The sequence below is a fragment of the Mobula birostris genome, chromosome 3, assembly GCF_030028105.1.
Source record: "Mobula birostris isolate sMobBir1 chromosome 3, sMobBir1.hap1, whole genome shotgun sequence".
In the NCBI taxonomy this organism is placed as follows: Eukaryota; Metazoa; Chordata; class Chondrichthyes; order Myliobatiformes; family Myliobatidae; genus Mobula; species Mobula birostris.
In genome coordinates, this window is record NC_092372.1 from 89,325,593 (window position 1) to 89,469,771 (window position 144,179).

Sequence of the window (144,179 nt, forward strand, 5' to 3'; positions counted from 1 at the left end):
TGAAACTGTTTCGCTTCACTACCTCTTAAACATTCTTCCATACATCTTCCATCTTCACATACAGGAAAGAAGAGCATATTAACTACTTTGTCACAGAAACTAACTCTGGCTTTTCAGCTGTTTCTGTAGTTTCACCAGCACATCAAAGAAAATTTCCCTCGATGTATCTATCTTCCTCACCTAAGTCCTTTAAACACATTCTTGGTCTGTTGGGCACATTCCCAATAACTACTGATGGTGCCTTTTCCTGGACTCTGCATCAGCTGACAATTTTAATGGCTCTCTGTCCCAGATACAGAAGATTTACTTTTCACATCATAATTCCATAGTTATAAATCCTAACCTACTTTTCTCCTTGCTATGACATTTGAAAATGCTTTTCCCTGTCCATTTCTCCAAGAATAATTCTGCCAATGACTCAGAACCAAGTTCACAAATGATACCAAATTTAATTCTGAACTGGGAAACAACAATCCGTTATTTTTCTTCAGTCTTCAATAGAGTTGATTATAGCATCCTCCTCTTCTGTTACCCACCTGTGTGGAATTTCACTGGCCTGCTTTAATTTTTAATATCAGGTCTGACAGTGATTACTTTTCCCACTTTGGCCCATTCTGATGCTCTTCATGAGTCCTTTCTTGATATCCTCTCATTTCTCCCCTTCATTCTACTGCTCAGCCACATCACTTACACACTTCATCTTCCAATGTAAGATGATAATGGGTATCTCCATTTCACAAGCATTTCTGTTTGCTTCTTTTTGGTTCCTGATTGTCAGACTTCTTTCTGTGCCATTTGGTAGTGCATGGATGAAAATTTCCTCCTTCTGAAGTCACTGTCTTCAATCCTTGACACAAGCTCTATCCAATATCAGAAACAGAATTATTCCAATCAGTTCCTATGACTTAGGTAGATTATAGAACATAGAACAGTACAGCACAGTACAGGCCCTTCAGCCCACAATGTTGTGCCGACCCTCAAACCCTGCCTCCCATATAACCCCCCACCTTAAATTCCTCCATATACCTGTCTGGTAGTCTCTTAAATTTCACTAGTGTATCTGCCTCCACCACTGACTTGGGCAGTGCATTCCACGCACCAACCACTCTCTGAGTAAAAAACTTCCTCTAATATCCCTCTTGAACTTCCCACCCCTTACCTTAAAGTCATGTCCTCTTGTATTGAGCAGTGATGCCCTGGGGAAAAGGCGCTGGCTATCCACTCTATCTATTCCTCTTATTATCTTGTACACCTCTATCATGTCTCCTCTCATCCTCCTTCTCTCCAAAGAGTAAAGCCCGAGCTCCCTTAGTCTCTGATCATAATGCATACTCTCTAAACCAGGCAGCATCCTGGTAAATCTCCTAACGTGTGATAGATGTTGATGTGACCTTCTACTGACACTATAATGGCCGTCAACAACTTCCAAGTGCTTCCCCGGCCACTTATTTAACCTTGAGTTATGTTTCGGACCTCATATCCATTATCATCAATATTGCATACTTTCACTTCCACCCTTACAGCTTTTCCATCAGCAGAACTTCTACAGAATACTTCCTCCATGCTTTAATCCTTGTTCAATTTAACTGTTCCAATTTAATTGGTCAGCCTCCTAACTACCATGCGCTATTAAGCTAAATTCACCAATGCCAATATCTTAATGTGAATATTCAAACAAATCCCTTCCTGGCCCTATAACCTCACCCATCTATGCCACTTCACTTCTGGCTTCATTTGATTTTACTGACTGCACCATCGGGGTGGTAACTTCAGGTGACTAGGAGACTTCAAAGGTGACCTTGATTTCAAATTCAAAGCTCTGGATAGAATTTCCTCCGAAAATGTCTCTGCTTATTCCTCCTCTAATACGCCCTTCATATCTTATTATCTACCTCAATGTCAAGTTTCAAGGAAACACAGCTCTGTAATTAAGCTATTATGTTAAAGGACCATAGAAATACAAGTTGTTTTTGCATTTGCTGCAAAAAAATTAGCAAATGGTCACTTAAACACCCAAGAGAATTATGGCACTGATTGGGCGAAATTATTTTCTTTTCCAATATTTTTATTAATTTCTTACATAAAAGAATACAGAGTACAGAATATAATGAAATCACAGATAAGGTGCAATTACCCCATATCCATATAAATTTAAATTTAAACATAATATTGAAAAGACATAATTATATTATTGCAAAAAAATCTAAACCCACTGCCCAAAAAAAACAGCTGTTAGGTAAAAAAGAAGAAAAGGAAAAGTTCCTTAACATATAGTAGAGCATATTATTTGCCAACATCTGTGCATAATAGCAAATCAAAGATTATGAAAATAATTCAAAGGTCCCCACAATGTTAACAAATCTTGTCTAGGTTCAGAAATTGAACAGCGAATCTTCTCTAAATTTAAGCAAGACATAACATCATGTAACCAATGAGTATGAGTACGCAGAGTGGCATCCTTCCACTTAAACAACAATGCCCTCCTGGCTATAAGAGAAATAAAGGCCAAAATATGCAGATCTTCTTTCTCCAAAATAATACAATTTCCTCCAACAAGGCCGTCAAAGGATTAGGTTTAAAATTTACTTTAAAAAATACCGAAAAAGTTTGAAATACTTCCTTCCAATATTTTCAAGACTCAGACAAGTCCAAAACATATGGATTAATGAAGCTTCTCCAATATTACATCTATCACAAAAGGAAGATATAGCTGAATAAAAATGAGACAGCTTATCTTTACACATATGGGCTCTAGGAACCACTTTAAATTGTAGAAGGGAATGACGGGCACTTAACAAAGAAGTATTAACCAATTTCAAAATTTAATTCCAAGTGTCCTCGGAAATTGAAATCTATAAATCTTGTTCCCAAAGATTTTTAATTTTATCTAAAGGAATATTTCTCATTCCTGACAACATAGCATAAATATTAGAAATAGATGCATTTTGGAAGGGTTTCAAATTAAAAATTATATCAAGTAAATTTTTATCTGGACCTTTAGGAAATGTATGAACTTGAGAACGCAAGAAGTCTCTAATTTGTAAATATTGAAAAAAGTGAGTTCTCGGTAAGCTATACTTAACTGACAGTTGTTCAAATGAAGAGAGAGTATCTTCAATGAAATTTCAATATGAGAAAGGTGAAGATACCATAGAAACAAGGTTATACTAGGGAGAACATTGGAACTAGACAACCGGGAAGCCTGTGAACCAGTGTGGGATACAATAATGTACATGTTCCACCATAGCAGTCATAACACGCCCTGTAAAAGCTGAAATGCTGCGACACCTTTAACTGATATTAATTTAAGCATAATATTCCTGACACATTTCACAGGTTAAATGCCTTGCTGCTTTGTCGGTAAATGATGTTTTTTTTCCCTGTTTCCTTGCAAGAGAATAATTTAAATTCTCTAAGCCACATAAATGACCATCATTGTCACGTTACAGAGCTATCAGACAAATCAATTGTTTGAAATATTTATGCCATCACCATTGTGATATTTTTACTGTGGTCTTTGTTTGAGTTTAGTTTTTATTAAAGGGTGTGATTGTCACGAAGCAATATTTGACAGACCTTCTTTGTTTGCTTAAAGCAGATGACATAAGCTATACTATGGTTATCATTGAATTGTCTGTGTACAGTAACATTGTGATGGAGGTGTTGCATTGCTCTTCGCACTCTTCAAGTCCATAAAGCTTTATTTAATATTGTTCCTTAAAGATAGCCCCTCCATCAAATCAAAATTAATTATGTGATATGATGGATAATCTTACCGGGCAATACTTTTTTTCTGGGCGTTTAATATAAACAGTGAAAAGCATGACATTTTAAACAAGAAACATTGCATATTTAAAGGTCACACAGTAGAAACAGAGAGAAAGACAACAGTAAGCTAAAAATGTACAGCTCCTTTCTCTGACAGCTTAAGAAGCTAACGTAAAATGAGTACTGGTGAAGAACAATCTAGATTTTTATGAGTGAAAACACACAAAGCAAAATGGGCATGATTCAATGATAAGAGCGATTAAGTTACTAGGCGTGCACAGTCAGGAAGTAAGGATATTGATTATTGAAATATCATGTTGGTCCATTAAGGGGAACTTTTCGGAAGTTATCATCCTGTTATTTTTTTCACCCTGTGGAAGGATTTTGTTGTTGTTATGGAAACTAAAATTACATCCTTTATATCATACAATTATTTATATTGTTTGTAAAAAATGACGAAAGTCTCTCCTCATCCCTCTCTCAAATTAAAGAATATTTAACCAGAATCTTGATGTACTGTACCTGACCAACATTGAATGAAATGGCTGGGTTCCACAAAGGCACAAGAATTCTCTTCTCTAAAAATAATGCTTCCCAGCTTCTAAATTCTCCCTAAGTTAAAAATTATAAATTATAACTACTCCTTAACTGTACAAGAGTGCAGGCATATACACAGTGAAATAGAACTGGGTAATATTAGTATATAAGTGCTTTTAAATAATCCATACATTTTTTTGGTTGCTATTTAAAGTAAATGGGTTATTGTCTCAATTACAAAGCAGGCAGATGAATATCAGATAAGCACATTAATGCATTTATTGTTAGTAATGAAGAGTGAAATTTTAACCTCAGGATAGGTTAGCACAGTTGTCCATTGCCTGACTCTTCAAATATTCTGTCTCTCCAGTAATTTTAATGGTCTATCTGCCAGCAATATGTCATTAGTACTTGAAATTTTCTTGTGCCTCGTATAAGTATAAACACCATTGTCCTGCATTCAGAACCTATGCCCCATTATTTGCAGGTCAAAAGCACTAGTTAACATCACTGCATGCCAAACAATGTCAACACTATTTGTTTCCACATAAACAGAGTCTGCCTATGCTGCTTTGCGTGACCAGTCCTGTGAATGTCACATGAGCATTGTAGTGAAGGTCATACATTCCAAAAAAAAGCAAGCTAACTAAAACAGATGTAGGAAATTAAACCCAACACAGCAAAAGCAAAATCAATAATATTCAATATTTTTGACACTGCAAATTGATGTCATCTAGTACACAGTCAGAAAAATATATTTTCTGGTCCCCAGGGCACTTGTTAGAAGCAACAGCTGTTTGTATAATCCATACTTAAGTAAACTAACTTTTCAGAAGAGGTGACAAATATTAAAACATTGGATTTATTGGTTGTAAGGTTTAGTTTTTTAGGAAACTGGAGCAGCAGGTAGTTTATCTGTAATAGCTAGGTGGAGTCATCACACCAATGTAATCCGGTTGTTGTTACCAGCCCGAAGGTAAAATCAATTTAGATGTATCAACGTCAAAAAGGAGGTTGCGAAAAATGCTCGATGCATGTTTGCTAGGTTTAATGGGTTCTTCACATTTCCTAACCTTGGGAGCCTAGATTTGGAAGACAAGACCTTTTGGGAGATGACATTTTGAAAGTGATATTGGGTAATTGTGCACGGGGGTGCAGATTGAGCCATTGTGAGGGAAGGGAGTGCAGGTGCAGGCCATTTGAAAATAGTGGATCATAAACACAAAATAATGTGCAGATGCTGGGGTCAAAGCACACTCACAACACGCTGGAGGAACTCAGCAGGTCAGGCAGCACCCATGGAAACGATCAGTCAACGTTTCGGGCTAGAACCCTTTGTCAGGGTTGAAGAGGGAGGGGGCAGAGGCCCTATAAAGAAGGTGGGGGGAGGGTGGGAAGGAGAAGGCTGGTAGGTACCAGGTGAAAAACCAGTAAGGGGAAAGATAAAGGGGTGGGAGAGGGGAAGCAGGGAGGGGACAGGCAGGGAAGGTGAAAAAGGAATAGGGAAAAGTACAATGGGTGGTAGAAGGAGGTGGATCCATGAGGGAGGTGATAGGCAGCTGTGGGAAGGGGCAGAGTAAAACTGGGATGGGGGAAGGGAATTACTGGAAGTTGGAGAAGTCAATGTTCATACCAACGGGCTGGAGACTACCCGGACGGTATATGAGGTGTTGCTCTTTCAACTTGAGTTTAGCCTCATCATGGCAGTAGAGGAGGCCATATATGGACATATCCGAATGGGAATGGGAAGCAGAGCTGAAATGGGTAGCAACCGGGAGATCCTGTCTGTTGTGGCGAACGGAGCGGAGGTACTCGATGAAGCGGTGTCCCAATCTGCATTGGGTTTCACCGATGTAGAGGAGGCCGCACCAGGAGCACTGGATGAAATAGATGACCCCAACAGACTCACAAGTGAAGTGTTGCCTCACCCGGAAGGACTGTTTGGGGCCCTGAATGGTGGCAAGAGAGGAGGTGTAGGGACAGGTGTAGCACTTACACTTACAGGGATAAGTGCCAGGTGGGAGATCCATGGGGAGGGACGTGTGGACCGGGGAGTCGCGGAGGGAACGATCCCTGCGGAAAGCGGAAAGGGGTGGAGAGGGAAAGATGAGAGTCTTTGGTGTCATACCCCAAGTTTCCTCAAACCCCTGATGAAATATAGCCACTGTTGTGCCTTCTTTGTAATTGCATCAAAATGTTGGGCCCAGGATAGAAATTCAGAGATATAGATACACAGGAGCTTCCAACTGCTTACCCCTTCCACTGCCAATCCCTCAATGAGAACTAATGTGTGTTCCTTTGACTTCTTGAAGTCCACAATCAATTCTTTGGTCTTCCTGGTGTTGTGTACAGTTATTGTTACAACACCACTCAATCAGTTGATCTATCTCACTCCTGTATGCCTCCTTGTTACCATCTGAATTTCTATCAACAATACCTGTGTCATCAGCAAATTTATAGATGGCCTTTGAATTGTGCCTAGCCATGCATTGTGAGTGTAGAGAGAGTAGAGCGAGTAGAGCAGTGGGCTAAGCACACATCCTTGAAGTGTGCCAATGTTGATTGTCAGTGAGGAGGAGATGTTATTTCCACTTTGTACTGACTGTGGCCCCTTAATAAGGAAATCAACAATCCATTTGGAGAGAGACATACAGAGGCCCATGTTTTGGAGCTTGTTGATTAATACTGAGGATATGATTGTGTTGAACGCAGAGCTATAATCAACAAAAAGCAGCCTGATGTAGGTATTGCTATTGTCCAGATGATCCAAAGTTAAGTGGAGAGCTACACATACAAAATGCTGGAGGAACTCAGCAGGCCAGGCAGCATCCATGGAAAAAAGCACAGTCAATGTTTTGGGCCGAAATCCTTTGGCAGGACTGGAGAAAAAAATTAAATAGTTTTGAAAGGTGGGGGGAGGAAAGAGCTAGTGATATTGTATCCACTGTTGACCTTTTGTGCCAATAGGCAAATTGCTGTGGGTCCAGGTTCTTGCTTAGGCAAAAGTTGATTCTGGCCACGACCGACGTCTCAAAGCACTTCATCACAGTAAGTATGAGTGCAACTGTGTGATAGTCGTTGAGGCAGCTCACCCTGATCTTCTTGGGTACTGGTATGATTGTCGCCCTTTAGAAGGAGATGGGAACCTCTGACTGCAGCAGTGAAATATTGAAGATGTCCTGGAATGCTCCCATCAGTTGGTTAGCACAGGTCTTCAGTGTCATATCAGGTACACAATCAGGGCCTGATGCCTTGTGAGGACTCGTTGTCCCAAAAGATGCTCTGGTGTTGGCCTCCAAGACAAAGATCACAGGGACACTAATGCTACTGGGATTTGCACAGGCGTATTTTTATTCTTCCTTTCAAAGCGTGCATAAAAGGCATTGAGCTCATCTGGGAGTGAAGCATCACAGCCATTCATTCTGTTAGATTTCACCTTGTAAGAAGTAATGGCTCTGACTCCATCTCAAACTCCAGTCAGAATTGTTTTATTTGCTCCTGTAGATTGTACTTGTATAGTTATGGATCATTGGTCTCTGCCTTATTTTGGACATTCATCTTACTACAGCTAGGAATACTCACCCATCATTGTGAAAGCTGCAAAATATAACACACACACACACACAAAGTTAGATGGTCTCCAATTTCACATCTTTATCAGTGTTATTTCCTTGACTGAAAGTTAATTATTTCCATAATGGATCAAAATTGTGAACTCAAATGCTCTCAAAATTTTACCAGGTGCTTGCAATCACGAACCACTTTTGCAACATCAAACAATACCATACCTCTGCAACTTTTCTATGCAGGAAATTAGAACTCATTGTTTGGAGGGGTGGCTCTCATTGGACACTCTGAATAAACAAGTTTTAATAACACTACTCTAGACTTGGCTCGTACTCAGGTGAACTTCACCTCCCCTTCAAGCATACGGCATCTTTCCTATCCATTAATTCCAACACTCTCCACCAATATTTGCACACCAATCTCACCCTAACTCTGCAGTTAGTTCTTGTCAGTATTCTGTCCCCTGTGAGAAGACATAAATTGAAATGATAGATCAAATATCACCTAAAATGTCCTTGGGATAAATGATAGCATTATGAACATTGATAGTGATTATGCCCCTGTCTGGATCTGCTGCTAGAGGAATTTTTATCACTTAAATTCCATTGATTAGGAGTGAGTGAAGCTTAGGTCTCCCTAAACCCATCTTTCCCACAATTCTGTCTTCAGACCTGAAGATCTTATGTCAACTCTCCATGTTCAAGCACTGATGTAAAATAAACAACGAAATATAGAAAGAGTGCTAAAATTTTTAAATAAACGTGTTCGACATGCTCAAGATCTGCCTGGAACTTGATGAGGCCAGAAGGCTTCAATGTGTCTTTCTGAAAGAAAAGGTGCTGTGAGCTTTGTAGCAGGAGGTCAAGAACAGTGAAGTTGGAGTAAGAAAGGGTAGAAAACTAGAGAGATCCTGGAAGGCCGGTGCCATATTTGTAGAATGGTTGGAAGTGTTTTGCTAAGTGGTCACCCAATCTGCATTTAGTTTTCCGCAATGCACTAAGTATGATGTACTATGTTGTAAAATTATAAGTGAATTTCTGCTTCATATGGAAGGAGTGTCTGGGACATGGACTGAGGGAAAGAGAGGAAACAAATGTATGAATGTGGCATCTCATACGAGTTGGGATGGCAGTGAAAGAAGGAGAGCAGGTTCTGAACATGTGATCAAAGGCACCCCAGAGGAATTCCAACAGAGTGCTGAATGTGGGGGGAGGAGAAGATGCAGCTGGTGATAATGTCATAATGGTGGCTTTGGAAACTATGGAGAAAGGTCTGTCAAGTATGAGGGCAGGTGCAATAGAAAGTGAAGGTAAGTCAGAATTATATCCTGGAAGCAGGAGGAGTAAGAGTAGCTATGAGAAATTGGAAGGAACATTCCTGACATCCGATCAGTGGTGGAGGATCCATGACTCAGGAAACAAGGAAGATATGGCACATTGAGAAATACTTGCTCGGAAGCCGGTGTCATTAGAACAGACTAAGATTAACGATTAGGTTTGCTTCTCACATGTACATCGAACCATTGAAACATTAGCTCTATTTCACTCTTCGCTAATGCTATCCGAGGGATAAGATCTTCCTGGAATATTTGCCACATTTTCAGATTTCTGGCATCTGCAGTATTTTGATTCTGAATGCTGATTCATTACGGTATGGAGAGATCAGTGTCTCAATGAAGTGGGTGACATGGGACAGAATGTGAAAGAATCAAATGTAAATGTCTGTTGTGTTATCAAATGATGTAGATGATGCTGAACTATGCCAGGTTCTTTTCAGATATTAGCACCAAGGGTTATTACTTGATGTTAATGTAATACCTATATCCATCTAAGCACTTCCAATTTGTTCTGCGGTACCTTCATTTGAGTTGGATGATCATCCGTCATCTTCCATCTTAGGAGGAGACAACTAGGTCAAATGCCATGGACAAATACTTGTGAAGTGTCCATGAGTGTGTGTGAGCAAATGAATCTCAAGGTTGTATAACTTATACATTTTTTGATAGTAAATGTGCGTTGAAACTTTGAAACATTTGATTCCACTACCATGTATCTGGATTATGTTTCATTCAATAAAGAATCTTCACCAGTCAGTATTAAGTAATTTTTTGGGTCAATGTGTCATTTCTCTGGCAAATAACTAACACCTAAGATTGGTAAATAACTGTCAAGAAATTTTGAGGAGTCAGGGCTATAAAGACTTTGTGTTGGTGGAATTAGGATGGGGGAGGAGGGTGGAGAGAGAAGCCTCATCAGATCAGCTAAGGTAACTTGCCGTAGGAATCGCTGCCACAGTCTAATGCATTCACATGGAATGCAAAACATTCTTGGTGTATCTAAGGCTCCTGACAGTCTATTCCCCCTATTCTACATTTCCTCATGTAGACAAGTGTAGCCCCCCGGCCAACTTCAGGGTCGCTCGGCTCGCTGTCGTCTAGGGAAACAGCCCTCGGCCCCACCAAACTGGGGAATCAGTTTGTGTGGATGCTGTGTGATGTACCCCACCCCACCCCACCCAAATAACAGACAATACACCCGATACGATTAAATGATTTACAGTTTATAGATATTACTGGAACTATATAATTAATAGAGAATAAAATATAAAAGGAAAATAAAAGGTGCCACACTTATCAAAGTTCAATCTCTTCATGCACAAACAGTTGGAGCTCAGGACCCTTCTTCACCCTGCGACCCCTCGGATCACCTCAACTGGCAGCCTGGGACCAACAACGGTGGTCGATCAGACACTCCACACGAGTCCGTCTCTGTCTCCTCTCCTCGCTGAACACTCCGCTTGGGGTCTGACCCCGTTAGCAGACTCACAGCACCTGGTCCATCCTCTGTCTCTCTCTTCCGCCTTCTCCCCAAAACCCCGCGCATACAATATCTTACAGATACAGCAAAAACATAACAACTATCGCAATTGATTCATAACATCTTCTTATAAGTAACGTGATTCAAACAAACTGCTAGCAGGAAGGACTTTCTCAGCAGTTAAAATAACAAAGAAGCCATTTTAGTTAGACCTCGCAGTGACATAAAAGAAAGAAACCCCTTACACAATCAATTAAGTGTCCATGGAGGTTTCTGCTTCCTTTAAGCAGTGTGACCATTTATTTTCCGTCAATCTCTTTCTCTCAGACGTCATAAACTGCCACTGCACTGGGTTACGAACATTTCCTAAGAATGTTCCACTCATTTACCATTTACTGTTTACTATTTATTGCATTCCCACTGACGCAAGAAATTACTGTAGGCCATGAACATGACATGTTGATGGTTTTTAATGGACTGTAAACTTAATTAATCTAGCTGTTGAGGAGGGAGTAACATCTAGGATTTGAGTGTATGTGCCCATTTTCTTTCTGAAAGCAGAACATCACAGGTGTTTAAAACTGAAATAAGAACAGAAAATGATGGAAATGCTCAGCAGATCTGACAGGATTTCTTAAATAAAAGGGTCACCGAACCTGAAATATTAACTCCGCTTTTCTTCTCCTTATATGTTGACTTGCCTATTGAGCATTGAAAATAGAGTGTATCCTCACAATAGCCATTGATTGGTACAGCATCCTCTCGCAACACATGAAGACCACAGTGAACTGTCAGGACAGCAGAAAAGACCATTAGCTCCAGTCTACCATCACTGCAGGTCTTGTATGTATCCAAGACAAATAAGTAGGCGGGATCATCACTGTAGACACTACCCAGCCAGCAAACTGTCTGTTCCAAAAGCTCTCTTCTGGAAAGTGCTATAGGGTTATTAAAACAAAAACTTCACATCATCTTAAAAGTTCCTTCCCCCAGGCAGTTATTCTGATCAATCACTCCAGTTACCTCCCCAGCCAGCTCCCTCTATCGATTAACTCAGTCACTGCATTCCACGTAAACATTTCAAACCACTTTTTATAATGCTGTTTACAATGTAAATACAACTGGTATTTATGTATTTATGCACATATCCCCACTTCTAACAGCATTTTTATATAATTCTTTAGAAATTCTTTTTGAATGCTGTTGTTTTTGTTGCATGTCACGTCAATCCACCCCACTAAATTTCTAATATGTGTAAGTATACATGGTGAATAAAGTTGTTCTTTGATCTTCGATCATTGATTTCCAATATTCTGTGTTCTTACTCCCTGTTATTATTTATTGATGCAAAATAGTAAAGTAAAAATTGATAAATTGATTTATCATTGTCACATCTCCTTTGCTTTGCATGCCATGTAAACATTATTTATTTACAACTGTGCATTGAGAATGCGAGGGAAAACAATAGCAGAATACAGAATACAGTTAGAGAGGGTGTACAATGTAGAATCCTAATGTAGAATTTAAGACTGGTACATATTAGCATTTTATTGGTGAGTCTTGCAACAGTTTCAACCACAAGATGAAGGGTTGGTTGCATGGATTATGCAGGATTTAGCTGGGAGGATAAGATTTATGGTTGTAATGGGTGGGCAGAAGGCCAACTTTTTTTTAATTGAATTCTGAAAGATGTTATTGCAGTCAAAAATTGAACAAAAATTGCAGGTGCCCTGGTACGAAGTTTTTCCTGTCCATAAGCCAGTATGTTTCTCACTGACACTGCTTGAGAATCAATTAACATAGCAAATGGATACCTTTTATCTATTCAATCTTATAGCTCTCATATACCCCCTTTATTAAGCTGTGTTTACCAGACCTGTATTGCTTGTCAATGAATCACACAACCTTTCTCTGTATGCTTAAAATGTAATTTCATAAGCTATTTTTTCTCCCTTTGCAGACACAGTTGGGACTGTGTTTCAACAAAGACAGGATGTCAGTTTTATGTTCTGAATTTATTTCCAGTGTACAGCTATTTGATTTCATCTCCTTAATAAAGATTTTCTTTTCGGTTTGTGGTACTGACTCTTCCTCTTCATCTGCTAGATCAGACTCTTATCTGTAATTCAATGTTACCTCCATGCCAAGTATTTCGAGATAAAGGAGGATTAGAAATCTCTTATGAACCGTGACCACTGGTTAAAGACAATTGATGTAAAACTAGCAGTAGGACCTCTGTGTTATCCCAAAGGATTACTGGGCCCCAGTCACCATATGCAACTGTCTAATTAATATATTTGCAACAGATCCTTCCTGGACACTACTTATTCATGTGCACAATTTGCAATTGTATTAAACTCCTTTGGTAGTTAAGCACTGATATAACTTACATACAGTATATAAACAATCTTGTCCACTTATTATAATGCTCTTGGAACTATATATTCCATGAAATTATGATAGGGCTCAAATACCACAATTATACTACTTCAAAAATATTAGTCAAAGCATTCAAACCATCAAGGTACTCTGGAAATATATATTGTATTTCAGAGACTGTCAATCACCGTGCAAATTCCCTTTTCGGTCACTAACTATGACACATGTTCGTTTAACACAAATGAGAATTTCTGTTCAGGATTTGCTTAAGCCACTTATACCTCATGCAGTGGTCAATTGTTTTAATGGAGTCCTGGTACTAGCTTTGAGGAGATTTAGCTAATGCTTAATTCACTTTCTAATTAAATGTCTTAGTTGCTAGGTACATGGATGACTCGTGCAGGATACGGGTGGTGAAGGGCCATTGTGTATTTAAGTCTTATTGGGTGTTTAGGACTGTTAAGAGCAGAGTATCAACTTATACACAGTTGGTATAAGGGAGTTCCTCGGACCAAGAAACACGATCATAACCAAATATGATCATTTCAAGATTCAAGAATGTTTAATGTCATTCCCTGCAGACAAGTATAAAGGAGAACAAAATAATTGTTACTCCAGATCCAATGCAGCACAAAAAATAATGCAAAAAATAAAGAACATAATAATAATAATAAAATAACCTCCATGAATATAAATACATAAGATAGCTAAAATACACAGATTGATTGCAGGTCCTTAAAGTGACGCCAGGCTGTACAGAAAGTGACTGACAGGAATTAGTATAGTAATGGCGGTTGGGGGCATGCAGGGGTCGGTTAGTGAATGGAGGTTTTGATCATCCTTACTGCTTGGAAGAAGTAACTGCTTTTGAGTCTGACAGTCCTGGTCTGGATGCTACGTAGCATCCTCCCCGATGGAAGTGGGACAAAAGGTCCACGAACAGGGTGGGTGGGATCCTTCGTGACATTACTGTCCCTCTTTCAGGACCTTTTTGTATATATTGTATCTCCTTGACGGCGGGTAGGCTGGTGCAGTGATGCGTTAGGCAGTTTTGACTACCAGTTGTAGAGCCTACCTGTCTACCACAGTGCAGTTCTGTATCAAGCAGTGATGCAGCTTGTTAGGATGCTCTTTACTGCACGTCTGTAGATTGACGTGAGTATGGATGTACCAAGTCCCACTCTCTTCAGCCCCCTGAGATAGTAGAGGCATCAGTGAGCTTTCCTGTGTGATTTAACAAGATACAAGTGACTCTGATCTGATTATAATTGAGAAAACCAACACAATATATTTTATTATATGTTTTAAAAAATCAGTGAACGTACCAGAATGTCTGTGGGAGTTTTCCTCACGTTCTGTTCAAACCTTCGGAATAACTGGAGGAACACTAAATACATCTCTTCTGCTGGGTTACACCAATATCATACCTAACCAACAATGGACTATTTGGACAATCTGTAGGGAAATTCAACTTCTTTGTGTTGTAATCTATAAATAAATTATGATTTTTTTTCCTGTTGTGTTTGCCCTAGATTCCTGTAAACAATAGTCTGGGTACTGTTAGGCATGCAAAACCACCACATACAGGTAGAACCCAAATCCAGCAACTCTTTCAAGTCAGTTAACGTGGTTGATACGTCTCATTGAATAGAAGTAATAAAACTGTCAACATATTCAAGATTCGATATTCAAGAACATATACAGGTATCATATATACAGGACCCATACAGTGAAGTACACTGTTTATGTTAACAACCAACTTACTCAAGACTGTGCAAGAGACAGCCCGCAAGTGTCGCCACACATTCTAGAGCCAAAATAGCATGTCCATCATGCTCAGTACAACAACTCAGAGTGTAACTAAACAGAACACAAGCAGCAAACCAACAACAGCAAAACAATTCCCATTCCTCCCTCCCACTCATACTTTTAACCCCAAGACAATCTGTATTCTTTGGCTTCCATTTTCCAGTTGTCTTGGATTTAGATGGGGATTCAGATGTGGACCTGCAGACTTTTGTTTGTTGACTACCCAACTAGACGCATAGAGGTTCGCAGACCCAGGACTCGGCTCAATGGTCTTGATTTCCAGACTTCCAATTCAATCCTCGGGCCCTGATCCTCAGTATTGATTCCAGTTTCGCTGATCACCAAACACGGCCTTGAACTTCAGACTTCCTGATGACAAGATCTCGAATACTAAGTCTTGACTCTGGTCCCACCAATTCATGAACCCATCGGGTCATTAAGCCTCGTTACTCTTGCCTGCACAGAACTCCAACACTGGAAACCATGAACAACTTGCTAAACTTGGAGTAGTTACCAACCCTCATGTATGCTGGACATCCTGGCCTGGTCCGCAAATGTTGCACATCCACGTTGCTGTCCTTCGAATGCAGAGTGGAGACTTAAGACTTAAGACTCTAGCCTGTCCATTAATTTCTCTATTTCTCTCACCTTACTGCCCCTAAAATTCTAGCCTAACCCCTAACTCCTTTCCCTGTCCTCAATGGAGGTCACAGCTCTGTACCATCTTGAGCACATAAAGAAACATGAAAGAAAATTGGCTGAATGGAATCAAGTTTAGACCAATTTGTATTGAATTGACTGGTGGCAAAAGTCTTGTAGGTTGGGTAGACTACTCTTGTTTTGGTATCTCCTTCATATAAAGGTATCTTGAAAATATTTGTTGCTTGACGGAAGATAACAGTGAAAATTATGTCAATATCATTAAGAGAATGATCTATTTCCACGTTACTTTAATAGTACTGTGCAAACTAATGAAAAATGTAAAAGTTTACTAGTCTATTTTTCAAGGAGACATTCTTGAAGGTCACTCCAAACTGAATCAATATAATCTCCATATGCCTAGTGACAGATCAATTACACTACAAACCCTGGCAAGAACCCCATCGGATCAATTTCAGCCAGCAAAACTAATTGGTTTAGCATCGAGTGAGTTGTTAAAATAGTTAACTTTACATAATTGCCACACTCCGAGTGCACTAATGGAGATGCACAAGGATCTTTCACCATAGTCAGAGTCTAAATTACTGTAGATGGTAGGTAGTTACCAAAGCTCAACCTGTTTTCATTGAAACTGAAGCTTGTTTCTTTTATATTTCTTTCGGGACTTGTTTGGTTGGTGGATCTAACTGCAGAGTTAGAGTGAGAATTGGTGGGGGAATATTAGGTGGGGGATGGAAGGTGGAGGGATTTGGAAAAATGATAAGAAGAAAGCCTGGCACCTGAGGGAGAAGTGAGAATTACTCAAGTGGAATCCAAGTCCGAAATAGTCTTATTAAAGTTTGTTTAGTCAGAGATTGCCCAATGAGAGCCAAACAACATGTTCTAACTTCCTGCTCCAAAAGGAAATTTGTAGGGGTATGGTGACATTTAATGTTCTAAAGGTGAAAAGGTGTCCTGAATTCATAATTTGGTTCTATTCCGGAAAAGACTGACTTTCAGTCAACAAAATAGCCATAAGACATAGGAGGAGAATTAGGTCATTTGGCCCATCAAATCTACTGCTTCACTTCATCATGACAGATCCTATTTTCCACTCAGCCCCAATCTCCTGCCTTCTCCCCATACCCCTTCAAGAATCTATCAAGCTCTGCCCTAAATATACGTAAAGACTAGATCTCCACAGCCACCTGTGACAAAGAATTCCACAGATTCACCATTCTCTGGCTAAAGAAATTCCTCCTCATCTCCGTTCTAAAAGGACGCCCCTCTATTCTGAGGCTGTGTCTTCCGGTCTTAGACTCTCCCACCACAGGAAACATCCTCTCCACATCCATAATGGCAATAGGGATCTGAATTTCAAGTCCATCTGACAGCCCATGCATTGTATTTTGCTGCTATCTCAATAACGGATGAGTAGGCATAGCTTTGGCAGGTTGAATGTCCTAAAAGGGACAAGGCTTGCAAAGTACAGATGTAATGAAGACCATTTAAGGTCCAACAACATGAGTAAGTAATAAAGGCCAGAACTTCAGGGAAATGCTGCAATAATTCTACATTATGGGAGGCAGCTTTTCAGAAAACACATTTAAAAACCTTATCTGCCCTCATAAAAATTAATGGCATAGAAATTGCAGTACTCTATGGTAAATAAGTTACTTGTTTATTGTGCAGTGTGCAAACCACATCTGATTAACGTCCAGAATTACTTTTGCACTGTGGAAGGAGCGGAAAGGATTGCCTGCCGCCCAGCACTGAAGCTTGGCCTGGACTGCCGGGGATGGAAAGAGTTAGAGATTGTTAGCATATTCAGGGCTTGGAGTTTGATCATTGGAAAGCTGAAGTTTTCAGAAGGTGAATGGATCAACTGTTGGAGTGTCCATAATGTGACTTGCATGGGATGGGGTGGGGGTTAAGATTAGGGTTATACATTGGATGTGTTCCCCCTTTAAACAATTATAGTATATGGTTCCATTGCTCTCAGTATATATTGCTACAATGTTTAGGAAGATGCTTCCAGAATGTCACAGAATGTCATGTTTGCTTGCTGGCAAGAAAAAACACTAAAAATAATGGTCTGTTTTTCTCTGCAGGTTATTCTGTTTAATAAAGCAGTTTATTAAGTTTATTTGCTAGCTACCTCCAGTATCTTCAAAAGCAATGTTGATGCCGAATGAATAACATCAAGTCTTATTTAAATAAACCAGCAAGCTTGGTATCTGCTTCACACCTCTAGGGAGCACACTGACTTAATGAATTGAACTCGCATGGTTCTCAATGCCACGTAGTAGGTACTCTTATAAGGAACTAAAATATATCAGACCATAAGACAAAGGAGCATTATTAGGCCATTCGGCCCATTGAGTCTGCTCTGCCATTCAATTATTCTGATTTATTTTCTCTCTCAAACCCGTTCTCCTGCCTCCCTTACTTTGCTTTATGTTAGAAAAAAAAGCACAATATAATACATCCATCCTTATAAAATGAAATGGTTGATTCATGGTTAGCAAAACACTAAGATCATTGTGTTTAAAACAAATTCTAAAAAAAAAACACAGTAGTTTATTATATTCCAATGCACACAACGAACTGAAAACACTGAATATTTGTTTTCTCATTACATTTTACATCGATGCACTTTATCAATGAGCTTTATGGGAATAATTCCAAAAGATAGATCAGCCCTGGTTTTTGATTAGCTATGAAAATTCTTTGCACTTTGCAGTACTCTGACCTTTCTGGAGGGATGATTGATATTAACGTAAATATTAATCTATGAGTCGCTATGCAGTTTTTATGTGAAATCACTTTACAAGTTTTATACGATCAATTTGATTTGCCAGATATCTATGAAGTCAAAAGGAAACTCAGTTCATTATTGCTTGTTTTGCTTTTCTTTCTCAAAAAAAGGAAAGTGCTATTGTTTTGAGCATCTTACTTTCTTATTTGCTTTGCTAGTATAACATATGTGGAATTAAAAAAATCAATTATTGCTATTGTTAATGGTTATCTTATTAATCAGCCTATCAAATAAACTTCACTAATGAGAAAATATAAATTGCTGATTCAAAGAATATCTACTTCTTGAAATTTTAGGAGTGACTTTCCTCACCATCCTTCAAGTTCAAGTTCAAAGTCAAATTCAAATGTAATTATCATCCAACCATACATGAACATAGCCAAGCGAAACAGCATTCCTCCAGGGCCAAGTTGCAAAACACATTACCAACAGCACACAGCACGCAGTCGTAATTTTATGTATTGCACAGTACTGCTGCAACAAAAAAACAAGAAATTTCATGACATATGTGAGTGATGATAAAAGTTCTATTTTAACTTCATCAGTCCACAGGACTTGTTTCCAAAATGCATCAGGCTTGTTTAGATGTTCCTTTGAACCTTTTGAATAGAACTTTTTGGCCGCAATGAGCAAAGGTATGTTTGGAGAAAAAAGGGTGCAGAATTTCATGGAAAGAACCCCTCTCCAACTGTTAAGCACGAGGGTGGATTAATCATGCTTTGGGCTTGTGTTGCAGCCAGTGACATGGGGAACATTTCTGGTAGAGGGAAGAATGAATTCAATTAAATACCAGCAAATTCTGGAAGCAAACATCACACCGTCTGTAAAAAAGCCAAAGATGAAAAAAGGATGGCTTCTACAACAGGACAACGAACCCAAACACATCTGAATGGACTACTTCAAGAGGTGCATGCTGAAGGTTTTGCCATGGCCGTCACAGCCCTCTGACCTAAACATCATTGAGAATCTGTGGACAGACCTCAAAAGAGCAGTGCATGCAAGACGGCCCAAGAATCTCACAGAACTAGAAGCCTTTTGCAAGGAAGAATGGTGAAAATCCCCCAAACAGGAATTGAAAGACTCTTAGCTGGCTACAGAAAGCATTTACAAGCTGTGATACTTGCCAAAGGGGGTGTTACTAAGTACTGCCATGCAGGGTGCCTAAACTCTTGCTTCGGGCCCTTTTCTTTTTTTGTTATTTTGAAACTGTAAAAGATGGAAATAAAAAAAAGTTTTCTTGCTTAAACTATTAAAGAAACGTGTCACCTTTAACTTCATGCCTTTTGGAAATCAGTTCATCTTTTACTAGCTTAGCTATTCACAGTAACAGAAATTTTGACCGGGGTGTCTAAACTTTTCCACTGTATGTATCTAAGAATACCGCACAGTACTGCAGCATAAATAGCACATATGGTAACGATTTCAGAGAAACATATAATCACAAAGAAAAAAATATAGCCTGACCCTGGGTGGCATAACTGTATAATTGATGGTAAGTTGTCCTGGTCCAGCTTCCATCGAGCGAACACTGGAGAGCAGCTTCAAAGTGGGGGGGGTGGGTCCCAAGTGTGGACCCCAGCACGCCCTGCACAGGCTCTCCCACATAACCTTAGCATCTTGTCTCCTGGTCAGGCACGAAAGGTGACCCCACTGCCTTGGCCTAGTCCTCACCACAACCAAGGGAGTAAGGCTCCCCCGCTCTCGGTCTTGCCAATGAACTAGTGAACCGGACTTGCAGTATTCTACGTTACAGGATCTTGTCATCACAATAAAAATATTCAAGGCAATTAGCTGCATTGCACACCATCCAATGTGGAAGTCCAGGTGAGAACACAGCAACGGTACAAAATAAGTCCAGCTGCTTCGCTATCGAGCAACTCGCTGATGGGATGGTCCTGTAGTACTTAATGTTCTTAGTACCCAGCAGTGAGTTGCGATTGTGACAAAGACATACGAAGCCCCTTTTTGCCGGGCATCTCTGGAAATGGGGCTCATTAGCCCCTTGCTAACAGCCACTGGGCTCCGCGGTGAACCTTTCCATATGTCTAGGGTGTTTACGACTTTGCTCCCGCCAAACCCGTGAGGTTGAAATGTCTCACCCACCCCAAAGCCCAGTTTGTGTGAATGCTGTGTGATTTACTGACCCTCTCCCCGCAATTGCCTGTTGGCAAGGCATAACAAATTGTACACTGCATGCAATTATAAAGACAGTATATTTATGAACGTTAACTTAACCAAAGAGTTATTAAAGAAAAGAAAGAAAAAAAACATAAAGGGTCCATTATATTCAACAGTCAAAGGTGTACATAAGTTGGAGCTCATTTTGAACTTGTCTGTAACTCATATGCTGGACTCCCAGTCTGTATGAAAGCACACACCACCATCCAAATGTTGCTCGAGATCTATCTTGAACAAACAGGTTCCCCCCCACCCCCCTCCATGGGAGTATTGGTTCTTCCTCCTTGAAGCCATTCATCTGCACACAGCATCTTCTGCAACAGGGATGATATCCTCAGCCATCTTCCCTCCTGTCTTCTCCCAGTTCCCATCAAAAAGAATTCGACCCACACCAGTGTCCATCACCTAAAATTTCTCCACCCAGAGTTCTCTAGAACCTTCTCCCATTTCCACCATCCTGATTAGCTGATACCACATTCCTAAATTGAACAACAAAGCCCCTCATCTCAGCTCAATCCCAAACAGGATAAAAGCAGAACCGACTGCTCTTACAGAACTGCTAAAATGAAACACCTACAGCATAGCAGTAAAAAAATCTTAATCAGGGTGTTACACAAGCAAGACGAAGACACACAACGTTGATTGGATTTGAAGTTGCCGCTCTGGCCAAGCGCACCACAATCGTACAAGAAGATTATTTCTCTTTTGGCATTAATATATTAGCATTGTATGAATTTACGTAGGATGACTTTTCCAAGAGGAATATCATATTAAAGCTGCTTGTGCTCCTTGTGCATATTGTGACTTCTTTCATATTGTTCACACATTCTGTCACTTATGCTACCAACATACATCAAAGTTGCTGGTGGACGCAGCAGGCCAGCCAGCATCTCTAGTAAGAGGTACAGTCGACGTTTCAGGCCGAGACCCTTCGTCAGGACTAACTGAAGGAAGAGTTAGTAAGAGATTTGAAAGTTGGAGGGGGAGGGGGAGGGGGAGATCCAAAATGATAGGAGAAGACAGGAGGGGGAGGGATGGAACCAAGAGCTGGACAGATGATTGGCAAAAGGGATATGAGAGGATCATGGGACAGGAGGTCCGGGGAGAAAGACAAGCGGGGGTGGGGGGAACCAGAGGATGGGCAAGGGGTATAGTCAGAGGGACAGAGGGAGAAAAAGGAGAGTGAGAGAAAGAATGTGTGTATATAAATAACGGATGGGGTACGAGGGGGAGGTGGGGCATTAGCGGAAGTTAGAGAAGTCAATGTTCATGCCATCAGGTTGGAGGCTACCCAGACGGAATATAAGGTGTTGTTCCTCCAACCTGAGTGTGGCTTCATCCTTACAGTAGAGGAGGCCGTGGATAGACATGTCAGAATGGGAATGGGATGTGGAATTAAAATGTGTGGCCGCGGACCTCCTGTCCCATGATTCTCTCATATCCCTTTTGCCAATCACCTGTCCAGCTCTTGGCTCCATCCCTCCCCCTCCTGTCTTCACCTATCATTTTTGATCTCCCCCTCCCCCTCCCACTTTCAAATCTCTTACTAACTCTTCCTTCAGTTAGTCCTGATGAAGGGTCTCGGCCTGAAACGTCGACTGTACCTCTTCCTAGAGATGCTGCCTGGCCTGCTGCGTTCACCAGCAACTTTGATGTGTGTTGCTTGAATTTCCAGCTTCTGCAGTATTCCTGTCGTTTGCTGTCACTTATACTGTCATCTTTGTGCATATCTGCAGAATAAGATATAGCCAGAAAATTAGCTGCCCAGAAACTTTTAGTTTCCCAAGTTCCTTCTCTTGTGTCTGTGCACAACTGCATATATATTAAATAAAAGCACGCACGCCGGAGATAGCTTTAACTGGTGTATTCACATTGCAGTGAGAGAGAGAGAGAACAATCTGCATGTGTAGACAACAGATCAATATGTAGTGCTAAGGGGGGTGGGGGGCCATTGCTCTCGAAGCACATTACACTTCCTCCCCTTTAGATTAATGCAACATAAAACTGTACATGTACAAATTTCCATTTCATAAACCCACATTCTAAATAAACATGCTTTCACAATAAGCGTCCATAATGAACTTCACAGTACTAAAGGTTCAGTCTTTTGGGTGTTGCTCTGCTTCTTTCAGGATAGCGCCTTTGGACCCATGGAGTGGTATTAGGTTTGGTAGGTGCCTTGTCCAAGACAACGTTCGTGGTTTCTGGTGTCACGTTGCTGTCAGTGACATCATCACTGAGAAGTAATTCCAGTGACTGTAATGCGCCTGTCTTGTTGGATGTAATCGACTCAGGTGTGTTCTTTGGTTGAACATCTAGTATCTGGTCAACATGACATCTCCATGTCTGATCTCCAATATCTACTGTGTCCATCAGTGGCCAAGTTCTTGTAGCTATTCTACTGGGTGTCCACTTGTCTTTTCGGTGACCACACGCTAGGACTTCCTGGGTTCAATCTCAAAGTTCCTTGTTGCTTCACTTGGCAACTCTGCTGAACTGTTTATTCTGCACTTCCCTCCATAGATCTGGTTTCAGGAGATCTATGCAAGATCTCAGATTCCTGTTCATGAACAACATTGCAAGTGTTTTATTTGTTGTCACATGAACAGAGTTCTGATACAGAAACAAAAAATTGTCCACCCTGTGTTTTAGGGAAACGTCCTCCTTGTCCATAGCTTTAATGGACTTCTTGAAGGTTTGAAGAAACCTTTCAGCTAACCCATTCATTGCTGGGTGATGAGCAGCTGACTTGAAATGTCTGATGCCATTTTTCTTCCTGAATAGTCGGAATTCTTCAGATATGTATCGTGATCCGTTGTCGCTCACAATCTGTTTGGGTAAGCTGCTTCTGGTGGAGATAGTCCTCAGAGCGGAGACAGTCTTTGCTGCCGTTGTTGACTTCATTGGTATAACCTCCAGCCACTTCGAATGAGTATCCACAGCAGTCTGAAACATGGAATCCATGAATGGCAGCCACTCCCATGGATGTAATGCTGCCTGTGGGGGTGCATATTGAACTTCTTGACATACTGAACAGTTTTTGGCCAAGTATTTGATATGTTTATCTATTCCCATTAGCATTAAGCAGCTGTGACAGTCTCCAGATAGTGCTACCATTTGGGCTGCATTGCCAGTTGATGTCGCACTGAGAGCTTTGACTGAGTGTCAGTCTAGTTGGATCTTTCTCAACCATTCATACCCAAAAAGTGCTGGCCTTCCACTTTTCAACACATAAAGGTCTAACTGTTGTGTTTGGCCTCCATACATCACATTTACTTTCAGTTTACCCTTAGGAGAGACTTTTTCACCTGTGTAAGTCTTTAACATCACTGAGGTCTTCTCTAATGGTCTCTTAGAAAACAATCTGTTGTAGTCAGCCTCTGGAATTATGGACAAAACTGACCCTGTATCCAGCTCCATTTTTAATTTTACACCAGACACATCTATTGTGATCCAAATAATTTTGTGATCTGCTTCAGTTATTCTATACAGTTCTAGGCATGACAGTTCACCTTTGTCAGACTCTATGTTGTCTGATTCTGTTTTACATTCAGTAACTTAATGCATTTGCTTGGTTTTGTGTTTGATACTTTTCATTCAGTTCTGCTTTTTGTCTGCCTTGCACACTCTCTCTATGTGACCTTGTCTATGATACTTTCTGCAAGCTCTTTTTTTGAACCAACAGTCATTTGCTTCATGGGAGGATTTGCCACATCGATAACATATTTGGCTTTTTGCACCATTCAGGGACATTTTGTCCATTTCACATTCTAATCTTCTTTACTGAAGTTTTCCTGCAGTCTCTAATGATACTGTGATGGTCAATGCCCGTTCTAAGGTTAGGTCTCCTTCTGCCAGTTTGAGCTTGAGGGCTTTAACAATGCATGCCACATACAAGCCTGTCTCTTAATGAATCAAGAAGTCCGTTTCTAAAGTCACAGTACTGGGAAAGTTTGCCCAGTTCTGCTATATATTCAGAAAGGCTTTCATTTTTTGATAGGGTCCTTTTGTAAAATCTAACTCTCAATTATTACTAGCAGATTAGGCCTCAAGTAATATGCAATTTCATTGAAAGTCTTGCTTGCTAGCTTTGCAGGGGTTACTAAGTTGTGTAAGAAACTACGTTCTTGGGCCATTAAGCTAAGAAGTGTAGGGGCTTCTTTTGCTCGTCCACATTGTATGCGTTACAATACAGTTCAAACCTCTTGATATAGCACTCCCAGCCTTCATTAGCGCTGTAAAACTTTCCTGACTGAAGCCATCGCCATGTTATTTTCACTTTAAATTCAGTGTGTCTTTTACTGTTACTCATCCATTCCTTTGTTAGCGTTTGTGATAGCTTTCTCCTGCTGTTAAACGCTTGCTGTTTCGTCCCATACTCATGCAATAACTGTCAATGTAGTTCGTGATATTGTCTGACATCCTGGTTCACCAATTTTGTTTCTGTGCACGACTACATATATATTAAATGAAAGCACGCATGCAGGAGATGGCTTTAACTCGTGTATTCACATTGCAGCGAGCGAGAGAGAGAGAGAGAGAGAGAGAGAGAGCAATGTGCACGTGTAGACAACAGCGCATGTATAGACAACAGATCAATACGTGGTGCTAAGGGGGGTGTCATTGCTTTTAAAGAAATAAATCCATACATTACACCTCCTGCTCTCAGTTAATTCTGACACTAGTTATAATGCAGTATACCTCTTGTAGATTTAGCCTGCCATTATAAACCTTTCCTAGTTTTCAGTTTCATTGTCTATTTCTGCATATAGTACTTAAGAGATAGATGATGGTCTGGATTTCCCTCATGCTCTTTTCAAAATGGTTTGGAGATCTTTCATTTCAATCTGAAGAGGTTGCCAAGTTATGATTTTGCATTTCAGCTGAAAAGAGAGAGTTCTCCCAGCATGTTACTGAAGTGTCATTCTGGTCGGTGCATGACTACCTTGAACAAGATGCATCGCTGAAGGTACAGAAATGTTCCCATGGCATTGACATGACAGTATAATCAAAGCACACACACAATTGGGAACACCAGCAAAATGCTGTCAATGTAAAGCCATCTTTTTGCAAACTTATACTATCAGCCAACTTCAAATTCTCCCTCCCCACAGAAGCTAGACTGACAGATTTCCATTTCCTTAGCTCATACTAGTAGACTCATAAAAAGAACAGGAATCAGTGCTGTATCCTATCATTTTAAAAATGGTTTGTGTCCGGGTGTCGAGACAGCCTGCCTGTTTCAAGAAGCATTTCTTTCTTCATAAGCGTGATACAGGATTTTAGTTATCATTTTAGATGGTTAGATTTTGCTCAGATGATGGGTTTACATGTGTCTTTGGATTCAGGCTGAAATTATACTCAGAATTAGAAAAATGTAAGCAGATGTGCTCTGATGCAGTTATAGTTTGTTGGTACATTGGAATACCAGGAGTAAGTTGGTGACATTAGAACTCATATATTGGATTTAATTTAAATTATGTAAGCCCTTTTAACATCATTAAGCCTTGCTGTACTATTTAGTTATTCAGTATGAATTGTTCATACATTTTATGGGTGTTATTTGACTATCTTATTATCCCGTGCAAACTGATAACTAAGTAGAACAATAAATTTATAGGAGATCCATTAATGTCATATGCTTAACCTTTAACTAGCACACGTCTGATTGAATGTTGACTGGAAATTCATGGCGAAGGGCAAATGAATTCCTTCACCCAACTATTGAACTACCATTTCCTATAATAATTGCCCATAACTTTGTTGCCTTTAATACTATGATATGAAAGCTTTGATAAACTTACCATGATCAAGTAGTGATTTTACACTGTTAAAACAGTAAAACTAGGTCTTTATCCAGAACATCACTGGTTGGTTTAGACAAATTTAGCAATTAATTGCAATCTGAAAAGGCAGCAAGCATTGTTCTTAGAATGAGGTGATTCCTAAGGATCAGTTACACATGCACGTATCCAAAAGTGTCATGGCTTCCCTCATATTTTATTAACCTTAATTTGGAGATGCATGATTCACCAACAGGAATGATTGCACTTTCCTCAATCAGCTCCAATGCTTCTTAAGTTTTGCCAACTTCTACCGCTAATTCATCAGGAACTATAGCCAAATCGCCACTCCTCTCAGCTCCCTCACCAAATCACCTAACTCGTGGATAGCCGGGTCTGCTGCAGAGAACCATGTTTTCAAGGAACTCAAGATACTTCACTGCCCCTCCTGTTCTCCAGCATCCAAATCCCTCTGGTCTTTTTGTGGGAGGGGTGGACGGATCTGTCGTGGGTGTTGGGGCCATCCTCTCCCAGCAAGGGCCGGACAGGAAGACACATGCTTATGTCTTCTTCTTGCACAAGTTCAAACTCTGCACAGTGCTGTTAATGGAGTAGGAGACAGAAAGTTACTCGCTATCAAATGGGCCTGCAGGAATGGAGACATTGGCTGATGGGAAACATCAAGCCATTCCTGATCTGGACTGATCACCAGAACTTCATATCCATCCAGTAGACCCACCGACTTAACCCATGTCAGGCTCACTGGGTCCTCTTCTTCGAGCAATTCAACTTCGCCATCTCCTACCAACTCAGCTCCAAGAACACTAAAGCAGATGCCCCATCAGAACAGTTCGACGTAGTTGAAACAAAGATTGACCCTCAGCCCATCACTCCATCCTCACAGATCCTCGCCCTGATCATCTGGGACCTGGAGAACCAGATCTGCCAGGCTCTACGGCATGAGCCTGTTCCGAATGACACACCTGACAACTGCATGTTCGCTCAGGTTGTGCGTTCTGAGGAACTTCAGTGGGTCCATACCTCAACCCCTCCAGCCATCCAGGTGCATGAAGGGCTCTGAATTGTCTGTGATATCGCTTCTAGTGGCCCACCATGATAACAAATGTACATCAGTTCATCGCTGCCTGCCCTCAATGTACGCAGTCAATTTCTCCATCCAGTAGCCCTCTGGGCTCCTGCTGCCCCTACTGGTCTCCTGACGCCTGTGGTCCCACATCATCATGGATCTTATCATGGGTTTCCCACTTTCTGATGGACCACAGTGAAGGACTCGTTCTCCAAGGCTGTCCACTTCATTGCCCTCCCCAAACCACTGTCAGCCACTGAGACGACACATCTGGCTCTCCAACATATTCATCTCCATGGCTTCGATCAGGACACTGTGTCAGACCGGGAACAACAATCTGTCTCCCTCTTCTGCTCCCTCCTCCGCACCTCAGTGAGTTTGTCCTCTGGCTATCACCTGCAGACCAGCAGTCAGTCAGAAAGAACTAATTAATAAGTAGAGTGACTTCTGTGATGCTTCACTGCCTCTCACCTTTCCACGTGGAAGAAGTATCTGTCCTGGACCGGACTGTCCCACAATCTACACACTTCCTCAGCCACAGTATGTCACCCTTTGAAGTGCTTGATGGCTTCTAATCCCCATTGTTCCCCACGGTGGAGCCAATGGTAGAGGTCCCATCCACCAGGGCCTTGGTTTGACAATGCTGAAAAGCTTGGAAGAGAGCATGGAGGGCCATCAGAGCTGCCACCCGGCTAACCACCATCAGTGCCCAGCCACACTACTCTGGCTTGGAGACTGTCGCTGGCTGTTCACCTGAGATCTTCCCTGCGCACCAACTCCAGCAAACTCTCACCCCAGTTCATTGGTCTCTTCTAGTTTACCGATCACATCAGTCCAGTCACTTACCATCTCCAACTGCCACCGTCCCTCAGGCTCACCCCTATCTTCCTCGAGCCTGTTGTCCATGGACCAGTCTACACCCCCTGAGGCGAGGGTGGTGGAAGGTGGTCCAGTGTACATGGTTTACCAGTTGATGGATTCAAGTCACCATGGATAGGTTGTACCTGACTGACTGGGAAAAGGACGGCTTGGAGAAGAGATAGTGTATTCCATCCAGTTAAATCTTGGATCCACCAATCATCAAGGAGTTCCACAGGACACATCCAGATCATCGTGGGCAGTTGGAGGCTGCCTGTAAGGAGGTGTCCTGTCAGGCCTGCGTATGCAGGTTCCTCCTATCCTCCATACAACTAACAGGAGTTACCTGCTACTTATTCCCACCTCATCACCTGCAGCCTATTTAAACCCAGCTCTAATCCACAATCTTTGTTCTGTCATTGAAACAGCTAGACTCAACCATATCCTCCAAGCCTCCAGTTACCCTGTTGCCTTGCCACGATAAATATCTGCTCTCTCTTGACCGTGTGACCCCCTTGTGACTGGTTATTTTGCTGTTTATCAAAACAGTTATCACTCACTGCTGAAACAGCTCTGCTGCTCTGCATTTGTGTCAACCTCCTCTACGTTTCCAGACACATGAATTCTTTTAAGTATGAAGTTAGCAGTCAACAAAATATACATATCCATCTCGGTGATCACTCAGAGCAGGGATAGAGGCACCCATTGTAGGCTTTAATAATAAACCAGACATGAACAAAACTATAGGCTTGAGTATTGGATTGGAGCAGAGCATGAAGAACTGAATGTGAAACAATGGATATTCTGAGTCCAGCTCCTTAAGGTGGAGCCAAGATAAGAGACAATAATTTTACTCTTGACTCCTCCTCGTGAATATTCCTCACCTGTCTACAATAACTTCCACCACTTTACAGTCTGTTAGCTGTGCATATTTCAGCAGGTAAAGACAGGGTTCACCGTCACTATTGTACTGCTCATGGGACCAAGTTCCTCAACCGGAAAGGAGGGATAACTTGAAAGAATAAAACTATACAAAGTGTTTAATAAAAGTGATAGAATCACATATAAAACAAAGGCGGAAACAGCAGAGGATTGTTTCAGAATTTATTGAACAAGGTGCTCTCCTCCATACCAGATCAAACTCAAATTGCTAAACACCTCCATTTAATCAATGAGGCCCCGAGATTCTACGCATATATTACATTAGTCCTCCATCCCTTCTGACCTCTCTCTCCTCCTCTCCCTCTCCATTTGCAATAGATCTTCATTTAAGCGCAAGAAACTGTGCTAAATTTTCCTTCTTTCTGGTACCAATAATTGTCTTCCACAGCTTCAGGTTTCGGACTTCCACAGAATTTCCAAAGTTCGAAGTAAATTTATTGTCAAAGCACATACACGTCACAAAATTCTACCCTGAGATTCATTTTCTTGGAGGCATTCACACTAGAACAAAGAAATACAACAGAATCAATGGAAACTACATACAAACAAAGATAGGCATGAAATCAATCTGCAAACGAAGACAAACTATGCAAATCCAAAATAAAAACAGCAATAATAATAATAACTAAATAAATAATACGAAGAACATAAGTTGTAGACTCCTTGAAAGCAAGCCGATAAGTTGTGTTCAATGATCAATTCAGTAATGTGGTGAACGAAGTTGTCCACACTGGTTCAGGAGCCTGATGGTTGAAGGGTAATAACTGTTCCTGAACCTGGTGGGTACGAGACCTAAGGCTCCTGTACCTCCCTCCCAATGGTAGTACTGAGAAGAGAGCATGGACTGGATGGTGGGGGTCCTTGATGATGGATGCTGCTTTCTTGTGGCAGTGCTCTTCGTGCATGTGCTCAGTGGTGGGGAGTGCACTTCCTATGACGGACTGAGCCATATCCACCACTTTTTGTAGTCCTTTAGTGACTTCTCATAATGATCATTCTTTTCTCATTTGTTAACATTTTGTCTGTTTACTTGTCTCGTCACCAGCGTCTTTCACTTTGCGCGGTCATCCTTTCATTCTCATTTAGGCTTTTCCCATATTACAGACTTTTCTCTTTGTTCTCTCCTGCACTACTCCTTTCTTCTATCTTCAAATCTATATTTTTCCTCCAACTTCTCTGTGCTCATATGAAATTTAATGGATAGGAAGCATATCTGTTTCATTCTTTACTGGTACAACTTCATTTGCTGAGTATTTCCAGAATTTTTTATTTTTATTTCAAATTTCCAGTAGACACAATATTGTGCTGTTAAGTACAAGTGTTTATTGCCTGTGGAAAAAAAAACTACAGCATCACAAGTTTGGATTAGGAAGGGCAAGGGGTTAATGGGAGATTTAGGGGAGAGGAAGCTTTAGTTCCCTTATATATTGTGTACTAGAAATAGTCAGGCTGTAACTGCCTGTCATAAAATGTCTACTCTTTTATGTTGCTACTAACTTAAAAAAATAACAGTGGCAGAACAACTGATAGAATATCTTTAATTGAAAGAAAGAACTCTTAATAGCAATAGCTCAAGATCATACAATGTGGTTAACTCCATTCTTAAAGGAATGTTATTTATAAACACTACTGGGCTTCCTTGTTCAAAAGGAAATAAAACCATGTACTTCTTATACACATAGATGTTTCCAAAGATTAAATATTTATATTCGTGACCACAGCTATTAATTCAACCACTTACAAATTCCATCAGTCTTTTGATATCTTCTTGACCTCTGAGGTCTTCTCAACTGTAAAGGTGTTTTTTTCCATCTCAGAAGTACTTGCTTCAGTACCTTCAGTTCTGGTTGTTCATTTCCCTGCTCCCCTGCACCTCCGCATAGGCAGTGAGTCATCATTGAATTAGTTTCCATTCTCTTGTGCCTCCTGGCCCATTTCCTGCCCAGTGATAGTTACATTGCAGATTGTCCTATACATCATGGTTTCAATCACCATGTTTTTGTGTGTGATGTACAAGGACCGATTGATATGCATATACTTTTAAATATGTCTTGCTCACCTTCAAAATATAGTTCTTAAATTCAAATACTTCCACAATCTCTCCATTGCTCCGCCTTGGCAATCTTCAGTGGCCTGGTATTTAGTGCAATCTCATAACAACTTCTAATGGACTTTTCAGTCTTATGCCTTTTACCACCCATTCTGGTCCATCCTCTTTTCCTCCATCTCTTTTTCTAAGGTAGACCACGGCAATCCTTGCCACATCACCAGACATCACCATTGCACCCAGAAACTAGCCCGTGGACGAGTATGGGATGATCCAATGCTTAAACAGGAATAATGACTCATCGACCTTTAGGTGACAACTGCTGTATCACTGTTACAATATTGTCGATGACGATAACCTGATGCAGGGCCTCAACCTCAAATGTTGATCATTGCTTCCCCTGTACAGATACTGCCTGACTTGCAGAGTCATTCCAACCGTTTTTTTTTTGCTATGTAATTATACTTTGTTGGATTCCTGCTTCTATTTGTTTCCTGTTAACTTGCCTGACACATGGAAGTGGCGGATATGGGTTCAATTTCAACATTTAAGAAAAATTTGGCTAAATACGTGGATGGGAGTGAGGGGTATGGAGGGCTATGGTCCTAGTGCAGGTAGATGGGACAGTAGTTTAGGTGGCCTCAATGGGCTGAATGGCCTGTTTCTGTGCTCTAGCGCTCTATGACTCTATTTTTTACTCCATCCTTCCCTCACAATATTTACATTTGTGCCAGAAAACTTCCATATCACTAACAGGAAAATTGACACTGTTTCATGCATATTGTCCATATTCGTTGGTAACCTCTGAAAATCTGAGGAAGAATCTTGATATCATAGAACATAAAACGTAGAACATCGGAACAAGACATTCAGTTCACAATGTTGTGCTGAACTAAACTGATTAGTATTATATGCCTAATGAAAAGCCGACACAATATCCAAATCCCTCCATTCTCTGCCTATCTAAAAATCTCTTAGAGTTTTATATCATATTTGCCTTTACCAGTACCCTTAGCAATATATTCTAGGCATCCATTACTCAGTGTTTTTCTATAAAAAAATGTCCTGAACATCTTCTTTGAATTTAACTCCTCTTGTCTTAAATGCTTGCCATTTGGTATCAGACATTTAAGCTTTGGGAAAAAGATACCAGCTGTACCGTACTTTTAACAATCAGGTCTTCACTCAGTCTATCCAGTTTGTCCATTCTCGTCGGAATTTCCCAGTAGTCCTCTATCCCTCCATCCATTTTATTAATTTTTTCGTTTTCTTAACATAATGTCACTAATTTGCACAGCAATAATTGCAGAGTTACAGGTCCTCTGATTCACCTGAAAGTAAAGGGCTATTGTACTCTCAGAACAGACAGAACTAGATCCCATAAGTTCACATAGATTCTAAACATCAAACACTATAAGCACTTTTAAGACTTGTTACTATTTCAATTGTTTACACTATCTGACCTCATAGAGCAACTAATAAAATAAACATCAAATACAAAAAGCAACCCAAGCAAAATGACTAATACAGCGAACTGGCTTCAGAACACCAGTATGAACTAGAAACAACTATCAACATTGATCCTGAAATTCACTGTTGCTGAAGGCACTAATGTATGTAGTTAGTTTGGCTATCATATACTTTGGTTTTTTTTGGTGTGTGCCTGTGTGCGTGCAAGTCTGTGCGTGTGCCTGCGTGCGCGTCTTTGCATGTACGCCTGTGTGTGCTTCCATGATGATGTCTTTTTCATGGCTTTTTACAAGGCACGTAGCGAGAGAGACAGACTGTGCAGCATGTCACTCCTCACACAGACATTTTCGCAGTATTTTTCCCTTTTATTTTTACAAGGTTGAGTTGCGATCTGGACTCTCAACCCGGCATGGATGGAAAGCGTACTCGGGAGCGGACCCAACTGGTTTCGAACCCAGGAACCTCCACTCCCGGGTCCGGTGCCAATGACATTGTGCCACCATCCAGCCCCATATTACTTTGTTAAGACTTCAAGAAGATTAGCCTAGGCGTCAAGGACTTTGAGGATCTAAACTGGTTCCAACACATCGATGCAGCTATAAAGAAGGCAAGACAGCAACTATATTTCATTAAGAGTCTGAGCAGATTTGGTTTGTCACCTAAAACACTCAAAAACTTCTACAGATGTGCCATGGAGAGCATTCTGAGAGGCTGCGTCACTGTCTGGTATGGGAATTGGGGGGCTACTGCACAGGATTCAAAAGAAGCTACAAAAAGTTGTAAGATTAGTCAGCTCCATCTTGAGAATCTTCAAGAGGCAGTGCCTCAGAAAGGTGGCAACCATTTTTTAGGACAGCCATCACCCTTGACATGCCCTCTTCTCAATGCTAACACCAGGAAGGAGGCATAGGAACTGAAAGGCACGCATTCAGCGATTCAGGAACAGCTTCTTCTACTTTGCCATCAATTTCTAAATGGACATTGAACCCATGAGCACTACCTCACTTTTTTAATGTTATTTCTGTTTTTGCACTATTTTTAGTTTAACCATTTAATATACATATACTTATTGTAATTGATTTACTTATTTATTTTTTTCTATATTATCATTGTACAGCTGCCGCTAAGTTAACAAATTTCATGACATATGCCGATGGTATTAAACCTGATTCCGATTCTGATTCTGATTGAGATTGAAGATATTTTAGAAGTTATTCAGTTTTCTTCAAAACCTATAATATCAAAACACTTCAGAGAAGGATCTATTAACATGTTCTCGGTTGGGGAAAAGAGCAGGGATGGGTTTCATATATATGAAGAACGATGAAGTTTTCAGACATTTGTAACAAAACTATTGTCATACTGTATACATTAATATACTGGATGACAACATACATTATGGGGTCTGGGGATAGATTCCTAGTTTGTTTAGTTCATGAAAGGTGTCTAGTATTTCTTTGCTCCCTTGAGATGATGAGTTGGCCATAGGCCAGGAAATAAAAATGGGTAATGTTAAAACTGGAATCAGATAATATCTGAGTCACTCAACAATATGCAGTGCATCCCCATATTATGGCAGATTAGATAACAGAAATTCACCCTTACAAAACTCAAAATTTTTCAGATACAGAATTCATGAGAAAGGAAATAAACACGAAGTGTACACAAAGAACTAAACGAGTTTAGCAAGGACAATGATTGCAAGCTTCCAGTTCACACCAGGAAGGCAGTTAAGGGATTTGTTTTGGAAACTGATAGAGCAACCTTCTTGTTATTTATAACAGTCCCTTCTCTTTGGAGACAAGAGACTGCAGATGGTGGAATCTGCAGCAAAAAACAAACAAACTGCTGGAAGAACTCAGCAATTACTCAGGCAGTTTATTTTTAACCTTTTATTTCTGCCTACAGTCAGCAATACAGTCAGAGTTAGTCCTTCATTGATTGGGACTGACCATGGACGTCCCAGTACACAAACCAGGGCAGTACAATATTAAGAGCAACCTACCGCCCATTCTGCAGGCTCCCCCTCCCACGTAGCTGATGAATCAAAAGGAACAGCAGAGACTGACACAGATTGGCACCAGCGGGGTCGCAAGAGTTGCCAGTCAACGTTGCCTTAGGGACAGTCAACGTTCCCTTGTTTACAGACCATGCACCCGTAGGAGCATTGTTGTTGATGGCAAAACCTCCCATCATCCAAGTCAAAGTCAAAGTGACTATCATGTGTACAATATGTGTTGGCGAAGGTATAATGAAACATTTACTTGCAGCACCATCACAGAAACATATACAAGCATTGTATAAGCAGCATTCAGAAGAGAGAACATGAATTAATAATAAATTATACACAATTTTTTACAAAAAAATGCAATTAGACAAAAACAAAGCTCAATCCATTTAGTGGTCAAAGTGGATATACTGTTGCTAAACTGTAGTGATTAGGGTTTTGTTAGTTGGTTCAAGAACTGAATAGCAGCAATTATTCAAGAACCATTGTATTACATTTACACTTATAACACAGAATTCAATGGGGAAAAAAAGGAATGTTACAGGAACTGGCATATACAGAAAGTTTCCTAGGAGTGTGGTCCTCCTACAATGTAGTACAAATGTTTTATGAAGTTTCATTGAACCCACAAATACTACCTCACTAATTTTTTATTTCTGTTTTATGCACTAATTTTAACAGCTATTTTATAGACATATAAGCTCAATTTTTTTCTCTATATTTATTTATCATATATTTCATTGTACTGATGCTGCAAAGTTAACAAATTTCACAACACATGCCGATGATATTAATTCTGATTCTGATCGACTGGCCTACACACGATCAGTGTTCACCTTGCTTGTCCCACCTTCCATTAATGTTGAAGGCCAGAGGTATTCTGGTTTTATGTTCCCCCAATTTTAAAACAATCTACTCTTGTGAAACTTACCATGTATAGGGATAAAAATAGTTATTTGGAACCTTATGATCTCAAAGTGGTCATGTTGTTGTGGAAAAGTAATAGAGGAGCAAAGAAGTTAGAAGAGAATATAATGTGGTAAATGTCAACTGAAGGGGAGCCAATGAAAGGAGTTGTTGTTGGATTTATGGCAATGAGTGAAAGTGATATTGGTAATTTAAAAAGATCAAGCCATTTGGCATAATTTACTATAGATATTTTGAAATAGATAAGAAATTTAATGTGAAAATGATCCAAATTTCTTAAGCAAGCCTGAAGGCACAGGGAAATAAACTTCCAAAAAGTAGAAAACACTCCAGAGGTCAATCAACAGCTGTGGAAGGAGAAGCAGGGTTAATGTTCCGTGGCTGAGGCATTTTGTCAGAACGAAGGTGTCAGGCCCAAAAGACTAAACTTGTTTCTCTGTCTACAGATGCAACCTGATCTTAAATGTTTCTCATATGGATTTTAATATGGATTTCCAGCATCTGATTTTTTTTCCTTTTCAAACCCAATGATAATGATGATATTAAAAAGTAAAATGGGTGAATGTAACAAATACAAAAGAATCAGTTCACCAGAGCATCCCTTAAATGTTTTTCTAAGGGCAATGGAAGAACAATGCTTATCAGGTGAAAATTTATTCCCTGCATTAATGGAATGTTCCATTATTAAGGTACAGGAATTTTTTTATATATTTCATATTGTAACTTACAGTAATGTTTTTATGTTTGCACTGTACTGCTACCACAAAGCAATAACTTCCACAACATGTCAGTGACAATAAACCTGATTCTGATACTGAAATTAAAGTATGCCTAACTTCTGCAATTTCCCAGGACTTAGATTAGATTAGATTATGAGGACACTCAGTCCTCATTTATTGTCATTTAGAAATGCATGCATGCATTAAGAAATGATACAATGTTCCTCCAGAGTGATATCACAAAAAAAACAGGACCAACTAAAGACTAACACTGACAAGACCACATAATTATAACATACAGTTACAGCAGTGCAAAGCAATACCATAATTTGATAAAGAGCAGACCACAGGAATGGTAAAAAAAAGTCTCAAAGTTCTGATCAACTCCCGATAGTCCCCGATAGCAGGCGGCAGAAGAGAGAAACTCTCTCTGCCATAAACCTCCAGACTCCAACACTGTCGATGCATTGGAAGCACCCGACCATAGCCGACTCTATGTCCGTCCAAAAACTTCGAGCCTCTGACCAGCCCATCGACACCGAGCACCGAGCACCATCCCTGCCGAGCGCTTTGACCCCGTCCCGGCCGCTGAGCAACAAGCAAAGCCGAGGATTCGGGGCTTCCCCTCCGGAGATTCTGGATCACACAGTAACAGCGGCAGCGAAAAAGGCATTTCAGAAGTTTCTCCAGATGTTCCTCCATTCTCTCACGTCTGTCTCCATCAAATCAGGATTGTGCACAGCACCCTACTTGACAGATAACAGATGTCATTCACGGGAGTGGCCACGCGAGCTGCGTGGCATCGCCATCTTCTCCTCCTACTTGAGTACCATTCATTCAGTCATTGACCCATACTGAAAACAGTTTGAAGATATTTCCAAAAGATCTCTCCCTATCTAATTGGTCTTTCAAACTTACTACATTTAACGTTCCATCAAATTGCTGTTGTTGACTTTAAAGCAAAGGCACAGATTTAAGATCATAAGAACATAAGGCATAGAAGCAGAATTAAGCTGTTTGGCCCATCAAGTCTGCTCTGCTATTTCAACATAGCTGATCCATTTCCTTCTTTATCTCATTCTTCCTGACACTCCTCATGCATGAACTCAACACATGCCCAAACATTCCTCATGCATTAACCATTCCATTTTCAGAATCATTCTCGTGAACACCCTCTGGACCTTCTCCAATGCCAACACATTTTTTTCTAAGATAAGTGGCCTGAAACTGCTTAAAATACTTAGTGTGGTCTGACCAATATCTTATAAAACCCCAACATTACAACCTTGCTTTTATATTCTAGTCTTCTTCAAATTGCCTTTGCCTTCCTCACCACTGACTCAACCTGCAAGTTAAATTCTAGGGAGATCTGCGCAAGGACTTCCAAGACCCTTTTTGAATGTTCTCCCTATTTAGAAAATAATCTAAACACCCTTATTCCTTCTACAAAAGTGCATAATGACACTTCCCAACACTATTCCTTTTGACATTTCTTTGCCCATTCTTCTAATCTGTCTAAGTCCTTCTGCAGACTCTCTGCTTTCTCAACAGCTCTGTCCCTCCACCTATCCTGGTATTGTCTGCAAATTTGGCCACAAAGCCATGAATTCCATCATCCAAGTCAACGACATACAATGCAAAAAGAAGCAGTCCCTACACCGACATCTGCCAAACACCACTGGTCACTGGCAGCCAATCAGAAAAGACTCCCTTTATTCCCACTCTGCCTCCTGCCAATCAGCAAATGTTTATCCATACAAGTAGTACCATGGGCTTTTATCTTGCTAAGCAGCTTTATGTGTGACACATTGTCATAGGCCTTCAAAAAGATCCAAATACATAGCATCCACTGATTCTCCTTTGTCTCACCTGCTTGTTAGTCCCTGAAGGAAATCATTCAGACTTTTGTTTAATGTACCACGTACTGCCAAGTTCTCTGAAACCTCATCCTTAGCAATTGACTTCAACATTTTCCCAACCACTGAGGTCAAGCTAACTGGGCCATAATTTCCTTTCTTTTGCGCCCCCCCCCCCCTTCCTGAGGAGAGGAGTAGCAGCAGAATTGTCCAGTATCTTGCGGTAAGTCATCTATCATCTACAAAAGAACCATAAAAAAATAAATCCTTACTTGTTTACTTAGAACTTCAAAAGCAAATGCAAAGATGTTGTGAAGATATAGGCAGAACCTGGCAGTAGTAGAACCTTCTGGCCACCTTCTCTGCCTCATGCTAGGTCAGAGGTGAAGCAAAATAAATCCACCCACAAAAATGCAGAAGAATTTTTGACATGTGGGGAGGTTATTTCCCCTTCTCCTCAGTTTAGCCAATAATAAATTACCTTGAGTTTTTCAGGAACATACAAAACATTTCAAAACGATTAAAAATACCCTTACTATTAAAACTACAAAGAAGGTGAAATTAAAATAATAAGTATAAATATACAAAGTAATTAAAACATTTAAATGAACTTCATTTACCACTCCAAAAATTCTATAAACTAAACCTTCCCTTAGTTCCTTGTGGTCATTCCTATTCCAATGAAATGTCAAAGGTACATTTAATGTCAGAGAAATGTATACAATGTACTTCCTAAATTTCTTTTTCTTCGCAACCATCCATGAAAACAGAGGAGTGCCCCAAAGAATAAAAGACAGTTAAATGTTAGAAGCCTGAAGCCCCCCCCAGCTCCCCCTCCCATGCATAAGTAGCAGCAAAGCAATGATCCCCCCTCCCTCACCAGCAAAAATAAGCATTGGTGCCCTCCACTGAGCACTCAAGCGTGCAGCAAAGCATCAATAAAGACACAGACTTGCAGTACCCCAAAGACTACTTGTTCACCGGGTAATTCGACATACCACAGGCTCTCTCTCTCCCTAATAAGGGAAAAAGAAATGCCTCCATTTCACAGCGAGAAGGGAGACGTAACAAACAACATGCTGATTTACAATATTAAAGGTCCATTGCATTGCTTTTTTCAAGCTCTGTACCCAAAGAACTCAGGTCTCTGGGCACACAGCCAGAGATCTTCTGTCTCCCACGACACACTGATTTCCTGCAGAGGCACTGACCTCTGAAGTGAGGATAAAATTACTTTCCCTTTCTCCCCCTCCCACCAATATGTAGCTTTGAAAGCATTGTTTCCTAAACTGTATGCAGCCTTCTGGGTGGAATGCCACCTATCACTGTGTTATTCATAAAACTTGGGATATTTATCTCTCTCGTCTAAGGGATTTATAAATATGACAAGCAGGTCACAATTTTGTTTGTCATTATCTCTTGTCTCCAGTCAGTTAATTCCTGGGTCAAATCCTTAATTTAGATCAAAGATTATGAGTTTTCCTGCATCAGTTGCTGTGGTACTTGATCAAATGTCTTCTGGTTTTCTGTGTAAATAGCACTGAAAGACATTTCACTTCTTCAAGAAAAATGAATAGGCAAATTCAAAGTAAATATACAGTCGATAGGCCTAAATTAACAGCTGAGAGTATTCAAAGTCGTACTTTCCTTAATTATAGACTCTATTAATTTTCCAGTAACAGATGTTGGGCTAACTGGTCTGTAATTCCCTGCTTCCCCTCTGCTACCTGTTTAATTTAGTAGAACAAAATTATACAACATACACAAAAATGTAGATAGTACTTTAGACCCTCATTTCCATATGGTACTGTGGTTCAGCTGATCAAATGAGATGTTATAGATAGTCAGGAAGATTGTTGAAGGCTACAGTAGGATATGGATAAATAGAAAATTGAACAGAGCATTAGCAAGTCAAATTTAGCACTAGGGAGTGCAATATAATGCATCTTGGGAAGTAAAATTGAGGTAGGGCAGAAACAGTAAATGATCGGGCATGAAGAACCTTGGGTTGAAAGAGGCAACAGAATTAGATAGGGCAGTGAAGAAGGCATACAACACAATATAAAAGTTGGAATGTTAGGTTGCAACTCTACATTTGGAGTGTTAGGTACAGTTCTGCTTCGACATTTTGAGGAGGATATGGTTGAGTTGGAGAGGAGATTTACCAAGATGTTGCCTGGACTGGAGGTCTTTAGTTATGAGGAGAGATTGGATAGATTGGAACAAGTGCTACACATGCCCTTACACATCCTCCCTTACCACCATTCAGGGCCCCAGTCAGTCCTTCCAGGTGAGGCGAGACTTCACCTGTGAGCCGGCTGGGGTGATATACTGTGTCCGGTGCTCCCGATGTGGCCTTCTATATATTGGCGAGACCCGACGCAGACTGGGAGATCGTTTTGCTGAACACCTATGCTCTGTCTGCCAGCGAAAGCAGGATCTCCCAGTGGCCACACCTTTAAATTCCACATCCCATTCCCATTCTGACATGTCTATCCACGGCCTCCTCTATTGTAAAGATGAAGCCACACTCAGGTTGGAGGAACAACACCTTATATTCCGTCTGGGTAGCCTCCAACCTGATGGCATGAACATTGACTTCTCTAACTTCCGCTAATGCCCCACCTCCCCCTCGGACCCCATCCGTTATTTATATACACACATTCTTTCTCTCACACTCCTTTTTCTCCCTCTGTCCCTCTGACTATACCCCTTTCCCATCCTCTGGGTTTTCCCCCCCTCCCCCTTTTCCTTCTCCCTGCGTCTCCTGTCCCATGATCCTCTCATATCCCTTTTGCCTATCACCTGTCCAGCTCTTGGCTCCATCCCTCCCCCTCCTGTCTTCTCCTATCATTTTGGATCTCCCCCTCCTCCTCCCACTTTTCAAATCTCTTACTAGCTCTTCCTTCAGTTAGTTCTGACGAAGGGTCCCGGCCTGAAACGTCGACTGTACCTCTTCCTAGAGATGCTGCCTGGCCTGCTGCGTTCACCAGCAACTTTGATGTGTGTTGCTTGAATTTCCAGCATCTGGAGAATTCCTCATGTTTGGATAGGTTGTGGTTGATTTCCCTTGAATAAAGGATGATAAGGAGTAGCCTTACAGAAATATATACAATTATAAGAGCCATAGATAGGACAGATAGTGTTTTTCCTGTAGTATCAAAAAATAAGTGGGAAGGGGTTTATTGTGAGAATTAGGAGGGTATTTGAAGGGTCTATTGATTTATTATTATTGTCACATGTACCAAGGCACTGTGAAAAACTTTGTGTTGCCTGCCATCCATATGATTATTTCATGATATCAGTGCATTGAGATAGTACATGGTGAGACAATAACAAAATGCAGATTAATGTGTTACAGTAAGAGAAAAGGTAGTGCAGGCAGACTGTAAAGTGCAAGATCATAAAGAGGTAGATCACAAGGCTAAGTATCCATTCTCATTGTACAACGGTAAGAATAGTCCAATAGTCTTACAACAGTGGGATAGACACTGTCCCTGAACCTGATGGTGCATGCTTTTAGGCTGATGGGAGGGAGGCGAAGAGAGAATATCTGGGATGGGGGAATTATGTTGGCTGCTTTACTGAGGCAGCAGGAATTGAAGACAGGGGAGGCTGGTTTCCATGATGTGCAGAACTGATTCCAGAACAAGGGTAGTTTTTTACAGAGAGTGCAAGAGGAGGTGGAGGAATCAGATATAATCACTAAATTTAAGAGACACTGAGAAAGGCTTTTCAAGCTGTAAGGCTTAGAAGGATGTGGACCTACTGTAGTGTGTGGGGTTAGTGTCGATGCACAAGAGAGGTTTCCAAGGACATGGTGGACCAAAATATCCATTTACTATGACTGCGACACTAAATCAAAATCCCAATACTTTCTAGTCACCCTCATTGTACCTATATATATAATAAATTAATTACAAAACTAAAATAGGAAGACATGAACACATCGTATATATGTTAGGCAAGAAAATAAGTTACATATTAAGAGAGTAGTTCTTTTTCCTTATTGCTAGCTATATTATTCTGTACAGGTTCAAAGTGAAGGCATTAGTAGAATCAGTGACACCAATTTATCACCAGGTCAGATCTATTATGCAGACCTATTATATTCTTGCCACTAATAAAAGTCGATGTGATATGACTGCAAACTCCACAAAAAGCAAAAGAAACATAACCACAGGTGCAATTTCCAAGCTCAGAAAGCTACCACTCAAGAACTGACATACAAGGTTACTAAAATCATAATTATATGAATGTTAACAATGACAGTATTGAACATATACTTATTGTTTGAGGATATAATTTTTGTAGTTTGTAAATCTATTGATCATAGAGTATTAAAGAACTTTGCTGATACTTTGCTTTCCAAAAATTAATGCCACAGACTTAATTAATTTCGTCAGTATCAGGATTTCATAGCATCTTCTGGCTTTCAACAAAAGATAATGAATTTGGCTGATAGCTTTCTGTGCCGTGAATGATAGAGCCAAGATATTTAAGAACAGATAGATAATGTTGTCTGGTTCAAGTTAGGTCTGACTATTATCAACCGAAACTGACAACAAGTGATCTTAGCATATTTACCTTAATATGGCTTATAAATATGAAAGTAAATTTTAAAATGAGGAAATTCAGTCCTCGCTAGAAGTGCACAAACATTATTGTATCATGATACATTGGGGCAGAAAGTTTTCTGGGACTGTAGAATTTGAAAAAGCGCAATACAGACAGCTCCTTATAATTTAAAGGTGGTTAGCACATTAAAATGAACAAATTGTTTAATAATTTAAATTAAGTAGTAAAGTGAAAGTCAAGACTAAATGATAGTTTAGCAGCATCTATGGAAATGAATAAACAGTCAATGTTTCAGACCGAGACCTTTCATCATGGTTGGAAAAGGAAGAGGGAAGATGCCAGAATAAGGAGGTGAAGAGAGAGGAAGGAGAATGAGCTGGAAGGTGATAGGTGAAGCCACAACACAAGAAAATCTGCAGATGCTGGAAATCCAAAGCAACATACACAAAATGCTGGAGGAACGCAGCAAGTTAGGCAGCATGTATGAAAAAGAGTAAACAGTCGATGTTGCAGGCTGAGACTCTTCTTCAGGTGAAGCCAGGTGAGTGAGGAGGGGAGGATGAAGTAAGAACCTGGAAGATGATAGGTGGAAAAGGGAAAGGGCTGCAGAAGAAGGAATCTATGAGGAAGACCATGAGAGAAAGGGAAGGAGGAGGGACACCAATGTGAGGGGATAGGCAGGTGAGGTGATGAGGTAAGAGGCTAGCATAGTGAATTGAAGAAGTGGGAAAGTGGAGGGGGAAAACACCAGAAATTTGAGAAATCGATATTCATGCCATCTGGTTGGAGGCACCTAGACGGAATATGAAGTGTTGCTCCTCCAAGCTGAGATCACCCCTATTGTGGCAGCAGAGGAGGCCATGGACTGACATGTCAAAATGGGAATGGGGATAGGAATTAAAATGGTCAGCAAAGCAGTTCCCCAAACCTACATCGGGTCTCACTAATTTATAGGAGGCTGCATTTGGAGCACCAGATACAGTAGGCAGCCCCAACAGATTAGTAAGTGAAGTGTTACCTCACCTGGAAGGACTCTTTGGGGCCCTGAATGGAACTGACAGAGGAGGTGAACGGGCAGGTGTAGCATTTGTGTCACTTGCATGGATAGGTGCCAGGAGGGAAATTAGCGGGGAGCAACAAATGGACGAGGGAATCACTGCGGAGAGTGAGAGGGAGGTAAAGATGTGCTTGGTGGTATGGTTTCATTGAAGATGGTGGGAGGTGTGGAGACTGATGAGTGGGATCTGGAAGCTGATGGGTGGTACGTGAGGACAAGAGGAACTCTATCCCTGTTAAGGCAACGGGAAGATGGGCTGAGTTCAGATGTCCAAGAAATGGAGGAGATGCGCATGAGGGCAGTATCAATGATGGAGGAAGTTAAAGCCCATTCTTTGAAGAAGGAGGAGATTTCCGATGTTCTGGAAAGGAAAGCCTTATCCTGGGAACAGATACAGGTAGAGACAAAGGGACTGAGAGAAGGGAATTGCATTTTTACAGGAGACAAACAGTCTCCTGTAACAGTCCAGATAACTGCAGTAATCTGTAGGTTTATAAAAGATATCGGCAGTGAATTTGTCTCCATTGATGGATTCAGAGAGATCGAGAAAGGGAGAGAAATGTCAGAAATGGACCAAATTAAGAAATTTATAGAAAATATCACTAACAGATGAAAAGATTTTATAGAAATTAACGATAACGACGAGGTGTCAGATCCCACACACTGGGAGACATTAAAAGTTATAATTCGTGGGTATATAATTTCATATGAATCTGCTGCTAAGAGGGAGAGAGAGGGGCGATTATTAGAGATTGAGAATACTCTCCCAACCCTCGAAGTGACATACCAGGCTTTGAAATCCTCTGAAGATTATAATAAGATAATGAAGCTTAAATATGAGTACAATTGTATCTTCAGTAGTCAAATAAATAATCTCCTCTTAAATTAAGACAAAAGCATTTCAAAATAGGGGATAAGCCTGGGGGGCTCCTGGCACGGCATCTTAGGGGTGCTCAGGCCATAAGGTCAATTCACTGCACTAGATCGAGGGCGGGCACCCTGTTAACTAACCCCAAGGAGGTAAATGACTGTTTTAAAGAATTTTACAGTGAACTCTACACTTCTAAATGCCATGCCACTCAATCTGATTTGAATGACTTCTTTGATTCTCTTGTAATGCCGAAACTTAGTGACGCTGCTAGGGAGGACCTAGATTCTGACTTCATATTGGAAGAAATAACTTCTGCCATTACGTAATTTCCATCCGGCAAGGCAGCTGAGCCAGATGGATTTGGCTGCGAATTTTATAAGAAATTTTGTGATATCCTTGCCCCACTTCTCCTCAGAATGATATCTTGCTGTGAGAGAGATAAAGCCTTGCCTAAAACATCGTACGAGGCTAACATTTCCCTCATTTTAAAGAAAGGTAAAGAGTAAACAGACCCGGCCAGCTATAGGCCCATTGCACTCCAGAATTTTGATAGAAAGTTAATTACTAAAATGCTGGCTAACCGATTAAATAAGCATTTGTCATCTATCATTCATCCTGATCACACAGGATTCATCCCGGGTAGATTCTCTTTTTCCAATGTCAGATGCCTCCTTAATACTATGTATTCTGATCATGGGAAAGCTAGTGGGGCAGCAATTTTATCCCTTGATGTACAGAAGGCTTTTGACCAGATTGAGTGGCCTTACATGTTTGAGTCACTGTACAGGTTTGGGTTCGGTGAGTCATTTATATCTAGGGTAAAACTGATATACACCAGCCCAATGTGTTCTATTATAACTAATGGTGACAATTCAGCTCTGTTTCCCCTACACCATTCAGTTCAGCAGGGGTGCCCTCTCTCGCCGGCCCTTCATGCTGTCGCGGTAGAGACCCGTGCCCTAAAAATAAGAAGTCACCCAAATATTCTGGGTTTGAAAGTGGGAGGAATGAAACATTTATTAGTTTATATGCCGACAATGTGATACTCTACTTCCAAAACTCAGAAAAGTCAATCCCCCTTCTTCTAGATTTAATCATCTCTTTTGGCAGACTATCGGGATACTCAATCAATTGGACAAAAAGTGACTTTGTGCCCTTCTCCAACATTTACACACAGAGTTGTTTGGAAAGTGTCCCATTCAAAGTAGTTAAAGATCACTTACTTATCTTTGCTTGACAATCCCCAAAGATCCTAAATTAATATTCAAATTAAACTTCGTGTGTTTATTTCAAAACTTAAACAGAATATAGGAAGTTGGAAAACCCTACCTCTGTCCATGATTGGTCATATAAATTCAATTAAAATGGTTTCCCTTCCTAGGTTTCTCTATCTTTGTCAAAATCTCCCCATTTTTCTTACATCAGCCTTCTTTAAGGTGCTGGACTCCATAATTTTGTCTTATATCTGGAATTATAAGAAACACAGGATTTCGAAAATTCATTTACAAAAGCCCAAGTCTGAAGGAGGGCTGGGATTACCTGTATTTAGACACTATTATTGGGCTGTCAATGCTAGGGCTTTAATGTTTTGGCAACAGGGGGCTCTGGATAACCTAACCCCTGGGGCTCCCTTGTGGCTATGTATGGAGTCTAACTCTGTTGTCAATTCCTCCTTGCCAGCCACGTTGTTCTCTAAGTTAGAAAAGCCTGGGACTTCAAAAAGTTTAAGTTTTGTTTTGAAAAATTCCGTCAGAATTCCAAATCAGATTAGGAGTGTTCTGAATTTACCAGAGACCTCTGTACAAACACCAATCTGTTTCAATCACTCCTTTCTACCCTCACGGTCAGATAAAACCTACCATGCTTGGAGGGAGAAGGGTCTAGTTTCTGTTGAAGACCTGTACATAGAGGGACAGTTTGCAACATTTAGTCTGCTGAAAGAGAAATTTGAGCTGCCCCATTTGCACTTTTTTCATTACTTACAAATTAGACACTACACTCAATCTAAGATTTGTAATTTTGAAATCCTTCCAGGGAAGCATATATTTTTTGATATCTTAAGAATCCTCCTGACTCCAAGCATCTCATTTCTAAGTTTGTACGTTTGTTTGATAATTGCACTATAGCATCTACTGTGAAGATTAGAGACGCCTGGAGAGAGGAGTTGGGCATTGAATTATCTGAAGCTGCCTGGGACAAGAGTTTGTCTATGATACAGGCTTGCTCTATTAACAGCAGACACCAACTGATCCAGTTTAAAGTTGTCCATCATCTCCACTACTCTAAACTTAGATTGCATAGGATTTACCCTTCTGTCTTGCCAATGTGTGATAGGTGCCAAGGGACGGAGGCCACGTTGTCACACACCTTTTAGTTTTGCCCATTACTGACTGGATTTTGGTCCAAAATATTTGACTGGTACTCAAAGGCCTATAAAAGATCCTTCCCCTTGGAAGCTGGTCTCGCCACCTTTGGCTGTTCGCAATCTACTATTTGCTTCTCTACAACCATACAACAGTCTCTGATGCTGTGGATGGCTGTCGCTAAAAGAGTTATCTTGAGGGAATGGAAATCACCCTCTCCCCCTTCCTTCTGGAGATGGATGGCTGACATGATCTCAGTTATACAGATGGAGAGACCTAAGTTCTGAGAACAAATTCAATTAAAAAATTTTCGGCTATCTGGGATCCACTTCTTGCCTACCTGGACGAGGCCGGGGGCGGATGAACAATTTCCCCCCAGCTGATTTCTTACGGCCCTCATTTGAGATTTAATGTTTAGTATTTTTGAGCACTTTGTATAATAGGCATCCCTCTAATGTTATGTCCCTTTTTTCTTGCTTATTTCATTTTTACACATGTCTGAGCTGGGATGTTCTTTTGATTTCATTGTTTTGTTTTGAAAATTTTGAAAATAAAGTATTAAAAAAAGAAATGGACCAAATGAATTCAAGGGCAGGGTGAAAGTTGGAGGCAAAGGTGATGAAATTGATGAGCTTAGCAAGGGTGCATGAAGTGGCAGCAATGCAGTCGTCGGTGTGGTATTGAAAGAATTGGGGAGCATTACCAGGGACTGTTCCATGTAAACAACAAAAAGGCAGGCATATCTGGGGCCCATGTGGGTGCCACAGCTAGACCTTGAGCTTGGAGAATGTGGGAGGTGTCAAAAGAGAAATTGTCAAGGGCGAGGGCTAGTTTCACCAGACAGGAGAGGGTAGTGTTGGAAGGGAACTGGTCGGATCTTCTGTCGAGAAAGAAGCGGAGAGCTAAGGCCTTCTTCATTGGGGAATAGAAGTGTATTGGGACTGAACATCCTTTGTGAAAATGAGGCAGCCAGGGCCAGGGAATTGAAGGCTGTTCAGGAGATTGAGAGTATGTGAAGTGTTGCAGTTGTAGGTGGGAAGGGACTGAGCCAAGGGGGATAAAATGGAGTCGAAGTATGAGTTTGATGGTGAGGTTGAGATTGGTTCAGAGAAAATGGAGGACAGTGTGCTCAGAGGGAGTAGGATTCAAAGAGGATAGAGGAGTGCTGAAGTCAAACCGGTAGATGTCTCATCAGCAATTAGAGATGAAAAGATCTGGAGCAGGCAGAATACCAGTGTGGGTTGTCCAAGAAGAGGAGAAGGTGTCATTGGTGTAGGATGGAAAGTCCTTGCCAAGGAAGAGGGCTCGGAGACAGGGGCGACAGAAGAAGAGCTCAGCATCACGACAGGCGTGGAACTCACTGAGATTACAAGTGAAGGGGGACAAAAGTAAGGCATTTGCTGAGGACAGAATTGTCTGACTCAGATAGGGGAATGGTAACGAAACAAAGGAGATTAGAGCTGGTATCAGAGGTGGAGGAGAGTTAGGGGCATCAAAGAAGGGTGGAGGGTTGAGGTGTTCATGGAAGGTTGGGTGGAAGAGGTGATAGAGGAGGACAGGAACAGTGGCTACACCTGCCATTCACCTGCTCCCTCAGATCTATTCAGGGCCCAAACTGTCCTTCCAGGTGAGGCAATACTTCATCTACAAAGCTATTAGGGTCACCTAAACGCATGTGGTGCTCCTGATGCGGCCTCCTCTACACTGGGGAGACCCTATGTAGATCAGAGGTGCACTTTGTTGAGCATGTCCGCTCCTTCTGCAAGAAGCAGTATTTCCTGGTGGCCAACTATTTTAATTCCTATCCAATTCCTATTCTGATATTTTACTCCATGAAATTCTCTTCTCCCATGATGAAGCCACTCTCAGGTTGGAGGAGCAACACCTCATATTCCTTCTAGGTAGCCTCCGACCTGATGGCATGAACTTGTTCTGACATCTTCCACCTTCCTTTCCAGTCCTGATGAAAGGTCTCGTCTTAAAATGTTGTCTGTTTTTTTTCTCTCATTTCCATAGATGCTGCCTGGCCTGCTGATTTCCTCCAACATTTTGTGTGTGTTACTCTGGATTTCCAGCATCTGCAGAATCTCTTGTGTTAATGATTTACTGCTCCACTGTGAAGTCACTTCGAGGGATGCCTACCCTGAAGAAGTTTAAATCATCTCTTCGATGGGAGTCCAGTGAGACCCTCTCCCACTGCTCTTACTCTGTGATCACTGCTGCCCTCTGACTCTTTGAGCACGTACTTACCCAGACCCGCTACCATTGCCACGTATTCTTCCTGGGAACATCTTTTCCACCATCTTATTCCACATGGCTTCCAGCTCTGCTATCAGGCCTCCCAGTTTGGACCCACCAAGGATTCCAGACACCATCGTCTGCCGCCTGGTGAAACTGCTCCTCGTCCTCAATGATCTTTCTTTAGGCTCCTCCAACTTGCTCCAAGCTCAAGGTGTAGTAATGGGCACTGCATTGGCCCTGCCCATTCATTGGCTACATGAAAGAGTCCATGTTTCAAGCCTTCCCTGGTAATGCAACTGCATTGGTGTTGCTTCATGCGCCTACACCGAGCTCAAAAATTTCATCATCTTTGTATCCAACTTCCACCCTGCACTTAACTTCACTTGGTCCATTTCTGACACCTCTTTCCCCTTTCTCAATCTCTCTGTCTACTGATATTGTTTATAAACCTACCAATTCCCATGGCGATCTTGACTATACCTCTTCCAACCTTGTCTCCTGTAAAAGATCATAGGACAGAGGAGCAGAATTAAGCTATTCAACCCATCGAATCTGCTCTACCATTTGATCTTGGCTGATCCAATTCCCTCTCAACCTCATTCTCCTGCCTTCTCCCCATAACTTACACTCCTTGATTTATCAAGAATAACCTGTACCTTAAATATATCCAATGACTTGGCCTCCACAGCTGCCTGTGGCAATGAATTCCACAGATTCACCACTCTCTGGCTAAATAAATTATTCCTTATCTCTGTTTTAGATGGACATCCTCTATCCTGAGGTTGTGCCCTCTGATCACACAATACCTCATGATAGGAGACTCCTCTCCACATCCTCTCTATATAGGCCTTTCAACATTTGATAGAGTTCAGTGAGATTCCCCCCACTTCATTTTTCTAAATTTCAGCAAGTACAGGCCCAGAAGCCATCAAATGCTCCTTATATGATAAGCCTTTCATTCCGGAATCAATTTGACGAACCTCCTTTGAACCCTCTCCAATGACAGCATGTCAGGCATATAGATGAGGGTAGTGCAGTGGATGTGATCTATATGGATTTTAGTAAGGCATTTGACAAGGTTCCACACGGTAGGCTTATTCAGAAAGTTAGAAGGCATGGGATCCAGGGAAGTTTGGCCAGGTGGATTCAGAATAGGCTTGCCTGCAGAAGGCAGAGGGTCATGGTGGAGGGAGTACATTCAGATTGGAGGATTGTGACTAGTGGTGTCCCACAAGGATCTGTTCTAGGACCTCTACTTTTCGTGATTTTTATTAACGTCCTGGATGTGGGGGTAGAAGGGTGGGTTGGCGAGTTTGCAGACAACACAAAGGTTGGTGGTGTTGTAGATAGTGTAGAGGATTGTCAAAGATTGCAAAGAAACATTGATAGGATGCAGAAGTGGGCTGAGAAGTGACAGATGGAGTTCAACCCGGAGAAGTGTGAGGTGGTACACTTTGGAAGGACAAACTCCAAGGCAGAGTACAAAGTAAATGGCAGGTTACTTGGTAGCGTGGAGGAGCAGAGGGATCTTGGGGTACATGTCCACAGATCCCTGAAAGTTGCCTCACAGGTGGATAGGGTAGTTAAGAAAGCTTATGGGGTGTTAGCTTTCATAAGACGAGGGATAGAGTTTAAGAGTCGCGATGTAATGATGCAGCTCTATAAAACTCTGGTTAGGCCACACTTGGAATACTGTGTCCAGTTCTGGTCACCTCACTATAGGAAGGATGTGGAAGCATTGGAAAGGGTGCAGAGGAGATTTACCAGGATGCTGCCTGGTTTAGAAAGTATGCATTATGATCAGAGATTAAGGGAGCTAGGGCTTTACTCTTGGGAGAGAAGGAGGATGAGAGGAGACATGATAGAGGTGCACAAGATAATAAGAGGAATAAATAGAGTGGATAGCCAGCACCTCTTCCCCAGGGCACCACTGCTCAATACAAGAGGACATGGCTTTAAGGTAAGGGGTGGGAAGTTCAAGGGGGATATTAGAGGAAGGTTTTTTACTCAGTGAGTGGTTGGTGCATGGAATGCACTGCCTGAGTCAGTGGTGGAGGCAGATACACTAGTGAAGTTTAAGAGACTACTAGACAGGTATATGGAGGAATCTAAGGTGGGGGCTTATATGGGAGGCAGGGTTTGAGGGTCGGCACAACATTGTGGGCCGAAGGGCCTGTACTGTGCTGTACTATTCTATGTTCTATGTTCTATATGTATTTTCTTAGATAAGGAGCCAAAAAACTGCTCACAATACTCCAAATGAGGTTTCATCAGTGCCTTATAACGCTTCAGCATTACGTTCCTGTTTTTATATTCTAGTCCTCTTGAAATGAATGCTAACACTGCACTTGCCTTCCTGACCACTGACTCAACCTGCATGTTAACCTCTAGACCCTAGAATATAGGGAATCCTGCACAACGACTCACAAGTCCCATTGAAGCAGTCCCAACACTGGCCCCTGTGGAACACCACCAGTCACCAGCAGCCAATCAGAAAAGGTACCCTTTATTCCTACTCTTTGCCTCCTGCCAATCAGTCAATGCTCGATTCATGCAAGTACCTTTCCTGTAATACCATGGGCTCTTATCTTGTTAAGCAGCTGCTTGTGCAGCACCTTGTCAAAGGCCTTCTGAAAACCTAAGTACACAACATCAACTGATTCTCGTTTGTCTATCCTGCTTGTTATTTCCTCAGAGAATTCCAATAGATTAGTCAGACAAGATATTCCTTTAAGGAAACTATGCTGACTTTGACCTATTTTATCATGTGCCTCCAAGTGCCCTAAAACTGCATCCTTAACAATTGACTCCAACATCTTCCCAACCATTGATGTCAGTCTACCTGGCCTGTAATTTCTATTCTTCTGCCTTGCTCACTTCTTGAAGTGTGGAGTGACATGTGCAATTTTCCAGTCCTTTGGAAACATTTCACAATCTAGTGATTCTTGACAGATCATTACTAATCTCTCCGCAATCTCTTCAGCTACCACTTTCCGAACCTTGAGGTGTAGTCAATCTGGTCCAGGTGACTCATCTATCTTCAGAGCTTTTAGCTTCCCAAGAACCTTCTCCCTAGTAATAGCAACCATTTTCTTTTTTTGGTACTTTCCTTTCTGTTGTAGCTGTTCCCACGAGTCTTTCCTTTCCGGGATATCAGAGGTGTCCTCCTTCGTCAAAAAAACTGGTTTTCCTTTCCTCTACTGTTGATACTGTCATCTTTCACATCTCCTCCATTTCCCATACATCCTCGCTTTCCCCACCTACCCGCCACCTGAACCAGGATAGAGCTCCTCTTGTCCTCATCTACCACCCCATGAGCCTCCACATCCAGAAAACCGTTCTCCACAACTTCCACCATCGTCAACAGGACCCTACCACCAAAGGCAGCTTTTATTTCCACCCCCCTCCGCCATTCTCCACTTTCTTCAGGGATTGCTCCCTCCATGATTCCTTTGTCCATGTTCTTCACCACTAATCTCCCTCTTGCCACTTATCCATGCGTGTAGCTCCCATTCACCTCCTCCATCACCTCAATTCAGGGCCCTAAACAGTCCTTTCAGGGGAGGCAACACTTCACCTATGAGTCTGTTGGGTTGTCTGTTGTATATAGTGCTTCGAATGTGGCCTCCTCTACATTGAGGTGACCCAACATAGATTGGGGGAGCTGCTTTGTAGGGCCTCTCCACTAGCAGAATTTCCTGGTGGCCATCCATTTTAATTCCAATCCAATTCTTATTCTGACTTGTTAGTCCATGGAGACCTCTTCTGCCATGATGAAGACACTCTCAGGGTGGAGGAGCAACACCTCATTTCCCTTCCAGATAGCTTCCAACCTGATGGCATGAACATTGACCTCCAACTTCTGGTAATTTTTCCCCTACTCCTTCCTTCTTCTACAATTCCCCACTCTGGCCTCTTACTCCTCCTCACCTGCCTATCACCTCCCCTGAAGCCACTCCTCCTTCCCCTTCTTCCATGGTCCACTCTCCTATCTCATCAGATTCCTCCTTCTCCAGCCCTTTATCTTTTCCACCTATCCCCTCCCAGCGTCTTTCTTCATCTCAGCCTAAAACGTTGACTTTTTTTTTTTCAATTTCATCGATGCTGCCTGTCCTGCTGACTTCATCCGGCATTTTGTCTGTAGTGCTCTGGATTTCCAACATCTGCAGAATCTCCTGTGTTTCTGACTGTTTAGTATATTGTTGAACTGGACGTTAAATTGAGACCGGTATGTAATTATAACTCTGTCATGGGTGGTCACAAGCCCCGCCGTGAAAGCAGGAGGGTTGGACTTGAGGCTAGCATACCCATCCCGTGAAAGACTGGCCCAGTACAGAGGACTGTGGTGAGCTGCTGCTGGCAGCCTATGCTCCAGTGGGGGTGATGGGCTTAAAAAGAAGAATGTAATTACAAACATGAGAAACTCTGCAGATGTTGGAAATTCAAAGAAACACTCACAAAATGCTGGAGGATCTCAGCAGGTCAGGCAGCAATGTAATTATATTTTACCAGGTATTGCAATGTTAGTTCAACTGCAGTGCACACAGGCAGTCAAGAAATGAAAGGCAAAGTACTGCATACACTGCAAAATTCAGCAGGAGTTAAATTTCAACCTCAGAGTAGCTAGCAAAGAAAACCCTATTATAATCCCATCCAATTTACTCTTACATTGCTGGAGAATTAACCAGGCTTATATCCAGCAGTTGACCCAACACCGCCGATTTTGCCAAAGTGGTTTGTCTTCCACAACTCATCAGTCACTGTCTATCATTTGGAAGAAAAGAAAAGGAAATGTTAACATTGCAGAGTGCCTGGATTTGGAGGAGAGAGGATAAATTTGGTAAAATGACTATGTGCCTGAGCTGTATTCTGGTTTGTGTATGTCATTCTCTCTTCCTGCTTCTCCCATTGCATGAAGCATTGCAATTATATCTCTAAAAATGTACTGATTTCTTTTATATGTATTTTAAACTAATCTTCAAATCTATAATGAATGTACCAGCTTCACAGGCTTCTGAAAACCTAATACTAAGGGTAAAGCAAGATGACTGATGGTTCATTAAATTATAAGCAAACAGAAATATTTTCCTAATATTTGGAGTTGAATTCTTATATTCACTGCTAAAGGGGTTATTTGATGTACCTCTAGCAAGAGCCAATTTTATTGATGTTGGAGATATTGCGGATTATAAGCAATATACCCGATTCATAAAACATAGAATTGGGACATGTCTTTCTCTAGGGTTATCAATTCAATATTTTCTCTTACTATGCATTAATAGCACACATTTCCTCCTTTAACAACACAACCATAAAGTGCTTGAGTGACTGTTGCACTTTACCCAGTCACAGAATGCCCATTGAATCCCCATAAACACAGTATAGTGGCTGCATCAAGCTTCACTTCATCCTTCAGTATGCACTCCTACACCTTGGAAAGTGCAAACTGCAACACGGAGTTGCTATTTTGTATGTATTATTAGCACTACTGAACAAGGACAAATTTTGACACTGGCACACCAGCCCTATGCCCTTCCTGTCTATGAGAATCTCTTGCTAGTTTCATCAGGACAGAAAATCAATATAAGCATTATCATGCTTGCTATATCATTGAGTGCTGGGAAAACTCATTAAAGTAACAAAGTGTTTTCTGTTGCTTTCAAAGTTAAACCACTTATACTTCCTAATAATCCATGGCTCTTGGACTAAACTTTAAAGTAAATGCTTTCAAACAATTGATATGCAGTACTTATGAAAATAAGAACTTTGCTCACCGATGTGGGGCACAAAAGGGGCACCATCCAAAAACAAAAACAGCCAGAAGTGCCTAGAAGCCAGCTAGGTCAGACCGCCAGTCAGCAGGAATATCAAAGATTTCTAAAACCCCAATGTTTTTGAAGGCATTTATAACTTGGAGAACAAAAACATTAAAATACTTTCGATTTTATTAAAACTATTTAGATTTTACAAGAGCTTCGAACTAAGGCAATTAAAATCTTTTGAATTATCTCAAGTGGTTTTTCAGACAGACATAAATTAATACTTATCTTATTCTAGTTACAAGGATCATACAAGTAAAGGTACAATATTTTTTAGAAGCTCGTTGTGTCATTGCCAAACAGGGAATCCTGGACCATTGTGTCAGGGACCTGGTCTGAACTCAGTGTCTAGGACCTCAGTCATATAAATTTTATGTGCAAAAAGGGACTGTCCTGTATTGAGTTTGGAGAGGACAACTAATTTTTTAGTTAACCATGGGGAGACTCATACCTTATGGGACTGTTGGCAACACAATCACGAGCAACAAATACAATATTAGGTTGAGAGAAGTACAAGTACATCATTTCTCCTTCTGGAAGGAATGTTTGAAATGTGGGACTGAGTCTTCCATCAGTCAGTGTCAACCATGGATGTTGTGCCCATCCGTGGCATTGTTGGTGAAGTGCTAATGATACACAAGTCAGTATGTAAGTCAAGCTGTGTGTCTAACAGAGCATTTCTCTCATTCTGAATTTTTAGAGCACTAGTTGTACAGCTGCCTCTATAGATAATGATACTTTTTCCTGGAATCGTTCCATTTGATCACTTTACGGGTGATTTCAACCTTTTTTATGAATCTTTTTTATGGACTAGGTCTTGGGTGGCAGATGTACAATTTAGCATGATTATAATGTAAATGAATGGGATCAACACTGAAATGCAAAAAGGAACATTTAAGTAAAAGGAACGATTAAATACCAGTCCTCGAGAGCCAGATGGAGACATTTGGAAACAATTGATGGTATTGGAATGTTCAGCATCACATAGGTCGCAATGCTGGTCTGATGGATGAAAGGTAATCCTTTCAATGTTTGCTGTGCTGCAAACGTTATTTATACAGTTGTATATTTAACGAGCCTTCAGAGAAAAGCAGGTGTCTGCAATGCATCCAGCAGCGTGGCCAGCTGCTTGGGTCATTCAAATTGAGTGACCTCCACTCAAGCTGCTCATTCCAATTGGTTCATTCCAGAGGTCTATAGTTAGCACTAATCTGGCCAGAGTATCAGGGTCTCCAGCCCTTGAATATATCTAATACACAGTTCTTTTGATTGATTATAAAGGATGCTCTAAATATGCTATGATGTTACTTCATAAGATGACGGCGCATATGGTTGCATCGGCCTCTCCAGGTCCAAAGGTGTAATTGTTCGTCCTTTACATTTTTTTACAATCATAGGACACTGTGGGATATCAAGAACATCAATTGCAGCAGGTCTACCCCATCCACGAGCTGCTCGATAGTGGAGGAGATAGACTTACTGTGGACCATGTAGCTGCCTGCTTCAGAATGGCGTCAGAGTCAGTGCGCGGTCTAACAGATGGTACGAGTGATTATCGTAGACGTTCTTCCTGTGATTGCAACACTCTGTAGGACATTGCTGATGTAGAACACTGCAAATCTGGTTCACTGCTGAGACCAGTTGCAGGGATCTGCATGGCCTTGGTTGTAGCGTGGACTGAGCCCTCATGCCACAGAGCTACCTGTTGCAGCTGCCCAGGGGAGGAGATGCTAGAGGTGGTGTGGAATGGCAGGCAGATATCCTGGGTTGGAGCCTGGTTCCTCCCATCAGTGCTACTCTCCAGTGTCCGCTCACTGGAAGACAAGCCGGATTGTGTTCCTCTGCGGTTGCACTAAAGCGTGATGTTTGGATTGCTGCAGACTTGTTCTTGCCAGCAACATCCTATGCACCATCAATCTACAGGATATGACTCTCAGCAATTTGGACTCTATTATTATTTTTCTGTGTGACTGTATGTTTACCGCTATCGTAATTATATGTGCAAAATGTGCCTTGTGCTGTGTATGACTGTTGGTACCATTTTGCATGTTGGCCATGGAGAAACACTTGTTTGGCTGGATTCAGGGGCTTGAACTTCAACATGAGTTCAAGGTCAACATTTAGAATTCCTTCCGTCTTCCAGCACTGTTAAGGTGATGAAACTTTGCTAACTTTTGGCTGAAGCATAATTATGCCTCTTATGCTCCATTATGAATCATACACTTCCGTGTTTCAAAAGCAGCAGTCCATCATTTCATATGCATTTGATATGTGTCTATTTAATTCTTTGAAAATAGTGCTTACTTCAGAAGCACATTACATATTATAAATATGCAGAAAAGCAATACATCAAATATCTCAAAGTTCTGAGTTTAATTAAGAACTAAAATCAAAAATGCAATAAAGTGACAATAGTTTGAAGCCTGTGTCTGTTTGAAATTTTATTTGTATTTTTTTTGCCAATCATTATTTTCAAAGTCAGAATGCCAACCTGGTGGAAACTATTGGCAATAAAATTGCTGATCTCCTTAACCTTTAAACTGAACTGATTAATTATTCAGAGCCTTGTGCCTGTTGCATAATAAATTAGCCATAAAATTGCTTTGCAACCAGTGTACCGTCAAGTCTGATTGGTATAACTGTTAAATGCAGCATGATGGTTACTTGGGAGTGAATACAAAGTAGTCATCTAACTGAAGGGTTCAGAGGATTTTACAACCTCTGAAATTCAAAAGGTTTACGACCATCATGATTTAAGGGATCAGATTGAAAGTTTAAACCATTCTCTTCTTGCAATTTGAGGTGTATTTTCCCTGTGATCACTTGGGTTTCCTCCAGGTACTGTGTTTTTCTCCCATTTCCCAAAGACATGCTGATTGGCGTTTTGTTTTGTAAATTCAAAACACTGAACTAATTCAAAAAAAGACACGGGAGTCAATAATGCAGTTCGAACTTCGGGTTTGCTTGAAGTGAGGCGCACACTTATCACATGGTAGCATGATGACGTGCGCAATCCATATATTTATGCATATAACCCATAATGAATTTTTTAAACGGACAAGGAGGCTTAGCCAACCAATACATTAGCAAGATTACTCAAATATTACTGAAACATTAAATACACAACAGTTGGTAGGCTAAATTGGCTGTTGTAAATTCACCACTGCCATAAGTGCGTGGAAAAAATAATTGGGAAGAGCTGATGGCATGTTCAAGGGGGTTGGTCACTGGGAAGTGGAGTAATGGGATTACTCAGAGCTGGCATAGTTTCGAATTCCCATTCATTTGTATGGGCGCTCCAAACAGGAGGTTAGGAACCGAAAAGTAAGTTCAGTTATTTATCTTTTCATCCATTTTACTTCAGTTAAATGTTTTTGATTTCATTGATGCTTTAATGTATTTTCATGACTCTACCTCCTTAAGGATGATTGACATGTTGTATGCTGGGGCAGCAGGCTGAGGGTAGCAGACACCAAAAGAATCAACAAACTCATTCGTAAGGCCAGTGATGTTGTGGGGATGGAACTGGACTCTTTGACGGTGGTGTCTGAAAAGAGGATGCTGTCCAAGTTGCATGCCATCATGGACAATGTTTCCCATCCACTACATAATGTTCTGGTTGGGCACAGGAGTACATTCAGCCAGAGACTCATTCCACCGAGATGCAACACAGAGTGTCATAGGAAGTCATTTCTGCCTGTGGCCATCAAACTTTACAACTCCTCCCTTGAAGGGTCAGACATCCTGAGCCAATAGGCTGGTCCTGGACTTATTTCCTGGCATAATTTACATATTACTATTTAATTATTTATGGTTTTATTACTATTTATTATTTATGGTGCAACTGTAACGAAAACCAATTTCCCCCGGGATCAATAAAGTATGGCTACTACTACTACTACTACTATGACATCTTTAATTACTTAAATATGTATCAATAGTTCTCTGTGTCTCTACGTATCAGAGAAATTTAGGGAGTTTTATAAAGCCTCAGCCTTTGATAGGCGGTGAGTTCCACCCCCAGCATTGTTCCCGTTTAAAATCCAAGGGCATAGACTGAGCAGTGTACCATCTGAGACCTGCTCTCTGTTGAGGCCTCACCTGCCCGTGTCTGATTCCAGGATCCACATATGCTCCCAAGGTTAATGGGGAGACTGTGGGATAAGGGGTTTGGAACCAACCTTGACAGCAAGCCAAATTCAACATGGTTTAGCTCATCCAGCCTATGGGCTTATCACTGGGGAATACAGCCAGATTTAGAAGGATAAGCACAAGTGATGCCTTAAAAAAAATCAGCCTCACGGGTTTTGGATTAGAATGCACCCATTATAAGATCTACTTTATTCATTTTCAAATCTATTGAAAACTGTCAGCTCTGGCTCTGGCTAATGATACAATGGGAGCCCGGGGTGTGTGACGATAACTGCACTAGGAAATTAATGACTGTGATTATTGTCACTGAAAGTGTAACGAGGAATAATCCATTGCTTTGGTTAAGAACTCATTTTATAAAGCAATTACGGGAAACTAACATTAAAATGACGGTCGGGTTTGAGGTTCCATTTTTAGTTCACACAATAATAGTGTGCACTGATTGTGAAGAATAATCAGTTGATGGACTGTGCAGGTATAAAACACCCAAAATCTCCTGGGTCACCATTCCAGTGACTGCATATGGAAAAATAACCTTTTCCATCTTATTCAGAACCCTGCTTTGCAAACTTGTTGACCTACTTAGTTGTTACAGAAAAATATTAGAGCTGATTGTTTTGGGTTATTAAATCTTCTTTCACGGCTTATTAAAACTTTGGAATTAGTTTTGAAGAATGCATCTTTTTTTTGAGCCTGTCACCTCATTTCTGCAACAAAGAGCCTTGTGTAATGGATGAAATGAGTTAATGATTCCCACTGCAGTCTGTTTTATTACCTTGTTTATTAAGACTCACCTAATTTCTATAATGTTCATTATACCGTTGTCAGAGTTACAGCCCTTTATCTCCACATATACTTGTAGCTGATTTTCAACAATACAATATCGTAATCAACTCTGAATAAAATAAGGATCACCACAGATTAAATACTGGAAGGTTCTTCCGATCGATGATGAAGCTATGAGAAAGTTAATTAATACACAGAATGCTGAAGGAATCAGCAAGTCAGGCAGCTTAAATGGAGGGGAATTTCATGCTGAGACCCATTTTCAGATCAGGACTAGAAAGGAAGGAAGTAGAAACCAGATTAAGCAAAAGAACTGAACATCAATTTCTCTAACTTCCAGTAATCTCTCCTATTCCCTCTTCTTCCTTTTTCCATTCCCCATTATGGCTTTCCTCTCACCTATTTCCTTTCCTTCCCTGCCCATTATCTCCCTCTACTTCCCTTCTTCCATGGTCCCCTGTCCTCTCCTACCAGATTCCTTCTTCTTCTGCTCTTTACCACTTTCCACCTATAACCTCGCAGCTTCTTACTTTATTCCCCCATCTATCACTGACCCACCCAGCTCCCCCTCACCTGGTTTTACCTATCACCTGCCAGCTAGATTCTTTCCCCTCCCTCACATTATTCTGGCCTTTCCAGTCTTCATTAGGCTCATGGCCTGAAACTTTCAGTGCTTATCTCCCTTCAGTAATGCTGCTTGATCTGCTGAGTTTCAAATTATGATGTGTTAAAATGAGGTAGTCAGTAGTTACTGCAAAATTGAGCCAAACTGCAACAAACCCTGTTGATGTAACTGCTTAGCACTTCGATATCCAATTGAACAACTTTCTCCTGATGGTTAAACATTAGTACAATGGCTGGTCTTAGTTTAAGATTCTTCAAACAATTATTTTCCTTTTTAGTTTACAGTAGCAGTATTTTTATTTAATATAATTAATTATATTTTATTGCAGTAGCTTTATACAAATGAATAAGATTTTGAGATAAAATTGAAATAATATTTTAATTATTCCTTTTGCAATGCACTTTCTCAGCAAAATCATGAACAATGTTTTCTCTCCTTTTATTACCAACAAGTATTAAGCTGTTTAAAATAACATGCAGCCACACTTTTAAGGCATTCATTTCAGTGATAGAGATTAATTGCACAGAAGTGTCAAAATATTCCATATACTCTTGGGGTAAGACAAAATTACCATTACAATATTCTTTAATGCATTTGACTATTTTGTATTATTTTTTAGGAGATACCTAATGAGCAGAATCAAATTTACTTTAATGTATAAATAGACAGATCATGGGAATGATTTTAACACCTCAGGCTTCTACTATGTCAAGTTCGATAACCCCAGTGGAGGCAGGAATTTTAAACTGGAGTGTCCAGCCCACTCAAACCTCTGACTCAATTGTTGACTGAGCTTCTTTATGATCTGAAGACCATCCAGCCTCTGTCTCTGCTTCCGATACTAAGGATTCTACTCAATGATCATATCTGGATCCTCTCTACCACGTCTGACCACACACCTTCCACCCAGATCTGATGGGCCACCACTCTTGGCCTGGGATTTGATGTGCACCTGTGTATTGATTGCAAGCCTTCCTCATGTTGTGATGGTACAGGACCCACAATCCATTGTCCATAGCGTTTTTCTCCTTGATGTGGTAAGCTGTATTCCTGAATCTTAAACCCCTTTATCCATTGGGCTCTATCCCACAGCCTGACCAGTCTGCCTACCTTGAATTTTTTCTTCCTTCTGTTTGTTTATTTGGCTGCTCACTGACAAATGGAATAAGAATGATGAGCTGTTTTGTCCGTAGGACTTCTGTGCCTTCACAATGCCCAGATTTTTCCCTTGTACCTTCCACACCACCCCATAAAGTGCAGGGATATGATATACTGTATATAGTTTCAGAATTATCAGTGTGTTTAAACTAAATAACACCAGCAATTTACAGGAGGTAAATTCCAAGTAAGTCATAAACTTTTCAAAGTGGCAATTAAATGATTCCTGAACACTAAGGAATATCTACAAGTATATAGATAATAAGTAATGAAATAGAAGGTATTGGAATAATGGTTACTTTTGGAATTACATCATCTAGCATCTTCTCTAGAAAATCATTGACAGGCACCGAATACCATGAAGAAAAACAGATGAATGACTTGGTTTTTTCAAACGTATTATTACCGAAGGCATGTCCCATTTTTAAAAGACATTTCTCAGCAAAATATCAGTAAGTTAATCAGCTGCAAAAATGGTGAATTGTGGCATTTCCTTGGTTTAAGGTCAGCACTTTCTGATCTTCTATAAATATTCGCTCACATGATCCCTGTTAATAGATCTCCTCATGCAGAAACATTTTTTGGCAGGCAGTCTGAATTCACTGAAAGACTGATGGTTTTCCTGGTGCCTGAAGCAAAGTGCTGATCATACTCCTTGTGCAACACATCAGAATTAATATCTAACAAAATGTGCTGGCTGAGCAGGAACATAATGTTTTGCACCAGTCACAATGTGGACTTGTTAAACTCCATATGCTCCAGAACAGTGGTGAAGTGCCACTTAGTATAGACTTATCTTTGTATAATGAGGGGTAGTCAGCTGCTGTTTTTTTCCCCTAAGCAGCTCCATAAGGCTTAGGTATAACAAGCATTATGCCTGCAGCCTTAGATATTTTGTTTGTACCTTGCTGCAAAGTCACACCCAGAGCCAGCAGAATCAAACCCTCCACACAAAAAATAGTATGAAATGGTCCAAAGTGTGTACACTTTACAGTCAAACACCACATAAACACAGGGCAGCAGTTCACCCAGTTTTGTTGTGATTTTGATAGTGCTGCACACCTGCCTGACCTGGGAGTCAGCTCTTAATGCCCAGCTCCCCTGGGCAGCCAGACAACAGCAACACAAGACCTGGCGTTCTCATCACTGGGGGGAAAAATGCCAGGTCAAAAGTTCTGTGTGCTGGTGAGGAGTGCAGAATCACACCGGCACCATTATAGGAAGGCAAGTGCAAGTGCCGAGTGCTTGATTGCAAACCTCTCTAGACGTACAGTGGAGAACATTCTGCATCACAGCCCGGTGTGGAGCCTCTAATGCACAGGATTACATGGTGCTGCCGAGGCTTCTGGACTCTGCCAGCTTCATCATAGGCACAGCCCTCCACACCACTGAGGACATCTTCAAAGTGGAGTGCCTCAAGGAGGCAACTTCCTCACAAAGAACCCTCGCCATCCAGGACATGCCCTCTTCTTGTTACTACCATCAGGGAGGAGGTACATGACACACACTCAATGATTGAGGAACAACTTCTTCCCCTCCACCATCAGATTCCTGAATCCCTGAAAACTACCCTGGTGGTTCTTGACACCTTATTTATTTTGTAATTTGTAATGTCTTTTGTGTCTGTACTGGGCTGTCGCATCAATTTTGCGTTATTAAGTCAATGCTGATAAACCTGATTCTGATTCTAATTCTATGTAGCACATCTTTTGTATGCCAAAAATTGCAATTTCTCAGCTAATATGTCTAAGATTGTAGGCGTAATGTTTGTTTAGTCACAGAGGAACTTTTAGAAAAGAAATACCAGTAGCTATCCCACCCCATCTGAGAGTAAAGTCTGTGTTAAATAACTGCTCACTATTGTTCCAGGTTATATGGAGCAGAACAGTCTACATTGCAACCAGTGCAAAATATTATATCCCTGCTCCCATGCTGTTAGGATAATTCTAGATAATTTTGATGTGCGGGCTAAACAGGAGTATGAAAAAGGATCATTGCCTTGAAACATTAACCCTGTATTTCTCTCCACGGACACTCCTCTACCTGTTCAGTATCCCTGTAATTTCTGGTTTTATATCAGCCATTGGAAGACCCTATCAGGAGGTGTCTCCAGACACCTCCTACATGTGGGAGGACCCCCAGTAAATCAAACAAGGCATAGACAAACCACATCTTCTAAAGGAATATCAGGATTTGCTACCCACCACGGAAGAAGGGCTGTAGAGAGCCAATTAGTTAGTGATTCCTTCATGCACGTGTTAGGAGTAGTCTGGCTGTTCCTGCAAAGGTGGAATATTATGGGCTCTTGCAGCTGGTTGTTGGTGAACCTGAACAATGAGCTATCCTTGGGAGGAACTCAGCGTGTCGAGCAGTACCTATAGAAGGAATCTTTCAGATCAGAACTGAGAGCAGAGAGGAGAGTCAGTATAAAATGGTGAGGGGGAGTGGTGAGAGAGGGGCCTGAGGTCATTGTTAGACTGGGCAGGATGAAGGATAATGGGCAGATCCTCCATTTTCCCTTTGTCCACTGGTTACTTACTAGTCTCTGTCTGTCTGTATCTCTTTCTCTCTTTATTATTGGATATCTCCCCTTTCCAAATCAGAATTACATTTAATATCACTGGTATATGTAAATATAGAAAAAAAAATACATTAAATATATGTGAGTGTGTGAATGTGTGTGTGTGTGTATATATATATAGTGGCATGCAAAAGTTTGGGCACCCCGGTCAGAATTTCAGTTACTGTGAATAGCTAAGCGAGTAAAAGATGACCTGATTTTCAAAAGGCGTAAAGTTAAAGACAACACATTTCTTTAATATTTTAAGCAAGATTACTTTTTTTATTTCCATCTTTTACTGTTTCAAAATAACAAAAAAAGGAAAAGGGCCCAAAGCAAAAGTTTGGGCACCCTGTGAGGTCAGTACTTAGTAAGACCCCCTTTAGCAAGTATCACAGCTTGTAAACACTTTCTGTAGCCAGCTAAGAGTCTTTCAATTCTTGTTTGGGGGATTTTCGCCCATTCTTCCTTGCAAAAGTCTTCTAGTTCTGTGAGATTCTTGGGCCGTTTTGCATGCACTGCACTTTCGAGGACTATCCACAGATTTTCAATGATCAGGGGACTATGAGGGCCATGGCAAAACCTTCAGCTTGCGCCTCTTGAGGTAGTCCATTGTGGATTTTGGATGTGTTTAGGATCATTATCCTGTTGTAGAAGCCATCCTCTTTTCATCTTCAGCTTTTTTACAGGCGGTGTGATGTTTGCTTTCAGAATTTGCTGGAACTTAATTGAATTCATTCTTCCCTCACCAGTAAATGTTCCCCGTGCCACTGGCTGCAACACAAGCCCAAAGCATGATCGATCCACCCCCGAGCTTAACAGTTGAAGATGTGTTCTTTTCATGAAATTCTGCACCCCTTTTTCTCCAAACATACCTTTGCTCATTGCGACCAAAAAGTTCTATTTTAACTTCATCAATCCACAGGACTTGTTTCCAAAGTGCATCAGGCATGTTTAGATGTTCCTTTGCAAACTTATGATGCTGAATTTTGTGGTGAGGACGCAGGAAAGGTTTTCTTCTGATGACTGTTCCATGAAGGTCATATTTGTGCAGGTGTTGCTGCACTGTGGAACAATGCACCACGACTCCAGAGTCTGATATATCTTCCTGAAGGTCTTTTGAAGTCAAGTGGAGGTTTTGATTTGCTTTTCTAGCAATCCTATGAGCAGTTCTCTCGGAAAGTTTTCTTGGTCTTCCAGACCTCAACTTGACCTCCACTGTTCCTATTAACTGTCATTTCTTAATTACATTACGAACTGAGGATATGGCTACCTGAAGACACTTTGCTATCTTCTTATAGCCTTCTCCTGCTTTGTTGGCATCATTTATTTTAATTTTCAGTGCTAGGCAGCTGCTTAGAGTAGCCTATGGCTGCTAATTGTTGGGACAAGGTTTGAGGAGTCAGGGTATTTCTAAAGCTCTGAAATTTGCATCACCTGGCCTTTCCTAACAATGACTGTGAACAAGCCATAGCCCTAACAAGCTAATTAAGGTCTGAGATCTTGGTAGAAGTTATCTGAGAGTTCAAATCTCTTGGGGTGCCCAAACTTTATGCATGGTGCTCCTTTCCTTTTTTTGCACTCTAAAATTGTACAAAACAAAAATAATACACGAATCTTGCTTAAAATGTTGAAAAGAATGTTTCGTCTTTAACTTTATGACTTTTGGAGATCAGTTCATTTTCTACTCACTTAACTATTCACAGTAACAGAAATTTTGACCAGGGGTGCCCAAGCTTTTGCATGCCATTGTATATATATGTATATATTAAATAGTTAAATTTAAAAACAGTAGTGCAAAAATAGAAATAAAAAAGTAGTGAGGTAGTGTTCATGGGTTCATTGTCCATTTAGAAATCGGATGGCAGAGGGGAAGAAGCTGTTCCTGAATCGCTGAGTATGTGTTTTTAGAATTCTGTACCTCTTTCCTGACAGTAACAATGAGGGCACGTCCTGTGTGATGGGGGTCCTTTATAATGGGTGCTGCCTTTCTGAGGCACCACTCCTCGAAGATGTCTTGGATACTACTGTGACAAGAATACACATAAATTAAGATGTTTGCTGGCCTGGGCTAGCATCAGTGGCATCAACAGTTGGTCTGCCACCTGTCCTCAGGGGAAGGAGAGATAAGGAACAATGAAGCAGCATTTGGAGGTGTTAATGAAGGAGCCATCAGTCTGGGTATTGTCAAGAGCGGCTCCCCCTTTGAACCCTGAACTGTTTGAAGTGATGGACAGGCGATACCCCAGCAGAGGGATAAAAAGGGACAGGTTCGCTAAGGCAACACACACACGACACCTGAGGTAACGAGACCCTGGAAGCGGTGCGCCTCTCACAAGTCGGTGGGAAGTACCGGGCCATAAACGCACAGGGTGGAAAAGTACGATCAGCGGGAACCCGGTGTGTGTCCACCCTCGCTTGGGTGCCGGGTTCACTGCAGAGGATCGACCACATCTGGAGGAGGGGTCACAGTCGGTGACCTCAGGTGACATCACAAAGGACTCGCCCGAAAGCTGCTTGTGAGCAATATCACAGGTCTGTGAGTGGAAGCTGTTCTGAATGATCAGTCGTTCTCATTCTCTCTCTCCCTCCCCCCACGTTGTCCATCGCCATGGCAACAATTACTGCGAACTGAACTAAATTGGACTGAACTTTGTGTCACTTTGAAATTGGTCATTTACCCCTAGACAACGATAGAGCTTGATCGATGCTGTTATCTTAATTCCGTGCACATGTGTGTTTATCATTGCTGAACTGTTGCATTTATTATCCTTTCGATTACTGTATTGCTTGTTTCTTTAATAAAACTTTCTTAGTTCTAGTAATCCAGACTTCAACTGAGTGATCCATTTCTGCTGGTTTGGCAACCCAGTTACGGGGTATGTAACACTACGCAAGCTAGTACCCAAGATGGAGCTGACTAATTTTACTACTTTCTGCAGCTTCTTTCAATCCTGTGCAGTAGCCCACAGCCCCCCTCCATACCAGACAGTGATGCAGCCTGTCAGAATGCTCTCCATGGTACATCTATAGAAGTGTTCATGTGTTTTAGTTGGCAAACTAAATCTCCTCAAACTCCTAATGAAATATAGCTGCTACCTTGCCTTCTTTATAGTGTTAAGCTCTAAATATAGGTTTTCCACTCAAAGCATTGGCAATTCATTCACCCCACCACCCCCACCCTCCACCACAGTTGCTGCTCAACCTACTGAGTTTCTCCAATAGTTTGATTGTTGCTCCAGATTTCAGTATCTGCAGTCTCTTATGTTGGTCTTAAAGATAATTAAGGAAGAAAGAGTCTCATTATCTGGACTAGGGACTGTATTGTCCTTTATGGCTGGTGCAGTAAATAAAAAGACAAAATGAGAGCAGCTAAATTGTGGTCTGCTATCATTTCACAAGTATCTAGATGAGAACTTGCATTAGAAGGCCATGGACCAAGTCTGAGTAAGTAGGATTACTATTGATGCATATTTGATGTTGGCTTATTTTGCATGCTAAGAGACGTACTAGGGGAATGCAAGAATAACAAAAGGGGCTCGATAGGTTGCTGTCAGGAGTATCTTGAATGAGGGGACGTGTGTTTAAAGTTAAGACACTGGTCAATTAAAACCGATGTACATACAAAAAATTTATTCTCACAGAGAATATTGAGGATGGTAAATATCTGGGATCTTCTACCCTTGGGGTTCATAGTCATAGTCATAGTCATAGTCATAGTCATACTTTATTGATCCCAGGGGGAAATTGGTTTTCGTTACAGTTGCACCATAAATAATAAATAGTAATAGAACCATAAATAGTTAAATAGTAATATGTAAATTATGCCAGTAAATTATGAAATAAGTCCAGGACCAGCCTATTGCCTCAGGGTGTCTGTCCCTCCAAGGGAGGAGTTGTAAAGTTTGATGGCCACAGACAGGAATGACTTCCTATGACGCTCTGTGTTGCATCTCGGTGGAATGAGTCTCTGGCTGAATGTACTCCTGTGCCCACCAGTCCATTATGTAGTGGATGGGAGACGTTGTCCAAGATGGCATGCAACTTGAGATGGTTAGCTAATTAGAAGTGTTTAAAGTGGAGACAGAATTTTTTTGAATGATTGGGGTAACAGGACTATGGAGAATTAACACAACAAATGATTTGAGGTCTAGGATAGATCAGCCATGTTCGTACTGAAAGACAGGCTTGAGGGACCAATTGGCCTACTAATACTCCCTTTTTCTTGTGTATGACTCTGACTCTATGGAAAGATCCTGTGATAAAGAAGTTGAGGGTTATCATCACTTTGACCTCCCCGGAGAGAGCAGGCCGGTTGCCAAAGATTGGCTGAAGGTCTTCCTGTGAAATGTCATATACTGCATTTATGATAGCCTTACAAAACCTAAGCTGCAAACACATTTCCCATCAGTTATGTCCATGAAGGATGTGCTGTCTTTGAAAGGTTTGTAGAAGTCCCTGATGCACCATTTAAGTCCAGTCATTAGCATATTGAAGCTTCTCACAATAGATTGCTGCCAGTGCTGTCACCACTGATATGCCAACTGAATAAGGTATTGTTGCTAGTTTAAGTACGCTGCTATGGATCTAGGAAGTAACTGAGCAAGCTGCAGTAAGTTTGTCATGGTCCGGTCCATGAGATCCGCATCCCGGTTCACAGTCCAGACCATCGATCCGTATTCTGGGTTTTCTCTGTTTTCCCTGGTTCCATTAGTCTCCTTAATCGAGGCACCTGATTCCAGTTTTGGGCTGGCTACATAAATAGCTTCAGGATTCAGCTTCTTTTGACTGGACTGTTCCCTTCCCCTCCCCACCTGAATCCCTGACAATTTCCTCGGCGGTTACTTCGGCAGTCACCTTGGCAAGTATCCTTGGCAGTCATCCTGGAAAGTATCCTCGGCAGTCATCCGGGCCCTGCATCCAAGGAAGGGTCCCGGCCCTGCGTCCTAGAAGGGTCCCAGCTCTGTGTCCTGAAAAGGTTCCGGCCCTGCGTCCTAGAAGGGTCCTGGCCCTGCGCTCCAAGGAGGGTCTCGGCTCCGTACCGAAAAGCCTAATCAAGCTGAGTCCAAGAACCAAGCCAAATCTAGTCCAAGAACCATGTCCTGTGCTGGAGTTCCTTGTCCTGTACTGGAGTACCTCGCCCAGCCCAGGAGTACGTGGCCCAGCCCGGTGCTGGAGATTTTTCGTCCTGTGCTGGAGATTCCCCGTCATGTGCTGGAGTTCTCTCATCCTGTCCAGGGGTCTCTCATCCTGTCCAAGCCATGTCCAAGAATCTCGTCTAGTTCAAGCCACATCCAAGAACCTCATCTTGTCCAAACCATGTCTAAGTACCTCGTCTTGTCTAAGCCTAGTCCAAGAACCTCATCTTGTCCAAGTCAAGGCTTTGTGTTCTCGTCCTGTCCATGTGCTTCGTCCTGTGCAGGAGTTCCACATCCAGTCCTGTAGCCACGTCTTGTCCTCCCCTAGATCCGGGGTCCAAGCCCAAGCCAAGACCCAGGTTCCAGTCTCTGGCTCGGAGTCCTAGCCCAGGCTCCTAGTTCCAAGTTCCTTGTCCTGGTTCTGTTTTCCTAGTCTTAGTCCTAGCCCAGGCCTGGTGTCCTTGTCTCGTCCAGGTCCTGTGTCCATGTCCAGCGTCGTTTCCTCCTGACTCCCCATGCTTTCTTGATAACCTTGTCCTGTTCCTAGAACATCAGTGTCTGTGTCTTGCATTTGGGTCCGGTCTCAATGCTCCCTTATGTCAAAGTTCTGAAACAGTGAGGCTCAACTGGCAGAAATGTCTCCCATCAAATAAACACAAATGCACAGTACAATACATTCCTAGGTGTACTGTGGCTGTTCAACAAAGGGCAAAGTTTGCCACCTGAAGCTCTAATCTGTGGCAACAAGAAAGGAGACATGGTGCATGACTAGTGAAATCATTGGGTGTATGTCTGGAATGAACTGAGCACAGGAGTGCCGGTTGATTATCCCAGTGGTGTGAATTCAACTAGAAATTACCACTAGCACAATCTAATAGTATGAGCACATTTTTATCTGCACTTATTCCAATTAACTGATTAATTTTCAGGCAATTACACTTGATTTTGTAAACTCAGTAAAATCTCATTATTGTTAATGAAATAAATCAAAATTACTGCAGCATTATGAGTTTATAACAACAATAAGAGTTACTTGTTATGTAACTTCCAAAATAATCCGAAGACAAACATGGGAACTGGGAGATGCACGTCCACTGCGGTTTTACTTTTGTGAAGTGCAGACTTATGACGTGGTGGAGTAATGATGGATGCCATTTAGTTACTTTTGTATGTGACCCACAATTAATTATGTAACCAACAAAAATGCTCTGTCAAACAATATATTTACAATATTACTCAAATATTACTGAAATATTAAGTACACAACATTACTAATCAAACAAAGTAACATAAATATCACAAGGTGTGGGAAAGCCTGTGTTAATTTCTCAAATTTAATGTCACTATTTGTTTCACACTGCAGATGTTTTGTTCAATTTTAGACCTTATAAAACATTTTTAATATATAACTGAGAGCTGAAATGTCAGATTGTGAGGGAAAGGTACATTTCAATCATTCAGATTGAGAATTGATTGTATCTCGAATGTTGATAAAATAATGATTAACAAGTGATCCAAAGGAGTAGAGCCTTCAAATTTGAGTAATTTAACAGACAGCTGAATGCCTGAAGTGGATGCAGAGAGTTCAGAATACAAAGGCCCTTTCATTGAAAAACAGGGCTGGAATTTCCTCTGGCAGTTCTTGGACAGTGCCGGTGTGCTACAGTAAGGAAAGCAGTGCAGAGGAAGCAATTAATTCCCATCTGTACTTGACCTTTCCGGCAGGAATTTCACCTTGCCTTTTATTGTCTACCACAATTTACTACAGTAATAGGAAGAGGGCCATAATTCCGGGAAATGCCTTCTGCTCTGTTATAGCTGGCTCACAATATAACTGGAATGGTGATGGGCAACGTCTGTGAAGAAATCAGAATCAGGTTTATTATCACCGGCATGTGACGTGAAATTTGTTAACTTAGCAGCAGCAGTTCAATGCAATACATAATCTAGCAGAGAGAGAGAAAAAATAAAATAAAACAATAATAAACAAGTAAATCAATTATGTATATTGAATAGATTTTAAAAATGTGCAAAAACAGAAATACTGTGTATTAAAAAAAGTGAGGTATTGTCCAAAGCTTCAATGTCCATTTAGGAATCGGATGGCAGAGGGCAAGAAGCTGTTTCTGAATCACTGAGTGTGTGCCTTCAGGTTTCTGTATCTCCTACCTGATGGTGAGAAATGGGCATGCCATGGCTGCTGGTGGTTCTTAATAATGGAAGCTGCCTTTCTGAGACACCGCTTCCCGAAGATGTCCTGGGTACTTTGTAGGCTAGTGCCCAAGATGGAGCTGACTAGATTTACAACCCTCAGCAGCTTCTTTCGGTCCTGTGCGGTAGTCCCTCCATACCAGACAGTGATGCAGCCTGTCAGAATGCCCTCCACTGTACAACTACAGTACAGAAGTTTTTGAGTGTATTGTTGACATGCCAAATCTCTTCAATCTCCTAATAACATATAGCTGCTGTCTTGCCTTCTTTATAACTACTTCAATATATTGGGACCAGGTTAGACCCTCAGAGATCTTGACACCCAGGAACTTGAACCTTCTCACTCTCTCCACTTCAGATCCCTCTATGAGGATTGGTATGTGCTCCTTTGTCTTAACCTTCCTGAAGTCCACAATCAGCTCTTTCGTCTTACTGACATTGTGTGCCAGGATGTTGCTCTTATTCCGCTTGCTTCACTTTTTCATCCATCCTTACCCTGACTACAACTGAGTTATTGAAAATCGATTTCAATTAATTGAAGTAAAATTTTCAGGGATATTTTGAAAAGCAGTTCCTCCCGCTTCTTTGCAATATTGCAAATTGAAGTAAAAGTTTATCCAAAACTTTGTCCCTTCTAGTTCCATATGTGGAGGAAGACTCTACAGGGAGACCACACCATCCGGTTGATAGATTGTGTACCTGGTCAGTGGGGCCATGGCTGGTGGACACTGCTGCCCCAGGGGGAAAATCAGCCCATAGCATCTCCTGCTGAGAAGGACAGATGCAAATAAAAGTAGCTAGGCCAGGCAGTCCTCTCTTCTCTGCCCTGTCTTTCTGTTGTTTTCAGCCATTTACCCAATACACCAACAAGGATGCAGGCATTAAAAACAAGTTATGATCCCCAGGCAGTATGAACACTCAGATCAAAGCCTTTGTGTGTCAATGTAGACTCAGATCCACTGTTGCTCTACAAATTGATTAACATTGATGACCACTTTGTTGGCATTTGGTCTGACTGATCCTTTCTTGTTGTGTTATAACTTTTTATCACTGTTCAAGATTGAAAACTTGTGACCTTAATGAAAATCACAAACAATAGAAAATCTGCAGTTGCTGAAAATACAAGCAACACACACAAGATGCTGGAGGAACTCAGCAGGCCAGGCAGCATCTATGGAAAAGAGTACAGTCGAGGTTTTGGGCTGAAACCCTTCAGTCTGCCGGAGGGTTTCAACCTGAAACGTCGACTGTACTTTTTTCCATAGATGCTGCCTGGCCTGCTGAGTTCCTCCAGCATTTTGTGTGTGTTACCTTAATGTAAATATTGTCTATAGTCATAATGACATAGTGAACAAAATGTTCTGTATTGTAGAAATACACATTCAGTGGCCATTTTATTAGGTACCTCCTGTATCTAATTAAGTGGCCACTGGATGTATATGTATATAAAAAAACAAACTTTGCTGACAAAATTTTACATGCAAGGAGTGAACTTGGTCACAAAAATATTTGTTTAGTTACAATGCTCCTACTTAAAATTCTCAAATGTAAATGTTGTGTTTGTTTTTTATGGAAAATTATACTTAAAGTTTACATGTGATTTCAATACTTACTGTAAAATTAGTTACAATCTTCTTTGATATCCAGAATTTTAAGAAGGAATAATCCTCATCTTCAGATTGATAAGACTATCGTGCCAAGGATTAACGACAGTGAAAAGACAAATCAGCTTTCCGGTTTTCAACATGAGGAGGATGTGTTTGTGAAGCAATTAGATTGAGATTTTTTAAAACACTGGTTTGACATTGATCCACCAAATGACAAACTGTGTTATCTGCTTCATTGTATGAAGGAATGATTGTTTGTGAGAATTCATTGTGCTGTGCTTAAAAGAATAAGAGATGATCTCTTTGAAAAGATTTGGACATGGAATTGATTTTTTTTACTGCCTGGCATATCTAGGTCCAAGAATTGCCCTCTCAAAATGTGTTTAACAGTTCAGGCCAGAAATCAGAAGAATTTCTTCATTTAAGGGGCTGTAAATCTTTGGAATTTCCTACTCAAGAGGGATGTGCGTGTTCAGTCACTGAATACCTTCAAGACAGAATAATAAGAACTTTGAATGTTAAGAGAGTCAACTATGCAGTTGAATGCAAAGCAAAGGGCAGGATCTGGACACTTATTAAAGAACTAATCAATTGCTGCAAGTAGCAATTAGAATACATACTCAGAACAACCTGCTTAATAATATTTCATTTGATGTAGTTCCTATGACAATCAGACGTTGGAAAGAAATATTATTCTCCAACTATGGCCAGAAACAGTGTGAAGTTAGTAGAAGTAATGAATTTCATGGCGTATATAAGAGAAGTTTTTCTAGCTCACTAGATTGGGGAACCCATGAGAGAACAAGTTATTTTATAATTAAAATAGTGCATGAGAAAATATTAATTCATTAGTCTTATATATTGGTGGAGATGGGTTAGGGAAGAATGATGATCATATGATAAGATCTTTATATAAAAACTTAAAGTTCAAGCTGAAAAGAGTCTTAAATCTAAACAAAGCAAACTGTGAAGATATGAGATGTGGTTTCATAATGGTGGATTAGAAAACAATGCCAATATATATAATTGTTAATGAGTAATCAGTAGATTTAAATCATTAATACATAACTTGCAGCAAATAATAGCATAAAAATCCAACAGGAGAAGTAGTGAAGAATTAGCTAATGAGAGAAGTTACATTTGGTATTAGATCAAATGAATAGGCTTATGACACTAGCAAAAGCAGCAGTCAGACTGCAGAGGGACTGATTAATCTGCTTTTGCTTCTATTTTAAAATTCTTATTCAGCTGCAAGTACTTAATATTACCTGCTACAATGACTGCATTCTCTCCCAGAATGCCTGGAAAGCTGAACCACCACCTGTGTGCTCTTGCCCAGGCAGTGCTCCCTTCACAAACAACCTCCGCTCTCCAGCCCTCTCTACAACCCCACTTGTAGGTCTTTGATCTCCGGTGAAGGCTGTCCTTGCTCTGAACTCCATTTTGTTCCTTGTTCAATACCTAATCTAAAAAAAACAATCGCACTCATCCTAATATGTCTGTCGGTACTTCTGATGAGCAAAACTGAATTCTCATCAATACTCTGAACAAGTGCTTTCCTAGTAGTCGGTGAGAAGCCACCGAGAAACACAAAGGTTTGCAGTATTTATTTATTTATTCTTGTTCAGAGATGCAGTGTGGAGAAGGCCCTTCTGGATCACTGAGCTGCAATGCCAGCAACCCACCTGTTTAACATTGGCCTAATCATAGGAAAATTTACAATAACCAACTAACCTACTGACTGGTGCTTCTGTGGACTGTGGAAGGAAGCCAGAGTACCCAGGAGAAACCCAAATGCTCACGGGTAGAACGCACAGGCAGTGCTGGTATTGAACTCTGAACTCTGGGTCGCCCCAAGCTGTAAAAGGGTCATGCTAATTACCACTCTACCATGGCTCCCTTTTTGTTCAGCTTCAAATCATCATCATACTAATTTCTCTCAGGATCTCATATCCACAGTAAATGCAATTTTAATTTAATATGGTTGGCTATATCATAATAATGTCATAGAGTCATAGTACAGCACAATGGCCCATGCTGAAACCCTTTAAAGTGCCTACTCCCATCGATCTGAAGTGGGACCATAGCCCTCCATACCCCTACCATCCATGTACTTATCCCAACTTCACTTAAGCATTGAAATCGAGTTCGCGCACACCATTTGTGCTAGCAGCTCGTTCCACATCCTCACAACCCTCTGAGTGAACAAGTTTACCCTCATGTTCCCCTTAAATTTTTCATCTTTCATCCTTTACCAGTGACTTCTGGTTGGACTCCCATCCAAACTCAGCGGAAAAAGCTTGCATGCATTTAACCTATCCATACTCCTCATAATTCTGTATACCTCTATCAAATCTACTCTCAATCTCCTATGTTCTATGGAATAAAGTCCTAACCTATTCAATCTTTCCTTATAACTCAGGTCGACCAGACCTAGCAACAACTTTGTAAATTTTCTCTGTACTCTTTCAACCTTTCCAGCAGGTAGGTGACCAAAAATCTCACACAATACTCCAAATTAGGCCTTACCAAGATCTTATACAACTTCAACATAAAATCCCATCTCCTGTATCAGTACTTTGACTTATGAAGGCCAATATGCCAAAAGCTTTCTTTACAACCTTGTCACCTGTGACACCACTTACAACGAATTATGTACCTGTATTCCCAGAAACCTTTGTTCCACCCTACTTTTCAGTGCCCTACCATTCACTGTATAAGACCTACCCTGTTTGGTCCTACCGAAGAACAACACCTTGCACTTGTCTGCATTATATTCCATCTGCTGTTTTTCAGCCCATTTTTCCAGCTGATCAAGCTTCCTCTGCAAGCCATGATAGCCTTCCTTGCTATCCACTACACCCCGAATCTTGGTGTCATCCGCAAATTTACTGATCCAGTTAACCACATTGTCCTCCAGATTGTGATATACAGTAGATGCCAAACACCAACGAACCCAGCACCGATCCCTGTGGCACTCCACTTGACACAGGCCTCCAGTCAGAGAGGCAACTATCTACTACCACTTTCTGGCTTCTCCCACAAAGCCAATGCCTAACCCTATTTACTACCTCACCTTGAATGGCGAGCGACTGAACCTTCTTGACTAACCTCCCATACGGGACTTGGTCAAGTGCCTCGCTAATGTTCATGCAGACAACATCCACAGCCTTGCCTTCATCCACTTCCTTGAAAAACTCTACAAGATTGGTTGAACGTGATCTACCACGCAGAAAGCCAAGGTGACTATCCTTAATTAGTCCATTTGTATCCAAATACTAAGAATCCAGTCACTTAGAATACCTTCCAATAACTTTCCCAAGACTAATGTCAGACTCACCGGCCTATAATTCTGTGGTTTATGTTTAGAGCCTTTCTTAAACAATGGAGCAACATTAGCTATCCTCCAATCCCCTGGTACCTCTCCTGTCTCATTCCTTAATAGCAGATCAAGTATCGCACAGTCTGTCACCGGGACTTCTATGTACTGACCAACAGAGCTTTCCTGAGCACATTTAATACACTCCATCTCATCAAATCCTTTTACAATATGAGAGTCCCAGTCAATATGTGGAACGTTAAAATCACCTACTATAACAACCTTGTGTCTCTTGCAACAGCCTGTGATCTCTCTACAAATCTGTTTCTGTAAATCCCTCGGACTGTTGGGTGGTCTGTAACGAAGCTCCATTAACCTTTCTTATTTCTCAGTTCCACCCACAAAGCTCACTAAACATGTCCTCCAGTCTGTCCTGACTGAGCACCGCCATGACAGTTTCCCTGACTAGTAATTCCAGGTGTTGATCCATGCCCTGAGCTCATCTACTTTCCATTCACTCTAGTGTTAAACTTGATTTAATCAAAGGGCATTACATAATTTAAGAGGGTAAGGGACCAGAAACACTAGCACATCTAATCTAGCTCCATTCGTTGGAACGTGATCACTGACTTTCATTAAAGAGTAAATTGCTGAGGAATGAGCATATAGGAAGGAGACTGAAAATCTTGTCGAATGGTGCCACAACAGCCTTAGCAAGACCGAAGTGCTAATTATTGACTATAGGAGGATGAAGCTGGAGATCCGTGAGATTAGGGAATCGGAGATGGAGAGGGTCAGTCATTTAAAATTCTTTTGGTGTTATCACATTAGAGGATCAGTCCAGCACATGCGGTAAGTGTCATCAGAAAGAAGGCACCGGAGGGGAATTGCTTTTGGCATTACATTAGAGCTGAACTAACCTTGGGGACCTCCTGCTTAAATGTGGACATCTCACTCATTGGTCCTTGATGAGATCCAGATGGCAGCAATTCCAGTGGATGAGGGATCTATGCAGAGTCTTTCTCCTCCTTTGTCTCTCCCTTTGTTCCACACCATATGTCCCTGCTCATTTTCCAAACAAAACGATTTGTAAAGAGAAAGCTGGCAAATACATGACTAAAAGCGACGGATATCTGTAAAATCCGGAAGTCAGCAAAGGTCCTTTACCTCTTGCCACACCTTTCTTGGTAGATTTTGTAACTCAGCACAACCAAAGAAAGCATCATTCTCTGGCAGAATCATAGCAACAGACAAAAAAAAAAACGATCCACACTTAACCTACAAGTAGGCAATGTTTTACTTATATCAGAGTCAGGGAGTCAGACAGCACAGAAACTTGCCCTTCGGCCCACCTTCTCAATGCTGACCATCAGGTACCCATCCGCACTCATCCCATTTACCAGCACTTAATCCACAGCCCTCTATTCCCTGGTTCCAAAGTGTAGCCCCTGCTTACAGGTTGATTAGGATCACAGTCAGCCCCTTCTGCATTCAGCACATAGTTGTGTATTCACCCTACTGACATCATGTGAAAGTAGTAACAATGCTTACAGCACTCCATAAAAATAGATGCTACCTATCTGAAACTCAGATTGCAGATTGTCATGGACTGGATATTCTCCAGCTCATTACATAGTAACAGTAGCACTAAGGTAACACATTCTCATTTATTTTCGCCATGTTTTCTACAATGAGTAGCGACTGCAAGTGATTATGCCTGTGATGTCACTTACAAACAAATCAGGAAGGTCATTATAATCCCATCTCAAAATAAAACAACTAGGGAGAAGGTGTCATTGTGCGTAGGAGCAGAATTGGACATTTTGGCTCATCAAGTCTGCTCCTTCATACCATCATGGCTGATTTATTATCCTCCTCAACCCCAATCTCCTGCCTTCTTACTAATCAATGACTTGCCTCCACAGCTGCCTGAGGCAATAAATTTCACAGATTTCACCTCCCTCTGAGATTCCTCCTCATCTCGGTTCTAAACGGATGCCTTTCTCTTCTGCGACTGTACGCTTTGGCTCTAGAGCCCCCACTACAGGAAACGTCCTCTCCACAAGATCCAAAAATTTGGGTGCCTGGTTCGGATAAGAGTGTGGAACTGGTTCTGAATCCAATCTAAGTTGCTTTCTGCCCCCCCTCCCCCCACCAGCCTCCTACTCCCATCTAGATCTAGTATTTCAAGTCAGGGTGAAGGTAGGCAGGGGAAATATCATGGTCTTACTGAAGGTGGTCAGACACAGTGCTGTGATTGGCTGGGAGTATAGAAGAAAGGATCACACCCACTACTATGGTTAAGGGATAGGGGATGTATTGTTTCAGAGATACAGGTAGTGCAGAGGGAGCAAGGACTCAAAAAGCTATGGAAATCTGGCATTTTACAGATGACCCTCACCAATTTTTACAGAAGCACCATAGAAAGTATTCTGTCTGGATATGTCACAGCTTCTTATGGAAAATGCTCTGGCTAAGATTACACAAAACTGCAGAGTGTTGTAAATGTGGTTCAGTCCATCATGAAAACCAGCTTGGACACTGCCTACTGGGAAATCAGCCAACATTATCTTGGATACACCAACCCTGGACGTCCTCTGGCAGAAGACACAAAAGCTTCAAAGGATGTACCAGCAGGCTCAAGGACAGCTTTTATCTCAATGTTGTAAGACTCTTGTACAATTAAGATGAACTTTTGACTGCATGATCTACTTCAACATGGCCCTTACATTTTATTGGTCTACCTGTGCTGCACTTTCTCTGCAAATGCCATTCTGTATTTGATTTTCCCTTTGAACTGCCTCAAAGTATTGGTTGTATGTTTTGTAATGATCTGTATGAGTGGCATGAAAAAGAAAGATTTTGCAGTGTATTTTGGTGCATGTGATAACAATAAACCAACTATCCATGACCAATTACTGTGGTAGCAGAGAGAAGGGGAAGGAGGGACTGAATGCTGAGCTATGTGTGAGACAAGGATCCCTCGCCAACATTTCACTGGCAGGACCTCTGTTCCCTGGCGACTCTGGCAAAGTGCATTTCCAGTGTAACATAGTCCATGTTCTCCCCCAGGACAAAAAAAGGAGCAACGCATAAGGGATGTTGTGATCTGGTGAATCCCAACATTGAAAACAAGTTGGGGCAAAAAATAAATAAATTGCCAGATGCTGAAAGAAATGGATATTGTTTTCTACTTCCTGCTTAAGTAAGCAATCTGACAATGATCATGTTGGGATTTTGTTACTAAGCATTGTTTTTCCATGCAATGATTTTAAAAATACATATTCAAGTTTGCCTTGATCATGAAAAGTTCTATAGATTTTAAGAATATTATTCAAAATAAGTTGAGGAATGATAAATGGTGAAGTCAGTAATTGAATTGTATCTTGTACTAACTTCAGGCCATTACAGTACAAATAAAGTATAGACTTTTTGTCTTGCTTCAGTGCAGCTTGGGATTTCAATCAGGATGTTTTGACTCATTACCTCAAGGCAGTGAATCAAAACATCCTGGAGGATTCTTCCCGATCACAGAGGACAGCAGCAAAACGGAAGCTGAATTTATTATGTACATTTCCGGTGCACCTAAAAGCTTTTTGTGCACAGAAATATTTTGAGAAATCAGCTTGTGATGTGGACACGTTAGCTCCATTTACTGATGCAGCACTTGGCATATCATGAGTCAAATACACAGCAGACTGACTCAGAAGCACAGATCTTGCAAGCTGAGATATATATATTTTTTTACTTACTGGCAGATTTGTACTAGAGGACAATTTCAAAGTATGCTTCTTCCATTATATATAAGGGGCCATGTACTTCAAAATAGGCTCACAATATATACTATGTTAAGTGGGTTCCAGAAAGCAATATGAACACACTCCTTGTGCAGATACAGTGGATTAAAGATGCATTTCGGTGCAGACTGCAGAAGGTATGTACCTGCCAGGGAGTAGGAATTGTGGTCTGAGCATCCCAGCACATTGATGGCCGGAAACAGAAATGCTTGCATCAACGCTGTCTACATTTTGGATGCTGTCAGCCACAGAACCACTTCTGGAGGCAGTGCCAAGAGCAGTTCTCTTTAAATCGGTCTGCAGTTAGCAGGCTCAGTGGAGACTCCTCCATCACAGTTAGGGTGAGAGATCAAGAGAACCATCCTGGAAATTAATGGAATAAATGTGTGCACTCACAATGCAATTAAATAATTTCCAGTTGTGTACAACGTACCCTGAAAACCTAACATGGCTGAGAACAATGAAGTGATGGGCCCCGAAGTTACACGTATCTAAATTACCAACATCCTCTACCGCTATCTCTTACTTTGCTGCAGGGTCTTCTCAGGAGAGAAAGACGACATGCTGAACGTTGCCTCAAAGCAATGCCCATTTTGTTGCAGTGGTGAAGGTTTGCTCAGCAGAGAATGGAGAATGAATGCTGTCAATCTCAAAATGGTGGGCACCTCTTGCAGCTCTCCTTGTGGGCTCGGGGAGGAAGGCTGGCTCGGTGGAACTTGTAGTACCAGAAATCATGCTTGCAAGCTTGCTCACGCAAATCCCAGCAAATCCCACACTGCCACATCCCTTCCTGTGCCCCCATCCCCTTGCATTCCTGTTTGCCTGATATTGCTGCTGTAGCCTATCTTGCAGGCTTCTCTGACCATTGCTTGTCCTGCAGTATCCCTAAGTATCCTGTTTCCTTCTGTGCACCTACCAAGAGCATGGAATAGGTGGGGAGAGGAGGTAAGCACAAGACAGAAGGAACTAAAACATATTACATTTTAAAGTACCTTTATACTAGCTCTTGCCTTTAGGAGCAGATGGCATTCCTCCTTGTTTTCTATTGAGAGAAAATTCAATGTTGGAACAAAATGCATTCTGCTCCAAGGCAACACTAAATATGTTGTTTTCTTTTTCCCTCTTCTTATCTTCACTGGACCCTACAGCAAAGTACCGGAGACATTGAAACAATGATTTTTTTTTTGAGTATTTAAAGCAAGCTGTAGTTAAAGTGATCTTAATTTTTGAGTTAGGATGTAAAATCTGATGGCAATATCTCCAAAGATATTCTGCTGAACACAATTTGAATTTACGCTGCCCCTAACACGGCAGAATATCCCAAGGTGCTTCACAGAAGCATTATCAATCAAAATGTAACGCAAACCACATTGTGAGATATTTAAATATGTCATCTAAAAGTGCAACAAGGATGTAAGATTTCTTTTACAAGAGGGAGAGAGAGAAGATGAGGGATTTAGAAAGGGAATTCCAGAGGGGGCCTTGTCAAGCAAAGGCATAGATGCAGTGGTGGGGTGATTAAATCTGCGGATAAGCAGGAGGCTGAAATTAGAATGACACCAATAGCTCAGAGAACTACAGAGGAAGTGGAAGACTGAACTAAAGCTGTAAGGGAGTCTGTAAATGTTCAAATATAGCTATTGTTTAACCAGAAACAAAAGAGCTCAGCAAGCACACGTTTGATGGACGAACACTTCTGGTTACAATTCAAGCCGTGGGCAGCAGAGTTTTGTACATCCTGTTACTGAGGGTTAAACAGGTGTGCAGGTCCAGGAGAGGGTTGCAATAGTCATGTTCAGAGGTATAGATGAAGATTTCAGCAGCAGATATCGTACAAAAGGTGTGATATTAGATGGCGTATTGAAAATAGAAATAAACAGTCTTAAACAATTACAAAAATTGGCCTTCACCTTGTGTTTTCCTAGGCAATTCTATTATTTTATTTGCCTTCATAAATGTCAAGGATATTTGTGCTCATTAAGGTTAGACCTTGAGGAAAATGCAGTAACTTCTGTTCATGGCATTTCAGGCTTTGGAATTAAACTATTCATTAGCGTACAAATAATTAACATTTTATTTAAATACATTGTATACTAATAATTATTTGGTTTGCTTCTTAAATCACTGCATAGAAACAAAAGTCATATAGAAGGTATCATGAATGTTTTCAAAGAAAACCTTCAAAATCTCAATGTGAGATCAAGTACATTTTGCTCATGAGCTGGAGTCAAAATTCAAAATTTTTAATTGTGCCCTTTCTCTATATGTATTTGATATTTCCATTTTAACCATCTTGAATTATTTCTGAAAAAGTGTACCTTATTGCCATATTCATAGAAGTTTTTGAAATTCCAATTGGGGTTTGACAAACTGAGCATGTTTTATTAAATATTTTCTTGGCAGACAGACACTTAAGCTGTCTGGCTGTGCTTAAATTGAAAAAGGGCTAAGCCTTGTAGCTGAAATGATTTAGAACCTAAACCTCATAATAATCATTCACTTATGATATCTTGGTCTAGAAAAGTGAAATCCAAAAGCAGGAAAATCTGATTTGTTGATTTTGTTAAGCTAGATAGGTAAAGATTGGAGTTAACATGCATGCCTATGCCATAGGTATATCTCCAAAAGTGATTGGAAGGAAGTTGGAAAGAAAAATAGAATACTGTCTTTAAAATCGAAGATTTTTCCATTTTTCCAATTAGATGTTTGAATGAAAACATGATACGCAGGTAACCTAACCTTGTTTAGATTGTTCCAGGAACTGAATGGTAAGGTAGAAAACTGCAAGTCCATTTCATTGGTTCACTGGGGAGACCGACAGCAGGGTGCTGCATGAACTTGGCTGTAGCACAGACTAGGCCCTCATGCCACAGTGTTGCCTGTTGTTGCACCCCAGGGAAGGCAACTCCGAGGCTGGGTTAGGGGCAGACCCCTCCCATTGGTACTGTTCTCCAGTGTTCAGTGGAAGAGAAGCTGAATTGCATTCATCTGCAGACTGCTGTGAGCTTGTCCTTGCCGACAACATCCATGCAGCATCAACCTACAGGGCAGAATACTCAGGAACTTGGGCTATATCATTTAATTTTGTGTGACTATATGTTTACTGCTGTCTATTATATGTTACATGTGCCTGGTATGGTGTATAATTTTCGGTATTGTGTTTTGCATCTTGACCCTGAAGGAACTCTGTTTTGTCTGGCAGTATTCATGGGTATCTATGCACGGTTGAATGACTGTTATATTTGAACTTGAACTTGGATGTCGCACTTTCTATCTCCAGAGGCTTCATCTGGATTCTTGCACCAATCTAATTTGTGTTCAACACAACTAATAAACCAGAAATTTATGTAATGATTATTAGGATAAACTTCATTCAAAGATGGAGCTGAGATAGGTTAGGTCCTTTACAGGTTGATGGTCTCAACATTAATGCACTGAACTAACTGTACACTCTGTGCCCAAAGCCCTTTAATAAAGTATTAGTCATTGGTAGGCTTCTTCTCTGTGCTAACTTTCAGGATACCAGAACAAGAGTTTCCTATTATTTTAGCAGTTGCACAGTAGCAATCACAAAGGAATTAACTTTTAAATGTATTGTCAGAATGTATTTAAATGTATTCACTTCGTGAATATGGAATAATGGAAGTAGGACAAAAATCACAGACCCAACAAAGTGGAGAACTGTGATTGTTGTCTTGGAAGAAATTTTGTCAGTGCTATAAGAACAAACATGATGTCGTTTTCTGTCATATCCATTACTAGCAAAGCAATCCAGAAAAAAATACAGGACAAATTTACTCCAGCTAGTCACTTTGCCATCAGTCTTTCAACCAACAGGAAACTAATGGATGTTGCATTTTTTTACCAATAATATTGATGATATCATAGGAATTATACTATTAATTGTGTTGTAGAGATATACACCTTCAGCCGATAATGTCAGAGCCAACTATCAATCCTATGTTAATCATAAATTTTTATTGTTTCAATCGATACTGGGGGTTAGGGCAGAGCTCACAGCCGGAGGCCAGTATGCAGGATATCCCACTGAACTTTATTGCTAAAGCTGCTTGTACAATATGTGAACTCATTCCAGGTAGGAGTGGCTAACTGAGTGGTATAGGAGTTACACTGTTAACTGCCACTACATTTATAATCACCATATTCTCTTTAACTCCTCCAAGTTCTACCACTCACCTACACACTAGGTTCAATCTGCAGAAGCCAGTTAACCTACCATCACGCTCGTCAGGGATGTGGGAGCAAAGCGGTACACGTGGAGGATACCCATGCAGCTCATCCACAAGGGGTATGTATAAGCTCCAGGCAGATTGCACCTGTGGTTAGGATTGATCCTTGGTCTCTGGTGCTCTGAGGCAGTGCCCCAGTGCTCCACTAGTTATGGCACTGTGTTACCCTTCAGGCAGTATTTAATAAAAGGTGACATGAAAGAGTTCTAGTAAGACTGAAGTTAATGTGAAACAAGGGATGTACAGTCCTATCACAATGGAAGGTAGCCTTGTCCGTTAGCAATTAATCATTTCAGTGCCATTATTTTGCTTCGCTCTACAGTGCAGTGTCGTAGAGCTAATCATATTCAGCTGTTTTGTGACCTTCCCTCCATGACAAGTTCAGAAGTTTCTTCATAACAATTCCATGAAGCAACCTAAGGAGATATCAAACATACACCAACCACCCCCCACCCCGGCCCCGGCCCCCGGCCCCCGCCCCCCCTCTCAAGATAGCAGAGTTGTTGTTCGTTTCCGTGCCTTGTGGCGCATCAGACGGCATTTAATTTTTTTGCCATTTCCTTAGCATTTGTCTGTTTTCTACGAGGCCGAGTTGCTAGCTCCACCGATGGAAAGCGTGCAAGGAGCCAGCTGGATTCAAACCTGGGAGCTGATCCCACTACACCACCAGCCAGCTAGCCAGCAGAGTGAAGCCTGGTAACTATTGACCTGTGTACCTAACATCAGTGGCACAGAATATACTGATAATACTTCTGAGGGAGAGGATTAATAATTACTTAGAATTGTGATAACTAATCAGAGACAAGCAACTTGCCTGACTAATTTGATTGTATTCTTTGAAGAGATAATGAAGTGTATTATTAATAGCAGGACATTGGGTATGATTTACATGGACTTTAGCAAGACAAGGTCCCACCTGGGAGGCTACTTTAAATGGTTAGGGCCCGTGGGATCCAGGGCCAAGTTGGCAAACTTGAGTCCAAATTTGGCTTGGCAATAGTAGATGGAAGGCAATGTAAGAATGATGTTTATGTAATCAGTTGGATGCTTGTGACAAGTGGTGTCCCACAAGGATTGGCGTTGGGACCCTTGCTGTCTGCAATGTACAAAATGGACTTGTTTCATATGAACTTGGATATGGATGGGTGGGGCATGATCAGAAAGTCTGTGGATTACATAAAGATTGTGAAGTTGTTGATAGGTTATGTTGGGCTATGAGGTGATACTGATGTGCGCTGAAATGGGCTGAAAGTTGGCAATTGGAATTTGACCTAGAAAAATGTGAGATGAATCATTTTCAGAGAGCTAATGAAGCCATTAGTGGAATTGAGGACCTTGGAGTATAAGTCCATAGGTCTTTGTAGGAGGCAACACAGGTAGATAACCTGGTGAGGAAGGCATGTTCCCATAGTGGCATTCATTTGTTTTAGACTATATCTGTTTTCCCTGGACTGGAGGAAGTTAAGGAGAGATGTGGCAGAGGTATATATAAAATTTGAGGGATTTGGATAGGATAAACCACTGGTCAATAACTGTTCTCCTTATCAGTGATAGATAAGACTAAAGGACATAGCTATAAGTTAAGGGGAAGAGACTTCTTCAGATATGAAGGGGTCCTTCAGCACCCAAAGGATATTAAGTACTTGCAATGAACTATTTCATAGAATGGTTGGAGCTGGGTTTCTGACAGCTGACAGCATTTACGAAGTGTCCAAATGAGCACTTGAATCGTACAGGCAAAGAGTGTATGGAACCAATTTATGAATAATGGACTTAATATGGAAGGGTGTTCACTGGTTAATATTGAGCAGTCGACCAAATGGCTTGTATCCACAGTTATGATTCTATCACTCTATAACTTCATTACAAGGTCTGAGCAGTTATCAGCCACAAACCAAAAGTTGCTTTTATGGCAATAAGAACTCACATCAAATAAATATTGGCAAAGGACCATCTTCACGATGGAGGCTAACTCAAAGTATTTATTGTAATACTATTAGTATATTTCCCACCATCCTGGGGCTCAGTATTAACGAGAACCTTAACATAAGGGGTGTGGTACATTGTAGGCCAGAAACAGGTTAACCTGTAACAAGTGTTTCCCTCTGGACTTCCCAAAGTCCTCCCATTGCTTGCAAAATATATTTGGAATGAAATGGGCTGCTCGTACTTGAGCACAATCTCAGTCACAGTCAGGAATCTCGGCATCATCAGCCCACCCAGCGTGATTGCTATTCAACCATCTGGCATTCAGTCCCTCCACCAGCAGCAGAACAGTGTGCATCACCTGCAGCAACTCACCAGGGCTTCTTTGAAAGCACTTCCAAAACCTTTAACTTTTAATAGCAAGAAAGACAAGGACAGTACGTAAATGTAAAAATGTTTCTCCTTGCAAGTGTCTTCCATGTGGACATTATTTTGACTTGGAAATACATTGACATTCATGGCTGGATCTAAGTCCTTCAGCTCCCTGACCAACAGCATTCTGGATTTGTCTCCATTAGATAAAATGCAGCATTTCAAGAAAGTAGCTCACTACATCATCTAGAACAGACAGGGATGCATTGCTGGCCTCAAAAGAGATAGAAATATCCCATAAATTGATGAAGAAAAACAAATAGTCAAATAGAACAATTAGCAAATACTTGAACAAAAACTAAATACAAGCCAATAGTTTAACATTGCAAGTGTTCTCTTGTGAAGTGAAACAGATTCAGCTTGACTGAAGGTATTCCCCAAAACAATAACACAATAATGTAAACACAAAAGATTCTGCAGGTGCTGGAAATCCAGAACAACACACACACACACACACACAAAGTACTGAGATTTCAGCAAGGTCAGGCAGTATTTATGCTAAATAAACAGTAGTTGTTTCAGATCAAGATCCTTCATCAGGATTGGTGTTGGAGACTTTGGAGCATGTTCCTACAGACTAATTTAGAAATAGGATCTGTTTAATAACTTTGCATTTATTTTTGTAATGACTTTAAATTTTTTCAGTGGAAATTAATGATAATGAGCAAAACATTTAAATGAGAGATTTCGTAAGTACAGAGCTGAAGGGGAATTGAAGGTCAGGGTTTGTAAATGAGTTGGGCAATAGCCGGTGGTCGAATTCCAAGTTGGAGTGCCCCACCATTCAAGGCCAGTGATCCCCAGAGGCATGGAGGACAAAGGCCAGCGATCCCTATGGTCAAAGGCCATGGTCAGTGACTGCAGCCACAAAACATCAAATTTCACGACATATGTCACTTACAATAAACCTGATTCTGAAGCTGAAACATTGCTGCATACTCCAAACATTCAGTACACTAATCTACTGTATGAGCTCATTGGCTCTTAATTCTTCACCAAATTGCATTAGAATCTCTTCATGACCTTGTTCAATTCACCTCCAGATACTCTGCTCTTTTACTGTCCTGCTTCCACCCACTTAACTATATTTTACTGTAAAACAGCACTCTGTCTTTATGTAGCTACCTGGACTTTATAATACCACACGGCACAAGAAACTGAGGTGCAGGAATGCTGATACAGGGATTTGACCCAAGACATTAACAACTTCTTTCAGTCTACAGACACTGCACAACCTTCTGACTTCCTCCAGCAGATTGTTTGTCGTTCTACAAATGAGAATTTTGCGATGTTTCTAAATTTCTCCATTAATAATTCCTCCCTTATGAACCTTAAAATACAGTTCTTTGAAGATACTTTAGGCCAGATGCAACAACCTGTAGGCCATTAAGTCATAATAAAGACACAGGTACTACCCAGGCGCATTCAATTCAATCTAGAAGAAAGTATTGGGTGGCTAATCCTTTCAATTTTTTACAGATCATTTTTAGCCCTCTCATTGCAAGCTATCACCTGCCAAATTTACAGGTCCCTCTAAAATGTCTGCTCACTTACGAACAAGACCATTACTGTTCATTACATCACCATGGTCTTGACAGACACCTGGCTGCTAATACATTCTGCCCTCATCCTCACCAATGCAACTTGAATCATCAAATTTCTCTGTGACCTGTGCCTGACCTCTTCTCCTTTGACTTTCTCATTTTGTTCCATTGTTCTTTATGACATTTAAATTTGTTCTGCTCTATTCCCTACTTTCCTTTTTCTCAATGCTCAGTAGACTTCAAATTCCATCTCAACTCATCTTGTTCTCTCTCTTACTTCACTGGCAAGATCAAGCAACATATATGATGGTAAGGTTTCACTTCACTTAGAGGCACCTTCACGGTCTCCTACATCTCCCAACAACCCTGTGATTTTAGTCTATGAAGATGACATGAGAAGATGCTTCAGGATGATGAACCCACAGAAAGCATCTGGCCCAGACAATGTACTTGGTCGAGTACTGAAATCTGGACCATTCAACTACAGGTGTCCCCTGCTATTCGAACGTTGGCTTTACGAAACCTCACTGTTACGAAACACCTACATTAGTACCCTGTTTTCGCTTTCTGAAGGTGTTTTCACTGTTACGAAGAAAGGCAGCGCGCGATAAAAGGCAGTGCGCGCCCCGAGCAGCCGCTCTCCCCTGGATTCGGATCAGCATTGCTTAAACACGTTGCATTGAGCAGCCGTTTGCAAGCTGAGTTCTAAGGTGTCGGAAAAGCTTGAAGGAGCTCGTAAGGGGGTTACACTTAGTGTAAAACTAGACATAATTAAGCATTTCAATTGTGGTGAACGGAGCAAGGACAAAGTGAGTTTGGCTTGTGGAAGCTGACGAAGATGATGTTGAAGAGGTTTTGGCATCCCATGACCAAGAACTGATAGATGAAGAGCTGATGCAATTGGAAGAGGAAAGGATAGCAATCAAAACCGAATGCAGTAGTGAAATGAACGTGAAGCAACTGCGTGAGATTTTCGCTGCAATGATAAAGTACGACTTTAATTTTGAAAGGGTATGTAGGTTTAGGGGATATTTGCAGGATGGTTTGAGTCCTTACAAACAACTGTATGATAGAAAAATGCGTGAGGCTCAGCAGGCAAGCAAGCCTTGCACGTCAGCCACAGCAGACGATGAACCTTGACCTTCGATATCGAGGCGCGCAGTCATAGGAGAAGATGAGCTGCCTGCCCTGATCGACGATGAGATGACACCCCCGTGTCCCACCACCCCAACACCCGGGCCCTGGACAGATACTGTACCGATTCGCGAAGAATGCAGCGGTAGCCGGGAGGCACACAGCACATCTTTAAGAAGAAAGCGGAAATAAACATGCTAATTAATTAGGTGCCACCTAGCACGTAATAAATTAGCATGTTTATTTCCACTTTTTTCTTAAAGATGTGCTGTGTGCCTCCCGGCTACCGCTGTGTTCTTCGCGGCAATGTATCAGTCAGTGGCCTGGAGGGTGGGGGCCACTGCACCACCCAACCTGCGACGACCCAGCCTAACACACCATCATCAGTGTGTTCCGCGCTGAACCAATTCCGGTAAGTGATACTACACTGTACATATGTTATTTCTACTTTATATAGGCTGTGTATTTTTATGTGTTATTTGGTATGATTTGGCAGCTTTGTAGTTTAAACGTTACTGGAGAGTGCGTTTATGCCAACTGTGCTTGCGTGAGATTTTCTGCCAAGAGCGCTTGCATGAGATTTTCGCTACGGAGATCTGGGCAGACAATCGTTGTAGAGAAGTATTTCTACTTTTTCTACTTTATATAGGCTGTGTATTTATCATATCATTCCTGCTTTTACTATATGTTATTGTTATTTTAGGTTTTATGTGTTATTTGGCATGATTTGGTAGGTTATTTTTGGGTCTGCGAATGCTCACAAAATTTTCCTATATAAGTAAATGGTAACTGCTTCTTCGCTTTACAACATTTCGGCTGACGAACCGTTTCATAGGAACGATCTACCTTCGGGTGGTGGGGGAAACCTGTATTGTTAGAGCAGACTTTGAAATACCCACTTGCTTCAAGCAGGTTTCAATTATACCAGTGTTGAAGAAGAACATCATAACCTGGTTCAATGACTATGGTCCAGTGGCACTTATATCCACTGTGATGAAATGCTTGAGGGGTGACTTGGATCCACTCCAATTTGGCTACCATCACAAATGGTCAACAGACCAAACCCACCAATGAGCAATCTATGTGGAGCACTGTCGCTGGAAAGCAGTATCCATCACCAAGGACCCCCATCATCCAGGCCATGCTGCCTTTTAGCTGCTGCATCAGAAGGAGGTTCAAGAGCCTTTGGTCCCACACCACCAGGTTGAGGAACAGTTATTACCTCTCAAACATCAGGCTCTTGAACCAACATGGGGATAGCTTCACTCACCTCAGCACTGAACTGATTCCACAACCTATGGGCTCACTTTCAATGACTTTACAATTCCAGTTCTCAATATTTACTATTTATTTATTTATATTATCATTTTGATTTTTTTTCTTTTTTGCCCTGGCACAATTTGTTGCCTTTTGCATATTGATAATTTGTCCATCTTTGTTGTGTGCAGGTCATAGATTCTATCGTGTTTCTTTTTATTTACTGTGAATGTCCACAAGATAATGAATCTCAGGCTAGTTTATGGTGACATATATGTACTTTGATAATATATTTACTTTGAATTTTGTTCTCCAATCCCTGCTTAATTTCTCTCCATTCAAGTTATTGATCTTATTTTAACAACAGTTCTTTAATTTAGCCATCTAATATAGTTTTTTTTTACCAATCATCCTCTCAACCAGAATCAAGGCATTCATTTTATCTTGTAAACTATGATGACTTAAACATAATCTTTAAACGGCACCAAGTAATTTAATACTGGGGATCTAAAATGAAAAAAAAATGGAAGAAAAATTGAAATACTCAACTGATCAGTTGACTTCTGCAGAACAAGGTAAAAAATAAATGTTTTCTTGTAAAACCTTTCATAACAGTGAACACACAGAACTTTAGATTATGAGAACACTCAGTCCTCTTTTATTGTCATTTAGAAATGCATACATGCATTAAGTAATGATACAATGTTTCTCCGGAGTGATATCACAGAAAACAGGACAAACCAAAGACTAACACTGACAGAACCACATAATTATAACATATAGTTACAGCAGTGCAAAGCAATACCATAATTTGATGAAAAACAAACCATGGGCATGGTAAATAAAATTTCAAAAGTCCCAGAGTCGATCGACTCCTGAGTCCCCGATAGCAGCGGCAAAAGGGAGAAACTCCCTGCCATAAACTTCCAGGCACCATCAACTTGCCGATGCCTTGGAAGCAGCCGAACACAGCCGACGCTGAGTCCATCCGTCCGAAAACCTCGAGTTTCCGACCAGCCTCTCTGATATAGCTTCCCGAGTGCCATCCTCCGCCGAGCGCCTTTGACCTCGCCCCGGCCGCTGAAACACGCAAAGCAGAGGATTTCGGGGCCCTCAGCTCCGGAGATTCTGGTTACCACACAGTAGCAGTGGCAGCAAAGCAGGCATTTCAGAAGTTTTCCAGATGATTAGTTTGCATCCGTTTACTGACCTGCTGGATTTTCCATTTATGAAGATATTTATTTATTTATTTTATTACTTTTTTTTTATGGAGATTATTTATTGTTGGTGTAACTTAATAGATTTTTAATTTCTTCCTTTCTCCAATCATTAGACACCTGGAGGAATTTCAGTGGAGATAAAATCAATTGTGCAAGTTAAGAACTTCAAAGATACCATACTCAGAAGGTCATCGCCAGAACCTTAAGGACATGTGTGTATGCATTAATATGATTTTTTATAAGCTCTTTCAAATGGGACTATATTTAAATTTCTGAGCTAGTGCTTAATTAGAATTTTAAAGGTGAAATAATAGGAATGATTTTAAAATTTTTGAAATGGATGAGAGAATTCAGACAAGGGGCTCTTTAAGATATTATTAACAAAATGCATTTGAACATAGGTAGACTTTGTTTAATAATTCCTTGGTGTCATGGGGTATAGCAACAACTTTAATTACTTTTTAGATTTGACATTCAAGATGCACATCAACTTGTTTACACTGAGGTTCTCATGAGTATCTACCAGCCAAGTTATCTGGTAAGAGAGCTGTGTGATTTCTCTGATAGGCGACTCACTGATTTTCATTCAGAATCAAAGCAAGGTTCACAACAGACTTCAATAAATGAAGGTACTTCATGGAGCTGCTGGGCTAAATGATAAGCAATTACATAAAGTCAAATTAAGGCAGTCTTTTGTGTGGCCCCTGAGAAATTTGTTTAGCTATACATGACAGCATTTCAGTGATTTATACCACTGCTCATTTCAGCATCAGCATTATCTCCATTAACTGAAGCAATTAATATGAAAATGAGTAATTCCATTCTCTCACACATGATGATCGGAAAAGAGCAAGCACAGACATGATGGTGCGTTTCAGCTGAGAACAAGCTTCACAGAGAAGTAAATGTGAAGAGGTTGAAGCTAATGTCAAAGACTGCACAACTGCAAACCTATATGCATGGATTCTGGCAGTTTATATCCATTACCTTTTCTTTTATTTAACTTTGATTAACCGAGAAACATTTTTGCCAGTGGACTTAATTAAAATCTGCTCCATTTACATCAAAAGGGAACAAGTGTGCTTCAGAATTGGTATGAGAGACTATTTCCACTGATCTCTGGAGCAAAATTAACTTTTTTTCCACAATCTTTGCAAAGGAAAATTCTTGTGGCAGGTGCTTTATTTCGCCTCACCAATTGAAGTTTTCAAAGAATGAATAAAAGCAGTCACAAAGGGACATACTTACTGATCCAAGGGGCAACCAGCCAAGCAATTTGTGCACAAATACCTCACACCTTATGCATGTTCCATTTGTTATTCAGAACTATTTAATGTTTATAAAGCGAGGATGTGGTCCAATGTAGGTTACAATGTTCCATTCCCAACATTATTGTCATAGAGTCATAGGAAAGTACAGCACAGAAGCAGGCCCTTTGGCCTGTCTAGTCCATGCTGAAACATTTAAACTGCCTGCTCCCATCAAATGCACCCGGTTCATAGCCCTCCATACCCCTACCATCCATGCACCAATCTAAACGTTTCTTAAACGTTGAAATTGAGCTTGCATGCACTACTTGCACTGGCAGCTCATTCCACACTCTCATGACCCTCTGAATGAAGAGGTTTCCCCTCATATTCCCTTTAAACTTTTCAGCTCTATCCCTTAACCCATGACCTCTAGTTGTAGTCCCACCCAACCTCAGTGGAAAAAGCCTATTTGCAGTTACCCTCTCTATACCCCTCATAATTTTATGTACCTCTATCAATCTCCACTCATTCTTCTACGTTCCAAAGAATAAAGTCCTAACCTATTCAATCTTTCCTTATAACTCAGGTCCTCCAGTCCCAGCAACAACCTTGTAAGTTTTCTCTGTGCTCTTTCAACCTCATTTTTTTATCTTTCTAGTAGGTATGTGACCAAAATTGCGCCCAAATCTCCACATTAGGCCTCATCAACATCTTATACAACTTCAACATAACATCCCTTCCCCTGTACTTAAGACTTTGATTTAAAGTGCCAAAAGCTTTCTTTATGATCCGATCTACCTGTGATACCACTTTCAATGAATTATGGACCTTTATTACCAGATCCCTTCATTGTACCACACTCCTCAGTGCCCTGTGTGTAAGACCAACTTTAATGCACTTGTCTGCATTAAATTCCATCTGCCATTTTTCAGCCTATTTTTCCAGCTGGTCCAGATCCCGTTGCAAGTTCTGATAGCCTGCCTCGCTGTCCACTATACCACCAATCTTGATGCCATCCACAAATTTGATGATCAATTAACCACAGTATCACCCAGATCGTTGATGTAGATGACAAACAACAAAGAACCTAGCACTGATCCCTGAAGCACACCAATAGTCACCGTCAACAGTCAATAGTCAGAGAGGCAATCATTTACTACCACTCAAAGCAAATGTCTAATCCAATTTACTGTCTCATCTTGAATGTCACGCAACTGAATATTCTTAACTAACTGCCCATGTGGGACCTTGTCAAAAGTCCATGTAGACAACATCCATGGTCTTGCCTTCATCAACTTTCCTGGTAACTTCCCCAAAAATTTCTATAAGATTGGCTTGATATGCCCTACCACACACAAAGCCATGCTGACAATCCCTAATCTGTCCATGTCTATCCAAGTACTTATATATTTGGTCCCTTAAAATATCATTCAGTAACTTTCCCACTACTGATGTCAGGCTCACTGGCCTATAATTTCCTAGTTTATTTTATAGACTTTCTTAAATAGTGGAACAACACTAGTTATCCTCCAATCCTCCGGTACCTCACCTGTCGCTAAAAATTATTTAAACATCTCTGCTAGGGCCCCTTCAATTTCTGCACTTGCCTCCCACAGGATCCGAGGGAACACCTTGTCAGGCCCTGGGGATTTATCCACCCTAATTTGCCTCAAGACAGCAAACACCTCCTCCTCTGTAATCTGCATAGGGTTCATGACCTTGCTGCTGCTTTGCCTCACTTCTCAGAGTCTGTGTCCATCTCATGAGTAAATACAGATGTAAAAAATCTATTTCGGATCTCCCCATCTCTTTTGGCTCTACGCATAGATTACAATTCTGATCTTCCAGAGGAACAATTTTGTCCCTTGCAATCCTTTTGCTCTTAAAATACAGCATCTGTAGAAACCCTAGGAATTCTCCTTCAGCTTGTCTGCTAGGGCAACTTCATACCTTCTTTTAGCCCTGTTGATTTCTTTCTTAAGTGTTCTCTTGCATTTCTTATACTCCATAAGTACATAATTTATTCCTACCTGCCAATACCTGCTACACACTTCCTTTTTTTTCATTAACCAGGGCCTCAATAGCTCTTGAAAACCAAGGATCTCTAAGCCTGTTTTCTTTACCTTTTGTTCTAACAGCCACATACAAGCTTTGTACTCTCAAAATTTCACTTTTGAAGGCTTCCCACTTACCAAGTGTATCTTTGCCAGAAAACAGCCAGTCCCTACCCACACTTGGCAGATCATTTCTGACACCATCCAAATAGGCCTTTCTCCAACTTAGAATCTCAAGCTGCGGACAAGACCCATCCTTTTCCATATTTACTTTGAAACTAATGGCATTAGTTTCACTAAATGCAAGGTATTCTCCTATACAAGCTTCTATCACCCACCCTGCCTCATTTTCTAATATCAGATCAAGTATTGCACACTGTCATTGGGATTACAATGTACTGATTAAAGAAACTTTGCTGAACACATTTGACAAACTATATCCTATCTAATCATTTTACAGCAAACATGAGGAATTCTGTCCTGATGAAGGTTCTCGGCCTGAAACGTCGACTGTACCTCTTCCTAGAGATGCTGCCTGACCTGCTGCATTCACCAGCAACTTTGATGTGTGTTGCTAATCATTTTACAGTATGGGAGTCCCAATCAATATATGGAAAGTTAAAATCACCTGCTATCACAACCTTATGTTGTCCTTCAGTGTTTAGAACAAACTGCTGCTGGTAAACCACACTCTCCCTTCAGGGGAATGGTGTTGCTCCCCCTTCATACAACCTGTCCACCCTGGCAGAGGTTGGCTGCATTTGATGAAAATTTTCTCAGAGTGCTAACACACAAATGGCAAATGTGATATTTTATAAGATCCATTTTGGCATCTAAATCTGCAAACAGTTTCATAAATAGCTACTGAACTCATGGTGGCAAAGTGTAGATCTCAAAACCTGCTGAAAAACATGGGTGGTCTTTTGGTGCAATGTGAAAAAGAAGGATTTTGTCATCCACACTTGTTCAGCACCTGAAAAAAAAAACCTGAAAGATGACTTAATTAATTGAGAACATGAAATGTTTGTCACTAACTCTTTCTATCTTCCCACTAAACAAGAAGTCTTGTAATTAATGGCAATTCTTACCTCATCAATCTAGACAGTAACACTTAACCAGGAGAAATCCTACCATTGAACTGATATATTCATCATTCTATGTATAATTTCCTCAGAGAGTACCAGGTGGTAAGAATGGCTGGGAACGCCACTGATATTCCACCCCCGCCTGCTCACCTCTCCAATCCCATCAGAATATGGTAGTGTGGGAGATAATTTTAGCATTTCAACAGATAGTCAACTGAAAGTGATGAAGTCATTATAGATTATCAGCTTCTTAGAACTTTACCCTTTATTGAAGTTGCCACTGATGAATTCTCTAAAGTATAATTGTTTGTATTCTGAAAAACCTTTGTTCAATTATAGTCATAAATTAGGAGAGAATGTGATAGGAGCATGTCATGGAAAATCTAAAACACAATGGGTTAAATGCTATGTAAGGTTCCATCTGAGCAATGTTCTTTCTGTACTTCAAATGTGATTCAACCGCAAATGGATTAATGACCCAGAGACCTACTAAAGTGAAATGTGAAGTAAAGTGCATGTATAATGTTGTAGGCATCACTGAATCATATCTGAAAGAAGATTATAGCTGGCAGCTTAATGTCCAAGGATACACATTGTATTGAAAGGACAGGCTGGTAGGCAGAGGGGGTGGCATGGCTCTATTGGTAAAAAAATTAAATTAAATCATTAGAATGAGGTGACATAGGGTTGGAAGGTGTTGTGGACAGAGCTAAGGAACTGCAAGGGTAAAAGGACCCTGATGGGAGTTACATACGGACCTCTAAACATGAGTAAGGATGTAATGTGGCAGATAGAAAATGCATAGCAAAACAGCAATGTTACAATATTCATTGGCAATGTCATTATGTAGGTACTATGGAATGGGAAAATCAGGTTGGTGCTGTGTTCCAAGAGGGAGAGTTTCTAGAATGCTTATGAGATAGTTTTTTAGAGCAGCACATGGATCAGCCCCTATTTTGGATTGGGTGTTGTGCAATGAACTGGAATTGATTAGTGAGCTTAAGGTAAAGGAACCTTTAGGGGTAATATGATCATAATGTCATCAAATTCACTCTGAATTTTGAGAAGGAAATGCTAAAGCCATATGTATCAGTAATACAGTGGAGTAAAGTGAATTACAGAGGCATGAGGGAGGAGTTGGCCAGAATTGATTGGAAAAGAACACTGGCAGGGATGATGGCAGAGCAGCAATGGCTGGAATTTCTGGAAGCAATTTGGAAGGCCAAAGAGGAAGAAGTATTCTAAAGGTAAGATAACACAACTATGGCTAACAAGTGAAGTCAAAAGCAAAGTAAAAGCCAAAGAGAGGGCATATAATAAAGCAACACTTAGTGGGAAGTTAGAGGATTGGAAACCTTTTAAAAACCAACTGAAGGCAACCAAAAAATTCATTAAGAAGGTAAAGATAGAATATGAAAGTTAGCTAGCCAATAATATTAAAGAGAATACCAAAAGTTTCTTCAGATACATAAAGTGTAAAAGAGGGGTGAAAGTGGATATCAGCCTGCTGAAAAACAATGTTGGAGAGGTAGTAATGGGTGCAAGGAAATGGCAGACAAACTGAATAAGTATTTTGCAACAGTCTTCACAGTGGAAAACTCCAGCAGTATGGTGGAAGTTCCAGGGGTCAGGGGTAATGAGGTCTGTGAAGTTACAATAAATAGAGAGAAGATTCTTGGGAAACTGAAAGGTTTGAAGGTAGATAAGTCACCTTGATCAGATGGTGCACTCCACATGGTTTTTGAAAGAGCTGGTGAAGAGGTTGTGAAGGCATTAGTAACGATCTTTCAAGAATCACTAGATTTTGGAATGGTTCCAGAAGACTGAAAAATTGCAAATGTCACTCCACTCTTCAAGATGGGAGAGAGGCAGAAGAAAAGAAACTATTAGTCAGTTAGTCTAACTTCAGTGGTTGGGAAGATGTTGGAGTCGATTGTTAAGGACGTGATTTCAGAGTATTGGCAGGCACATGATAAAATAGGTGGTAGTCAGCATGGTTTCCTCAAGGGAAAATCTTACCTGTTAAATCTATTAGAATTCTTGGAAAAAATAACAAGCAGGATAGATAAAAGAGAATTGGTTGATGCTGTGCACTTGGATTTTCAGAAGGCCTTTGCCAAGATGCCACACATGAGGCTGCTGAACAAGGTACAAGCCCATGGTATTACGGGAAAGATTCTGGCAAGGGTAAAGTAGTGGTTGATTGACAAGAGGCTATAAGTAGGAATAAAGGAAGCCTTTTCTGTTGGCTGCAGGTGACTATTGGTGTTCCGCAGGGGTCTGTGTTGAGACCGATTCTTTTTATGTTATATGATGGAATTGATGGCATTATAGTTTGCAGACGATATGAAGATAAAATGGAGGGGCAGGTAGTTTAAAGCAAGCAGAGAGGCTACAGAAGGAGTTAGATAGGTTAGGAGAATGGGCAAAGAAATGGCAGATGGAATACAGTGTTGGGAAGTATATGGTCATGCACTTTGATAGAAGAAATGAAAGGGTAGACTATACGAAAGGGTAAAGAATACCAAAATCTGAGGTGCAAAGGGACTTAAGAGTCCTTGTGCAGGAATCCCTAAAGGCTTATTTGCAGGCTGAGTCTGTGGTGAGGAAGGCAAATATGATGTTAGCATTCATTTCAAAAGGACTAGAACATAAGTGCAAGGATGTAATGTTGAGACTTTACAAAGTACTGGTGAGACCTCACTTGGAGTGTTATAAGCAATTTTAGGCCCTTTTTCTTAGAAAGGATGTGCTGAAACTGGAAAGGAGTCAAAGAGAGTTCACGAAAATGATTCAGGATTAAACGGCTTCTCATATGAAGAGTGCTTGATGGCTCTGGACCTGTATTCACTGGAATTCAGAAGAATGAGGGGGTGACCTAACTGAAACCTATCGAATGGTGAAAGGCCTTGATAGAGTGGATGTTGGGAGGATGTTTCCTATGGTGGGAGTGTCTGAGACCAGAAGACACAGCCTCAGCAAAGAGCGGCGTCTCTTCAGAAGAAAGATGAGAAGAAATTTCTCTAGACTTTGAGTGCTGAATCTGTGGGGATTGTTGCCACAGTCAGCTGCGGAGGTGAAGTCTTTATGTATATTTAAGGCAGAGGTTGATAGATTCTTGATTGGTCAGGGCATGAAGGGATGTGGGGGAAAAGGCAGGAGGTTGGGGGTGAGAAGACAAATAGATCAGCCATGATGAAATGATGAAGACTCGATGGATCAAATGGCCTAATTCTGCTCCTGCATCTTTTGGTGTATTTTGTGTTCAAATTGCAAGCTGCTAAGTTCAGAAGCAGATGAAAATACAAAATGAAGCCAGTGATGTGATTTTGAATCATTTTTGAAATGGTGCTTGGTACATTACATTTTACCCAGAACATTTCAAAATGTTTTAAGTTGGTTCCGCACTCTATTGTGCGAAATTGGAATTCAATAAAAGTCACACGAGTTGTAATTATAATTCCTTCACTTTCTGAAAGCTTCGAGATTTGCTCAGAGTTCAGAATTATCTACAATAACAATGGAATATTCTAACACTGTTCAAGTCACTTTACAAAATGTGCTGATCAGTGATCCTGTAAATGAGATTTTTGTCACCCTATGATCTTTGAGGACTTTGACATTCAATTCTTGCCGATGTATCCTTTCAAAGGATTACACAAAAGTTCATTTAAACTCCATGACACTGCAGATGCATCGGGGCATCACCTTAAGTTAAAAGCCTGTCAGATTCCAACAAAACCACACAGATTATGCAATGAAAAACTCAGTGTTATTAACCTCTCTTTAAACTGCCACACCTGACTACTCTTCACGTTTCTACTGTAGTAATCGCGTACAGTATAAAATCTTACCCACCCTTTATCCTTATTTTCTACAATCTTAATTTGTAAGTAATTTTTACAACTGTAAGAAAGAATAAACTCTATTCTCAGGTTAGATTCAAGATTTTAAATCCTTGTCCAATTGAATTATTGAAAAATATATGTTGTTTTAAGAAAATGGGCGTAGAACTTTGCTTTTTCTTTCAGTCCTGATCCAGTGCAAGGAGGATCCCTATGTCCTCTTTTACTCTGAATCTCATTGCTATATGGATAATCCACATAATGAAAGCGTCTAACATTGTTGATGTTATATTGGAAATAAGGACAGATCAAACCATGTATCTACTGTTGCTTCACCAATCTGCTCTTCTATATTTTAGAACATGGGTTTAAATACTTAATAGATGCAAATGATGCAATTTTCAATTTTCTTAATTTAAATACAAAACTGCTGAATTTCTGAGGTGAAGATTATTAGTGCAGGGAATCAAACATATTGGACATCCAAAGGGATGTGTTTATTATTTCCAAAGTAGAACAGCAATTCAGGAGCATTCTCTTCTCAATCACCGAATGTTTTATTAGTCCAACATTAGCACTTTAAACTTCTAACCTCTGACATTGAGGTGTAAACGGCTTTTCAGTCTGAAAGCACCAATTAACCAATGATTTTCATATGCATTAAAGTTTCCAAAACTGAAATACTGGATGCATAATCCAGAAAAAAATTCAGCAGATGTTGAACACCTGAAATAAAAACAAATTGCTAGAGATATTTGTTCATTCAGCTCAAGCAACCGGTGTGTAGAGAGAAACAGAGTTGGAATTTAAGGCCATCATCGAACCCATATGTTATGAGCTTCAGGACCACTCAATGTCAAAGCATTCAAATGCAGATCTCAAGGGTTGAGGAAAGGTGACAGAATGGCATAAACTCAGTGAACTGGATGCCTTAGGCAATACTTTGAAGTACCTAAACACCTATGGAAGGAAATAAACAGTGTCAACGTTATGGGCCGAGATCCTTCATCAAGACTGGAAGGAAAGGGAGCCAGAAAGGGAGCTGGAGATAGAAATTGATGACCTTCGGCTAATTAGGGAAAGTGAGGAGGTGATAGAGTGGTAGTGGATAGCACCCCTGTGACAGTCTCCCTCAAAAATCGATATATCGTTTTGGATACTGTTGAAGAGGCAGACCTGACAGAGGAGGATCACAGTGAATGAGACTCTGGCATTCTGCCCAGAGCCGAAATCAAGAGAGCAAGAAGAAATGTGGTAGTTATAGGGGATTCCATCGTAAGGGGGACGGACAAGAGATTCTGCGAGCTGGACAAGGATACCCGGATGGTGTGTTGCCTCCCTGGTGCCCAGGTATAGGATGTCTCAGATCGAGACCAGAGTATTCTGAGGAGAGAGGACGAGCAGCCGGAAGTCTTGGTACATGTTGGTACCAATGACATAGACAGAAAAAGAGAGGAAATCCTGAAGAAAGATTACTGGGAGCTAGGAAGAGAATTGAAAAGCCTGACCTCCAGAGTAATAATATCAGGATTGCTGCCTGAGCTGCGCGCTATTGATGGTAAGAATAGCAGAATTAAGCAGATGAATGTGTGGCTAAGTAACTGGTGCAGGGGGCAGGGCTTCAAATTCTTGAATCATTGGGATCTATTTTGGGGAAGGTATGACTTATACAAAAAAGATGGATTACACCTGAACTCAAAAGGTACTAATATCCTGGCAGGATTGTTTAATATAGCTGTTAGGGAGGGTTTAAACTAAGTTGGCAAGGGGAAGGAAACCAAGGTGTTAGGGTCGAGGAAGAGGAAAATAGAAATAAGTCAAAAATACTGTGCAGCAAAGATGGCAAGAAAGACAGGCAGGAGAATATACAGGATAATTTGCTGCAAAATAGAAATATAGCAAAATCTGCAACAGATACTGATCTAAATGTACTGTGCTTAAATGCACGCAGCATTAGAAATAAAGTGGATGACCTTGCTGCACAGCTGCAGGTTAAAAGATATGACATTGTGGCCATCACCGAGTCATGGCTAAATGATGGATGTGATTGGGAGCTGAATATCTAAAGATACACAGTGTAAAGGAAAGATAGGAAGGTAGGTAAAGAGGGTGGCGTGGCCCTGATTGTAAGTAACAATATCAAATCAATAGAAAGAAGGGACATAGGATCAGAAGAGGTAGAATCCTTATGGGTAGAATTAAGAAATGGCAAGGGTAAGAAGACATTAATAGCAGTTATATACAGGCCTCCAAACAGCAGCCGGGATGTGGACTGCAAGTTGCAGCTGGAAATAGAAAAAGCGTGTCAGAAGGAAAATGTCAAGATGATTATGGGGAATTTTAATATGAAAGTGGATTGGGAAAGTCAGGAAGGTAATGGAGCTCAGGAGAGGGAGCTTGTAGAATGCCTACAGGATGGCTTTTTGGAGCAGCTAGTCCAGAAGCCCACCAGGGGACCGGCTGTTTTGGATTGGGTGCTGTGTAACGAACCTGAGGTGATTAGGGAGCTGGAGGTAAAGGAACCCCTTAGAAGTAGTGATCATAATATGATTGAGTTCAGTTTCAAATTTGAAAAGGAGAAGCTGGTATCAGGTGTATCGATATTTCAGTGGAACAGGGGAAATTACAGTGGTATGACAGAGGAACTGGCCCAAGTCGATTGGAAAAGTAAGCTAAATGGAGGGACGGCAGAACAGAATTGGATGAAATTCCTACAAGAAATAAGGAAAATGCAGAAAAAATATATTCCAAGAAAAAAGAAAATCATGAATGGAAAAATGGCACAAATGTGGCTAATGACAGAGGTTAAGGCAAAAATAAAAGCAAAAGAAACGGCGTACAAGGAAGCAAAAATTAGTGGGAAAAATGAGGACTGGAAGACTTTTAAAAACTTACAGAAGGAAATTAAGAAAGTCATTAGGAAAGAAAAGATGAATTATGAAAGAAAGTTGGTGATTAACATAAAAAAGGATACTAAGAGTTTTTTTAAATATATGGAGAGTAAAAGAGTGACAAGGGTAGATACGGGACCGATTGAAAATGATGCTGGAGAAATTATAATGGATAACAAAGAGATGGCGGAGGAACTGAATGAGTATTTTGCATCAGTCTCACAGTGGAAGACATGAGCAATATACCTGATAGCCAGAGGTATCAGGGAATAGAATTAGGTACAGTCAAGATTACTAGAGAGAAAGTGCTTGGGAAGCTAAATGGACTAAGAACAGATAAGTCTCCCAGTACGGATGAGGCGCACCCAAGGGTTCTGAAGGAGGTGGCTTTGGAGATTGTGGAAGCATTGGAAATGACCTTCCAGGAATCAACAGACTCTGGCATGGTTCTGGAGGACTGGAAGGTCGCAAATGTAGTTCCGCTATTTAAGAAAGGAAGGAGGCAGCAAAAAGAAAATTACAGACCTATTAGTCTGACATCGGTAGTTGGAAAGATATTGGAGTCAATCCTCAAGGACGAGGTTATGAAATACCTCGAGGTGCATGACAAGATAGGCCGAAGCCAGCATGGTTTCATGAAGGGAAGATCCTGCCTCACCAACCTATTGGAATTTTTTGAGGTAATCTCAAATAAGTTTGACAAGGGAGAGGCTGTGGATGTTGTGTATTTGGATTTTCAAAAGGCCTTCGATAAGGTGCCGCATATGAGGCTGCTTAATAAGATGAGAGCCCATGGAATTATAGGAAAGATATTGAAATGGGTGGAGCATTGGCTGATAGGCAGAAAGCAAAGGGTGGGAATAAAGGGATCCGATTCTGATTGGTTGCCGGTTACTAGTGGTGTTCCGCAGGGGTCGGTGTTGGGGCCGCTTCTTTTTACGATGTATATCGATGATTTGGATTATGGATTAAATGGTTTTGTGGCTAAGTTTGCGGATGACACCAAGAAAGGTGGAGGAGCAGGAAATGTTGAAAAAACGGAAAGGTTGCCGAGACTTAGTTAGTTTAGGACAGTGGGCAGAAATGGCAGATGAGATACAACGTTGACAAATGTACGGTTGTACATTTCGGAAGAAGAAATAATCGGGCAGATTATTATTTAGATGGGGAGAAAATTCAAAAATCGGAAGTGCAAAGGGACTTGGGGGTCCTCGTGCAGGATACCCTAAAGGTTAACCACCAAGTTGGATCAGCGGTAAGGAAAGCGAATGCTATGTTGGCATTCATTTTAAGAGGAATAGTGTATAAGAGTAAGGAGGTGTTGATGAGGCTCTATGGGGCATTAGTGAGACCTTATTTGGAATACTGTGTGCAGTTATGGGCCCCCCTATCTTAGAAAGGATGTTCTGATGTTGGAGAGAGTTCAGAGAAGATTTACGAGGATGATTCCTGGAATGCAGGGGCTAACATATGAGGAGCATTTGTCGGCTCTTGGACTGTATTCATTAGAGTATAGAAAAATGAAAGGGGATCTCATAGAAACGTTTCGAATGTTGAAAGGGTTGGACAGAGTAGATGTGGAAAGGTTGTTTCCCTTGGTGGATGAGTCCAGGACAAGAGGCCATAATCTTAGAATTAGAGGGTACCCAGTTAAAACAGGGATAAGGAGAAATTTTTTTAGCCAGAGGGTTGTGGATTTGTGGAATTCGTTGCCACATACAACTGTGGAGGCCCGATTATTGAGGGTGTTTAAGGAGGAGATTGGCAGATATCTAATTAGTCAGGGTATCAAGGGATATGGGGAAAAAGCTGGAAATTGGAACTAGATGGGTGAATAGTTTAGCTCTTGAGGGAGCTGTGGAGCAGACTTGATGGGCCGAATGGCCTACTCCTGCTCCTTTGTCTTGTGATCTTGTGAGAACAAGAAGGTGAGGGGAGGGTGGGAGTATAAGCTGGCAGCTGATATGTGAGTCCAGGGAAGGGATAGGTGGGTAGTTTTGAGGGAGTGGTTGAAAGAAAATTATCTTGGAGGTGATAGGAGTAAGAGGTAAAGGGCTGAAGAAGGAGGAGATTGATAGGAGAGGAGAGTGGACCATGAAATATAGTGAAGGAGGTGGGAAGCCAGAATGAAGTGATGGACAGGTCATGAGGGTGGGAGCGGAGAAGAGGAGGGTGTGGGACAGACTCTCAAATGAGGGAGAACAAAAGAAAGGGTGAGGGAAACCAAGAGAAGTGCTTATCAGGTTAAGGAAATCGATGCTCATGCCATCAGGTCGGAGATCACCCAGATGGAATATGAGGTGTGTTCCTCCAATCTGATTAGGGCAGTAGAGCAGGACAGGCATGCTGGTGTGGGATTGAGACATGGAGATGGACCAGGTGGTCTCTGGGACATGGAGATAGGACAACAGGCATGCTGGTGTGCGAATGGGACATGGAGATGGACCAGGTGATCTCTAGGAGTTCCCAGATGGTAGGCAGACAAAGAATTTTGTGTGTTTTGCTGAAGATTTCCACATCTGCACAATCTCTTCTGTTTCCATTTTGAAATGCCTATAAGAATGAAAAATAGAATATGCTGCACTTTATTTGCAGAAGCCTGCTGTAGTTGCTGGTTTTGGTTGATCGACATGAACTGGCTCTGCAGCCAACAGTCAACAAATGACACAGTGCTAAATTGAAATGAATTTAATCAAACTCAACATTCCTAGATTGCTTCAAGACTTTGTGGTTTGATGGTGAATACTTGGATGGCGTTTTTCACTCGTTTTTGCTGTTTATGTGATTTGTTTTCTTTTGTTGCACATTGGGTGTTTGATGTTTTTGAACAGGTTCCATGGTATCTCTAGGAAGACAAATCTCAGGGTTGTATGTCGCATACATAATTTGATAAAAAAAATACTTTGAAATTCTGAAACTCACTGACAGGACAAGATAGTATATACTCCAATGTTACATCTTTCAACATATCAATCAAAAAATTAACCCATTGTCTATCAGCAAACAGAGACCCCATTAAAAAGTAATTCAGCCAAAAATCAATGAGCAAGAATACTAACTAACTTTATTTTGGAGATTGTCATTGCCTTGCCAATGCTAATTCTGACCAGCTTAGATTTTAATCAAAATCTCCATTAAACATGGTGTTCAATAATTCATCTCCTGTGAAGTAACTAAGAACATGAAACAGCAGTTACTTTTTTTTGTAAATCAAGTCTTATTTTGTTACTGCATTTCAATCTTTAAAATAATGTTTTTTTCCTTGAGACATTGTAAATCTTGCTTACTTCAATGTACTCATGTTATTTTTTTGAATAATAATAATAATAAAAAGATTTGAAAAGAAAAGAATAAGGAAAAAAAAACAAAGATGAGAATTGAGACATTTACTGCAATGCATTTTAAGACGGACGTGACTTTCTTGCGTGTCTGTACTCTGCTTATTATGCAGTATCCCAACAGAGCAGGTTGGCTTTAGTTCCAATACAATATTTTTTGCATAAAAGTGATTTTGACAGAACCAATTTCATGTCAAAAAATTGATTGGTGTAGAGATTGCTGGATTCTCCAGGAAAAAGAAATTTGAACTGGGCGCTGGTTGAAATCCATGCTAAACAGCATTGAAAATCAAACAGCAGCAATGTTGCAAGCTATTTTATACTCTTTTGATTATCATGTACTGTGGAAAGCAGACTGCTGATACACCTTCTAACATTTTGCACTACACCTGGAGACAAATTTTACACTGATTGCTCTGGCATTAAATATAATGTACAATATTATTAATTTTATTGCTTAAAAAATTTGATTGTCCTCAAAGACATGGAGACTGTGCTTTGTGGAGCTTTTCTTGGCCACAGTCATTATAACCATTGAGCCAACAAATATTTTACGGCTTATTGGAATAACTTAGCTGAAGGCTGTATAGTTATGGTTGCTGGTGGCACAAAGATAGGTAGGAAAACAGTTTTGAAGAGATATTGAGGCCCTGGTTAAGGAAAAAAGAAAGTGTATAGGAGATATAGGTAGGTAGGAACAAATGAGGTACTTAAGGAGTATGAAAAATGCAAGAGAACAATTAATAAAGAAATCAGGAGGGCTATAAGAAGGCATGAGGTTGCCCCAGCAGACAAGTTGAAGCAGAATGCTTAGGGGTTCCTCAGATATATTAGGGGCAAGAGGATTGCAAGGGACAAAATTGTTCATCTGGAAGATCAGAATACTAATCCATGCGTGGAGTCAAGAATGATAGGGGAGGTCTTAAATGGATTTTTTGCATCTGTATTTACACATGAGATGGACTCAGAGGCTATAGTAGTGGGGGAAAGCAGCTGTGAGATCACGGACCCTATACAGATTATAGACGAGGAGACATTGCTGTCTTGAGGCAAATTAGGATGGATAAATCCCCAGGGCCTGACAAGGATCTCCCTCGGACCCTATGGGAGGCAAGTGCAGAAATTGCAGCGGCCTAGCAGAGACATTTAAATCATCCTTAGAGGCAGGTGAGATACCAGAAGATTGGAGGACAGCTAATGTTGTTCCGTTGTTTAAGAAAGGCTCTAAACATAAACCAGGAAATTATAGGCCAGTGAGCCTAACATCAGTAGTGGGAAAGTTATTGGAAAGTATTCCTAAGGACCGGATATATGAACATTTGGATAGACATGGGCTGATTAGGGCTAGACAGGAAGGCTTCGTGTGTGGTAGGTTATATCCAAAAAATCTTACAAAGCTTTTCGAGGAAGTTCCCAGGAAAGTTGATTGCATTAGCAAATTTGAGGATGACACCAAGATTGTGGGGTGTAATGGACAGCAAGAAAGACTATCAGAGCTTGCAGTGGGATCTGGACCAGCTGGAAAAATGGGTTGAAAAATGGCAGATGGAACTTAATGCAGACAAGTGCAAAGTGTTGCACTTCAGTAGGACCAACCATATTAGGCTTTACACAGTGAACTGTGTGTCACTGAGGAGTGTGGTAGAACAAAGGGATCTGAGAATACATCGAAAACATAGAAACATAGAAACCCTACAGCACAATACAGGCCCTTCGGCCCACAAAATTGTGCCGAACATGTCCCTACCTTAGAAACTACTTGGGTTACTCATAGCCCTCTATTTTTCTAAGCTCCATGTACCTATCCAAAAGTCTCTTAAAAGACCCTATCATACCCATAATTCTTTGGAAGTGGCAGTACAGGTAGATGGAGTTGTAAAGAAAACTTTTAACACATTGGCCTTCATAAGTCAAAGTACTGAGTACAGGAGATGGGATGTTATGTTGAAGTTGTATAAGACGTTGGCGAGGCCTAATTTGGAGTATTGTGTGCAATTTTGGTCATCTACTTACAGGAAATATGTAAATAAGGTTGAAAGGGTATAGAAAAAATTTAGAAGGATGGTGCCAGTACTGGGGGACCTGAGTTATAAGGAAAAATTTAATAGGTCAGGACTTTATTCCTTGGAAGATTGAGGGGAAATAAAATGGAGGTATACCAAATTATGAGGGGTATAGATAGGGTAAATGCAGGCCAGCTTTTCTCACTAAGGTTGGGTAAGACTACAAATACAGGTCATAGGTTAAAAGTGAAAAGTGAAATATTTAAGGGTAACATGAGGGGAGATTTCTTCATTCAGAGGGCAGAAAAGAATAGATGAGCTGCCCGTGGAAGTGGTGGATATGGGTTAGATTTCAACATTTAAGAGGAGCTTGAATAAGTACATAGATTGGAGGAGAATGGAGGCCCATGTTCCAGGTGCAGATCGAACGGACTAGGCAGAATAATATTTGGCATGAACTAGATGGGCTGAATAGCCTGTTTTTGCACTGTGGTGCTCAATGGCTCTAAGATGAATGGAAGCAAGATTCAAGAAGGTGGACAGAATCAGAGGAAGAGGAACAATAATCATAGGACTGTGTACTTCAGGACTGGGAAGCAGGACATGTAACACCATTGAGAACATCTACCATAAATGCTGCCTGGGCAGGGCGAAAAGCATTATCAAGGATGCATCTCACCCTAACCGTGGACTTTTTGCTCTCCTCCCATCCGGTAGGTGCTACAGGAGCCTCTGCTCCCACACCAGAAGGCACAGGAAGAGCTTCTTCCCTGAGGCTGTGACCCTGCTGAACCTCACATCACAGTGCTAAGCAGTATTACACCCGCATTGTACTGTCTCCGTACTTTTATATTTGTGTGCTGTAGCACTTACCTTTTATTCTCAGTTATTTTGTAAATAACACTATTCTTTGCATTTCTGGTCAGATGCTAACTGCATTTCATTGGCTTTGTATCTGTACTCGGCACAAGGACAATGAAGTTGAATCTAATCTAATCTAATGTAAGCAGCAAAGGAACCCATCACTGAATATGGAGCTTTCAAATGTATGTCTTACTCACATCCTATTGAATCTGCTTTACCCCCAGTCATGCCGTAGTTAATCAGAACAGATAACTTCAATTCTGCATTCAATTCTGAAATATTTGCTCACTTACTCTTTCAATATCTCTCTGCATCCTACATCCTCCTCATAACCCAATTTCCTACCTATCTTTGTATCATTAGCAAGTATTGCAACCACACCTCCAGGCCCTTCATTCAAGTCATTTCGATAAATTGTAGAAGGTTAAGGGCCAATCCCTGAAGCACACCATTTGCAACGTTTTGCCAACCAGAAGACTCATTTATATCTATTCTATAAGACAATCATTTGTCCATACCAAAATGGACCATGAACATTTATCTGGAAATAACTTGAAAAGTATGTAGCTCAGGTGATTGATTGTTGGGTTGAGTTGTTCTCTGATCTTGGCAATCCATCTGCAAATGTTTCTCCACCATATTAGGAGACATCATCATGATGTGTCCTTGTATAGTGATGAAGTGTTTGCAAATGGATTGTAGAGATTGGAGAACAACTCAACCCAACCATTTATACGGAAATTTGCAATAAAAGCAGAAAATCTCAGCAACACTCTGCAGATCAGGCAATATTTGTGAAAATGGGCAATGGCGTTAACATTTCCAATTATAAAACCTGGCATCAGGACCAAAGAAAACTATTATTACAAAAAAACAGGTGAGAGAGGGAAAATCTAAAAACCTATTACTTCTTAAAAAAGGAATTGAAAATAGCTGTAATGATAAGCACAATTGCTGGGTGTAACTCTGAAACCTGTGTTTCCATGCCGTATTGGGAGATAACAACAAACGTCTTTTTTTTACCACAAAGATATACAGTAGATGATAAAGATAAACAATAGTCTATCCTAATTTTAGTGGTGGGAAACCCTTTGTATAGCTTCATGAGAAGTCTACTAAATTCAGAGAAACATGGTAAAGCAAAGCATTCATAAAATGTTGAAGAATTATTTTATAGTGTCATAGAGCAATACAATATTGCACGGGCCTTTTGGCCCAACAAATCCATGCGGACCAAACTAGCTAGTCCCAATTTCCTGCATTCAGACCCTGCGCCTCCATGTATCTATGATACATTAAATGATACAACTGTACCTTAATTGCCCCTCAGCTCCTCGCCCTATCTTACCCAAAACTTATGTGTTGAGATTTGGACACCCCCTACCCTGGGGGAAGACCAGAGCCATCCACCTTACCTATCTCTCTCATATGGTTAAATACTTCCAGAAGGTTGCCTCTCATTCTCCTACATTTCAAGGAATAAAGACCTTATCTGGCCATCCTCTCCCTTTAGCAAAGGCATCATCCGGGTAAGTCTTTTCTGCACTCTTTCCAGTTTAACCACATCTTTTACCTAACAGGCTGACTGAAAATGTACACAGCTTTAGCCTCAAGTGCAGCCTCACCAACGATTTTTATAATTGCACCATCATGTTTCAACTCCTAAACCCCATGACTTCACTGCTGAAGGCTAACTTTCTAAATACCATTCTCACCACCTTAATTGTGATGCTGCCCTCAGCAAACTATGCACTTGTACCCCAATACCAACCTTTTTCAACCTTTTTGCCCTGGAGGAAACATTGAAATTAGTTTCAGGTCTTAGGGAACCCCTGTGTAAAAGTCATAAGATATACAGTACGTTAGCGTGATCAGTAAGTTGTAGATACAATAATCCAAAAATAATTGTCGATGCCCTTTTGAGTAGAGAATGAACTTTTAGCCAACCTTTCTTGGAAAAAAAGAGGTTGCTAAACTTAGATTACCTTTCTGGAAATTAATCTCTGTCCTTCCTTTTCATAAATTTTAACATCTCATAAGGCAAACATAATAAATCTCTGTTAAATAACTGGCTTAAGCCAAAATGGGATTTAATTTTTCTAAAGGTAGGCTTGGTAGATTTAATTTAAATAAAGGTTATAAATTGATTTTAAGTAATGCTATTTTCGACATGAAAATCTATTGTCAATGTTCAATAGTAAAGTTACTAAAAACCATAAGTCAAAGCAGTTTGAATGAAAATATAGCCTAAGACACAATCTCATTCAAGACTTTAGAAAAACATTTTCTTACTAAGTGACATGATCGGGCTTAATTATAGGCCTAGCATGTGAAACCTGAGCTTGTTTTTCTGCTGCACAAATACTCAATTCTGGGTCAAACTTGAGATAAGAACACACAGCTTTCACTGAAATGAGACGATCTCTATCCTTGCTCTTGATGCTTGTTAAACAAGAAGAAGCTTGCATACACATTTAAGAAGTTGAAAACTGCAGCATAATGTTCATTGCTTTCTGATGAGTGGCAGGATACTCTTCTTTCACAGAAATCCAGAACTTCTCCAGGGGCAGGTGTGTAAAACTCATCTTGAGTACACGATCAGACTGCATCTCACAAAGTTCTTCCCCTTCTTTCAAAGTCAAATTCTCAGGCTGAGCAGAAGATTCGAAGAAAGGGTTCCTCATCCAGTCATACACTTGTGTTGAAAGGGAGGGAAAATACTGCTCAATTTTGTTCTGCAGTTCTTCCAGGTGGTTTTCAATAAGGCTCGAGACTTTCTGATATCCTTCCTCATTCTCAAGCCCAAACAGCAGTGGAGACACTTCAAGATTTCCTTTTGCAACATGATTTCTCCAAAGGTTCAGTTTCCTTTTAAGTTCAAGAATTTTGTTACTTGAAGTCAAAACATTTTCTCCAGAGCCTTGCAAAGATTTGTTCAACTGGCTCATACCCTAATGTCTGCTAAGTAGGCTAGTTTCTGCAGCTAGTTCTTCATCTACAAAGCACTCAGCAAAATCTGGCCAACTCTTTTCTTGAAAGTGCTCCTGCAATTCACCTTTCGCCTCAAACACCCTGCTGAGAACTCTTCCTCTGCTAAACCATCAGACTTCTGCATGTAACAGGAGATTGGTGTGCTCCTTGACCAACTTTTCATACAGTTTTTTAAAACATTCTCAGGTGAACTGATCTTTGTTTAATGAAGTTAACCATTTTTGTGGCATAATTCAGGACTTTTTCATTTCATCTCCAAGAGTTTTCGACATCAGCACCTCTCTGTGAAGAAAGCAGCGTGTTGTGACAATGTCACAATTTTCTTTTTTTTACAAGAGAAACAAAGTCTCTCATGGAGCCAGCCATTGATGGGGCACCATCAGAACAGATGCCAACATAGTTCCTCCAAGACAGACCTTTTATTTCCAGATATGAAGACAAAACATTGAACATACCTTGACCTTTGCTTTTTTCGGCAGCACTTTGTAATAGTAAAAAGTTTTTTTGAATTTCACCATCATTTACAAATCTTACAAATACTACAACATGATTATTTATTGGTGAAATCTGTTGACTCATCAACTTGGATAGAGAAGCTGTTGATTTTCAGTTTATCATACAAAACCTCTTCAGCATCATGTGAGATGTCAACAATATGTTGACTTATCGTACTGTTTGAGAGTGGCCGCCTCCTTGCCCGTACAAAAACCATGCAAGAGCCCATTCTCGAGCTACCATATGTGGATGACTGTGCCCTTCTCAAGCACACAGAGGAAGCACTACAGTCTGCAGTCACAGTTTGCCAAGGCTGCAAGGGCTTTTGGGTTAATGGTCATTCTGAAGAAAACAATGATCCTCCATCAGAAGACCTCTCATGGCATTTACTACCCATCTCAGATCACCATTGATGACCACCCTCTCACCACGGTTCACCTACCTGGGCAGCGTCATCTCCAACGATGCTATGGTAGTTAGGGAGGTTGACAATCGACTCGCTAGAGCTAGCAGTGCCTTTGGACACCTCCAGAAATGTGCATCTGTCCCCAAAAATCTGGGTGTAGAGGGTTGCCATTGTCACAGCTCCGAAGGCTGGGTCTTGTCCTGCAAGCGAATCCCGTTGAGTGTTTTTATCAGTGCTGCCTCTGCTCCATCTTGGGTATCAGCTGACAAGATCGTGTCTCCAACGGCGAGATCCCGGAGAAGGCTCAACTTCCAAACGTTGAAGCCACTTTGCTGCTCAGGCAGCTCCGATGGCCAGGCCACATGTCTCGCATGGACAACTTCAGGTTACCGAAAACAGTATTCTATGGAGAACTCTCTCAGGGCAGGAGGTATCATGGTACAAGAGGTACAAAGACCAACTTAAGCACCAGCTACCTCAGGCAAATATCAAGGCCAACGAGTGGCAGCAGTTGGCCTTGTGAGATAGACCATTGGAGAATGCTGATCCGTGGAGCAGCCAAGAATTTTGAGGAACCCAGAAGAATGACTGCTGAAGAGAAGAGGAGATGCAGGGAGGATCCTACCACCCAAGAACCCTCATCCGGCTGCTTCCGTGTCCCGACTGCTCCAGAGTCTGCAGATCCAGAATTGGCCTCTACTGTCAGCAACAATCATGCTGTCACTCCTGTGGAGTCTTCTTCCTTCCTGATCTTCCCAAATGAAGAACCAGCCATAAGCATCATTGAGTGTGAAACCTTTTCAATTGCTCGTACTGTTTTTTTTTAATATCACAATCTCTCACGGAACCCCGAGCGACCTCTTGCAGAATCCTAGGGTTCCATGGAACCCCAGTTGAGAAACCAGGCTCTAATCCAAAGATACTTGATATCACGCAGAGGTGAAGTTTATTCAAAGTTTAGACAACTTAACAAAGTATTGCTGAGTGTGTCACTGATTTGAGGATGTTACTAGTAGATTGTGTTTTTGCCAATGCATCAATGCATTTTCTCAGATGTTAAGAGACAAGTTAGCATTAATAATCAGTGATGTCTAGATTTTGAGGTGAATATAATTGGTGGGAATACACTGAAAGTTGCCTATAAACAAAAACATAAAAGGATTGCAAGTGAGACTTTCTATTCAATGTACTGGAGACAAATTGATCAAACATTATTCCAAAGCAAACCAACTATTACTGAAAAGGTTAAACAGCTGTGGAGGGAAACAACTGACATCTGAAAGCTGGTACAGGCAAGAGAAATGTCATGCATATGGTTTAAAAGGGTACATTGCCAGAGCTTGTTGGAATAAACAAAGCAAAGTTAAGCAAACAACATTAAAGTAAGAAATTAAAGGAAAGTGGTGAATATTTCTAAAGTTTTTATCATTCTGTCCATAAAAAGGATGCAAAAGACTATAATACAGGATTTGTGCTCATGGTGTGTGATGAAAAAGGGACCCACTTAACAAAAGTAGAACTGTTGATTGTTGCCATGAAGTTGAATGGCAGAGAATGAAATGTCAACTTGACTCTGCGTAATTACATTAATTCATCTGACATTTTACGCAGTTGGATGGCCAAAAAACCATACCCCTGAACTTATAAAGATCTAGCTAATTTTGAAAGCAGATGAAAGCATTGAACTAAATAGAAGGGTTGTCATGACGGGGAATTGTTGAACGTGGATTATTTATTATCATTGGTAGCTGTTTCAGGCTTCAGATGAAAACTGTAAAGAAGAGACTGGGTGAAAGAGTTGTCTTTGGATCTGAGAAACATTCACCAGATTAAGATGAATGAGGTTGGAGCATTATGGGAGTGCTTGGGAGATTTATAAGGTATCTAAGAGAAAATTCAAGTGAATCCCAAACTTCGTAGTCCTACAAGCTGAGGTAACTGTTACTGTAAAGAAACAAAAATTGGATGCAGTAATTCACTGTCCTCTAAGAGAGAAAGTAATTGAACATGTTAAATTCTCTGCTGGTCAGTCACAATCATGAAAATTTTAAAGCTCGGTGAACTCATCAGGTTCCTGGAACTTTCATAGAGTAGTGTACCTATTTGCAGCAGTATAGCAGTTCATTATGTGGGATATGAGCCAATGACATCAAACAATAATGTTAGAAGATCAATTGAAGAAATTTTTGACTGTCAGTACACACAAGGGCTGTTTACATCTGATGTTATAAGGGCTCTCAGAGTTTTGTCTGCACCTGCTATCCATCAGGGAACTGTGACGGATTGTTACAGGACATTCCCAGGGTCTTGGGTAACATTCTGGTTGCAGGATCCTCAAGAGATGGCAAAGTCAAAGTCTGTCCTGAGCCTTTGTGGTGCCTATGCCGGTTTCTGTGGTGTGAAGCGACTGAGAGTATGAGGCTCTCCACCCCCCACCCCCACCCCGGATAGGACGCCAGTCTATCGTGAGATTAACCCCCAGCATTTGCTGGTACCCATTTTCAGCTGGGTGGACTGGAGCGGTGTGTGGTTACATGCCTTGCTCAAAGACACAACACGCTGCCCTGGCCGAGACCTGAACCCACGACCTTCAGATCGTGAGCCCAATGCCCTAACCACTTGGCCACGTGCCACACCCTCACCCTCAAGAGCTGAGCACCTCCTTAATCTAGAAGTGTTATGCAAATTGAAACGTGTTTAGAGGGATGATTTCAGTTTCTTGGTGCTTAGGACACCATATGGGACTAAAGGGCCACCTGCAGTTCAAAAGAAGATAAAAAGCCATCACCAAAGCTGCAGCCCGACAAATGTACTCAACCTGAAACCATATCTTTGATTGTTGAATTATTAAAATGAATTCCTGTCAAATCTAGTGATGCTCTTCACACCATTATACAGACAGAGAGTTAATATTATCTTGTGACATATTATCATTCAGGCATCTGATAAGTTCAATAGAGTACAGATCCAGAGCACTGACAGCACCACAGGAAAGTATCCCGAGCTTGGAAAAGGCCATTGAGCCATTGTGTTCAGAGTGCAGCACATTATAAACACCACTCCATGATTTACACCGATCATAAATTTCTGATTTCCCCATTCCATGAAACAAAATCATGTCTCAAACCATTTCCCCAGGAGTTGAACTGTGGCCGTTGACCTTGACAGTATATGAATTCTATTCTACAAAATTTGTCACTGGTTATTTTATGCTCATCTGAGTTGGCAGTCAGGGCCTTCATTTAATATCTCATCCTAAAGAAGACATCTATAACAGGTTGGTACACCTTCACGTGTCTTTAATACAGCTATGAAGTAACAGCGCATATGTATTCTTGTGTCCTAGAACTTGGTATGACATCTGCTTATCCGGTATCATCCTAAAGATACTTGAACAAGGCATTCTGCATAATGTTTACTAACTCCAGAAACTAATTGAAAGAAAAACACAGGAACCGGGATGATGGTCTATTTAGAATTTTTTTCCTTTCTTTTTCATGTGGCGCTCACATATGACATTATGGTATAATGATGTTCGCCATTCACGTACTTCTTACATATAAATTGTAATGAATTAAACAAAGAATGATTAATCAAACAATATTACTCAAATATTACTGTAATATTGAATACACTACACCTCCATATGTCAAGGTAGGTACCTATGCAATCTTAAGAAAGGCCTAAACTCAATAGTACCAGCAGTACCAGAGCTAGAAATTATTCTGGGTATTTTTTGTGCTGTTATCACATCAGCTAAATCACTTTGAAGACAGCCTCTCTGTCTAGATACTTCACCCATGATCTCCTGTGATTCACACCTATCTCTGGCATTAATAATGGCCCTGATCTTGTTCAAGCGATCGCTCTCACTGGAGGCTGGAACTACGCAGAGGTCTAAAAAGAGGAGAAGAGAAGCTGAGGCTTGCTGCTGAAGAAAAGTGCACTCGTCAGAAAAACAGCACCAAGACAACACTGGAGGACAGTGCCTTCAAGTGCAGTCGATGCAGCCGAGACCGTCACTCCCGTGTGGGCCTCTACAACCATGACAGACGCTGCTCTAACACAGCCTGAAGCAAGAGTTTCCAGGCGCAGATCCATGGTCTCGCGAGACTAACGGATGCCACCATGATCTTGTTGGTAAAATGGTTGGCAATTTTCTATTTAGATGGGAACATATCCCAGGATATGCATCCACATGTTGTCTGTTGAGGAAGTGCTGACCATACTGACAGATATGTCATCCCAAATCAGACGAATTGCATTTTTACTGCTCTCTGCAGCCATCGAGAATTAGACAGTAAGTTCAGGACATACCTAAGTGCATTCATGAAACTCCCGGACTCCAAACGGAGTCCAACAGTGGGGCTCCTTCTTGCTGCTCCTTCACCTGCTGTTATGCTTGAGACTCACCTCTCAGGTCCAGTGGCAGGCTGGATCAGCCCATCAGCTGAGATCAACTGATTTCAAAAAGCTAAGTTGCCATTACCATTGTTTTGATTCTTTCTAATGTTTTAACCATTTTGAAGTGTTTCTAAGTGTTTTATCCTTTTAATTAAAATTTAATTATTGCTCCTTAACACTGTTTCATTATTAACTTAATTTTAATAGTTGTTAATTATTTCTACCATTTCAAAAGCTGTTAATAATCCCTTACAGTTTTTATCAGCAGCAAACCTTTACTGGCAGTAAAAACTCTCAGGGGTATTTTGGATGCAGTGCTTCCTCAGTGTGCCATTTTATGTTTCACTAAGACATAGAAAGATCACATTCTCCTTACCATGTCTGTGTCAACTCTCAGTGCAAGCACATCAATCCCATTCCTCTTCTCATTTTTCTGCAACCTTTTCTCTCTCATATGCTCATTGACACCAACCCAATTCTCCAATCAACCGTCTACACTACAGGGACAATTTGCAGTAGCTGTTGTGTCTGTGCAACTACGAACTCAATTAAATAAAAGCACACATGTGGGAGATGGCTTTAACTGGTGTACTCACATGGCAGTGAGAGAGGGAGAGACCAATGCGCATGTGTAGAGAACAGATCAATGCACATGCACAGACAACAGATCGTATGTAGTGTTAAGGGGAATCATTGCTCTAAAAGAAATAGATCCATACATTACACTTCCTCCCCCTTTAGATTAATGCAATATAAAACTGTATATGTCCAAACATCCAATTTCCCTTTCATAAACCATATTCCAAATAAACATACTTTCACTATAATGGTCCATTGCTAATTTCACTGTGCTAAGATTCAGTCTTTTGAGTGGCACTCTGTTTCCTTCAAAATAGCGCCTCTGGACATGTAGAGTGACAGAGGCTTTGGCAGTTGTCTTGGCAACGATAACGTTCTCATCACGCCTCTGTAGCTATGGAATAGAATTGGGTTTGGTAGGTGTCTTGCCTAAGTCAACGTTCTTAGTTTCCCATATCATGTTGCTGTCAGTGGCATGATCATCACTCAGATGTAAGCTTAGTGGCTGTAATGTCTCTGTCTTGTTGGATGCAATTGACTCAGGTGTGTTCAGTTGAGCATCCAGTATCTGGTCCACATAACATCTCCGTGTATGATTTCCAATATCCACTGTGTCTGTCAATAGTCCAATTCTTGTAGATATTCTACCAGGTGTCCACTTGTCTTCTCAGTAATCATGCACTAGGACTTCCTGCCCAATCTCAAAGCTCCTTGCTGCTTCATTTGGCAAATGGTTGAACTGTTTATTCTGTACTTCCCCCTGTAAAGCTAGTTTTAGGAAGATTATGTGAGATCTCAGATTCCTGTCTGTAATAGTACATTCAATGGATGTAGCACTGTAGCAATGTTTACTACCACTGGTTTCTCAAGTATGACTTGAATTGTGACACATTTTCCAACTTGGGTGCCTGTATCACTGCTTCAACCTTCTCTTGTGGCTTATGTAAGCTATGCTTGCCAATGACATGTCCACAATATGACATTTCATTCTAGAAACACTCACATTTCCCTCTCTTTGTGTGCAGACCATACTCACTCAGCCTGGTAAGCACTTTACCCATGTTCTGGATGTGATCCTCATCATTTTTGCCAGTCACGATGATGTCATCAAGGTAACATTGTGTTCCTGGGATACCTTGGAACACTTGGTCCATTGCCCTTTGCCAAATTGCTGGAGTTGACGTGATGCCAAAGACGAGACAATGATACTGGAACAGTACCTTGAGAGAGGTGATTGTGAGGAACTTCCTGCTTGACTCCTCAATATCCATACCCAGATAGGCTTGTGACAAGTCAATCTTTGAAAACCTCTCTCTGCCTGCCAATGATGCAAATACTGTATGTCTTCTATTTGTGGTATGGGATACTACACAGTACATGGCACTGGGTTGATGATCACTTTGAAATCTCTACATATACGAATGGCTCCAACCTTCCCTTTCTTGATCACTGGGACAATGGGTGTGGCCCAATCGCTCCACTCAACCTTGGAGAGAATTCCAAACACTTTAGCACCCACTTTAGGATGTAATGTGTAAGGCACTGGATATGCTTTATGGGATCTTGCTGTTGCTGCTTCATCCAGTTCAATTCTGGCCTTCATGCCTTTGAGTTTACCGATTCCCTTCTCAAACACCTTCTCTTCAGCACTAAGCAGCTGTGCTAATCTCTGGTTAGTGCTACCAGATGGGCTGCCGTTGCCTATTGATGTCATACTAAGAGCTTTGACTGAGTGCCAATCTCATTGGACATTTCTCAACCATTCACGTCTGAAAAGTGAGGGCCCTCCATGTTTCAATACATAAAGCTTTAACTGCTGTGTTTGGCTTCCACATGTCACATTCACTTACAGTTTGCCTTTGGGAGACTTGCCTGCGTAAGTCTTCAGCATCACTGAGGTCTTCTCTAAAGGTAGCTTAGAAAACAGTTTGTTGGAGTCAGCCTCTGCAATTATAGACAAATCTGACCCTGTATCCAGCTCCACTTTCAGTTTTACACCAGACACATCTATTGTGATCTATATGCTTCAGTAATACTATGCTGTCCTAGGCATGACAGCTTACCTTTGTCAGACTCTGTGTTGTCTGATTCTGTTTCACATTTGGTCACTTAGTTTTGTGTTTGAAACTTTTCACTCGGTTGTGCTTTTTTTCTGCCTTGCACACACTCTATGTGACCTTGTCTGTGACAGTTTCTGCAAACTTTTTCTTTGAACTAAGTCATTTGCATAGTGGGAGGATTTGCCACATTGACAACATTTTTGGCTACTTTCACCATTCAGGAACATTTTATGCATTTCACATTCTAACCTCCTTTTCTGTAGTTCTGCTGCATCCTTTGCTGCGGTCTCTAACGATATTACAATGGTCACTGCCCATTCTGTTAGGTCTCTTTCTGACAGTAGCCTCTTCTGAGTCCTTTGACTGTACATGCCACAAACAAACCTGTCTCTTAGTGCATCACAAAGTCCACCTCTAAAGTCACAGTACTGGGAAAGATTGTGCAGTTCTGAAATGTATTCAGAAATGCTTTCATTCTTTGACTGGTTCCTTTTGTAAAATCTAAATCTCTCTGCTATTACCAATAGTTTAGGGCTCAAGTGATTTTGTAAAATTGTAAGAATTTTGTGGAATGTTTTGCTTGCTGGCTTTTCAGGGGTTACAAAGTTGTGTAAGAGACTGTACATCCTAGAACCCATTAAGCTAAGAAGTGTGGGGGCTTTCTTTTGTTCGTCCACATTGTCGCATTACAATTCAGTTCAACCCTCTTGATATACAGCACGACTCAAAGTCTTCATTAGTGCTATCAAATTCATTAACTTTCCTATCTAAAGCCATCGCCATGTTATTTTCACTTTAACTTTGTTAGGTGAGTCTTTCATTGTTTACTATGCACTGTTACTGACATGTCCCTTTGTCAGTGTCAGTGACGGCCCTCTCTGTACAACTTAACTCTTTCCTCTTGCTGTCTCGGGCCATAACTGTCAGTACCATTCGTCATACTTTCTGTCATTTAGGTTCCTACTCATCACCATTTGTTGTGTCTGTGCAACTACATACAGTGTCAATTAAATAAAAGCACGCACATGGAAGATGGCTTCAACTGGTGTATTCACATTGTAGCCAGAGAGAGAGTGAGCGATGCGCATGTGTAGATATCAGATCAATGCACATGCATAGACAGCAGATCATACGTAGTGCAAAGGGGAGTCATTGCTCTAAAGAAATAAATCCATACATTACAGTAGATAATGCACCAAATCATCAGCAGGAAACATAACGAGTACATACAATCTTCCACAGAGAACACTGGAGGTCAGAATCAAATCCGGGTTGCTGGAGCTGAGTTTAGCTGTGTTTCGTCAAGGCCACTGCGTCACCGATTGGAAAACCTATGGCAGTTCGGGCTGCACCACTGGAGTCCCAAGTGCTTTCTAGAACATGAAGCAGCACAGCACAAGACCAAGCCTTTTGGTTCATGACGTCTGCGCCGAGCACAGTGTCAAGTTAAACTAATACCTTCTGCTTGCATATGATTCGAATCCTTCATATCTGCATGTATACCTGAAAATCCCTTGAATGCTGCCATCACATTTGATTCCATTATCACACCTGGCAGCACATCCCAAGCACCTATCACTCTCTGTGTTAAAACAAATCTCATCCTGCACATTCCCTTTAACTTACTTACAGCCTGTTACGCCATTGATCCTCTGTCTCAGGCAGTGTTCGGGCTTCCTTCCTCATGCCAGCAGCTTCCTCTATGTCTTCACTACTGTCAATCATGCAAGTCCTGGGTTGAATACTGTCACACTCAGATGTAGAACGATTCTTCATTGCAGTGTCCTCAACAATTTTGTTTTACCAGTCCGAGTTGTTAGCCCTGAATTGAACCCCTGAACCTGGAAGACCAGAGGAAGACTCTTAGTCTGGCCTCTACCCTTTGACCTGTTTGACATGAGTAACCCTACCAAGGGCCAAATCATAAAGCCCTGACTCCAGCCAACTTAGCCCTCAGAATCATTGAGGCACGCAAGCCTCCAAGCCCAACAACAAGGTTGTAATCCTCTTGGAGGACATCCCCTTTAAACTTTCTCCTTTGTACCTTAAAGCTTTGCCCTATAGTACTTCCACAGATTTTGGTTATCCACCCTATCTATGCCTCTCATAACTTCATGAACTTCTGTTGGGTCTACCATCATCCTCTGACACTCCAAGCAAACCAATCCAAGTTTGTTCAACTTTTCTTTATAACTGACACTCTCTAACTCATTAGCAAATTTGCCGATGACACAAAGCTGGGAGGCAGTGTGAAATGTGAGGAGGATGTTATGAGAATGCAGGGTGACTTGGACAGGCTGGGTGAGTGGGCAGATGCATGGCAGATGCAGTTTAATATGGATAATTGTGAGGTTATCCACTTTGGTGGTAAGAACGGGAAAGCAGATTATTACCTAAATGGAGTCAAGTTAGGAAAAGGGGAAGCACAACAAGATCTAGGTGTTCTTGTACATCAGTCACTGAAAGCAAGTATGCAAGTACAGCAGGCAGTGAAAAAAGCTAATGGCATGCTGGCCTTCATAACAAGGGGAATTGAGTATAAGAGCAAAGAGGTCCTTCTGCAGCTGTACAGGGCCCTGGTGAGACCACACCTGGAGTACTGTGTGCAGTTTTGGTCTCCAAATTTGAGGAAGGACATTCTTGCTATTGAACGAGTGCAGCGTAGGTTCACAAGGTTAATTCCTGGGATGGCAGGACTGTCATATGTCGAAAGATTGGAGCGACTGGGCTTGTATACTCTGGAATTTAGAAGGCTGAGAGGGGATCTTATTGAAACATATAAGATTATTAAGGGATTGGACACACTGCAGGCAGGAAGCATGTTTTCGCTGATGGGGGAGTCCAGAACCAGAGGCCACAGTTTAAGAATTAGGGATAGGCCATTTAGAACGGAGTTGAGGAAAAACTTTTTCACCCAGAGAGTGGTGGATATATGGAATGCTGTGCCCCAGAAGGCTGTGGAGCCCAAGTCTCTGGATGCTTTCAAAAAAGAGATGGATAGAACTCTTAAAGTTAGTGGAATCAAAGGATATGGGGATAAGGCAGGAACTGGATACTGATAGTGGATGATCAGCCATGATCACAGTGAATGGCGGTGCTGGCTCGAAGGGCCGAATGGCCTACTCCTGCACCTATTGTCTATTGTCTATTGTCTATAACTCAGCAGCATCCTGCTGAACCTCATCTGCATCTTCTTCAAAGCCTCCACATCCTTGCTGTGATGGGAAATGCACTCAATGCTTCAAGCGTGGCCTAACAGAAGTTTTATAGATAAGCATCATGACTTCTTGACTCCATATCCCATGCCATTAACGATGAAGATAATCATGCCACATCCACTCAATATACTTGCATTCAAGGAGGTATAGATTTGGACCCCAAGATCCCTCTGTACATCAGTGCTGTTAAGAGTCCTGCTACTAATTGCACACTTTCCTCCTATATTTGGCTTCCCATGTGCAACACCTCACACTTGCCTGGACTAAACTCCATCTGCCATTTCTCTGACAATAACTGTAACTATATTTGCTGTATGCTTGTACAACCTTCTTCTCAGTGTGCAACTCCAGCAATTTTTGTGTCGTCTGCAAACCTACATTTTTGTCTCAGTCAGTTACAGACATTAAGTCATAAATGACACAGATCCCAGCACTGAACACTGTGGAACACCACCAGTTACAGACCTCCAGCCAGAATAATACACTTCGACCTTTTCCCTCTGTTTTCTCAAGCCAAATCTGAATATGAACTATCAAGTCACAATTAATCCCATCCATCTTAATCTTCCTGATCAACCAATGATAAGACTTTGATAGGCCTTCCTCTTCGGGTCTATTGAAATGCAAACAGGTATTTACTGCAAGTGCTGATTGCATCTGAGGGACAACATAATCTAAAATTCAGAGAAGCATCTTTTTGAAATTGTTGAATGTAGATTCAGGTGTCTTTTTGTTATTCTACAGTGACTGAGGCAGGCATTTGAAGTGAACTGATTCAATGCTTTTCCCCATATCCAAGTGACACATCACTGTTTCCATGGTAACTGCTGCATATAAGTATGCAGCTGAAAACATGTCGAAGCTTGAGTTAATATGAAAAAGATTAAGTCTGAACTGCAGAAATTAATACAAATCATTGATGAATGCTTGTTTCTTCAGAATGAGATTTTAGTGCAAATTTAATTCTATCACAGGGTGTCTGCTGCAATTCAGTTTTGTGCAATTTAGCAGGATTCCCATAGAACATGATTTATTTTGAAGGCACATTGGAGTGTTTGTATTGAATTGACTGGGAACTGCCTCAGAGATTAGATATGTTTTACCAGAGAGTGACAGGATCCAAAAAACTCTTCCATCTCTGGATGTCATGCTGAGTGCAGAAGAATATCACTCCCGAGTTACTCAGAGTATTTAAGATCCATTTCAAAGTTATATTTGTTAGGATGTAGACTTACAGCTTCACTTGTGGGAAATAACAAAAATAAAGCAGATTAAGATTCTGAATCCAACCCTGTCACATGATGAATTCATGGCAGAACCTTCAACTCCTTTTATCCTTGTATTTTTAACTCCACTTTAGCAGGGAAAATTCCAAACAAAGACACTGATAATAAATGAAAATTTTAGAAATGATGAAAAATCTCAGCAGGTCAGGTAGCAGTTGTAGAAAGAGACACTACCAATGCTTTAGGACAAGGACCCCTCAGCAGGCTGTTTCTCCTTCCACAGATGCTGCCTGAATTGCTCAGATTTTCCAGCATTTTCTGTTTTAATTTAAAACCTCTTCTAAATGAATATTAGATTAGATTAGATTATTCCCATCAGAATCAGAATCAGGTTTATTATCATGGACATGTGACATGAAATTTATTAACTTAGTAGCCGCAGTTCAATGCAATACATAATATAGATAATAATGATAATAATAATAATAATAATAATAATAAAGAAAGAAAGAAATCTTATTTAGTATACATATATTTAATAGATTTAAAATCATGCAAAAAACAGAAATACTATATATTTTTTAAAAAGTGAGGTAGTGTCCAAGGGTTTAATGTCCATTTAGGAATTGGATGGCAGAGGGGAAGAAGCTGTTCCTGAATCGCTGAGTGTGTGCCTTCAGGCTTCTTTACCCTCTACCTGATGGTAACAGCGAGAGAAGAGCATGCCCTGGGAGCTGGGGGGTCCTTAATAATGGACGCTGCCTTTCTGAGACACCGCTCCCTAAAGTTTTCCTGGGTACTTTGTAGGCTAGTACCCAAGATGGAGCTGACTAGATTTACAACCCTCTGCAGCTTCTTTTGATCCTGTGCAGTAGCCCCTCCATACCAGACAGTGATGCAGCCTGTCGGAATGCTCTCCACGGTCCATCTACAGAAGCTTTTGAGTGCATTTATGTTCAATTAGAAAAACAAATAATTGTTCTAATCATTGTTTAAAAAGGAGAAATTTGCTTTATCAACACACTGGCCTTACAATTTCTATCCAAACAAATTAACCAAATTTACAGTTCAAGGCCCATATCTTGAAATCTTTCAGTGCTTGTAAAGTCACTTTAAAAATCCATCATGGGCTCACTGCCGCGAAATTTAATCATGCTTAAGGCAGGGGAAGTTAGTGCAGAGAGGACAAGGCCTAATCTGCTGAAATAATTTATAGAATTTAGATATTAATATATTTAATTGAATGTAAATATTTGACGGCTGTTCTCCAAACCAGTTGGGGTCATTGTTGTTTTCAGGGATAATCTGGTTTCACTATTTTGATCTTTGTTAAACACAGCTTTGGTTGATCATTCTGAGGGCTTGAAGATAAATAAGCTTTCTAAAACACTGAGGTTCAGGTTCCACATACTTCACACGTTAGGACATGAAGTGAGCTCAAAGGTGTTCTCCTCTGCTCTCTCCACTACCGCAGAGTGACTGCAAGAGATCTTGGCCTGCTTTGCTGGTCCCAAGGTGTGGGGGATAAAATGACAAGGTATAGAGGGGAAGTCAGGGGACCAATCGACTCAAAGGGGACCATTGAATGGCATGCCATGGCAACCAAGCAATTTAAAATGAGGAACCAGCCTGATCTAGCAACAATACAGGGCACTTGTCAGCCAAACAGGAAGCTTGCAATGGGCAGAATTAACTAATCCCACAGATAAGGAAATCAAATCAATGCTCTATCATTGTGCCTTTTCTGGTTAAAACAAAATGAAGGACAAGTAAGAAGATAATAGGAGAAGAACGTTTTATAAATATTTCCACCTTCAATGACGGTGGAGCTTTGCTGTATAGTTCAAAGGCAAAACTAAAAAATGCTGCCAATTTAAACATTCAAAATAACAAATAAGCAATTGAAGAACAATTGTTCGCCTTTCTTCCAGAAAATGATACCACCTCACCATTTGCATGAGGGTCACTGATTGCACCAGGTTCGACAAGCACAGACACGAGGGCAGGTTGTCCGGTCCTGAGAACTTAGACATTTACAGAAGTTTGAAGCCCCTATTGAACTCCGCGAGGAGACTGTTGGTGTAGAGCAGTACAGGTACCAGTATGGACAGAACGGAAACTGCCATGACTAACTTGGGTTCATGACAACAATGGAAACATAGTCTTCTGCAGTAATACTAAAGAAACTCCCAACGCTGGCCTCAGGTCCAAATATCTGTCCTGATATCATGCTGCATGATTGGATCAGAGCTAATGTTCCAGGCCCCAAAAGCATTCTACAGCAAACCGATGCTCTCGAACTATTTGGACCCACGTTCCTGCATCCAATTGGCAAAGTGCAAATCATGCAGCCACATTTCATTTTTTCTTTTGCAAAGAAGAGCAAATCTAATTAAGTCTTCAGTCCACACAAAGTCATCAGCAACACCAAAAATGTTGGTTGATGCTCACTTTGCAGTTCCTCAAGGCAGTGTACCAGCCCAAACAATTTTCAACCATTAATCTTCCCTCCTTCATAAAGTCAGAGGCAGAGACAATTGCTGAACTATTGTGCTGTGTTCAATTCTTCTTGAAGTTAATGAAGTTGTTCTTTTTACACAAAGGTCCTGGGCAATAGGATTCAGACTTGGGTGATTAGCATTGTACTAGGGGGCCAAACAATGATCATTCTGACTTGGAAGCATATTAAGGTTTCTTCTTCATCACTGAAAGAAAATCCTGGAACTCTTCATTTTTACAGGAAGCAGAACCTGCTAGAAAAATTTAGCCATTCCACTAGCGTCTAAGGAGCAAAGAAGACTGAATGCTTCAGGTCAAAAAACTTCCATCAGAATGACAATGAATTCTAATGAAGGATCATTGATCAGAAACATTGACTCTGTTATCTCCAGGAATGCTATCTAATAGGCGGGAGGATGGGAGAGCAGCGCACCGCGCACACGCAGCCCTCCAGTGAAAATGATATTGTTTCCATTAAATAGGAGCCGTGGACAATTCTGATTTGATGGAGACAGACGTGAAAGCACAGAGGAACATCTGGAAAAATTTCTGAAACGCCAGTTCGCTGCTGTTGTTACTGCGCGATCAGGAATCTTCCAGAGGGAAGGCCTCAAAATCCCCGGCTTTGCCTGCTGCTGGCAACCAAGATTGAAGTCGAATCATTCCGATAGAGATGGCGCTCGGTACTCGGTGTCGGAGGGCTGATTGGAGGTTCAAAGTTTTCGGATGACTCAGAGTCAGACTGTGGTCGGGCATGGCAGGGAGAGCTTTCTTCCTTCTCCTGTTTGCGTGAGATGTGGGACATTTGAGAGACTTTGAACTTTTTACTGTGCTCATGGACTGTTCTTCATCGAGTTATGGTATTGTTGCACTGTTGTAACTATATGTTATAATTATGTGGTTTTGTTAGTTTTTTCAGTCTTGGTCTGTCCTGTGTTTTGTGATATCACACCGGAGGAAATATTGTATCATTTCTTACTAAATGACAATAAAAGAGGACTGCGTGTCTTCATAATCTAATCTAATCTGCTAAATTCTTCCACCATTTTCCATTTTACTATAGATTTCCAGCATTTGTGGGGGGTTTTCAGCATGTACTGTGGGACAATGTTTACCCACACAGACCACAACAGTACAGGAACACGGCGTACTACCTTCCACCGAGCAATTGTTAAATGCTGCTTTTACCACTAATTCTCATTCACAATATTGAACAAAACAAAATTCTGAGGGAACTTTCTTTTAAAATCGCTCTCTCCTCTCATGTCCACAACTTTATGTTGAATGGTTCTGGTAAGTATTTCTAGACTGGATTGGATTGGTCCTGAAAGGACTGATGGGCTAATTAATTCACACTGGGTGATAGCTGAAGATTAAAAACAAAATTGGGTCATAAGCCTAAAGGCCCTGATTGAAGTATATCAGTGAGCTTTCAGCCCATTTTTAATGAGATCATTGCAGTTGTAAATCAAGCCACATTCACACTAGAAAAACCAAAAGGGTCCTTTCAGCAACACACACAATATAGTGGAGGAACTCAGTAGGTCAGGCAGCATCTATGGAAAAGAGTAAACAGTCAACACAAGAGATTCCTCAAATGCTGGAAATTCAGAGCAACACACACAAAATGCTGGAGGATCTCAGGGTCCTTTAAGGTGATGAAATATGGAAGTTCCGTGGTTGTGATGATGAAATATAAAAAAGGCTTTGACATATTATCATGCAGAAAATCTTTGGAGAATATCAGTAGTTGTAAAAATAGGGAGAAGTTAAAATTGAGGTGCTGAATTTTTAATAAATGGTTGTAAATACTCAGCACTTGCAGTCTTGTTCTGTTCGTACTTCTATTCACTGGAGAGATCAATAAATGAGTGGCTTAGATCTCTGGCTTAAACCCATAATTTAATAGTTCAAAGGCAAAAGTGCAATCACTGACCTTGAAGATTTGTTTGCACTACCCGAGGAGATTCCTCATGCTTGTTTCTCATCAAGCCAAACAACAAATTGACAGGTTAATCTTGAAAAACAAAGTGGAAAGATCACAGAAATAAATTAGAACTAAAAAATCAGATGAAAAGGAAGAACAAACTAAATAATCTAACATTGATAAGGAAAATATCTTTTTATTTCTACAAATTAGGTCAAAGGGATAATCTATGAATGCGATTGATAGAATAGCTTCACTACGCATCAGGTACCTCTGTGAAAAGGTTGCTCCACCAGAATTAAATTTGTTTAAAGAAATTAAATCTCAAACCAACATTACTACTTAAATTCTGGTTTAAAAAATACAGAGAACAAAGACCTGCAGAAGAATTCACATTTGACCACTACAGAGGATACTCATAGAACATTTGTACAGTATATTTCCATAATTCGTTTCATAATTGTTTGGGGAGTCAGAAAAGATAATAATGTCACTGTTGCCCCAACCCTCTCGCATGCCTGATGGAAAATATAGCTAAAAGGCTCGTTCACTCAACAAGCAATAGTGGGATTGTAGCATTGAACTGAAACAGTCATATTATATTGTATGACTGATTGCATAAGCCCAAGTTATTCTCTGCAGCACCACAAAAACACCCCAAATCTCCAAAATCTGAATTGTGCATTGCATGTAAAGCTTTGTTATTGGTCCTTTCATGTTTGATAAGCTATCACACACAAAACAAGAAAGCTATAAAGGAAGACAATTCTCTGGATGCAAACCTTCAATATAAATCAATGTCAAAATGGGTGAAAAACTGCAGCACTTTACAATCCAATTTTACTGGTAAATGTGAAGCACGCAAGAAGAACAGAATTCAGAGATTATTTCAGATGGATTCAAATTGGTTGAGATTGCGGTGTGGACATTCCTAGAATTATTTCAAATGGGGACAAAATCAGATAATATTAGGATCTGGCTTTTACATGGAGCATTAAGGGTTTCCGCACCATTTCACAAACCACCTTAGTGTGGAATATCCCATAGCTCCTTAACAGTACTAATGGGTAATATCGAGAAAAGCAGAATAGTCAGAGATTGCTGAGGTAATTTCATTTAGTATGTAAAAATAGTAAAATTGGTTGAAGCACATCAAAACCCAAAGAAATAATAAAATACTAACATAAAGCAGGATGATTTAAAAAAAATTATATTTCCTTCTCCATCTAATCTCCATGATGAGAACTCCTGTCCAAAGGATCAGGATCTGATTATACCAGATTGGGCTGTCTTGTCATTGCCAAGGGAATTACCAGCAAAATATTGGGGACTTTCCATACATTTAAGCGCTGTAAGCAGACTCTGCATGGAATCTACAAGAGTAGAGAGAGAACAATGTCAGCATCAGTCATTCAGCTCATCCCAAATAATGACTTAAGCCTAAAATGTACGAGGGGTGATTGATAAGTTTGTGGCCTAAGGTAGAAGGAGTCAGTTTTAGAAAAACTAGCACATTTATTTCTCAACATAGTCCCCTCCTACACTTACATACTCAGTCCAGTGGTCGTGAAGCATACGGATCCCTTCCTTGCAGAAGTGGTCCACGGCAGGGGTGATTGATAAGTTCGTGGCCTAAGGTAGAAGGAGATGAGTTATTAACTTCACACTTTCTGCATTATCATTCAAAGAGTTGAACTGCATGCGCATGTAACGAGAGCATCTTGGACCTCCAGGCGGTCCACAGCAGGGGTGATTGATAAGTTTGTGGCCTAAAGTAGAAGGAGATGTGTTATACAGCTCTCATTACATGCATGTGCAGTTCAACTTCTTGAGTGAAAATACAGAAAGTTTGAAGTTAATAACTCATCTCCTTCTACCTTAGGCCACGGAGTTATCAATCACCCCTGCTGTTGACCACTTCTGGAGGTCCAAGACGCTGACTTCTACAAAGAAGGGATCCGTATGCTCCACGACTGCTGGACTAAGTGTGTAAATGTAGGAAAATAAATGTGCTAGGTTTACTAAAATTGACACCTTCTACCTTAGGCCACGAACTTATCAATCGCCCCCCATACTTACTACAAGTAATGAAACATTGTCAGTTCTTTTCAGAGCCACATGCCAGAGCTCATTTTCAAATTGAGATCTATGTTGCTTTAACAATGATCAGCAGCTTTAAGTTTTGGCAAAGCATGTTAGTTCAACATATTGGAAACCCATGGGCTCATTATACTTCAGTGGTCTATATACAAGAACCCTAAAACTGTTTCAAGGTAGACCTTTAAACCAATTGAGTTATCTAGAATGATGATAGCTCAGCTCTATTTTCTCTTTGATTGTGGGCTTAAATTGTTAAAATTGCCTGATACTTAAATGTGGCTTCTGATCCTCAGCAATTTGGAGACCATCACTGACCTTATCAGCTCTGGAGAGCTCCCATTGGCTGCCACCCAACTCATAGTTCCCTTAGACTGCTCACTTCTACCTCCTACCCAAGATCCACAAACCTGACTGTCCGGATAGACCCATTGTCTCTGCCTGCTCCTGCCCCACTGAACTCATGCCCTCATACCTCGACTGTATTCTATCCCTCTTGGTTCAGTCCTTTCCCACTTCAAGACACTTCTCATGCTCTTTATCTCCTCGATAACTTTCAATTCCTTGGCCCTGACCACCTCCGTTTTACCATGGATGTTCAGTCCCTATATACTTCTACTCCCCCATCAAAAAGGCCTTAAAGCTCTCCATTTCTTTCACATTAAAAGAACCAACCAAATTGCATCCACCACCACTCTCCTCCATCTGTTAGGACTAATCCTCGCCCTCAACAAGTTTTTCTTTGTCTTCTTCCTCTTTCTCCAGACTTCAGGATAGCCACAGACACCTAAATGGGCCCCAGATATGCTAGCCTTTTTGTTGGCTATGTAAAACAGTACATGTTCGAAGCCTTCTCTGGTGATGCTTCCCATCTCTTCCTCCGCTATATTGACAACTGCTTTGGTGCTCCTTCATGCACCCATGATGAGCTCGTCAATTTCATCAACTTCCCCGCCAACTTCCACCCTGCACTTAAATTCACTTGGTCCATTTCTAACACCTCCCTCTCCTTTCTTGATCTCACTGTTTCCATCTCTGGAAACAAACTGTTGATGACATGATTTTATAAACCTACCAATTCCCACAGTTATCCTGATGATACCCCTTCCCATTCTATTTCCTTTAAAAATGCTATTCCTTTTTCTCATTTCATTCCCCTCTACTGCATCTGTTCCCAATATGAACTTTCCTTTCCAGGACATCAGAGATATTGTTCCTCTTCAAACGTCGGGTTTTCCCTTTCTCCACCACTGATGCTGCTCTCACCCACCTCTTCTCCACTTCTCGAGCATCCACACTCACCCCATCTTCCCGCCACCTCAATAGTGATAGAGCTCCTTTTGTCCTTAATTCTGAAAATGAATTTTAATACATGCCTTTATAAGGATTTAACTGATATTGTTGTACTTAGTACTAAATCTTCATGCTTTCCAGGTCCACCAGATGTGATAGAAAAATAAGACTGTTGTCTGAGAGTTTTTCATTCTGTAGACAATGGCTCAATAGGAAGAGGTCCATTAGCCAATAAAAAGCACAATATATTTTTTCTAAATCTTTTGATGGGCTGTTTATCTCTTTCCTCTCTTTTCAGTTATTTGGAAAGATCAACATAAACCAGACTTCACACTGGCATCTATTTAAAGGAGAAAATAAATTAATTTGGGCAATATGGACAAGTTCACTAAAATAATTATCTCAAAATCACTGTAAATTTACACCCAGTAATTACTAGAAGTTCCAATTAATATTGCAGACACCCAGGCGTCGAAAGGGAGAAATAATTAAAGGCAAAGAAAACAGTAAAATTGAGGGTCTGACCTGAAAATCAAAAACTGCAGTTGCTGCAAATTTTAAACAAAAACAAAAAATACTGCAAACATTCAGCAGGTCAGGGTGTCTTTGTTGAAAGAGAAACAGTTACTTTTTTCAGATTAACGGTTCTTCTTGCAATTGCTTTGAAGCATTTTAAAGGCTGTGAAGAATGGAAAGGTTAAAAACTTAGATTCAATAATTCTTTCAGTATTGGCCAAAGGATAGAAACTCACTAAAATCGACCATTTTAGCAGGTTAGAGCAACAAGATGAATGGAACTTATTTTCTCTATTGCTCAATAAACCTTCCTGAAGGGGAACCAGGGGGAGGGTATAATCCTTGGAGAGAAGGTGACTTAGTAGGAATACTAAGCATCCTGCCAATATAAGAAATTGAATTAGCAAAGTAGGACTAAATCTCAGTGATAGAACAAATATATCCTCATCCAAAAGATTAAATTGACACTCTATAAGAGAATGAAGGGAGGAAAATATGATCATTTTAGTTGAGGCATTACATATAACCCGCATAAATCCCTGAAAGAAAAATTTGGGACAAGTGAGGATGGTGCACCAGAGTATTAGGATGCACCATCTATTTAGCAGGAGGAACATTGGATATGTTCTGTTTACAAATCTGATGTCCCTTTGATTCTTGCCCTGCACCCCATCACTGATTTTCTCTTTTGGACCCTCTGTCCCTCCCCTTTAACTGCAACTTAAAACTTGTTTCATTTCTAACTCTTTTCCAGTTCAAGTCAGAAGTCATCAATCTGAAACATTAAATAAACACAGAAAATTCGGAAACATCTCCAACAGGTCAGGCAATGTTCTTTGGAAACAGAAACAGTTAATGTTTCAGGTCTTGGACCTGGGAGAGAGAAGCAAGTTAATCTAGGTAGCAGAGAAGCTGGAGGAGGGCAATGGGAATTCATTGATAAGATGAGGTTATATGTAAGGAGGAACTAAACTTCTCTGCCTATGTAATGTGTTACTAATGGGACAGACTCAGCAGGCCAGAATATACAAATGAAAGGAAAAGGAAGAGAGGGTTGAGAGGCAAAATGGCTCCTGCCATACAAACAGGAAGGGAAAGTGCCATCTGACAGGGAATAATCGACGGGGAAGGAAGAGCAGATCAGGGAGTCATAACAGGAACCACAAAGGAAATTATAACACTTATAGATCAGACTGTTGAAAAATAGTTCTTGCCTTGATTAATATAATTCATAATGTAACACGCTGTAAGGTTTCACTGCTAATGTAATGGCTTCTCTGTTATGTTCCACTGCTAAGGTAATGGTTTCTCTGTAGCAGCAATGTTTGGGATAACGGGGCATGTTAGCCAATGAATGGGATGTTGTTCTTTCTTGTGTGTCTGAGAGCCGGGAATTTGCGGTCTTTTGCTGGGGAGAGATGAGGAGAGAAGACGGGAACGGGGAGGGATGGTAGACCTCTGGGCAGAGTGGACTTGGAGTGAGGGTCTGAAGGTCAGCGATGATCGGAGGAGGTTGATGGTGGACGAACGGCCTTATCAGTGAGCTCCAACATTGCACATTAGACTGTTTCATGAGGATAAGCCATTTTTCTATTTTTTGCAACATACATCAAAGTTGCTGGTGAACGCAGCAGGCCAGGCAGCAACTTTGATGTGTGTTGCTTGAATTTCCGGCATCTGCAGAATTCCTGTTGTTTGCGTTTCTATTTTTTGTTTTCTTTACTAACCATATAGTCAAATTAAGAACTATAAATCTCAATCATTTAATCACATATTGTTTAATGTTTGTTATTTGGTGGTACTGATTTGTAACAGGGGACACATTGCGCAGCATCCAACCAAACGAGGTTTCTTAAGTTTGGCCAGGTAGTGGGGGGGGGGGGGTGCTATCATCCCCTACATTACTACATTATGCCACTAGCCGAAGCGAGAGTTACAATTGTGGGGGCTCGGCTGGGATTGATTTCATTGGATGCTGTGTGGTTACCCTGAGCATTAAACCCGTGGGGTAGATATTCATACTCTGAATGAATTGTTAATTCGCCTGTTAAGTACTGCTAAAATGGTGATAGTGGGGTGGAGGTTTGATAAAATGGCAGGCGCAGCTCTCGTTTTAATACAGACCAGTGCTGACATAGTGGTAGCAGGGGGTGGAGATTTCAAAGACAGGGTTTTATCATTTCTGAGGAGCAAGGGGAAGGAGTGGTTGGATTTGGAATGTCCAATTAGTCCCTGACCCCAGTGAAGAGTGAGAATTCTGAGGTAGTATCCGCCCTTGCCTCTCTGACAAATAAATGGAAAAATCAGGTTCAAAGTCCTAGCTATGGTAGGCTTTGCCTATTCTCTGGAATAACGCCCACCTGTAAAGGGAAGGAGGAGTATGAGACTTGGGTGGAGCAGACCTCTCAGTTGATAGATGAGTGGCAGTGCTCTGATGACGTAAAGCGAAAGGAATTGGTTGGAAGTTTGAATGGGCAGGCCGCTGACATCGTGAGAGCCGTCTGGTTGAATTATCCCCTAGCAACCGTGAGCAATTGCTTGCGAGCTCTGGAAACCTCTTTTTGCCGGACAGGAAGCGCAATGGAGCTCATGGTGAAGTGTCAAGACATGAGTCAGGAGATTGGTAGAGAAGATATTGAAGCTGGAAGTTGTCTTTTCCACTGATGAGTTCGATATGGGTTGTTCCAAGAGCACACGTCACACTATCCGAGTGATGGAGGACACCCCGTTTAGAGAGTGATCATGGAGACTGGCTGCTGCAGAGGTGGAGGATGTTCGGCAGCATTTGTGTAAGTTGAAGGAAGCGGGGATCATCACCGAGTCCTGAAGCCCCTATGTGTCCCCATTAGTAGTGGGCTGAAAGAAGAATAGGAAGGTACAGATGTGTGTGGACTATAGAACTCTGAACAGGCGCACTGTCCCTGACCAGTATACAGTCCTGAGGACTGAAGACGTGTTGGCCTCTCTGAGTGGCGCAAGGTGGTTCTGTGTGCTGAACTTGAGGAGTGGATATTACCAGATCCCCATGAGTGTGGCCAACAAAGAGAAAACAGCATTTATATGTTCCCTGGAATTTTTCCAGTTCTAAAGGATGCCCCAGGGCATCTCGGGAGCTCCTGCAACCTTCCAGCGGGTCATGGAGAAGACGGTGGGGGATATGGGCTTGCCTGAAGTATTGGTATATCTGGATGACTTCATAGTATATGGATGCACCTTGGAAGAACATGAAGTGAGGCTGCTGAAGGTGCTGGGCCACCTGAAAGCTGAAGGGTTAAAACTTTCCCTGGACAAATGCCAGTTCTGCCAAATGTCTGTTAGCTTTGTTAGACTCATAGTCTCACAGCATGGAGTAGCTACGACCCAGCTAAAGTAGAGGCGGTAACCACTTGGCCAAGACCCCAGACTGTGAGTGTTCTATGAGCGTTCCTCAGGTTCTGTGGTTACTACTGAAGGTTCATGAAAGACTATGCGAAAGTGAGTCACCTATTGAATCAGTTTCTGTGCAGTTACCCTCCCTTGGGGAAGAAAGGGAGGGGGAGAAAGGACAGGAGTGGAGAATATCTTAGCCCATCAGAGCCCCTTGGACCAAGGTGGAATGCAAAATGTGAGGAGGCCTTTCAGTCGCTGAAGGAGCTGCTGACTCAGACGCCAGTGCTGGCTTTTGTGGACCCCCGATTGCAGTATGTACTGCACATGGATGCCAGACGAGAGGGCTTAGGAGGAGTCCTGTATCAGGATCAGGGCTACAGGTTGAGACCTGTTGCGTTTGTCAGCCGGAGTCTGTCGCCCTCTGAGAAAAACTACCCCACGCACAAGTTGGAATTTCTGGTTTTGAAATGGGTGGTAGTGAATAAGCTGAGTGACTACCTCTATGGGGCCAAGTTTGAGGTAAGGACTGACAACAATCTCCTGATTTATATCCTGAACTTGGCGAAAATGGATGCCACAGGCCATCGGTGGTTGGCGGCATTGTCTGCCATGATTCCAGCCTGAAATACCGGCTGGGGAGCCGGAACATTGATGTTGATGCTTTGTCCTGACGGGTGCATGGGGGACTAGTCAGGGATGAAGAGTGGGAGAGCGTTCCTGCCCTGGTGGTGAGGCCATGTGTCAGTTTGCCATCACCGTGAGGGCAAAGGGAAAGGAGTGGCAGGATCGAGCGGTGGCTCAATTGGGTGCTTATGATGATGTCATTCCCCAAGTTTACTGTAACCTGACTGCTCTGAAGACAAATCAGCTGCCGGAATTGAGTTCTGGGGAAGTGGCAGCTGCTCAGTGAGATGATCCGGGCATTGGTATCATTTGGGCAGCGGTTGAAAAGGGAGACATGGCTCAGGTGGAGAAGACAAAACATGCATCAGTGCCTCCATTACTGTGAGAATGGCCTAGGTTGGAGTTGAAGAACCAGATCCTAGACCAGGTCACGTCACCCCCAGACCAACCTCGGCGTTGCCAGCTGGTTCTGCCCGAGAAGTATCAGAGGATTGCACTGAAGTCATTTCATGATGATTCTGGACATTTGGAGGTGGAAACTATCTATGGATTGCTCGGAGACTGTTTTTACTGGCCCGAATGAAATCGGAGGTCGAAGGATACTGCAAGTCGTGCATGCACAGCATACGGCGAAAGACACTGCCCACATAGGCCGCTCCCTTGTCCCATTTGCAGAGTGTGGGTCCTCTGGACCTGGGGTGTATGGATTTCCTGTCAATAGAACCCGATGCCAGCAACACGGTGAATGTCTTAGTCATCACGCACCACTACACCACATGTTCTCAGGCTTTTCCTACAAAGGACCAGAGGGCGTTTACAGTGGCAAAAATGTTATGGGAGAAGTATTTCATTTATTATGGCCTTCCCAGGTGGATTCATAGTGATCAGGGATGGGATTTCAAAAGCAGACTCATCCATGAATTTCTGGGCATACTTGGAGTCAAGAAGTCGAGGACCATGTCTATCACCCATAGGGTGATCCCCAGCCAGAGAGGTTTAACCGGACCTTGCTAGACATGCTCGGGACCCTGGAGATCAGCAAGGTGAGCAACTGGAGTCAACATATTGGGCATCTAGTTCACAGTTACAACTGTACACGAAATGAAGCTACTGGGTACTCGCCATATTATTTGATGTTGGGGCGTGAGGCGAGGTTGCCCATTGACCTTTGTTTTGGGACTGATGAAGGTGACTCACCACCAAAGCCTTATCTGAAGTATGTGTCTGACATGAGAAGAGAGCTGAAAAGGGCATATGAATTAGTTGGGGTCGCGGCTGCCAAGCAAAATCAAGGGAATAAAAGGAAGTATGATCAAAAGGTGAGGTTCTCCCAACTCCTGCCGGGAGTCCGAGTCCTCATAAGGAATTTGGGGTTACCTGGAAAGCATAAGTTGGCTGACCACTGTGCAGCCACGCCCTATGTGGTGGAGAGTCAGATGTCAAACCTACCAGTTTTCCGGGTGAAACCAGAGGATAGGAATGGGCCTGTCAAGATTCTCCATCGGAACCACCTGTTTCCCCTGGGACAAGAGGTACAGGTAGACCCAGAGCCCAACTTGGAGCCTACACCTAGTAAGAGGACTCTGCAAAAATGCTGGGCGACTAGAGGGCCCACAGCAGGCGAGCTTAGGCTGGCCCCCACCTGAGAGGGATATTGATTCAGAGGATGAGGACCTGGATGTGTGGTATATGCTGCCTTTCGCTAACTCCCCATTGACTGAGGAAAAGACTCCTGGCCCCTCTCCTGTTGAGTCAGGTGAAGTAGGGGTGGATGGTGGGTGGGGGCTATCTGTGGACTGTGTGGGTTGAAGTGGGACTATGTAGGGAAGGAAACGGGGCTTGATCACGGAACAGAGGGCTCCGAGTTGCAGGTGGCATGAGCGTTAGGTCAGGGGAGGCCTTGCCAGGTAGACCGGAAGTATCCCCAGTAGTGACTGAACCTGAAGAGTTAGGTGAGGGGTTGCGGAGGTCTCAGAGAATTAGGAGACCACTAGATAGGCTGTCCTATGCAACACCAGGGGAGCAGAGTGTGGGCCCTACTGTGTTGGGGAGCTTCGTTACTGCCTTTTGCAGCTGGATTGGACTTTGTGTTTTGCAGGAAGGGTTGGCGAATTATCTCAACGTCATGAGGACATGACTAAATTGGGTGGGGGGAGAGTGTAACATACTGTAAGGTTTCACTGCTAATCTAATGGCTTCTCTGTAATGTTCCACTGCTAAGGTAATGGTTTCTCGGTAGCAGCAATGTTTGGATTATAACTAGAGATAACGGGGCATGTTAGCCAATAAGTGGAATGTTGTTCTTTCTTCTGTGTCTGGGAGCCGGGAATTCGCGGTCTTTTGCCGAGGAGAGATGAGGAGTGAAGACACGAATGGAGAGAGTTGGTAGACCGCTGGACGAAGTGGACTTGGAGTGAGGGTCCAAAGGTCAGTGACGATTGGAGGAGGTCGATGGTGGACAAACGGCCTTATCAGTGAGCTCCAACATTGCGCCTGAGACTGTTTCATGAGAATGGGCCCTTTTTCTTTTTTTCCTTTACTAACCATAGAGTCAAATTAAGAATTATAAAGCTCAATCACTTAATCACATATCGTGTACTGTTTGTTATTTCGTGGCACCCAGGTGTCCCCCGCTTTTCGAACGTTCGCTTTACGAAACCTCACTGTTACAAAAGACCTACATTAGTTACCTGTTTTCGCTGACAGAAGGTGTTTTCACTGACACAAAAAAAGACAGCGTGTGCCCTGAACAGCCAAATTCCTCCCCCGGAACTGCATTCTAACCTGCATTGCTTAAACACGTGCCTGTGAGCAGCCGTTAGCAAGATGAGTTCTAAGGCAGGGGCCCCCAACCTTTTTTGCACTGCGGACTGGTTTAATATTGATAATATTCTTGCTGACCGGCCAACCTGGGGGGGGGGGGTAGGGGGTGTTCAGGTAGGGTTAAACTCACCTCAACATGTCGTTTACAGTTAACGTTGCCAACTTTCTCACTCCCAAGTAAGGGACAAAAGTAGCAGTCAAATCCCGGGACACTTTATCCGAGGAAAGACTACCATGACCATGAAGCCTTGCGGGGGCACCTGTGATAGGCTGTGTATTTATCATATCATTCCTACTTTTACTATATGCTACTGTTATTTTAGGGGTTTTATGTGTTATTTGGCATGATTTGGTAGGTTATTTTTGGGTCTGCAAACGCTCACAATTTTTTCCCATATAAATAAATGGTAATTGCTTCTTCGCTTTACGACCTATTGGCTTACGAACTGTTTCATAGGAACGCTCTACCTTCGGATGGCGGGGGAAACCTGTACTGATCTGCAACAGGGGACACATCGTGCAGCATCCACCAAAACGAGATTTCTCAAGTTTGGCCGGGTGGTGGTGGGGGGGGCCTATCATTCCCTATATTAAGCCGCTAGCCAAAGTGAGAGTTACAATAATTACGCAAAACTCAAGAATATTTTTCTAATTATCATCCAAATACCGTTCAATGGTGTGATATAATTACTGTTTGACTTAGTGGTTTAGCTGGCTAACAACTAGTTTCTAAAATAATCACTAGATACTACATAAACATTGAATTTATTGTAACAAATTATAGCTTAAAAACATGACTTACAATCTTCAGAACCTGGGTCTCTGTACCTCCCTCTGCAACAGGGTCTTTAAATTCCTTATTGGGAGACCATAGTGAGTTATAACATCCCCACCATGCTGACAATAACCTCTGGTGCACTTCAAATATGCATGCATGATCCACTGCTCTACCCTCCCTACGCTCATGACCACGTGGTTAAGCACAGCTCAACCACCATTTATGAATTCACTGATGACACAACAGTCATTGGTAAAATTTCAGACAGCGACAAAAAGACATACAGGAGTAGGATAGATTGGCTGGTTGAATGGAGTCACATCAACAACCTCACATTCAATGTCAGCAAGATGAAAGAATTGATTGTGGAATTCAGGAAGGGGCATACAGAAGAACACATACCAGTCCTCAATGTGGGGTCAGTGGTGGTAAGAGTGAGCAGCTTCAAATTCCTGGATGTCCACATCTCAGGAGATCTGTCCTGGACCTGACACACTGATGCAATCATAAAGAAGGCATGACAGTGGCTTCACTCCAAACAGTGGAGTTTGAGGAGATGTGGTACTTCACCAAAGACACAGGTGTATGGTGGAGAGCATTCTGTCTGGTTACATCAGTCTGATATGAAGCCTCCAACGCACAGAATTGCAAGAGTCTGAGGGGGTTGTAGACTTAGATTGATCGATCATGGGCACAATCCTTCCCACCATTGAGGACAGCTTCAAGAGGCTGTGCCTCACAAAGACATCACCCGACACTAATGACCCTCACTGTCAAGGACTTGCCCTCTTCTCCCTACTGTCATCATGGAGGAGGTACAGGAACCTAAAGACCAACACTCAGTGATTTAGGAACAACTTCTTCCCCTTTGTCAACAAATTTCTGAATGGTCTGAGAACCCACAATTCTTTTTTTTTGTGTACTATTTATTCTTGTAGTCTATAGTAACTTTGTCTTTGCAGTGTTCTGCTGCTGCAAAACAACAAAGTTCATGTTGTATTAACCTGAATCTGATTCACTCCTGCAAAATGTTGCCAACATCATCAATGTAGAACTGTCATTTGACAGTTGGCAATGACTGAGAGAAGTCATACAATTAGATCGTACTACTGAAATGTCAAAAAGCAATTTTTTTAAATGATCAGATATTAAGATGACTATTAAAATAATTCTAATAAATGGCTTGAATTAACAAAACAAAAATAAACATCAACATTACCATATAGTGCTTTCATGAATTTGCATTGTTTAAAAAAATGATCCAACTGTAATCACGTTCAAACGTTTCTTAAGAAGCTGATTGAGAATAATTTTACCATATATGAATGAATATTTGAAGGTACGTTAGATGAAAAACATGAAACACAAGTTAGTGATGAAAATATTTTGACAGTTTATGACAAGGAGTGTGAGGTGTTCCCACTGTCCATTCCCAATACTCTCAGAGCAGGATGAAATCAATGTCTCAGAATTAATTAACTTTCTTTCTTCACTTGGAAAACTCCAGAAACACTCATGTTTTTACTTGGATAACCTGCTGCCATCATTTCAGGAATACAAAGTATATAAAAAAGTGGTGAAAGAAAAAGACAAAAATACACATTCAATCTATAAATGCCTGGAAGAAAACAGATTTATAAAGCAACTCTCGCATCAGCTGGCAGGGGAACTTGGAGACATCTTTAACTCACTCTGATTCAATCTGAGGTTTCCACCTGCTTTACAAAGACTACTATCATCCTGGTAGCTAAGAAAAACAAAGAAATTAGAGGATACAATAGGGTCTTTTAAGAGACTCTTCTATAGGTACATGGAGCTTAGGAAAAGGAGCTATGGGTAACCCTAGGCAATTTCTAAAATAAGTACATGTTCGGCACAGCTTTGTGGGCCAAAGGGCCTGTATTGTGCTATAGGTTTTTTACGTTTCTATCATGAAGTGCTTTGAGGGACTGATCATTGCACACATTAACTCCAGCCTCCCAGACAAACTTGACCCACTGCAAATTGCACCAAAACAAAACAGGTCTATGGCAGATGCCATCTGGATCTATATGTGGAGCATTTGGACATTACAGACACCTACATTAGGCTATTGTTTATTGACTACAGCTCCACATTCAAAACTATAATTCCAAGCAAACTCATCCCCAAATTCCTAGACCTGGGACTCAACGCCTCCATTTGTAACTAGATCCTTGGCTTGCTGAACAACAGATTGCAACCAGTAAGTACAGGCAGACGCATCACTGGCACGATTATTCCCAACTGGTGAATCCTCACTCCCTTGTTCTGCTCCTTATAGACCCACAACCACATGGCCAGATTCTGCTCTACGTCCTTTAACCAGTACACAGATGATACCACGGAGGACGGCTCAATCTTAAATGAGGGGGGGCAGGGGAGAGAGAGGTGCAGGGGGGGGAATGGGGGGGAAAGGAGGGGGAGGGGAAAAAGGGGGGTTGGGGGCTGTGGGGGGGAGGTTAGAGGAGTGCCAGAATGAGATAGCGAGCATAGTGACATGATGTTATGATACCAACCTTTCCTTTGGTGTCAGCAAAGCAAAATAGCTGGTCATTGACTTCAGGGAGGGTGATGGTGCACACACATCTGCTCACATCAATGTGTTAAATTCGAGAGAGTGAAGAGCTTCAAGTTGCACCGCCCGTATCCTGTCCTGATCCAGCCACTGGAACAGATGGATGCCACGGCCAAGAAAGACCGACCTCCTCAGGAGGCTGAAGAAATTTATCATGATCCTCACCAAATTTTTATCCATGTACCATAGAAAGTATCCTCTATGACTGCAAAGGCCGAGTTCACTCAACCTATTCTCATAAGGCATGCTTCCCAATCCAGGCAACATCCTTGTAAATCTCCTCTGCACCCTTTCTATGGTTCCCACGTCCTTCGTGTAGTGAGGCGACCAGAACTGAGCACAGTACCCCAAGAGGGGTCTGACCATGGTCCTATATAGCTGCAACATTAACTCTCAGCTCTTAAACTCAATCCCATGATTGATGAAGGCTAACACACCGTGCGCCTTCTTAACCACAGAGTGAACGTGCGTAGCAGCTTTGAATGTCCTATGTACACAGACCCCAAGATCCCTCTGATCCTTCACACTGCCAAGAGTCTTACCATTAATGCTATATTCTGTCATTATATTTGACCAACAAAATGAACCACCTCATACTTATCTGGGTTGATGTCCACCTGCCACTTCTCAACCCAGTTTTGCATCCTTTCAATGTCCCGTTGTAACCTCTGATGGCCCTCCACACTATCCACAAC

General features: G+C 41.2%; 1 long non-coding RNA gene across 1 annotated transcript; it reads left to right on the plus strand.

Moving 5' to 3' along the window:
* The first annotated feature begins 58,324 nt into the window (after window positions 1–58,324).
* LOC140195153 (uncharacterized) lies at window positions 58,325–99,525 on the plus strand. The gene is made up of 3 exons (XR_011885376.1): window positions 58,325–58,461; window positions 92,367–92,465; window positions 96,018–99,525. It is a non-coding gene; the product is annotated as an uncharacterized lncRNA (long non-coding RNA).
* The last annotated feature ends 44,654 nt before the right edge of the window (window positions 99,526–144,179 follow it).